This window comes from Narcine bancroftii, chromosome 6 (genome assembly GCF_036971445.1).
Source record: "Narcine bancroftii isolate sNarBan1 chromosome 6, sNarBan1.hap1, whole genome shotgun sequence".
NCBI classification, from domain to species: domain Eukaryota; kingdom Metazoa; phylum Chordata; class Chondrichthyes; order Torpediniformes; family Narcinidae; genus Narcine; species Narcine bancroftii.
In genome coordinates, this window is record NC_091474.1 from 40,076,802 (window position 1) to 40,220,980 (window position 144,179).

General features: G+C 40.0%; 1 protein-coding gene across 2 annotated transcripts; it reads right to left on the minus strand.

The window, feature by feature from the left end:
- Positions 1-8,606: 8,606 nt before the first annotated feature.
- Positions 8,607-121,062, minus strand: bmp7b (bone morphogenetic protein 7b). 2 transcript variants are annotated; one of them, XM_069884740.1, is made up of 8 exons: positions 120,646-121,062; positions 29,601-29,793; positions 18,046-18,194; positions 16,809-17,006; positions 14,923-14,999; positions 12,498-12,608; positions 9,348-9,521; positions 8,607-9,021 (listed from the first exon to the last, which is right to left on the minus strand). In XM_069884740.1, the coding sequence occupies exons 1-8, from the start codon at positions 121,034-121,036 to the stop codon at positions 8,872-8,874; spliced, it is 1,443 nt and encodes a 480-aa protein (XP_069740841.1). In that variant the 5' UTR covers positions 121,037-121,062; the 3' UTR covers positions 8,607-8,871. The 2 variants fall into 2 exon arrangements, with proteins under 2 accessions (XP_069740841.1, XP_069740842.1); XM_069884741.1 differs by lacking the exon at positions 9,348-9,521.
- Between the last annotated feature and the right edge of the window lie 23,117 nt (positions 121,063-144,179).

The following is a 144,179-nucleotide window of genomic DNA, read 5'->3' on the forward strand; positions in this document are numbered from 1 at the left end:
GTGTCTGAAAATCTTTTCCTTTTTGGTGGTAGAAGTAATGGGTTTGGGAGGTTGTGTCACCATAGCCTAGGTGAATGACTGCTTTATATTTTCAGATGGTACATACTTTGGCCACATTGAACTGATTTTGGATGGGGTGAGTTACATTTCCTTGGTGGTGTCAAGTTCCCTGAGAGGTTTTGGAGTGATGTATATTCAGGCAAGTCAAGATCGTGCTCTATTGCACCCGGATGTGCTTTCTAGTTAACAAAAGGTGTTGGGGTTATCAGAAACTGAGTAAATCATCAAAGCATATCTGTCTATAACTAGAGTGATACCACAATATCTTTGAGCTGGTCCAGTGAGGTGTTTTGGTAAATGGAACCTGAAGAATGCTGAGTATGGAGGATTTAAATATGGCACTACCACTTTATGTCAAGGGTGAAAAACTCTTGTTGTACAGGGTCATCTGATGGCATTCCCCTATATTTTTCAATTCTTGAATCTACTTCAGAAGGTGCTGAAGGCAGATGTGGACTACTTCATTTGCTGAATATTTACAAAGCAAGTTCAATATGGTACAAACGTTAACAGACATTCACACTTCTGATCATTAATGCAGCAGCTAAAGATAATTGGGCTTGGAACAATACTCCAAAGAATCCCTGTAGTGACTGTCATGCTCAATTCTCCTCAACTAAAATCTTCATTTGTGAGAGGTATGATTCCAAACATTGGCAGGTTATCCATTGGATTTTCATTGATTTCAGTTTTACAAGAGCTTCTTAATATTATGGACCTTTTTTATTTCCAACTGCTGGTGAGACATCAATAGTCTCAACTTTACCATCCCCCTCTCATATTCCAACTTCACCTCCTCAGAATGCTCTGCCCTCCACTCTCCGCAACAATACAAACTTCACCATCAAACCTTCAGACCAGGGTGGTGCAGTTGTGGCGCACTGACCTCTACCTTGCTGAAGTCAGTCGACAACTCTCAGAAACCTCTCCCTATCGACCTCTCCCACAAGACCCCACCACTTCACATCAAGCCACTGCCTCCAACACCAGCTCCAACCTCATCACCTCTGGTCACCTCCCCTCCACAGCCACCAACCTCATTCTCTCCCACCCCCGCAGTGCCCATTTCAACTTTCTACCCAAGATACACAAACCTAACCACTTGGGAAGACCCATTGTTTCTGCCTGTTCCTGCGCCACAGAGCTAGTTTCATTTTACTTTGTCTCTATCTTTTCTTCCCAGTCCAATCCCTCCCCAATTACATCCACAACACCTCACTCGCCCTCCATCTTCTAAATGACTTCAGATTCCCGGACCGGATTGCCTCATTTTTACGATGGATATCTAATCCCTTTATACCTCTATTCCCGATACAGAAGGTCTGAAAGCACTTTGCTTCTTCCTGGACCAAAGACCAGACCAGTCACCCTCTACCACCACCCCACTCTGCCTGGCAAAACTTGTTCTCACTCTAAATAACTTCTGCTTTAACTCATCCCACTTCCTTCAAATCAAAGGAGTAGCCATGGGTCCCAGCTATGCCTGCCTGTTTGTGGGCTTTGTGGAGCAATCCATGTTGTAAGCTCCCTCAACTCTTCCTCCAGTATATTGACTACTACCTTGGGGCTGCCATATGCACCCATGATGAGCTTGTCATCTTCATTCATTTCGCAACCAACTTCCACCCTGATCTCAAACTCACTTAGTCTATCTCCGATAACATTCTCCCCTGCCTGGATCTCTTTGTCTCCATCTCAGGAGACAAGCTTTCCACTGACATACTACAAACCCTCCAACTCCCACAGCTACCTGGATTACACTTCCTCACACCCAGTCCCCTGCAAGAATTCTATCCCCTTCTCTCAAGTTCTCTGTCTCCGCTGGATCTGTTCCCAAGATGAGGTTATCCAGTCCAGATCTTCTGAAATGTCTGCCTTCTTCCACAACATGACTTCTCCTCCACCACTATCAACTCAGCCCTCATCTGCATATTTTCCATTTCCCACTCATCTGCCCTGGCTCCCTCTGCCCCTAAGTGCAGCAAACATAGAATTCTCCCCTCATCCTCATGTACCACCCACCAGCCTCCGCATACAACACATTATTCAGTGAATTTTCCGGTACTTACTAGAGGATCCCACCACCAGACACATTTTTCTTTCTTCTCCCTTTTGGCCTTCTGCAGGGACCACTTCTTCTGCGATTCCTTCATGCACATCCCACCCCTGGCACCTTCCCCTGTGCTCATAGGAAATGCTACACTTGTGCCCACACTTCTTCCCTCACCACAGTCTGGGGCCCCAAACAGGCCTTTCAAGTGAAACAACACTTCACATGAACTCTAGAGGACTGCATCCGGTGTACTCTTTGTGGCATTCTCTGCATCGGAAAGATTGGTCACAGATTGGGAAATTGCTTTGCTGAGCACCTCCTCTCCGTTTGCCACCACAGCGACCTCCCAGTGGCCAACTATTTCAATTCTAAGTCACATTCCCATGCTCACATATCTGTCCATGGCCTTGTGTACTATCCCACCCAGACCACCTGCAAATTGGAAGAACAACACCTTATTTTACTTCTGGGCACTCTCCATCTAGATGGCATTACCATTGACTTTACTGCTTTTCATTAAACCTGCTCGCCTTTTCTTCCCCCTTCCTCTTTCCTGTCTTTCCAGTTATTCCACCCACCCAGCCATCAAACCTCCTCCTCATTGCCGCCACCCCTGCCCTCCCTTCTCCACCTATCATCTCCTGCCTTTTCCACCCCCTAACCCCGCCCCCCCACTCTTTTGTTTGGATGCCTGTTGCATTTTCTCATATTTGATGAAAGGTTCAAGCCCAAATTGTCAGTTATGTATCTTTACCTTTGTTGTCTCAAGGACACTGTTTGACCCGCTGAGCTTCTCCAGCATACTTCAATCACAGTGTCTACAGATTTTTGTGATTTACTTGATGTTAATAGTACTCACTCATAACACCTTTGGAATTAGAATCATTGCACCATGTTTGGACCTAGGAGGTAATGAATTCTGCCATTGAATGGATCTGGTAAAACCCAACCAGGATTAATTGGATTCTAAACTCAAATGGAATTAATTGCATTTTAAACCCAAACTGTTGAACACAAATGCCTTATATAGCAGCTTCACCATCAAGTTAGCACAATGCTTTTGGGAATTTTGTTAAATTGTGCTTAACCCCAGGGTTGATATTCAAGATGGAAGTATGCCAGTCTATATGTTATTAAGAGTGGTGCTGTGTATATCTTTATTTATGGGAGTCCGCAATGCTTATGGGCACACTATTTTGATGTACCAGGCCTGTTCTGAGTCTATTCCATTTAGCATTATTGCTGTGCTGCACAATATGGTGGATAGTGCCCTTGGTTGCCACAAATACACAATGGATTATTTTGGTAATTATGGATGCACTAGCATTCAATATATCCTGAATAATTGCTGATAAAGAGCTGGTTGCAATTATCATGGATAATCAGAGATGAATATCAGATTCAGGTGATTTTGGGTAGGTAGTAAAGAGCAGTTTTTGATTGTTCCTGGTAGTTATTGTATTTTTATGGATATAAGCATGTTATATGCATATCTTACAAACCAGTGCGTTATGTATGTGTGTGTGTGCTATATAAGAATATTTTTACTTGTTGAAAGAACGCGCAAATTTATAGCGGGCGTGGGAAATTTTAATCTTGGGAATATCTCTTTGTACTGAATGCCATGGTATTCCTACAAACAGGAAATTCTGTTTCCTGATAAATGCACCTTATCAATTTTAATTGCCCAGAACTGTCCCTGAAGAAGGAGATTAACATATCAAGTGCCTCTGATTTGACATTAGAATTAAAATCCTGCTTAACTCTAAAGCCTGTTTTTGATCTATTTAATTGATTCCTCTCCAAAGCTTGCTAATGTGTTGCAGCAGGGTATCATCTATATAATGGGCAATTGACACCTCTAGGGGAAGTTATTGGGTGATAATTACAGGAGATTAACTGTAGCAGATGCTGGTATGTGTTTTGTCTCGTGTCCCATTTAAATGCAAATTGATTTTTTCAGTCAGAATCTAGCAAATTACACCCATGTGGTAACATGCATGTGTGCGTAATATAAAAATATTTTTACATAATTTATGATTTTCTGTGTTATATGCATGTGTGTGCTATATGAGTGAAAATATGGTATTGACATTGAACTTTTAGAATATCCAAGACAGGCAGTGGTAATATATCTGTTCAGATTATACTGTACAATAAATATCAAGAATAAATTCCTATCTTGTAATAGTGATAAAGTGTCTGTTCAGGTTATTTTGGACATTAATGAGCAAAGAGTGATTTTAAATTATTTTGGGAAATTCATAGTAATAAATTGATTCATGCCTAATCCATGGTATCATTTTTCAGATTATTTAGAGTAATCTGATAAAGTACATATTCAGATTATCCAGGGAAATCAGTGGTTGAGAGTAGATAGTAAATCAGTAGTGAAGAATTCTTTCAGGTTATCCTGGATGTTCAATGATGAAAAGTTCAGATTATCCTTGCAACCATTGGAGAAGTACAGGTTCAGTTTATCCTGTAAGGAGGAATGTTCAATAATAGGTAATCAATAATGAACATCAGGTTCAGATTATCCTGAATAATCATTGATTGAGATGATCAATGTTTAAATTTAGAGAAAATTAGAAACTCTGTCTATGAATCCCCTTCTAAGTTTGAGTTAACCTGGCGACCATTTATTCAATATTTTCATTTGTGGTGAGTTGATCTGGCTCTGTTTTCTTTCTATGATTATGTATGATAATTGGGCTGTAAGATGAGATCGGAGTGATTTAGCTATATCTGTAGGTTTTTTTTTTAAACTTTTTTTTTAAAGTTTTTTTTTAAATTCAGATTTGTTTTTTCTTCTTATTTGGGGTTTTTTTTCTCTTTTTTCATATATTGTTATTAATTATATCTTTTTTTTTAGAGATAGTTCACACCCTAAACTGATCAAAATTTTTTTTTTATGATATATTTTTATTCTGTAATATTATTGTTTAATATCTCTGTATTAATTCATTACTTACTATGTATTTTTTTTATATCTCTTTGAACTGTATGTGTTTATAAATTATAATAATAATAAAAAGATTGAAAAAGAAAGAAAGAAAGAAAGAAAGAGATGATCCTGGATAGCTATCATTTATACAGAATAATTTTATCCCAGATAAGAAGTAATAAAGAGGAGGTTTCTATTACACTGGGCAATAACATGCAGGTTCATCTTGTCATTGATCATGACTGCTTTTGATTATGATGGGTAATCTGTGAGAAAGGACATGATATATTTTGAATGTGCAGCAAATAACAGTTTAGATTATCTGTGGCCATTTCTGGTGAAGAGCAGGTTAAGCTCCTCGAAGTAATTACTGGGTAAAAGGTGTATGATGTTATCATGGGCAATCAGTTATAAAGAATGGTTCATATTATCCTGTACCACCAGATCTATAATGCAGAATCTGATACCATTTATTCTGGGTTATTATATTTGTGTTCAACTATCACAGATAATTTTAGCTAAGTGCTCTTTCAGTTGATCACAGAAAATCTGAGAAGTGCAGGTTCAGTTTATCCCATATTTCTTTTTTTCATTGGCTTGCCTTCGCGGACGAAGATTTATGGAGGGGGTAAAAAGTCCACGTCAGCTGCAGGCTCGTTTGTGGCTGACAAGTCCGATGCGGGACAGGCAGACACGATTGCAGTGGTTGCAAGGGAAAATTGGTTGGTTGGGGTTGGGTGTTGGGTTTTTCCTCCTTTGCCTTTTGTCAGTGAGGTGGGCTCTGCAGTCTTCTTCAAAGGAGGTTGCTGCCCGCCAAACTGTGAGGCGCCAAGATGCACGGTTTGAGGCGTTATCAGCCCACTGGTGGTGGTCAATGTGGCAGGCACCAAGAGATTTCTTTAGGCAGTCCTTGTACCTTTTCTTTGGTGCACCTCTGTCACGGTGGCCAGTGGAGAGCTCGCCATATAACACGATCTTGGGAAGGCGATGGTCCTCCATTCTGGAGACGTGACCCATCCAGCGCAGCTGGATCTTCAGCAGCGTGGACACGATGCTGTCGACCTCTGCCATCTCGAGTACTTCAACGTTAGGGATGTAAGCGCTCCAATGGATGTTGAGGATGGAGCGGAGACAACGCTGGTGGAAGCGTTCTAGGAGCCGTAGGTGGTGCCGGTAGAGGACCCATGATTCGGAGCCGAACAGGAGTGTGGGTATGACAACGGCTCTGTATACGCTTATCTTTGTGAGGTTTTTCAGTTGGTTGTTTTTCCAGACTCTTTTGTGTAGTCTTCCAAAGGCGCTATTTGCCTTGGCGAGTCTGTTGTCTATCTCATTGTCGATCCTTGCATCTGATGAAATGGTGCAGCCGAGATAGGTAAACTGGTTGACCCTTTTGAGTTTTATGTGCCCGATGGAGATGTGGGGGGGATGGTAGTCATGGTGGGGAGCTGGCTGATGGAGGACCTCAGTTTTCTTCAGGCTGACTTCCAGGCCAAACATTTTGGCAGTTTCCGCAAAGCAGGACGTCAAGCGCTGAAGAGCTGGCTCTGAATGGGCAACTAAAGCGGCATCATCTGCAAAGAGTAGTTCACGGACAAGTTTCTCTTGTGTCTTGGTGTGAGCTTGCAGGCGCCTCAGATTGAAGAGACTGCCATCCGTGCGGTACCGGATGTAAACAGCGTCTTCATTGTTGGGGTCTTTCATGGCTTGGTTCAGCATCATGCTGAAGAAGATTGAAAAGAGGGTTGGTGCGAGAACACAGCCTTGCTTCACGCCATTGTTAATGGAGAAGGGTTCAGAGAGCTCATTTCTGTATCTGACCCGACCTTGTTGGCCTAGTCAGTTTATCCTAGGTAATTAATGGAAAAGAACACACTTTTTTTGAGTATTGTTTGGAAATGTAAAGTTGCATTGGTGCGTGAATTTTGTCTATGCTTCCTCAAAGAAATCAATTATGCAATACTGAACTTGGGTGCTATAACTCATTTGGAGGGGTCATGAGGAATAGAAGACTTATTCATTTCTTTTGTAGTAAGTCATACAAATCTAAGTTTACAGCCATGCATTGAATTGCTTAAAATTACAGGAAATGCATTACAGGAATAAGCCCTTCAACTCAACTGGTCTATACCAATATTTATGCTTCATATAAGCTTCTCCCACTTCATTTCATCTATTCAAATTTTCTTTTTCTACCTTCCCCTTAAAAAAAAATGCTTGTATTATTTGCTGCAACCACATCTTGTCAACTTGAATTTCAATAGTTTCTCATGAATTCCCTTCTGTATTATAATCACCTTAGTTTTATGGCTCTTAGGTTTGAATTTATTTCCAAATTGAAAACCATGTCACCCTTACTAAATTCCCTCATAATTTTCAAAGAGTCACTTTAAGACATCTCTCAGCCATCACTTTCCTTGAAATAAAACTAAAATCTGTTTAGTTCTGTTATTCAGCCTTTGTGTGTACCTTCTGTGGTGTTCAGATAGCTCCTTTGAAAGTTGCAGTGCAAGAGGTGCACATATTTCTACAAGACTGAGTGCTGTGACAGGAAAAATGATCTGTAGATAGGATTTCGCAGCCTGATTAAATCTCTGGGTTCCAATGATCAATGTTTTGGATTAGTCAGTCTAGAACCTTTATGGTAATCAAGTTCACCAATATTCAGCAAAGGACACCTGTCATTCCTCCATGTTCTGTTCTATGTGTGGCTTCAAATCCATTTTAGGAGCAAATAAAGGTTGGGTCAAGTAATGAAGTCTAATCCCCATATTCATAAATTTAAAAATACCCCTTTTTCCATTGCTAATCTACTGAAGTGTCATTTTAATTATGCTGACTGGGGATAGATGCTTTGCCAGGCAACATTGAGCCAGGCTCATACTTGCATGCAAAAATACCCCTTTTTTCCATTGCTAATCTACTGAAGAGTGTCATTTTAATTATGCCGACTGGGGATAGATGCTTTGCCAGGCAACATTGAGCCAGGCTCATACTTGCATGCATGAAAATAATATTTCTCTGGCTCCTGTTTCTGATCCAGTACCATAAGCCAGCGATAGTTCTTGATAACTTGAGTCAAAATTGTAGTTTGCTTGACCACTAGGATGTTATAACTGAAATACATGCACGCCATTTAAAAAGGGTTCATTACATAGAAACCATCAATATAATACTGCTTTCCTGAGTCCCCGGCCCCTTTCTCCATGAGGTTCCGAGGCCAAGAATTTTATCCATTTACCTCATTGTTTAAGTTCTTAAGTGCTGGGATTCATCTGTATCTTTTTCAAACTCTTTAAGTTCTTACCCTCAGTTTTCTACAAATTTAAAATGTATTGCAATTGAAGTTTTGCTCAATCCTGGCGTGAAAAAATAACCTGCCCTTCAGTGGGATTGTATGTGTCAATTGAGTTTAAACCTGAATGAATCCCAGTGATATCATACCTTGAGCATTGTTCATAAATTTTTTTTTACTTGTTTAGTTTGATTAACCATTTTGAAGCAATAAATCAATTGCTGAGAAATGACTTTTGTATTCACAAGTAATTAGCTCATCTGCCACATTTATTATAAAGTCTGAATTGTAAAGCTTGTAGGAAAAGCTATCTGAGATCCCTTTGCTCTTATTAGAGGAAGAATTGATATACATTCAGTCTTAAATACAAAGATTGTGGGAAAATATATTCTCATTTTGTGGTTAGATTTTCCTTAAAACCATCTCAGAACAGTAAGTTTCCTTGTCATGTGGTATTCATAACTGGCAGTACTTCCAATAACCATCAGATGCTTGGTTGCTCTTTTTCCACATGAACTAATGACACCCACATGCTCTGACTACCATATTCCTGTATTTTTTTAGGATGACGTTTGAGCTGTCATCAAAGTAAAGCACAGAAATGGCGTGGAGCTGTGTCGGAGCGCAGCATGGCTTCGGGACATTCTCTGGGTTTATTAAATGAACCTGCAGCAAAATTAAGAAAAAAAAATATTGTTTACAAGACAGTTTATAGATGCGTATAATACAATCAACTATAGGAACATAAATTAATAGATATAAAAAAGTTTGTTTTGGGGAATAAGTTTCAAGATGAGACAGTCTTTCACTTAAAAGGTGCTCCCCTTTACCATGCAGGTTTCTTTTTCTCCTGAAGCCACCGATAAGAAATGGTTATCACTTGCCATCTGAGCTCTCGTAATGTGAGTAATAAATTTGAATGGTGAGTATTTAATGGTCTATTAGTTTGCATACTGCAACAAAATTCAATTCCATTTTGACTTCATATTTACATGCAAAAGGCTTTGGAATAGATCGTGTTGGATTGTGACAAATTTCTCTGTCGCCCATTTGCTATTTGTTGTGTCTGTCTGGTGGCTTAGATCAGCCAAATCGGCATAAACTGAACTCAGCAATTTTATCTTGAGGCTTGATATTCCACTGGAATTCATTTCTCCCACAACACCCTAATGGAAAAAAGTGAGAGGCTATCAGACATAGAATAGTACAGTCTAGGAACAGACTCTTCAGCCCATGACGTCTGCCAAACACGAGGCCAAATTAATCTAAATCTCTTTTCTGCCTACATATGATCCATATTCCTCTATTTTCTGCATATTCATATGTGTATCTTGAAGCCTCTTAAATACTACTATCATGTTTGTTTCCACTTCTAACCCTGGCAGTCCCTTCCAGATTGCTATCACTCTGTTTTAAAAAAAACTTGCCCTGCTCATCTCTCTTAAACTCCTCCTCCACCTATCCCACCTTAAACGCATAGAATCTGGTATTTAACATTTTTACCCTGGAAAAAATTCTGACTTGTCCACCCATCTACGCTGCTGATAATTTTACTGAATTCTCTCATGTGCATATACAATGTTAATCGACTTCTCATTTCTCATAACCCAGTAGAGCAGGGCATGATCGAGATGCCGTATACTGGTTTCTCTCTCTCTATTCTGGTAATGTTGCAACTCACAACACCCAGCAGATAAGCCTAGCTCCAAATTTCCTCAAACTTAACTACAATAATGTGATGTTAGTTAGGTGCAGTGAGAAATGTTGATATTAAGGATTCAATAACCTTGGGCCTGATAGGGGTCATTAAATAAATCTTCATATGTGATCATGACTGCACTGTCCTCGGATTCTTATTAATTAAAAACATAAAAATGCTGGAGGAACTCATCAGGTTTCACAGTGTCCTTAGGAGGTAAAAATATCTAACCAACATTTCGGGCCTGAGCCCTTCTTCAAGGTATGAGCAAAAACAGGCAGGTGTCTGAATAAAAAGGGTGGGGAGGAGGGAAGAAGGGACAGAGGGAGAAGCAGAACAGGCAATAGGCCATAATTGGACATAGATAGGATAGGAGAAGAAAGGAGAGAATTAATTGGGTGAGAGGGATGGTTTCTGTGAATGCAGAGCTAGAGGAAAAGAGCCAGAGAGAAAGGGGAAAGAGAGAGAGAGAGAGAGAGAGAGAGAGGAGAGAGAGAGAGAGAGAGAGAGAGAGAGAGAGAGCTAGAGGAAACAAGGCATATAAATAGAGGAGAAACGTGGGGGGTGAGGGGCTAACGGAATCCAGAGAAGTAAATTTTAATGCCATCTGGATGGAAGGTGCCCAGACGGAATGAGGTGCTATTCCTCCAATTTGTGGGTGGTCTCATTCTGGCAATGCATGTGACAGATATATTGGCATGGGAATTTAAATGTGTTGCTACTGAGAGATTCCTGCTATTGTAGCAGAAAAAGTAAAGGTGCTTCATGAAGTAATCTCCTAGTCTGTGTCCAGTCTCTATGATTTTGAGGATGTCACAACAGGAACCGGATGCAGTGGATACAGTTCCCCAAATGATTGTGAAGAAAGAGGTGTAGACACAAGTGTAGCATTTCTTGTGGTCACGGGGGTAGGTACCAAGGGGGTGATTGGTAGGAAGGGAGGAGCTTTCTCTGGAAGATGGGGAGGGGAAGGTGTGTCTGGTAATGGGATCATGTAGTAAGTAGTGAAAATGGTGCTAGATGATTGTTGCGCCTGGGGGCAGATGGGGCCAGAGCAGGTAATGAAGGATGTGCAAGTGAGGGCTGAGTTGATAATGGTAGAGGGGAAGCCTCTACCATTTCTGATGATCTCTCATGGAAGATCTTGTCATGGGAGCAGGTGCGATGAAGATAGAGAAATTGCGAGAAAGGAATGGAAACCTTATATGGAGCATGGTATGAAGAGGTGTATTTGAGGTAAGCTGTGGGAGTTGGTAGGTTGGTAGAAAATGCCTGTTGAGAGTTTGTCTCCCAAGATGGAGACAGAGATCAAGAATGTTGCTCGAGATGGACCAAGTGAATCTAAGGTCTGGGTGGATGTGAAGTGAATAAAGTTGACGAGCTCATTATGGGTGCATGATGCAGCACTAATGCAGTCATCAATGAAGCAGAGGGAGAGATGAGCCTTGCCTTTGTTGGTTTGTAGCATGGATTGCCCATGCAGTTATCCATGGTTACCCATTTGACAGGAGTAAGTGGGATGAGTCAAAGGAGAAGCTATTGAGAGTGAGGACAAATTCTGCCAGCCAGAAATAGGATGGTAGTAGAGGGAGGCTGGTTATGTGTCTTGTTGAGGAAGAAACAAAAGGCATTGAGGCCTTCATTATGAGATTTCTAGTGACTGGATGTCCATGGTGAAGGTGAGGCTATCAAGTTCAGGGAATTGTAAGTTGTTGAAGTGATGGAGGGCATGTGAAGTATCGTGGATGTAGGTGGGAAGGGACTGGCCTCTGAGATGGGGGTACAAATGGAGTCAAGGTAAGTGGATATAAGTTTGGTGGGGCAGGATTATCCATAGTGATGAGAATTGCTCATTGAATATTGCTGAAGCCCTTGTACTTGCATTTTGAAAGGTGAGGCCGAATAACCAGTTGTTATTGTACATGTAGGTACCAACAACATCGAAAAAAAGAGGGATGAGGTCCTAAAAGTTGAATTTGGGGAGCTAGGAGATGTTAAAATGTAGGATCTCAAAGGTGCGATGTGTTAGTCAAGAATAGGAATAGCAGAATAAGATAACTATGTGATGCCGGAGAGAAGGTTTCAGGTTTCTAGGGCATTGGAGCTGGTTTGGGGGAGGTGGGACCATTGCAAACGGTATGGTCAACACCTGGACAGGATGGGATCAATGCCCTCATGGGCTTGTTTGCTAGTGTTGGAATGTTTAATATTGCCGAATGATGGGAAGCAATGCGGATACCAAAGCAAAAGTTAGAAAAGAGAAAAGTAAAAGTGGAATACGGAAAAGTTAAATGCTCATATTTTATGCCAAGATCATTTTAAAATTGGATGAATGTGAACATTGAATTATTGTAATCACTATTTCATGTTTTTCAAGACTTTGATTTTTGTCTGCAGTGTGAGATGTCTAACTTGGGCCTAACTTGGGCCTCACAGTACGTACCAGAGTTTGAACAATAGCATGATTTGTGGCATTCATGTACGAGTTCAATGGGAATGAACATTCTCCTTCACAATAGTACGCAGCATATCCTTCAGGAGCTATGATCCAGTCCTTTAGAGAGAGGAATAGTACATATAATAAGGAAAATCATTCCAGATATTGAAATTTGGAATAACTGTCTTTTTTGATTACTCTATAAATATCAACTTAATATTAAACAAGAGTAAAAGGAAAGAAAAACCAGCATTTACTCAAAGGTTAGGGTTAATGAGGCAAAACCAGAATTTAGGTCTAGATTTTGTAATTAATCCAACTCTTGTGCTAATTTTTAGTGGCAGATAACAGTGGTCTGTGCACACTAAATGGGTCAAAATGAATAATGCCATTTTTGGGCAAAAAAACACTGCCTATTTGGATCAGGTGCAGGATATGAACACAAAATAGTTAGGTGGGAGAAGGTGGTGAGGGATAGAGGAGGGAGGAAGGGGCAGGGAAAAGAGTGCAGGTTAACAAACCTAACAAGCAAGGTATTAGGAGGATGTAGGTGGGAAGGTAGAAGAGAAAAAAAGCTAAAAAGTGATGGTAGCTCTCTGGAGCTGGAAGGGAAGAGGGTGGGGAGCCGGAGGAAAGAAGACTTGATAGGAAAAAAAGAGAGACTTGGGGGAGGGGTTTAACGGAAATTGGAAAAGCCATTTGTTAGAGAGGGCATGAACTGAATATAAGATGTTCCTCAAATTTGTGGTAGCCTGGGTTTGGCAGGCATGAGGCTGTGGATAGACATGTCGATGTGAGAACAGTATGTGGAATTAAAATAGTTGGCCACTGGGATGTTCCTGTTATTGGAGCAGACAGAGTGAAGATGTTCAACGAAGCAATCTCTCAGTCTGTGGCCAGCTTCTATGATATAGAGGAGGCCACACCAGGAGCACTGGATGCAGATGAACCCTGCAAATTCACAACTGAAGTGTTGCTTGTCTTGGAAGGCTCTTTGAGGCCCTGAATGGTAGTGATGAGGAGGAGGTATAGGCTCAAGCGCAACATTTCGCAGTCACGGGTGTCGGTACTAAGAGCGTGATTAGTGGGAAGTGATGAGTGAAAGAGGGGAAGGGAAGGTGGTGGGATTAGGTTGTAGGTGGCGGAAATTATGGAGGATAATATTATAGAGGGGAAGTCATGTTTTTTTGAAAGAGGACATATCGGAAGTTCTGGATTGGAAGATCTCATCAACTCATTCCTTGTACGTCTCTTATTTCCCAAATAACTGCCCTGGCCCCCTCTTCCCTGCTACATAGTAAAGATAGGACTCCCTTTGTTTTCACCTACTATTATCACCTCCTCTTTTATATTATTGGCTAGCTTATCTTCATATTTCATCTTTCCTTCTCATAGCTTAATTGTCATCTGTTTTTAAAATCTCCCCAATCCTCTGGCTTCCCACTTATTTTTGCAATTCTGTATGTCTCTTTATTGCTGTATTTGTCTTCCCTTGTCAGCCACAATTGCCTTGCTCTCCCTTTAGAATGCTTTTTCTTCTTTGGGATAAAATGATCCTTCTGAATTACTCCCAGAAACTCCTGCCATTACTGTTCTATTGTCTTCCCTGCTTGGGCCCCTTTCCAATTAATTTTGGCCAGCACCTACCTCACTGCCTTTGAATTACTCAACTTTAATGCCAATTCTTCATATTTTAGCTTCTCCCTTTCAACCCACATTATGAATTCTATAATATTGTGATTGCTGCTTTCTAAGGGTTCCTTTATCTCAAGCTCCCCAATCAAATTTGGTTTGTTGCGCAGCACAAAATCCTGAATTATCCTTACCCCAGTGGTCTGGATCTCAAGCTGCTTGAAACAGCTACCCTGATTGCATTTCACAAATTCCCTTTTGGGATCCAGTGTTATCCTGATTTTCCCCACTCTTCGTGCATTTTGAAGACCCCCATGGCCACTGTAACATTGCCTTTCTTACATACCTTCTTGGACAGGACCATATCTGAGTGCTGATTATGTACTGAACACCAAACCTTCTAACTACCAATGTATTAATGTGCAACCACTGGAGGTAAGCCAACCCCACAAGCTGGTTATTGGGTTCAACAGTCTGAATGAAGTTTGAGTTGCAAAATCTTCCATCTTATGACTTTTTAAAGATTAATTTGCAGATTACACAACAGATTACACGCCTCTCAGTAGTGGTTGAAATGTAAAGCAGGCATGGATATTCATGAATAAAATACCTGGATAATTGGTAAGACAAAATAAAATGTGCATTTGTTCCCTCAAATACAGCTCGTAGAATTATTTTAATAAGAATTGTTATGTCTAAATTGAATGATCAATTCTTTTCACGCAAGATGAAGCCCTTAATTATGGATTTTAGATTTGAAACAAAAATGCTTTCAGAATCCTTTAATCTCCAGAATTACCTGCCATCCTAGATCACGAAAACTGACATAGAGTTCATGTTTCATGCAGGCCTGTTGCTGGTCATTACTACTGTTTTCTGGTAACAACAAAATATAAAAATAATTAATAAATGGATATGAACATGAAATCTGTCTCGATTCTTTCCACCTTGTTGTTATGTCATGTAATTGGCAGACAGATTTGGCATATGTTAAGTTCAAAAGAGCTTTTCAGATTACAAGGTAAGAGAGCTAAGCAGATGAAAATATTTTGTTTATCTAGAATGATTAAATTAGAATTGCATTTATCTGAAGGTCTGTACATTCCTGAATAGCTCAAATGACTATGTGTAAAATAACAAATTTTTAAATAGTTGTTTCCTTGTCCTTAATAAAAATGGATATTTATTGGGGGTTGTCTTGCCCCCTTTGCAGTAAGATTTGTATTTTCACTGATCTTGATCAAATCCATCCCTCCAAGATGGGTTTGGCTGCTCTTAAGCATCACGCAAAATATAACGGCTAATTAGTTAATTTGGATAAAACCTCAAATCACAAATATTATTTCTTTGAAAAAGGGTTATGGGAAATCAGAACTCTTTTATTTTGATCCGGAGAAACCTGAATAGGTTCTATGATAGTAGCGTCAGCAGTCTCATGATCACCTGATTGTCCCTCTGTGGTCTAATATTAATCCCTTCACTCAATTATTCAATCAGTTTGATTTTCCTTGATATTTCTGTCAAGTTATATTTTTACAAGCTGTGTTATGGCCATAATGTAACTGTTGGCTTAACAGGTCCAATCTTTTGAGACTGTCAGTATTACTTTCATAACTTATAATTTCCAGTCTATATGGAGAAATAATGTAAATTCAAAATAATGATTTGAATTGCTCAGTATTTTAACCATGTTTGGATCCCAAATTCAGGAATTTTTCTCATTGGCAGCTTCATCGATAAGGCGTTCCTCTTCAGCCAACATTTTGGTCACCACTCTATCTTTGGCTTAATACCTGCTTCTTTCCATGCATATCTGTGAAGCTTCTTTAACAATTGTTCCAAGTAGAGATTCTTTATAAAGTGTAAGTTGTTTATTGAAATGGTATCAACTAAACTGACTTCTGGTGAACCCAGTAGGTGCCTGCAGCACTAGTGTACAAGCTGTAATTTGCAATGACATTTTTGAAGCTGCCTAGATAATCAAAGAACATGTAGCCTGGGAGCTGTTTTTGTTTCTTGCCATACTTTTGGTGATAGATTAGACAAGACTTTGCAGAAGTACATAAATAATACATGGTGGGGAATATCTTGGAGGTAACTTGTGGTACATGCCATGATCAAGACTATGGAGGCTTACATCAGCTTGGGAACAGGTTTAGAGGCTTTTTGTTTTGAGTGCAGAAAATGTGGGAAGTCAGGGCTTCAACAGAGAGATTTGAATGATGCAACCTCTGGTCATGTGATTTGTGTTTGTCCACCTAACTAAATCTCAAACAACCAAACATGAAAGAAAGATTTTGAATGGATTCATGTCATTTGAAAAGATCAATTATCTTTCTGTCAGCACCTAATAGTCCATTCTGTAAAACGTTTGTCTTTTGCTGTGCACACTTCAAAACACTAACGGCTTTTGAATTGACTTGGAGTGATTTAGTCAGGTTATTCAGATTTTCCCATTTTTTTGTCTCATAAGATTATCTTGCCCATATTTTCATAGCTTTAGCATGTTAGCAGAAGATCCCAAAATTAAATTAAGATAATTGCACTTGGCTTCCTGAAATTTTGACACCGGAGTTCAGATAATTTTTGTTTTCTGATATATACGATGTGAAATTCCAATAAACTCATTTTTTAAACATGGAAAGTAAAAATTGAATTAATGTTATTAATGTCATACTTGTCTACCTGTTAAACTGGTTGCTCTTAGAGATTCTTGACTCTTGGAAGACTTGGAACGACTCTGATTCTTTTGTTTACCTCCTGCTGATCGTGCATTCCGGATGTGGATCTCAGTGGCTTTGAAAAAGACTACCATAAATGGTTGTTTATTCTGAGGTCCAAATCTTCCTATCAGACCTGCAGCCTTGGGATTAACACTTTGTCCTGTAAGAAAGTGAATATATCCATTCAGTTTGTTCTTCATATGTCATAGCATATTCCTAATCCCTACTGTTTTCCCATCAATGGGACAGGGAGGACTGCCAAGAATGTACATAGACAAAAATAGGACTTTTCTCATCTAAATTAGGTATCTAAGAGCTAATAAAATTCTCAATTAAAATTCTACTGGAAAGATATTGACTGAACTGAGATATATCAAATAAAGAGTGCATAAGGGTAAGACTAAAGAAACAAATGTATCTGAAGAATAGAGAGTTTCAAGGGGAGATTTGACAGGCGTTTGGATGGAATAAGAAGAAGAAAAATGACTGAGCAGTTGCTGATGAGTGGGGAAGGATTAAGGGACAAAGGGGAAAAAAACTTTAAAAGCACAATTGGATAAAATGCATTCCAATTGAACAGAGGGCACCAATTTAATAATAATTTGAAATGAATTGCAAAATAAAATATGGAAACAGTAGAGTAAGAGCATATTTAGAAGAATTGGCATGAACTTGGTTTAAATGAATTCCATTTTATGTTGTATTATGATTTGGTTAATAAGGATGAATGGGAATTGAGGCTCCAGCCTCAGGAAGGACAACAAAGTAGTGATACGTATGAAGATTTAGGCACAAATGCAGATTGCAGAAGATCTGGCTTGTAAGCCTGTATTAATATTCTGTAACACATACAGAAACTGATATATACGGTCTACTTGATTATACTTTTAAGACTGATGGAATGTAAAAAGGTGACCAAATTGTATTTTCATTGAATAGATTATGTTGAAAATACCCTTGCAGGTTCATAATCTAATCAAGTTACAGGAGAAGCTATAGGAAGATGTAGGTTAAGATACCTATACGGGAACATGCTTAGTTATTGACTCTGATGCAAATGCAGAAAAATATACTGTAGTTGCAACTGCACAGATGGAGAAAGGGCTTCAAATGTAGGTCATTCAATTTTTTCTTTCTGGTTAAGTTTTTGCCCAATTGCAAAAATAGAAAAACCATCAGTGCCATTGTTTGAATCTTACCTGTTGTTGTCTGCACAAAGAGTTGAAGACCCAAGTTATTTTTTGGATTCACCATCCAATGATTACTAGTGACTGTTATATCAAATACCAGCCACCCTTCCTCTGCAGCCCATATCGTCCTAGTATCCAGTGGAAACAAGTCAGACTCACTGAAAGAAAATAAGGAGAGATTAAGCACATTCCTAATAACCTTGGGTAGAAAAGTTTCCTCTATTGATTATTAATTCATTTGTAGATTCTGCATGATATATGAATTATCTTTATAAACCATGGACAATAAAGTTGTTAATTCCTTGCTTTCATTTTCAGGTGGACAAATGGGATGCACCAGAATGCCAACTTGGTAGGCATGGATGATTTGGGCTGAACGGTGTGTTCCAAGCTGTATAACTCTGAAAAGGGCTCCTCGCTGGGCAAATTTTAGTTCAATTTCAGCTGCAATAAGTGTGAATAGTTTTCATTTAATACCTTAACCAGAGCATTTTACCTGCTGCACCTGTAACTGCAAATCCAGAGCAGGGCAAAGGCAAAGCAAATACATTGTACCTACCATTTAAAGCTGCACAAGGAACTCACTCATTCCAAAGCAGCCAAATACATTTCATTCTCTCCAGTTCAGCACAGAGGTTTGCAACTGAGTCAGAAGATTGTGGACCCAAATCTCATTTGAGAAACCTAACCCAAAAATTCAAAGCCGAACAGAGGTTGGAGATGCCATCTTAGGGGTGAGCTAATAAGCTTGCACGTTGTCTTCTTTCTCAAGTGGACTGACATGAATAGATCCTCGACTGTCTGAATTCGAAGTAGCCTTATGCCTGGTGATCTGGCCAACAGTTACCTATAATTCAACAAAGCTAAAAATCAAATGGACATTATCCTATTGCTGTTTGTGGGGATCTGATGTGTGCAACTAACCTGCCATTGTTTCCTTGTATTATGTCAGTGATGACAGAAGTACCTTAAAATTACCAAGGCACGACATTAAGCTTGCATTAAGAGAGTGTGGTGATATGTAATTACACCACTAGGTCGCCAGGGGTCAGCCTGGTGACCTTGTATAGAAAGCAGTCCAGAGCTAAAGTCTGGCCTTCCAGGTTTGTTTTGCAGAGAGACAAGACCTCTTAGTGTACATATTAGTTTATTAAAGCTGTCTTATATTTGCACTGCTGGTGTGGTTATTGTCAGTACAGAGAGGACAGAAGATAAGCCATTGTAATTCTTTAAAAATTATGCTTGACAGTTTTTCTATCTGACAGTGACATGCTGCAGGCTACATTTAACTCTGATTTACATCATCACCAATGGTAGCAAAGTGCATGTAGTCAGCAGTAACTGAGCATGCATGCCAGTAATCTGAATTTCCATTTACTCTGCTTGTGCTGTGTGGAAGATGAGATATTGAACTTTAGATTTTTGCATTATAGGTAAGTCTGAAAGAGTACTCGTGCAGTTTCCTGCAACTCTGATTTCTGTCAAGCTGGCCAAGGCATCAAGTATTTTATTGTGCAGAGCCATCTGAGTTCTGTTGCAGAACTTGTATGTTTTTGAATTAGCATTTACAGTATGTTTTTCTTTCTTTGGCCCAGCTGGTGGTAGGTTGGGTTTGGTAAATTTCTACATGCAAATCTGAAATCTGATCTTTAAATTAATCATTAAATTATGTTGCATCTGAGTTGGGGCCTGAAAATTCTAAGACCAAGACCAACATGTGTATTCATATTTAACCTTATTCTGCTGCTGTTTCCTACGAAGCCTCACCATTCTCACCTATTTGTAAGAAGAAAGATGCATGGCAGGGTTGCAGAGAGGAAGATGAGAAAATAAGGGGCTCAATACTTACACTCTCTGCATCTTATGTATGAAAAGATTATGGGATGATTAGAAAGTGGAATGTGGATAGGAGCTCACTATTTATGCATAATTTCCTTCAGAGAACAGGGAATGCACCCAAACCTCTAATTTTGAAGCTGCTCCTCAAGGTTATTCTCCATATTTTCCTACACGACAAAGAGAAAGGTATCATGTAATGCAGGGCTGGCCAAACTATAGCCCCTGGGCCAACTGCAACCTGTAGCCCATTTTTAAGTGGCCTCGGATAAATTTTAAAAATAAAATGGAATATAGCCTGTTAGAATATACCACGGGTGGCCAAACTTACTTAATGTAAGAGCCACAAACGATAAAGCTCAGATATTTGAGAGCCATAGGATATGAACAAAATTCACACATACATTTTTATTATTGCACACACATTTTGTTACAAAAATCTTAAGAAATGCATATTAAATGCAATAATAATATTTATTCATGCATACAGTTTTTAAACTGTTAATTTGTATTAGTTTCAGTAATCACAAAGATACAAATATGTTAAAAAAATGTAAACAAAAAATTAGTCTTATTATAATTATATTTTTATGACAAAAATACAATGCTACAAATATCAGGCTATTAAAGACACTATTTACTGTTAGTTGTGGTCTTGCGGGACTCCATCTTGGCTGTAAGTCGTTTAAAATCTGGCTGATATGTTGTCAGAGTTGTACGAATGAGCTCCGTCAGGTGTTGGCTTGTAAGGATTGCATGATGCTTCGATTTCACAAACTTCATTACAGAGTACGGTGATTCACAACTGGATTGAGATGAGTCGCACACTAGTTTTCTTTAGTCAGGATATTTTATTTCTGGCACTTGTTTCCAGAACTCAATTGTAGACTGGGATTTATGGATCATCTTTAGACCCAGGTCCTCCTGTAATTCCATTAGTTCCATTTCCACAGCAGATGATTCCGTAACCAGAGGTTCGGGAATTGGGCAGCCATTATTGACCACATGAATGGATTTACAAGAAAGGCAAAGCAGGGCTTCAGCTTCTGCAAGTTATCAAACCTGGCAAGGAAATTATCAAGCAGTCCTTGTAATTTATCTTTGTATTCTTTCAGTTTATAGTCTTTTATTTCGATAGCAGGAAATGTATTTACTCTCTTACTGAGATAGGGGAAGTGACTAAAGTTTCTTGACGATATATCTCTTTGAAAAATTCTTATTTTATTCTGAAAGCTGAAAATTGTTTGAGTAAGATCAGAAATAATCTTATCCTTCCCCTGGAGTGCCAAGTTGAGAGTTTGTTGATGATTCATTATATCAGTAAGGAACATCAGATCTTGCATCCATTCATCATTTTCCAGTTGAGGATAGGATCTTTTATTTTCTTTAAGAAAAGTAATGATAGGGGCTCCAACAGATGCACAAACCTACTCAAGACATGGTAGTTGATAGCTACCTCACAATGGAGTAGAAAGATACATCACTAGGTTTATCCTCAAGCTCCAATTCTTCAATAAAATTTCTGAACCGTCAGAGGGTCTTCCCATTTGCGCGTATGAAATTGACAATTTCAAGGTCAGCTTTCATAACATCTTCATACTTGAAGTATCTAGTTGCCAGGTGTTCATGATGAATAATGCAATGAACAGGAAGAAACTCTGGAAAGCTAGGATCACTTTTCATAAGTGCAATTAATCCTACATTTTTCCCCACCATTGCAGATGCTCCAGATGTTGCAACACTGACGAGTTTATTCAGTGGAAAATCAGCATTTCTTAAGGTTCTGTCAAGTGCATTTTTAATGTTTTCACCATGAGTTGTTTCTTTCAATGCCACTGTACCACATCTCTTCTTTCCCATTTACATCAGAGGAAACATAATGAACAAATATTGCCAGTTGTAGGTTGTATGTCTGTTGATTTGTCAAGAGCTAAGCTGAATGCAAGAGAATTTTTAAAATCATTTTGCATTTTGCCTGCAATATCAGCACTGATCTGAGAGATACGCCTCTCTGTAGTGTAGTGAGAAACTGGTGTTTGTGCTATTAGTCGCTGAAGTTTTGTGTTATTTGGATTTAACACTGTAACAACCTCAGCTATATTCTTCTTAATAAATTCACCATCAGAATATGTGTGTTTAGCATGAGCAATATTCCATGATATAACAAAACTGGCTTCAGTCGTTGTATTGGCTTCCTTACTGAACAATGTCAACAGTGTCTGCTGCCGATTTATTGATGATTTTAACTTGTTTTTCCTTAAGTCTGATTTAGGTGGGTGATCATACGAAAGGTTTTTGTGATTAGTTTCATGGCGACGTTTTAAGTTACTGGCTTTGTAATGACTGAGTGGCACGTGACAGATAAAGCACAAAGGTTTACCTCCTTTAACTGTGAATGCAAACTCTTCCTCCCATTCTGGCTGAAAATTTATGTTTTTGTCTTCATATTTTCATTTCTTAGAATTTGTTGAAGACAAAGTTTTCAGAGAAACTTTAAATAAGATTTATATCTGAAGTGTACCAGCTCAGTCTGCACAGTTCAACGTCTGCACTTATTTCCCTTCCATAGGTATCGGAACTCTTTATATAGCCACACGTTTCTTGCCCTGGATTTGGGTTGAAATTTCTAGAATATTCAAATTTTCCATGAGCCACATATTAAAAGTCAAAGAGCTGCATGTTGCTTACGAGCTGTGGTTTGGCCACCCCTGGAATATACCCTCTAACAATAAATTTCCCTGTATGTACAGTGCACTTCTTAGTTTCAACACTAGATGTCACTATCATTTTGAATAACTACTAGACTGACCATTAAAATGTTACTCATAGTTGAAAATATTTACCCCATTTAAAAAAAGTGCCTTGCTTTATAAAATACATATAGCTCAGTTGATTAAGCATGAGAGGAAAAAGATGGAAAATAACAAGAGTGCCGAAAATTTTAGACAAGATGGTAAATGATTTGCTAGGAATCTGTTAACTTTAATGGCCTGTTACGAGACCAGAGGACCCCAAAACCCAGCAGCAATAGAAATTCACCAAGATAAATGGTTACTTAAACAAAAGTTGCTTTTAATTTTCTTTAAACATAAAAACAAGATCAAACTTCAACTTATTACTATTAACTTAACCTAACTTGACCCCCTTCTAATTCTAAGCGCACGTGAATGTAATGTGTACATGTTCAGGAAAGTTCTTTGCTTTGATAGTCCAATCATTCACTTCTCACTTCTCCAAGTTCATTGGTATTAGGTAATTCTTATACTGTGCACAGAATTTAAGATTTATGAATTTTCACCAGGCTCTGGTGCAGTAAATGGTTACTGCTCAGGAAGGTTCTTGTTGGTTTCAGAGAGATATTTGTTTCTTGTTAGACACACACAATCTAATTTCCTCTGATCAGTCACTTCAGTGCCTTGCCGAAGAAACTTGCCCCATCATGGGTTTTCCAAATGATGAACTCTGGGGTGACCTGGAAGAAGAGGTTCTCTTGTTTCCCTTTATTTCAGGTGAAACACTCAAGCCAGACATTTCTTCTTGTAAGGACCTCAAAGGTCATGAACAGGCTGAACTCAGAACTCACAACCCGTCTTCAAAATGGGGTTTTCAACAAGTCTCTCTCTCTCTCTGTGTCTCTCTGTCTCTTTCAAAGCTCTTGCATTTTAAATGAGATTTATTTTGTTACTTTGTTTGTGAAGTGACCTACATTGAACCCCCACAATCTATCTCTTTTAAAGACATATTTATATATAACATAACCCGTAATAGGCCTATCTACAGATTTGCACATTGTATCATGATCAGTAAGTGGACACTTCAGCCATGAACTGTATTCACTGAGAGTTGTGAAGGAATGTTGGAGATAGCCTTGTCCCTTTCTTGATCTTTTCTCCTGTTCTTATTTTTCCTGTTCTTTATTTTGCACTGCTTTTTGAATGAGTTTTAAAGAGTTTTATTGTATTCATTTAAATTAGATTTAAGTACAGAAAATACAGAAATGCTTACCATAATATGTGAGCACATCAATAAACTACTATAATGTCAACAATTAAACTGTTCAGTGATGTCTTATAGTTATTTTGATAGAAAAATAATTCTCAATAGCAGAGTTTTCTTGTCAAAAAACACCATATTTCTTATAGTGCAATTGGCTGAAAATGTTCCCTTAAATATTATCACTTTTACCCTCAATCCATCTCCTAGAAGGGGCAACAAGAGGTCCTTGAACTCCTTGTAAAATTCAGCAGGGAAGCCGTCTTCCCTCGGGGACTTGCCTGCCTGTAAAAAAACCCAGAGCTCATTCCATTTCATCCTTAGTAAATGGGGTACTCAGTCCCTCTTGTTCCTCCTGTCCTAAATTTGGCAAGTCCAATGGGCACAAAAACTTGTCTATTTTGGTGGGGTCTCCCCTGACTCTGATTTATAAAGTTCTTCAGAGAATCCTTTAAATACATCATTTATTTCTTTTGTATGAATCGCATTGATTGTCCTGGAAGCCTCCTCCACCCTCACCTGCCAGGACAAAACTTGAGGGCCTTCTCCCCCAGCTCATAGTACTGCTGTCTAGATCTTAGAATCACACTCAATGTTAGCAAAACAGGGAAAACCAAAGATGTACAATCCAGTGATCATTGGGGGATCAGAGATGGAGAGAGTGAGCAAATTTAAATTCCTGGGAATCACTATCTCAGAGGACTTTTCCTGGACCCAACCTACCAATGTTATCGGGAAGAAAGAATGTCAGCTACTTTCTCAGGGGTTTGCAGAGCTTCACTATGTCATTGGAAACCATGGCAAACTGCTACAGATATGTAGTGGAAAGTGTAATGACTAGCTGCTTTGTGCCTGGTATTGGGGCACAAAGCCTGCAAAAGATAGTGGACAGCCCAGTACATCATGAGAAAATCTACATGGATCAGTGCTGTCAGAGATCAGCAGCAATAATCAAGGATCCACACCACCAAGGACATGTTCTGTTCTCACTTCTGCCACCTAGAACAGGAAATTCTGGATGGGATAACAGGATATTGGTGATATCAAACTAATGGAGATGTAAAGTTGGACAGTTTGCAGTTTTGAAGGGAGAAGGTAGAAAAATTCATCAAAGTGCAACCATGAAATTGTTGATGGTAAAGATTGATAGGGAAGATTTTAACTAAAACACAAAGGATGGAGGGTTGAATGTCATGGGAATTCTTCATTTCCCTGCCCTAGTAAGTAGGAGAGGTGGAGAATCCCCTTTTTAGGTGGTCATTACTGAAGGTTATAGTAGACAGGCAAAATTATCCCGGTAGAAATTCACATAATCAAAGTCTGAGACTATTCACTTAAACAAGAATGTCCCAGTCTGAAAGAAACTAAAGAAATTTCTTTGAATAGTAGAACAAAATTATGGTTTGGAGTTCTTTCCTTACACTTTTGTGTTTACAACAGTGTACTTCTTTAGGTAACTCAGTTCTTTTTAATAATATTTGCATGGGATGTCCCAAAGTGCTATTGGCCAAAGAGTTCTAGGAATTAGATCCAGGGATGATAAAAGATCAGTGATATTTTTCCAAATCAGGATGGAGTACAATTTTGAGAGGAACTTGCAGGCAGTGGTCATTTGGAAAGCACCATCAGATTGTTTAGATGTGTAATGACTGTGCATTTTAAAAATGAATCACACCAAAGCTACTATACACTGCTGGTGAAAGGAATAAATATTTAGGCTAGTGGGTGAGGTCTCAGGCAACTAGGCTGCTTTGTCCTGGATAATGTCAAACATCTCATATTTGTTGAAGTTTCCCTTATCCAGGCAATTGGAGAATATTCTGTCACACTTCTGACTTTGTGGTTTGTAAGTGGTGGAAAGGTCTTACTATGGCCAAAAGCGATTCACGGCAGGACACTGTGCCTCTGTCATGCTGTTATAGCCACAATTATGAGAATAGTACAGTGCACTTTTATGATGAAATGACATTTGAAGAAAATAGGTTTATTTTCACATTTTCTCACTCATAAAAAGCTAAAATGCTAAAAACATTTGGATTATTCTATTGATGTTAACCTTCTGCAGGCAAAGAATTGCTGGAGACATTCAGCAGATCAGAGGGGTAAAAATGATCAGTCAAAATTTCACTGAAATAGGATGAGTGAAATTGCATGTGTAAAGGGGGAAAGAAACCAAAGCAAGGGCTGAGAGGTCAGAAGGTGTGTGAGGTGGAGAGGCAGGAAGAGGGCAAAACCATTAGGAAGGGGTCATTCGGTAAGGTAAAGAAAAAATGGAAACATTGAAATCAGATGCAGGTAGAGGTAACCTAAAATTAGAAAATCACTGTTCATGCTGTTCAGTTTAAGGCTATCCGGGAGGAATATGATAAATTGTTTCTCAATTTTGCATTTCACCTAGCCTTGACTGGGGATGAAGCCAAGGACAAACACTTCACTGTCGAATGGTTGGGGACTTAAAATGGTTTACGGGAAATTCAAGTTTAGATCCACAAATAGGTTTTTGGTGAAGTGGTCACCCACATTGTTTTGTCTCTATCATTAATTATGCTGTGAGGAAAAAGTGGCATTTAATAAGAAGGAGGAAACAAATCTTCCTGAAGGTTTGTGAGTGATGGAATATTTTGTGTTAGTTTCAATTTAACTTGGAGGAATGAGGGAGAGCAACATTTGATAATTAAGAAACAGTTAAGATGGAAGCATTAAAAGACATATCAAAAATTCAATATTGAATTAGGTAATGAAACTTACTGAAATTAAGTAATAATAACAGTCATGAAAACAATTATGGTAATTAAGACTCCAATAAGTAATAACTCCTGTTCGGCTCCGAATCATGGGTCCTCTACCGGCACCACCTACGGCTCCTAGAACGCTTCCACCAGCGTTGTCTCCGCTCCATCCTCAACATCCATTGGAGCGCTTACATCCCTAACGTCGAAGTACTCGAGATGGCAGAGGTCGACAGCATCGAGTCCACGCTGCTGAAGATCCAGCTGCGCTGGATGGGTCACGTCTCCAGAATGGAGGACCATCGCCTTCCCAAGATCGTGTTATATGGCGAGCTCTCCACTGGCCACCGTGACAGAGGTGCACCAAAGAAAAGGTACAAGGACTGCCTAAAGAAATCTCTTGGTGCCTGCCACATTGACCACCGCCAGTGGGCTGATATCGCCTCAAACCGTGCATCTTGGCGCCTCACAGTTTGGCGGGCAGCAACCTCCTTTGAAGAAGACCGCAGAGCCTACCTCACTGACAAAAGGCAAAGGAGGAAAAACCCAACACCCATCCCCAACCAACCAATTTTCCCCTGCAACCGCTGCAATCGGACTTGTCTGCCACAAACGAGTCTGCAGCTGACGTGGACTTTTTACCCCCTCCATAAATCTTTGTCCGCGAAGCCAAGCCAAAGAAGAAGTAATAACTGCAGATTATTGGATTGCAATGCTCCAAAGCTCTCTTAATTTGAGAACCATGAATTTGGATTGAAGAATTCTGCTTGTGATCTCACAGTTTAAGAAACAAGAGAGAGGGAAAGCAAGAAATTATAGACAAGCTTGTGATCAACAAACTACTGGATGAAAGCGATGAAATTGAATAGTATAATTTTCTGTTTTATTAGTGTTATATGTTTGAATTTTAGTGGTTTAGGCATAAATTAATGCTGTCCAAAATATAATTCCACAGTACAGAGAAAGGTGATTCAGTACATATGTTCTAAATCAGAGTTTGTTTTATGAGACCTCACTTGATCTCAACCTATCAGTAAAGTTCGACTCCAGCCATCCTGTATAAACATGTGTACTAGTTGTTTTAATAATATACAATCTGAGAGCTGTGATGTTATGTTGCAGCTATATGAAGGCCACATCTGGAATATATACAGATCTTGTTGCCACATGATAGACAGGATATGATTGTGCTGAGGGGGTGCAGAGGAGATTCATAAGGATGGAGTCTGGAGGAAGAGGTTGAGGAATGGCCCAATAGAGGAAAATTATGAGGGAGTAAACTAGATTAGACGATAAAAATCATTTTTTTTCCTGGTGGAAGTGCCTCAGAAAAGAAGGCATAGGTTTAAGGTTCAGAGAAGATTGGAGAGTTAATATTCTGCCTGAAGAGGCGGTGGAAGGAGATATTCCCATCATATTTAAGAAGCATCTGTACAAGTGCTTGGATTGTCAAGGCATAGGATATGGATAAAATGATGATCAATGGGATTATGTAGATGAGTACAATGGATGGCATGGATGCATGGGGTGAAGGGCCTGTTTCTCTGCTGACACAGAGTAATAAGTTCTACATTCCACTTAGTCTGGGGGGTAAAAAGAGATTCTTCTGATTTTTAAATTTAATTTATTAAAATTTTCTTGTTTAAATGAGCCCAGTAATTTGCCTGCACAATTTTTTGGCATTAAAATAACATTGGCAATCTCATTAATTCTGTTTCTTAAAACTTAAAAAAGAAAATTTTTAGTGTTAATTCCAAAACAGCATGAGAGACACCCCCATGGAAACTCTTTCCCACATTCAGAATCTCTCCTCTTGAATACCCCAAACCATTTCAACCTGGTAACAAAATAAAAACACTGAGGCTTTTCAGTCACAGGGTTCAAGCTGGATCCCAGCAGAGAAATCTTATCAGTCATATTCCCTGTGTTATTTCTCTATAGCCTTACATGTATTCTCTCCCACATGCCCATTATTGACTTTTTTTTGCCAGTTAACTATGCAAAGGATAATATTTTACGTGTGATTAGTTTGATTAATAGATTTCGACAATCTTCAGACCATCCGATGGTGATATCTTTAGATGCCGAAAAAGCGTTTGATAGAGTTGAGTGGAATTTTTTGTTCAAAGTTTTGGAGAAATTTAAGTTTGATTCTTTTTTTACTGGTTGGATTAAAGCTTTATATAGTAAACCGGTAGCTAGAGTACTGACGAATGGTTTGATTTCGGAACCATTTAAACTGACCCGATCTACTCACAAAAGTTGTCCTTTATCACCAGCTTTGTGTGCACTAGTGATCGAACCTTTGGCACAGTTGATAAGACAGAATACACAGATACAGGGTATGAAAGTTTTAGATGAGGAATATAAAATTAATTTATTTGCTGTTGATGTATTGGTGTACCTAACAAATTCAGCTCAATCACTTTTGCACTTGAAGGAGTGTTTGATGCAATATGGACGTCTTTCTGGATATAAAGATAATTGGGAAAAAAGTGAAATATTACCAGTGAGTGAAGGAGATTAAAAAAACTATGCAAAGGGACAATTTATAAAATCCAATTAACCTCTTACCATATCTTTTGAATGTGGTAAAAACAGGAGTGCTAGTGGAAACTGCTAATTGCTGTATCACGATGGTGCTGCTCTGCTGTGCATATGAATTTCTGGGCTCTTGGTTTGAAGTAAACCCACAAGTGGAACTATCTCTACAGATATCTTCTCCAGAGAAAGAAGACCTGACCTTTTCAGCCTTTCCCTCAGTTCAAGTATTGTATTATTTGCTTTTATTTTTAATTGCCTTTGGATTATGAAAACCAGAACTGAACAAGGTGTCAGTGCTCTTCTCTGAAAGATAGTAGGTAACAAAACTGCATCTTGTGGTTGCATTTAACAAATTATTTGAATTCCTTGTTCAGTAGTCACATCAATGAAGTGAAATGTATCATGAGATTCTGAGTTACCTTGATGATAATATGGCAATGTCCTTTGTCATCTTTCACTCACCTTTCCATGTGCTCCTCTAGCACCTGATAGATTGTAATCAGGAATGTTTCATTTTCAAACTGCTCTCTGGTGTAGTCTTTATAGATTCGAAATTCTGCTGCTGTCACAGCCTCCCCTTCTGGGATCTTTGCCCATTTGAACTTAAATTCTCTGTGATATCGCCGTTGATGAAAAATCTCCATGTCGTATTCCACTAGAAACAGGAAGCATAGGAGGATATTCAGCAGACAGATTTACAGTCTAAAATCAGCTATAAACCTTCATTTTAGAAAATCAAATACATTTAAAACAGACATATTCATTCAATTTTCAATATGTGACTGAGAAGAATTTTGTATTCAAAGGTTTTTTAACTATTACAGTATTGAATTTAGGATTCAAATGATCCAAGTTTGTTAAGTTTTCATATTTGTTTTAACCCAAATCAAGAGTTTATTAACATTCCAGGGCATATTAATCAATTATTAAAAGATATTAAATGCTTTGCATATAAGTAAATTGGGGTAAAATTTCTTTCTGTCCAGATGCAAAGGTTGGTTGTGTAATGACTATTACTGGATCATTACCCTGGAGAATATGATGTAAAATAGTTTGAACATGAGGAATTAGTTAATAAAAATAAATCTGCTCCTTACAATCTCTATTTCAGAGTCCACCACAGTTTTAATTTCCACTCCACCATGGTCAACCATCCTGAACACCATTTGTGTCTTGAATAATTTTCCTTGCTATCAGTCACTATTTTTACACTCCATCTTCCTAGAAATACCTCTCTTTACTTGCCATTATAATATCTGATCCTACTCTCCTCGCCCAAAAGTAATTGTTTCCCCAAATCACAATCCTCACTCAGTTTTGATCCATTGACTGACTACCATATCCACCCACTATAATTTCTCCTCTGACCACCATCTCCATCCCATCATGCTTTCTTCTCATGCATCTCCATAATTTTTCCCTCTACTATCTCTTTTGCCCGTTGTCTTCAGCTTAGAGATCTCCATTTATGACCATTATCTTCACCTTTTCCTGTGTTCTCTCCAAATTGCTATCTTCAAATATCATGATCTATCAATAGCTCCCATCACCACAACTACATAATCTCTCTCCTTGACTACTATCTTCACTCCCCCCACCCTGTGATCTGCACTTTTTCCCTCTTACAGAATCTCTCCTCTTGAATAGCCCAATCCATTTTAACATAACAATATTCGATATAACAATAAACATAATCATCGAATAAAGGTCATATAACTATTTAAACAAACTGGACTAGATGGACAGACCTAAACAATTAGAAAGTTGAAAAAAAAGAAGACATAAATATAAGAAAGAAAATGATTGTGGAGCTATAGGTGGACAGGTATATGGAGGGATGCAAGATGGATTGTATTTTTACTTTAATAAACTTGGAACCATTTGAACAGCAATAACAGAATTACTAAATGATCTCATTTGAAATATCACAGAGAAACACAAGAATTGCTGATGCTACTATCAAGCAAACAATGAGAGCTGGAGGAATTCAGCAGGTTAGACTGCACCAGTGGGATGAAATTGTCAGTCAATATTTTTGATTGGAACCTTTATTGAGGCTAAAGTACAAAGGGATGACATCAAGTTTATCAAGGGGGTTGGGAGAAGCTGAGGAAGGGCTGAGGTGATTGGTATTGGACACTTGTCTTGATGTTATTGGACAGAAGTTTGGGGAGGTGGAGAGACAGGTAGCAGAAGGGACTACTGAGAAGAGGAAGGAAGTTTAGGAAGAAAAGCAAGAACAGGATGAGATAATAATGCGATGGAAACAGTGGAACCGGGTAGAAGTTGGAGTTAGCTAAAATTACAAAAATCAGTAATTCATCCTGCTGGCATTAAGGCTGTCCTTATGAGGCATCTTGGCAATGGGAGAATTAGTGAGGCAGAGAGAGTGGAGATTCTAAAGCTAAAGACATCAGCTCCTGAAGGCATGGTTTGCAAAAATGAGATCAAGATTTCAGTTTTATAGGATTGGAGTGGATTACAGACTGAAACACAATCAATTAACCAGAAGACTGAAGTAACTGGAACTGAAGACTTTTATTAGCTAGAGATGGACAGCATCCCTTGAGTTGCTGGCTCACATTGACTCAGACTCAAACTGGGGGCAGGGTTATGGCATGACAATCTTTTTGGGTAATAAAGGGGAGGAGTCATGAGCCGGCCAGTGAGAGCAGGGTCGAACATAAAATGTTAAGGCATTTACATGCACAAGTGGGTTCACCACACAGAAACTGGGGTTTATATGGATTAAAAATACAGATGAGAATATTAGAACTCAGTAGATTCTAAAGTATAGCTTAGTGAACAGTAGGTAATTAGATTAGTGTGAATTAGGAAACGGGAATCAAGACTGTGAGAATAGAATGAGAGAGGCTGGCCGTGAACAGTTTAGCTGAGGATAACTGGGTTAAATCTTTGCTCATCTGGTCAATCAATTGAGATACATAACGAATTGAGAGAGTTTGTTGTTAGATAAGAGTTAGATTTTGTCAGCCTACATTTGCAAACTAATGGTGAAAATTTTAGAAAATGTTGCTGAGGAAGCAACTCATAGATGAGAACAATAAAACCTTTGGACACTGGGTGTGAGCGCTGGAGCAGGAAGGAAGCTGTTTTAACTTTTTTTCTTGACAGATAAAATACAAACAGAAAAATGCAGTCCCATCAAATTGGAAAGTAGTGGTGAGATGTTGAGTGAAGGTAATCTGATTAACCATATCAAAGGCTGAAGATAGATAGAGAAGGTGAGGAGGGATAGTCTATCTCAATTGCAGCCTTTTAATCTCTTTATTACCCATACATCTATATTCCTTTTAATATTTTATATAAATATATCCATTGCACTTGTGTGATTTCTGATAACCATTGGGTTATGTGGGTGGTGAGTCCATTCCATGATCCTGGGAGGTGAGTAGCATTGAGGTAAAGGTAAAAGTACCTCTTCTCTTTCTGCTCCATTCTACTACCTTAAGACACTTAACATGCCTCCAAACCTTTTCTTGCCATGCTACCCAGATTAAAATTTGCAAAGCAAGAGGCTGCCAACCTTGTTATTGTTTTTAAAATCTCCTCTTCATTGGGAGGGGTCTGATTGACCTACCCCCTTGTTTAGTCTGTATTAAACCTGGCTGGCTTTCTGAGAATCGTATCATTTTTCCGTTTATTCTTCCACTTGCATCCATGCAGTCATCTATATTACAATTCCACCACCTCATCGAGTCCAAAGAGAAGACTTTTCTTGGAGTGAGAATTTTCCAATGAGTTTATCTCTTAGAAATAATGAGAAACAAGTGCATATGGTGAAATAGTAGACATATCCAGCGGCAAAAATGTTCAAGATTTCTGCCATAAATTCTCATCTACCCTTTGATCAAGCAGCAGTTGTTGAACTGGATCCATGTTTTAAATACTGTTGAAGGAGTCTCAGAATTGGAGATAATCACTTTAATGTTGAAGTGAAGGGCTCAACGTTCACAAAAGACAAATGTGAGTTTTTATCTACCCACCCAGTTTCCCTTGCCTGGCACAATGCTTATATAGTTTACACATGATGCACAATAAATCAGGAAAATTAAAGAAAATTCACTTATTTAAAATCTCATCCCTACAGGAGAGATTTTAAACAATTCTAACATTTCAGGATAAAAACAGCTAGAATTTGTTGTTATAAAATGAAATGAAACTGAAATATCTCAGTGGGTTTGCTGCATGACTTAGGTCATCAGCAGTTTTTTAACCCACAAATGCAGCTTGCATGGTGAAATGAAATTAAACAGAAATGCTTGAAGAGAGGGAAACAACCAAGAATGAGACCAGAGTAATTTTGAGTGTCTGAACTTGGGAAGATCTAGTGTTAAATCCATTCATTATTAACTTGCATTAATTTTTAAGGTCTGGGATAAATATAGGATTATGAGTGAAATTGCTATTTCAATCACGTACAATGTCAGGCCTATCTTCACAGAAAAATTCCATTGCTGGAACCATGGTAGTTTCTGAAAGGCAGTCAAAAAATTTTAAATCGGGACCATGTTAAAAGGATACAGGTACATACTTTAAAGGCACTGATTGCCTATAAAAATCATGGAATATTTATGCCAAACTATCTTTAAGGAGATATGACTAGATTGTTTAACTGATATGGATTAATGAATTGTTCATTACTTTTCTTATGTGTGTCAGATCCATTTCCCTTCAGCAACGACGTAAAACAGGGTTGTGTTTTGTCTCCTACTCTGTTTAGTCTATTCTTCGCTGCTGTTCTTCAGGATACCACATCAGACCTGAAGTTAGAGGTCTTCTTACTAACAACATTTGATGGCAGGTTCCCCAACCTCTCAAGACCGAGAGCAAAAAAGGTCAGGGACATTGTGACGCATAAGCTACAGTTTGCTGATGACTGTGCACTGGTTGCCCAATCCCTCGAAGACTTACCGGAGATCACCAGTCACTTTGCCAGTGCTGCCAAGAGCTTCGGATTGATAATCACCCTGAAAAAGACGCAAGCTATGGCTCAAGCTATGAAAAACCGACTGTCCTTAGTAATGACACTTGTCTTGATGGTATTATTATGTGCTCCCATTTACTGGGAGCTTTTACATGTTGTCATCGTGTGAGTATCTCTTTAAGGGCTAGTACCAGCTGCAACCATTTAGTACAGTCTAGGACAAAAGTTGATACTCTGGTGGAAGGGAAAGAACATTCATTGCTTTTTCCAGGGACATAGGTGGTGAGAGAGTCATGTGAGTGGAACACTGAAGGAAACAGCATTCATTATTGACCATCACCCATCTTATGGACACTGAGTGGGAGTGACTCTGTGTGAAATGGACTATTCGGCTGATTCTCCCTGTCAGAGAAATTATTGAGCCACACCATGACCAAAGGAAAGGTCTCTTTAATTGACCTGCTTCACACGTTTCATTTCCCCTACACAAGGAAAAGGGGAGTTGTGACAACCTTTCATCTGAAAGGATATTTCTCGGCAAGAAACTCGACAAGGATTTGTGAGTTTTCAGCAGTCTGGTCACTCTGTCTCTCCCACCTCCTTTGTGATTATTTCTGTGCATCAGTTTAAAAGTCTGCATTTTGACACAGGATTTCTAAGACTCAACTTTGAAATGACTTTCCAGAATTGTGCCTAAGCTGTAATGGTTTGGGTATCCCACACACACATACAGACATAAGTATATTAGCACATCACTGAGTTTGATTTAACTAATGTTTTATATTATTAATAGTTATTAATAAATATATTGTTTTAAAAGAAAAACAATAAGACTGTCTTGGTGAATTTCCATTGCTGCTCGTCTGTGATATAACACTGTCAACAAATTTGCTACCTGGGCAGCTCAGTAACATTCTCAGCTTCTCTAGATGTAGAGATTGAGTCAAGAACCAGAAAGGCCTGCTTTACCTTTGGTCAGCTGAAAGATTGGATTTGGTCACAGAACATCAGGTTGGCCACAAGGTCCAAGGTATGCAGGGCTGTTGTCATATTATCTTTTCTATATGGATGTAAGAAGTGGTACCCATATCAGAGTCACTTATGTCAGCTTGACCAACTGCAGCAGCATCACCTATGTTCTCTGATGAAGATCACCTGGTGAGACAAGGTCTCCAATACTGAGGTCCTTTCTTGAGCCAGAATGCCAGCAGTTTCAATGTTGGTGATGTCATCTTAACTGCACTGGGCAGGACATGTTGTCAGAATGCCTGACTGAAGACTGCCCAAAGACATCTTGTACGCCCAACTGTCCAATGGTACCCTAAAATGAGGAGGCTAGAGACTATGGTACCAAGATGTTCTGCACAGGAGCTTCAAGAAAGCTGACATTGACCTATCAACACGGGAGGATCTGGCTCAAGATCGCTCACATTGGAGGGACGCCATCAGAAAAGGTGTAGACGCTGCTGAGAACAAGCTGAAAGAGGCAACAGGAAGCGCCAGAACAGAGCTTCTGCCCCTCCTGGCCTCACCTGCCAAGCATGTAGCAAACAATGCCTGTCAAGGATAGGCCTGTCCAGCCACTCCAGGATGCACATATCAAACCCCACAAACTGACTGAAAAGAACCATCAACCTCTTGTAGGATGGATAGCCAGAAAAATAAAACTTATGGATCAATGAATTGTTCATTTCTTTTGTCTCTGAAATATTCTTGTCAAGCATTTCTATACATTTTCTTTCCACAGAACTGACAATATAATTCTGTGGAAAAAATACATTTCCAAATCATCCTGATAGAATTTTACTAATTTTGGCTGTTGTGATCAGTGTTCATTAGGTTGACTGAAATTAATTCAATTGATTAATTGTGCTCTCTGATCAATAGTTCATGCCAAAATTACTCCAAACAGTTCCATCATTAATATTAATGATGAAAAATGAAAGATGTTTTAGATGATCTGAATGTCATGTTATACTCTATTAAACTATTTGATTTGGAAAAAGTGGATATAATTATACCCATCCTACAGGTTTCAAGGCTGTTGGCCCCACTTGAATTCTAATTATGTGACAGACAACACTTTGACACTGGGTAAGTTTATAATGGCACATCATTCCTTTTCTCTTCCCATTAGTCAAGATCATGTTGCTATGATTACAATTTCCTTTATAGAAAATATTATGCCAGCACATAATACAAAGTAATACATGTGTTGATATTTTATTTTTTTTACATCCTCGGTAAGTTCTGATGTGCTCTACGACCAACAAACTGAATTTGAAAAATATTCAACATTTATGGGAAGTATTATAATGTAGGAAACAAGGCATACAATTTTTAAACAGTAAGATCACACCAACAGCAATGAGAGAAATTAATAGATAATCTGTTCAGTGACTCGGAATTGTGCTATGGGATCTTTTCCATCCACCTGTATCTGCAGACTGGATTTTGGTTTAATATCAAGGATAGGCCTGTCCAGCCACTCCAGGATGCACATATCAAACCCCACAAACTGACTGAAAAGAATCATCATCTTCTTGTAGGATGGATAGCCAGAAAAAAAAAACTTATGGATCAATGAATTGTTCATTTCTTTTGTCACTGAAATATTCTTGTCAAGCATTTTTGTACATTTTCTTTCCACAGAACTGACAATATAATTCTGTGGAAAAAATACATTTCCAAATCATCCTGATAGAATGAAGGCACTGATAGTACATCTTTCCCTTAGTATTAAAATAAAGTGTTTAATATGAATTATGTTCATATCAACACTTAGTAAGATGAGCTTGGAGAGACAACTTGTTTCCAGTTTGAGAAACAAGGGTGTTATGTCCGATCACAGCTGACACCTAAGCAAAGCCTCCTAGGAAGAATGCAAAATGTAAATTGGCTTCAAAGGGTCTTTCCTAGCAAGTATTGAAAGGAGATGGCAGGATCTTAAAGCTACAGGAAGATGGACATTAGAATATTCAAGGGCTCAAGTAGTGAGAGGAAAGCACAATTATATTCAAGTTTTCAGGAAGAGAGGGAGAGTGGGATTAGATTTGGGATATTGAAGGGTACTGGGATTGAATATAGTTTGATTTGATAGGACTGGATTACAATTAAACCGAGGAAGCCTCTATTGGGGAACTAAGGAATGAGTGTATTGAAAATACACAACAGCCTTGAAACCTGTAGGATGAGGTATAATTATATCCACTTTTTCCAAATCAAAGATGTTGTAATAGGAATTCATATAAATCCAATCTATGCCTGGCTTTTTGTGCAATTCATGGAAATCATCTTTTAATCCTTCTCAGATCTAGTCCTTCACCTGAACAACCTTGGTCACTGACATTCCCTTTCTCTCCACCACTCTCATTCTCTGCAACTTAAAAGATCCTGTTTTTCTCACTTTTCCAATTCAGATGAGCGGTTAGTAATGTGAAATGTTAACTCAATTTCTCTGTTCACAGATGCTGATTGTCCACACAGTATCCTCAGCACTTCTTCTCTTACTTTCAGATTTTTAGCATCTTAGTTTTTTTTTTAGCATTTGACAATAGATAAATACTGTTTTTTGTTTTTTTTTTCTTTTTTTCTTTGGCTTGGCTTCGCGGACGAAGATTTATGGAGGGGGTAAAAAGTCCACGTCAGCTGCAGGCTCGTTTGTGGCTGACAAGTCCGATGCGGGACAGGCAGACACGATTGCAGCGGTTGCAAGGGAAAATTGGTTGGTTGGGGTTGGGTGTTGGGTTTTTCCTCCTTTGCCTTTTGTCAGTGAGGTGGGCTCTGCGGTCTTCTTCAAAGGAGGTTGCTGCCCGCCAAACTGTGAGGCGCCATGATGCATGGTTTGAGGCGTTATCAGCCCACTGGCGGTGGTCAATGTGGCAGGCACCAAGAGATTTCTTTAGGCAGTCCTTGTACCTTTTCTTTGGTGCACCTCTGTCACGGTGGCCAGTGGAGAGCTCGCCATATAATACGATCTTGGGAAGGCGATGGTCCTCCATTCTGGAGACGTGACCCATCCAGCGCAGCTGGATCTTCATAAGCGTGGACTCGATGCTGTCGACCTCTGCCATCTCGAGTACTTCGACGTTAGGGGTGTAAGCGCTCCAATGGATGTTGAGGATGGAGCGGAGACAACGCTGGTGGAAGCGTTCTAGGAGCCGTAGGTGGTGCCGGTAGAGGACCCATGATTCGGAGCCGAACAGGAGTGTGGGTATGACAACGGCTCTGTATACGCTTATCTTTGTGAGGTTTTTCAGTTGGTTGTTTTTCCAGACTCTTTTGTGTAGTCTTCCAAAGGCGCTATTTGCCTTGGCGAGTCTGTTGTCTATCTCATTGTCGATCCTTGCATCTGATGAAATGGTGCAGCCGAGATAGGTAAACTGGTTGACCGTTTTGAGTTTTGTGTGCCCGATGGAGATGTGGGGGGGCTGGTAGTCATGGTGGGGAGCTGGCTGATGGAGGACCTCAGTTTTCTTCAGGCTGACTTCCAGGCCAAACATTTTGGCAGTTTCCGCAAAGCAGGACGTCAAGCGCTGAAGAGCTGGCTCTGAATGGGCAACTAAAGCGGCATCATCTGCAAAGAGTAGTTCACGGACAAGTTTCTCTTGTGTCTTGGTGTGAGCTTGCAGGCGCCTCAGATTGAAGAGACTGTAAATTTTAAATAAAAGCAGTAAAGCTGGAAATACTCAGCAGGACAGGCAGCATCCATGGAAAGAAAAGCAAAGTTAATGGTTGAAGCCAAAGAACCATCAGAGTTCAACCTTCCCAGATTAATGTTGAATGACTGCATGGGAGCAATTAGGGAAAGCAGTGCCCTGAGGCAGAGTTCAGCTTTGGGTGGATGCAGGAGTAGCAGCAACAGGGGTGAAGGATTGCCTCAGTGATCACTGCAGTAAGAGCATATTTTGTTTTTTAGATGATTGCCCTGTCTACTTTAATTATTAGTTGCATGTTTAGGTTGGTCATTTGCAGGTAGAAATGTTCCTGCTGCCTGAACTACTAGCATCAGAAATCAGTCTATGGAGGTACATCAATACTAGTTTCACCTGTCAACTTTAAATTTAATCAGCAGAAGGTAGCTGGGGTGGAGGTGGGGTAGAAGAGTGGATGAAGGTGGAGACATTCAAGGGAAGAATGATGGCCTGACAGGAACAGTAAAAGAATGGCTATGGTGGGAGTGGTTTGCGGATAGATGGAAAAGATGGGGAAGGGGAAATAGAAAAGATCTATGTAACAGGGCTGAGGGGGAGGGGGGGTTGGAAGGGAGGAGTTTGGAAAGAAAGGGCATGTGAGAGGACCTAGGTGGATGAGAATAAAAGAGAAAGGTGCCATCCTAATTGCAAATGGTGTGTTACAGGACCCACGATAACATTTTAAAGGATTCTCAAATAAGCATGCATACATTATTGTGAAAATCGGAGGGGCTGTGCAATAGCGCATCACCATTACAGAGTCTAATCCATTGGTTGTTCGCTCTGTCTATGTCCTCCATGTACTCCGATTTCCTTCCATATTCTGAAGACATATTGGGTTAGTAGGTTAATTTGGCTATTTTTGGGCAGTGTGTGCTTGTGATCTGGAAGGGCTTGTCACAGTGTTGTATCTTTAAATTTAATTTAATTTAATTTTTTAAATTCTACATTGTAAATGACTAATTTATAATTTTTTTTTGCTAATTTTTTCAAGGTACTTTGCCAGATATGTGTTGCTACAATTTTGCTTGTCAATTGCTTTTCTCAAAACTTTAGGAAAATATGTACATTTTATTTCAGTTGAAGTCATCCAGGGCCAATCAAAATTGAAGTTAGAACTACAATGGGCATTGCTTTCTATTGGCAATGATCCAAAGTGTTGACTATTTCCAACAATAATAATAGATTTGGAAATATAATTGCTGCAATGGAATTCATTCATATAAAGCACAGAACCACAGGGATCCTGTCTCTCCTATGTTTGCCAATGTAACAAATCAATGTGAAGCTCCAAAACAAAGCTCCATTCATGCGTCAAGGAGGATGATAACTAGATTTACTCAGGGGAGTTCAGACCGTTGGCAATAGCAGATGGATTGAATGTGGTTTAGATCTCACAACAGTTCAAGACTATCAAATAAAATTATTAATACAGGAATGAAAATAATCACCTGAACCAAAAAGAAAATCATAATTATTTGTGCATACTGAAAAGCATAGTGCACAGATTTTGCCTCAATCAACTCACTTTGACTTGCCATTGAACCCATCAATCAAAATCTTCAAACCCAAGTTAAGAAAGCACGAATTATATAGCACCTTCTACAACATCAAGGTCATTATGAATTACTTTGCAGCTTTTGAAGAGTAGTGATGGCTCTAATATAGAAAAAACAGCAGCCAATGTGCATGTGACAAGGCCTAAGCACAAATTGAGAGAGCTTTAATTGATGGACCTAGAGCAGTGGAATGCAGATATAGTTTGGATTTAAAATGACAAATAAAGACTACTTGAACTTGAACTTGAGAAGAGGATTGGAAATCCTATAATTTTAGATTGTGTTGTTTTAACTCAACTACAGCATAAAGAAAATATTGGAGAGAAAATAGATAGTGCTGAGAAAATGTGTGTTGGGGTCACAATATGTGACAATAACGTGATACTCATGAAATCATTCCAAAAATGGGAGACCTAATTCGTAGCATGGTGGATCACAGAAGAGAGTGGGTAACTTGATTTTCCAGCTTAATTGGCATAGAGAAGGAGAGTAATGCAAGAGGGCCCACAGGACCAAATAGATCAGTGATGAAGTTGTAGCGGAGAAAGTTGTCTCATTAAAATTGTATGAAAATTTTAAAAAACTGCAGGTATTGAAATCTGAAATACCAGACAGGAATTCTCTGGATCAATTTGTGATAATTATCCATGAATGGGTCCCACATCTTATTAAATTCAAACTTTGCATCTTTAACTGTATCTAATTTTTTACAGATTTAAATTTTAAGACATAATATGATGTAGTCATTTCGGATATGAATAGGTGAAAAGTTACTTTTCCATTTCAATAGATTTGCTCATCAGCTATCAGTGAGGTATAAGCTAAGATTTTCTTTTGGGCTGAAGAAAAGGATATATCTTCTTCTTGATTAAAAAAAAATAAAGCAATAAAAGGACATTAGGGTTCTAATTTGATCTTAAAAATCTTTGATAAAGATTGGAAAATATTTTTCTAAATTAGGGCACTTGCAGAACATGAAGCTTCAAAGATTTTACGCTTATCACATAGTAGATGAGTGAGATAATTTAACTTTGGATATGTGTATTCTATGTACCATCTTAAATTGTAACAAGCATGTCATGCGCAACATGAGAAGTCATTTATCAAATTAAGAATGGTCTCCCAGTCTGTTTTTTCTCTTTGTCTCAGATTCAACTTTCGCCAAATATCAACTAAATTTAATTGCTTCATAAAACAATATATAGGGTTTGCTGCTTTAGCTCTTATTACTGTTTTAGTTGATAATAGATCAAGACAACAATAGAAATCATCTATTAAAACCTTTTCCTGCGCTTCTGCCAAAAGTAAAAAAGTATTCTTTATAAAATTTTCATCATCTACATTTGGTGCATAAATATTCATAAGTGTCCACATTTCAGAATAAATCTGGCAATTAATCAAAACATATCTCCCCACAGGATTAATTATATTATCAAAATTTTTTACTGGTATTGTTTTTTTAATTAATATAGCTACTCCTCTTGCTTTAGAATTAAAAGATGAAGCTATAACTTGGCCCACCCAATCCCTTTTTAATTTAGAATGTTCTTTTTCTGTCAAATGAGTTTCTTGTAAAAATGCAATATCAACCTTCATCTTTTTCATCTTATTTTTCTTTTTAATTTGACTGTTTATCCCATTACTGTAAATATTTGTGTATAATGTGACCCGTGTATAATGCGACCCCCATTTTTGAAGGGAAAAAGGGGGAAATATTTCACCCCGTGTATAATGCGACCCCCCCCCCCTTTTATTGGCCCCAAATCATCATGGAAGTGCCACTTTGACAGTTGTGGAAGAAAAGTGGTGCTGAATGAAATTACAAAATCATCATAATAAATGTAATCAATTTATTGTTCAAAATATATATGTAAATAAAAAGAAAAACATTATTTTAAAATCCTTCAAAATCAGACTCATCAGCATCAGATGCTCCAAAAAGCGCATCCCATTCTTCTCTGTTGATCTTCTTATCTGTGTCCCAGCCTGTTGTGTCTGTTATTCATATTCAGATTCATGTTCATAGTCTGAAGTAGTGGTGGTACTTGCATTGTCCCATAAAACATCATCTTCAGTCCCATCCATTTTGTTGCTGATTCCTGTCTTTAAAAAAATCTCAGAGAGACCATATTACTTGGAAGTGAATCCCAGGCCTGCTTCACCCAAGAAACAGCAGTGGACAAGCCTGGTTTCTTGAGATTTCCCCCTGCTGTTTTCTCCACTTGGTCTGAGGGCAACCAGGAAATCCAATCTTTTCTAACATGATCCTTAAATGCCTTATTAAACACGACAGCCTGAAGAAAACTGAGGTCCTCCATCAGCCAGCTCCCCACCATGACCACCAGCTCCCCCACATCTCCATCGGGCACACAGAACTCAAAACGGTCAACCAGTTTACCTACCTACCTCGGCTGCACCATTTCATCTGATGCAAGGATCAACAAAGAGATAGACAACATACTCGCCAAGGCAAATAGCACCTTTGGAAGACTACATAAAAGAGTCTGGAAAAACAACCACCTGAAGAAACACACAAAGATCAGCGTGTACAGAGCCATTGTCATACCCACGCTCCTGTTCGGCTCCGAATCATGGGTCCTCTACCGGCATCACCTATGGCTCCTAGAACGCTTCCATCAGCGCTGTCTCCACTTCATCGTCAACATTCATTGGAATGACTTCATCACCAACATCGAAGTACTCGAGCTGGCAGAGTTCGCAAGCATCGAATCCATGCTGCTGAAGACCCAACTGTGCTGGGTGGGTCACGTTTCCAGAATGGAGGACCATCGCCTTCCCAAGATCGTGTTCTATGGCGAGCTCTCCACTGGCCACCGAGACAGAGGTGCACCAAAGAAGAGGTACAAGGACTGCTTAAAGAAATTTCTTGGTGCCTGCCCCATTGACCACCGCCAGTGGGCTGATATCGCCTCCAACCGTGCATCTTGGCGCCTCACAGTTCGGCGGGCAGCAACCTCCTTTGAAGAAGACCGCAGAGCCCACCTCAGTGACAAAAGACAAAGGAGGTAAAACCCAACACCCAACCCCAACCAACCAATTTTCCCTTGCAACCGCTGCAACCGTGCCTGCCTGTCCCGCATCGGACTTGTCAGTCACCAACGAGCCTGCAGCAGACGTGGACATACCTCTCCATAAATCTTCATCCGCGAAGCCAAGCCAAAGAAAGAAAGAAACACGACATCAAGGGGTTGCAGTACACTTGTCAATCCACCAGGAATAACAGCTTGGTGTGTCTTGAATCGCTTGAGCTGCTTCTTTACCACTTCTGTCAGATGGACTTGAAACTGGTCCCACACTAACATTAATGGTTTAACCATATAACCATTTACAGAGCGGAAACAGGCCATGTTGGCCTTTCGAGTCCGCACCGGTTCACTAGGACAACTCTACTAGCTCAATCCTCCCACTCTCTGCCAATATCCATCCAACCCCCTCACCTCCATGTATACATCCAACCTTCTCTCAAATGACAGAAGGGACCCTGCTGCAACTATCTCATTCGGAAGATCATTCCATTCTGCCACCACTCTCTGAGTGAAGAAGCATCCTCTAATATTTCTCCTAAAGTTTTGCCCTCTTACCCTTACCTTTAGAGAATGGGAGAAGAAAGGGATCAAAAGAATAGAAAATTGTTTTTAGGGAAATAAATTATTATCTTTTGAACAAATGAAGTGCAAATATGGTATAACTCACGGTACAATGTTTTCATACCACCAATTGAAAACCTACTTGAAGGACAAATTGGGAAGCAGGCTGAGGTTACCAGAAGGAAGCAATTTTGAATATGTGATTACAGATACAACGTCTTTAAAAGAGATCCAGGTCTTCTATTCCACTCCTTCTCCAACCACAGTTTGATGCCCTCTTCATCCATCCACCCTTTGGGATGGTAGTGTACAAGAACGCTTGGTGGGAATTTTTCTCCTTTTGCAATGGTCTTATGCTTAAAGATCACCATTGGCCGTAACTTGGACCTATCAGCTAAACAGCACAAAACTATGGTGAAGTGGATCCTTTCATGACCTGTCGTCCTTACATAAACCGTCTTACTACCCAGTTTGTCAATAGTTCTGTAACCAGGCATATCAAAACACAAGGGAATTTCATCCATATTGCCGATATTATTCATATCAAAGTCATGCTCCATCCTTAACTTAATCACAACATTATGAAAACTAATTATCTTGTCATGTAAGTCACTGGGAAGCTTCTGTGATATCTTGGTTCTCTGTCATGTGTCTCTTCATAAGCTTCTGATGCCAACCATTTGACTCCTTGAATGTGCCACTCACTCCATATTTGCTATCCTTCTGCAGTTCCTAGCTTGAAGCTGGATGTGGAAACAGGTGACAATGTAGCCATCCTTTCTCCACCTTTCTACCCAGTCAACCAGTGCCTTCTCCAGATCTGTATACAGAGCCTGCTTTCCCCTACGAGCACATTTGGTCATGAGCAAATGGGCTATCTCTGATTTCTGCTTTCTCCAAAGTCTGACGTTACTCTCAGCAATGCCGAAATCTCTGGAGGCTACACAGTTGTTACTGCTTTCTGCATACTTGATCACTTTCAGCTTAAATGATGAATCATAAACACTGTGTTTTCTCTTCGTTCCAGGAGAAAACATCATGGATAAAAATGAGAGCAACAGCAAAATACGCGTTTCATGTGACCTCCTGAGTCGCGCTGCCATCTCTCCGTTCACCAGCCTGCCCGATTCGCGATGTCGTTTCTCACAACCCCCTTCCCCTCACTGCCCACCCTGCCGCCTGAGTTGCGCTGCTGACTACCACTCGGCCACCTGGCTGCCCTGCGAGTTGCAGAAATTTAAAAAAAAATTTACTCCCATGTATAATGAGAACCCCTTTTTTTGAGGGGAAAAAGGGGGTAAAAATTTTTTGTATTATACACGAATATTTATGGTAATATTAAAACTAAAAAAAATTTATTTTTATCATCCATTATCCCAGGTCAAAATCTCTTCCAATCCTGTATTCCCAAGTTTCTTTATCAACTCTAACCGACTCCTGTGTACATTTCTGTCCCTTAAGAAAAAAAAAATATAGAAAAAGAATTAAAAAAGGAAAAATTAATAAATAATTGAACAAAAGAAATATTACTTAAAAAAGTATATAAAACCCCCCAAAAGTGCTGAATTAAAATATAACAGTGTGGCAGGTTTGTGTTCCCATGCCATCATGTTGAAATTACGAGACCACACCTGAAGTTGTCAGCCAACGAAGAGTGTTTATTACAGTGTTATCAGGCTTAATATCTTTTCTTCTTTGGCTTGGCTTCGCGGACGAAGATTTATGGAGGGGGTAAAAAGTCCACGTCAGCTGCAGGCTCGTTTGTGGCTGACCAGTCCGATGCGGGACAGGCAGACACGATTGCAGCGGTTGCAAGGGAAAATTGGTTGGTTGGGGTTGGGTGTTGGGTTTTTCCTCCTTTGCCTTTTGTCAGTGAGGTGGGCTCTGCGGTCTTCTTCAAAGGAGGCTGCTGCCCGCCAAACTGTGAGGCGCCAAGATGCACGGTTTGAGGCGTTATCAGCCCACTGGCGGTGGTCAATGTGGCAGGCACCAAGAGATTTCTTTAGGCAGTCCTTGTACCTTTTCTTTGGTGCACCTCTGTCACGGTGGCCAGTGGAGAGCTCGCCATATAATACGATCTTGGGAAGGCGATGGTCCTCCATTCTGGAGACGTGACCCATCCAGCGCAGCTGGATCTTCAGCAGCGTGGACTCGATGCTGTCGACCTCTGCCATCTCGAGTACCTCGACGTTAGGGGCGTGAGTGCTCCAATGGATGTTGAGGATGGAGCGGAGACAACGCTGGTGGAAGCGTTCTAGGAGCCGTAGGTGGTGCCGGTAGAGGACCCATGATTCGGAGCCGAACAGGAGTGTGGGTATGACAACGGCTCTGTATACGCTTATCTTTGTGAGGTTTTTCAGTTGGTTGTTTTTCCAGACTCTTTTGTGTAGTCTTCCAAAGGCGCTATTTGCCTTGGCGAGTCTGTTGTCTATCTCATTGTCGATCCTTGCATCTGATGAAATGGTGCAGCCGAGATAGGTAAACTGGTTGACCGTTTTGAGTTTTGTGTGCCCGATGGAGATGTGGGGGGGCTGGTAGTCATGGTGGGGAGCTGGCTGATGGAGGACCTCAGTTTTCTTCAGGCTGACTTCCAGGCCAAACATTTTGGCAGTTTCCGCAAAGCAGGACGTCAAGCGCTGAATATAGACACACAACATGTGACCTGGCATCATGACATCTGAAATGCTAACGACCTCATGACATAGCTATGTTGAGTAGGCCAGGGCTTCTCAATAGAGCCATGGGTACTGCTAAGTCACTATGCCTCGTGGCTTTAGTGGCTAGTTGCCAGTAGATAGGAGGCTGTGTCTAGCTGTCACAAGAGAGGAGCTGTTAGCGCTGGTTCTGCCCACTCCTTCCAAGCGTATTGCTACACAGCTCCCTCCAGACCCAGCAGTAAGCCACCAACTGGTTCAGCGGTTCTGAATTAGTGCGGACATAGAACTAAGCAGGGAGAGTGAAAACTGACTTGCCATTTGTGGCACAGTGCCAGAGCATCATGTGTGAAGGCTGGTGGGGGAGGAAGTGATATGTACCGTACATCCTAACAGGGCTCAATCAAATAGAAAGCTACAAACAATTATTGACAACACAAATAAATACAGAAGGAATCACGTGAGACATTTAACGTATCCAAAAGGTAATCACAGACAGTTGCAAAAGGTTAGAGTTGATTACAGATAATTACAGTTAAAGCACATGAGAAATCCAGAACAGTATCAAACATTTGAGATGCATTACCAAAACTGAAAGTCCATACTGTAAGCAGGTTGTTGGTAATTGTGAGAGTCTATGGTGCTAATCTCAAAGTCTGGTAGGAAAGAGTTTGCTGTAGAAAGTCAAGTAGCAGCTAAAGTCTGCAATGACACATAGGAGCTGGTAGGTGGTGCTCTGTGGAGTGACTATCCGTTGCTGCTTAATATCTATAGTGTCCTACAGAAGTTGACAGGTGGTGCTGTGCTTAGCGACTGTCCATTGCTGCTGGAAGTTTGCTGGCTGGCTGCCTGGCCAGTAAGCTGTTCTTTGCTGAGCAGTGCTGTGCTGGTACTGAAAAACCTGTACCATCTGCCTGGTTGGCAGGAAAAGGCCTCAGTAGCATCAACGACAGGCAACGTTGTACTGAGTGAGTAATTGAAAACCTATTACAATCTGCCTTGTCGGCAAGAAAAGGTCTCAGTGGCATCATCAACAGTTCGCAAGTTAATACCTGGGTCACAAAATATTCCATCATAAACTGCAGCTTGTGCAATTGTCAGGGCAGAGTAAACCTGTTGATCTTTTCCCCTAATCACACTCTGCAGCATAAGGGACCACTGACTTTTAGGCCAGTTCAAATTTACAGCTACCTTTACAAAATGTTGGAATATTTGTCTATTCCGGCTTCATCAAATGTTTTTTTGGGTTTTTTTTCAAGACCTGAAGCCCTCAGTATTTCCTCTCCATCTTCTTGATCATCTTCATCTGAATCTGATTCTTTTTAATCTCCCTTCTTCTCTTGATCACCATCTGTCAAAACTCTAGGTACTCTTGACAGCTCTTGCATGTCTGGCATATCTGCCTGCAGCCTTTTCAATTCAATACTGAATTCTCTGACTTACAATTTCTTTCTATTTCAGAACAGGCCACCTCTGCCAATCATCCATCTGATTTTTGGCTCAGTTTTTCCTTCTCCTGATCTAATGGGCATGTCCATAGCTGCAACTTAAAACCAATTTGTTTTCTCTCTTCTATCTGACAGGGGGGGGTTTTCTCTTTCCATAAGTACTGCCTAACCTGCTGAGTGTTTTCAGCATTTTTTGTTTTTTTTAATAATCTTTGATCACTTGCTTAGCTAATTCTCTCTTTAAAAAATATTCAGAAAATATGCTCCCACACTGAGAAAGAGAATTCTAAAGACCCACAATCCTCTAAGAGAAAAATAATGTCTGATTTTTTTACCAAATGGGAGACCAGTAGTGATCTCTAGTTCTAAATCCTACCATATGGTGAAACATCTCTATTTTTTCACCTTATTATGTTTCAATCAAGTGATCTTCCAGTCTGTAAAATGTAGCAGCTACAAGGTTTGCCTGTTCAGTTGACGTGTTTTCAACATCCTGAATTGTGGTGGTCTTTAACTCACTGATTGAAAGGAAAATTGAGTCAAAAAACCTCATCATGCTTAATAATAACCTGCATGAGCACTTGTTGTGCCATAACCTAAAGTAGCCATTCTCAAGTAAAAGCCTTGTTTTCTTTTCACCTTGCGTAACATAAAGATTTTTTTTATGTAGACAGTATGATAAAAATACAGAAGAAACCAAAACTTGATTGCTTCACAGGAAAGAGAGCCGGTAAACTTTGAGCAAAGTCCTAAGGTTGAAAAAGGCTGACCTAAAGTGTTAAAAACTGAAGCTGAAACCTAGGAACATTCTCCTTTAAGGCAAAAAAATAATTTGCTGGAGGAATCAGTGGGTCAAGCTGCATCTGTGGAGAAAGAAAATTGTTGACATTTCAGGTCAAAACCCTTCTTCCTTCAGCTTTCTTTTTTGCCTCAGATCCCAACACCTGCTGTTTCATTAACAAACTCATTAATCTTTAAATAACCTTGCAAATTTCTCCAAGATCATTGCTCAGATACCTCTGCTGTATATTGAAGAGCCCAAATTGATGTGCCAGCTGAAAACAAACATTGTTTTCAATTAATTTTTTGGTTTTGTGTCAGCAAACAGAAAAAAAGTCAATGAGATTATATGGCATTGGAGTGATCTTCTCAGTAAATTGGCTGCATGGAACACAAAATATTAAGGAAAAAAAATATGAGATTAGCACAAGAGTGCTGGAGTTGTCGAAAGTACAGCTGGCAGTTTTGGCTACAGGATGATATTAATCAATTGGTAGGATAGGCAGCGAAATGACAGAATTTAATCTTGACCACTGTAAGGTGATGCACTTTAGGATTACTCATAAGGATAGCACAGATGAATGTTATGGCCCTAAAGAGTATTGAGCAACAAAACAATCATGGCATTCAGGTCCATGGACTCCTGATGATGGTGATATTGGAAGATAAGTTGGTGAATAGACCTAATAGGATATACCTGCCTTTAATACTTAGAGCAGATAATAAAAGAGCAATGAGGTTATGGTATAACTTTTAAAACATTGGTTTATGCCTCAGTTGGAATATTATGTGCATTTCAGGTCACCATGTTATAGGAAAGACATGAGGGCACTGGAAATTCATCAGATTATTGCCCAAAATAGAATGTTTAATTTATAAGGAGGGATTGGATAGGCTGCATTTATTTAACATATCAGGGTTGGCTGAGGAGGTATGTAATAGAGAAACTGTATGCAAAATTATGAAGGGCAGATGGAAGGTAACATTTCTCCATAGCAGAGGTGTCAAAAACTAGAGTTCGCAAATTTAGGATAAAGGATTAGAAATTTAGAAGGAATCTAATGAAGAATGTTTTTTCCTCCTTGTGGGTATTTGTAATTTGAATACTCCAACTAAGGGGTTGGTGGAAGAAAGTACTCTCACTATCCTTAAGTATCTAGCCAAGCATTTGAACTTCTATGGCATAAAAAGACAATGAACCAAAGGGTGGTGGTGGGATCAGTATCAATGGTTACTTGATGGTCAGCAGGGAAATGGGGGCTGAAGAGCCTGTTTTGGTTCTGTATGATGTTGTGACCATAACATTTATGATGTCCATGTATGGCTGAATGAGTGAAATTTGTTTAATTAATACTCCATCAATCTAAACTCAGAACTATTTTTCAAACCTTATGAAATCTTGGTTCAATTTTTGACAAAAGAATGGTCAAACACAGGCAGGTGAATATGATTACCCTTGACATCAGAGCCATGTTTGTCCAGTTATCAAGGTACACTGAAAATTTTTAATTAGAATCTAGGTTTTTAAAAAATTCCACTGGCTGAAGTCTGAGAGAGCACAAAGATGATGGTTGTGGTTATAGTGTGGAATCCTTGCAGACCCAAGAGATTGTTGCAGAATTCAGAGCAGAGTCCTCAGCTCAAACTACTTCAGTCATTTTCTCAATGACCTTTTGTTTGTTGTGTCAAAGTAGTTGTTCAGTGAAGCTCAGTTTAAGAGATAATGATTTGTTTTGGTCCGTCAATACGAGGCCACTTTTCCCTTCCTTTGGAAGGTAAATGTCATAACATAAATGTGGTAGAGGCTAGCCAACTGAATTGTACATCTGCTGAGAAATGCAAGATTGCTCAGTGCAGTTCTTGACCAAGTGATGAAGAAGTTCCAAATGATTCTAGTTCAACTGTTGAAATAGTGGTGCCAATGCAATGGTAAGGAAAAACTCTCATATTATCCAATTGTATGATATGGAAGATAATCATCACAGCTGATTCCTATTGAATCCATCCTCTTGCTTTTGAGTCTCTAGGGTACTTCGATGAAGACTTTGAAAGGTAGGCACAGTGAGATGGTAGCACTGCCTGAGAGCATATGAAATACCAAGCAGCACAAGGGAGACCAGTTTCAACCTTGTCCACAGCTTTCAATGGAGCCAGGAGTCTGTACTTCCCAGTATCACGTAGGCCGCTGCATGACCAAACTATGCTGCCAACTGTCATCTGGCAACTGATGCTGGTACAGATAGAAGCTTTCTTTGGCTTGGCTTCGCGGACGAAGATTTATGGAGGGGGTAAAAAGTCCACGTCAGCTGCAGGCTCGTTTGTGGCTGACAAGTCCGATGCGGGACAGGCAGACACGATTGCAGCGGTTGCAAGGGAAAATTGGTTGGTTGGGGTTGGGTGTTGGGTTTTTCCTCCTTTGCCTTTTGTCAGTGAGGTGGGCTCTGCGGTCTTCTTCAAAGGAGGTTGCTGCCCGCCAAACTGTGAGGCGCCAAGATGCACGGTTTGAGGCGTTATCAGCCCACTGGCGGTGGTCAATGTGGCAGGCACCAAGAGATTTCTTTAGGCAGTCCTTGTACCTTTTCTTTGGTGCACCTCTGTCACGGTGGCCAGTGGAGAGCTCGCCATATAATACGATCTTGGGAAGGCGATGGTCCTCCATTCTGGAGACGTGACCCATCCAGCGCAGCTGGATCTTCAGCAGCATGGACTCGATGCTGTCGACCTCTGCCATCTCGAGTACTTCGACGTTAGGGGTGTAAGCGCTCCAATGGATGTTGAGGATGGAGCGGAGACAACGCTGGTGGAAGCGTTCTAGGAGCCGTAGGTGGTGCCGGTAGAGGACCCATGATTCGGAGCCAAACAGGAGTGTGGGTATGACAACGGCTCTGTATACGCTTATCTTTGTGAGGTTTTTCAGTTGGTTGTTTTTCCAGACTCTTTTGTGTAGTCTTCCAAAGGCGCTATTTGCCTTGGCGAGTCTGTTGTCTATCTCATTGTCGATCCTTGCATCTGATGAAATGGTGCAGCCGAGATAGGTAAACTGGTTGACCGTTTTGAGTTTTGTGTGCCCGATGGAGATGTGGGGGGGCTGGTAGTCATGGTGGGGAGCTGGCTGATGGAGGACCTCAGTTTTCTTCAGGCTGACTTCCAGGCCAAACATTTTGGCAGTTTCCGCAAAGCAGGACGTCAAGCGCTGAAGAGCTGGCTCTGAATGGGCAACTAAAGCGGCATCATCTGCAAAGAGTAGTTCACGGACAAGTTTGCTACCCAAAGACACAACAAAAGCTCATCTGTCTTTTCTGGTAATATTGCATGTAACTCAAGCAGAAAACTAGTTTTGCCTGGGATGTCACTCAGGAGAATTGCCTGTATAACTGTAGAACTCTTCCCTTGCAGGATGATTCATAATTCCACCACTTTGCTAGTTTCCTTATGGTCAGCAACTAATCCAAACTGGAAGTGAGTGGATAATTTCAAAGCCATGTATCTGGACATAATGGCCATGATTGTCCTTTAGGATGGTTTGCAGTTTATTTTTTAGGAATCACTGTAATTATTGCCATTGAAAATTATTCTGGGAGAGTATGAGTTTCCAAAGCCTGATCTAATACTTGCATCCTATTTTTTTAAAACAGCTAAACCTAAGTACCTGCATCAGCCAATCTTGCCCTTCCTCTAGCCAAATTTCAGTAATGGCCACAATATCATAATTCCATGTACTGATCCATGTTCTAAGTTCATCCACTTTATTCCTAATACTCCTAGCATTGAAATAAACACAGTTCAAACCCTCTAACTAGCTACCTTTATGTTTTGTTCCCTGCCTGTGCTTCCTCACCAACTCAGAGCACATCGCATTATCCTTTTGTCCTTCTACCCTAATCTCAGCACTCACATTTTGATTCCCACTCCCATGCCAAACTAGTTTAAACCCTTCCCAACAGCTCTAGCAAACCTGCCTGCCAGGATATTGGAAAGACAGGTGCAACCTGTCCTTTTTGTACAGGTCAGACCTGGCACCAACTCATCAGCCACGCATTCATCTACCAAAACCTTCTGTCCCTACCCTCTCTGGTGTGTGGCACAGACAGCAATCCTGAGATTACCACCCTTGAGTCCTTTAACTTCTTTCCCAACTCCCTATATTCTCTCCTCAGGACCTCATCCCTACTCCTGTCAATGTCATTGTCATTGGTCCCCATGTGAACCATGACATCTAGCTGCTCACCCTCCCCCTCCAGAATACTATGAACTTGATCAGAGATGTCCCTGACCCTGGCACCTGGGAGGCAACACACCATCTGGAAGCCTCAATCTTGTTCACAGATCCTCCTATCTGCTCTCCTAACCAATGAGTCCCCAATTACTATAGCTCTCCTCTTCCCCCTTCCCTTCTGAGCCAGGGGGCCAGCCTCTATGCCAGAGATGTAACCACCCCAACTTTTCCCAATTGTATCTGCAACAGTATGCTTGTTGAGGGGAATGGCCACAAGGGTGTCCTGCTCTTTCTGCCTCTCCCCCCTTCCCTTTCCTTACAGTCACTCAGTTACCTGTCTCCTGATCTTTAGGGATGACTGCCTCCTTGAAACTCCTGTCTATCACTCCTTCTACGTTCTAAAAAGTCTGAGGAGACTTGACATGTCATCAAATACTTTTCTAGAGATGAACAGAGGAAGGTGTACTGATGGTTGCATTGTGGCCTGGTATGAAAACCTAACTGTCCAGTGATGAGAGTGTGTAAGAACTTTTGAAAACCATGAAGTTAGATATGTTGCCATGACCAGATGAGGTTTACCTGAGACTATTGTGGGAAGTGAGAGCTGAGCCACTGGCAATGATCTTTGCATCATCACCAGGGACAGGAGGATTGGAGTATTGCAAATATTGTTTCTCTGTAGAAGAAAAGGAATGGAGATAACCCAGGAAATTGTAGACCATTGAGTTTTACTGTAGTGGCAGGAAAGCTGTTAGAGAAGATTCTGAGTGACAGGATTTACAAGCATAATTTGTTTAGAGATAGTCAGCATGGTTTTGTCAGGGGAAGGTTGTCTCACAAATGTGATTAGAGTCTTTGAAGATGTAACAAAGCACAATGATGAAGATAGAGTGGTTAATGTAGTGTATATGAATTTCAGTAAAGCATTTGATGAAATGGCTTGCCCAGAGAAAACAGAGGGTGGTTGTAGATGCATGGAGGTCAGTAACCAGTGGTGTTCTGCATGGATCTGTTTTGGGACCCCCTCCTCTTTGTGATTTCTATAAATGGTCTGGATGAGGAAGTGGAAAGATGTGTTGAAACAATAAATTCTGCAGACTGTGATTATAGTTAATACACAAGAAGGGTGGGTTAGTAAGTTTGCAGATGACATGATGGTTGGTAATGTGAATAGTCTGGAGAGTTGCTCAAGGTTATTGAGGGACAGAGTGGGCTGAGAAGTGACAGATGGAGGTTAACCCAGGAAAGTGTGAAGTAGTTCATTTCTCTAGGTCAAATTTGAAGGCAGAATACGATGTTAATGTGATAACTCTGAGCTGTGTGGACTAACTGAGAAATCTTGGAGTCTGTGTCCATAGGACACACAGAGCTGCTAAACACATTGAGAGTGTTGTTAAGAAAGCGTATAGTATGTTGGCCTTCATTAAATTGGGATATTGTGTTCAGTTCTGGTCACCTCACTCTGTGAAGGATGTGGATGCTAAAAGAGACGGTGCAGAGGAGATTTACAAGGATGCTGTGTGGATTGAAGAGCATGGCTTATGATGATATGTTAAGTTAATTAGGTCTTTGTGATGCGCTGTGGTGCTGCAAGCAAAGAGAAAACATGAGAAGACTACTACGGGCTTAAACAGCTCAAATTCTGTAGACATCAGTCTTAATATCTTTGCTGGCTCCACGTGTGCCTGACTGTCCTTTGCTGGCTCCACGTGTCCGACTGACCCCGGGAGAGGCTGGTTCAAATCTATTAACAGGCCGGTGAATGACAGCCGGCCAGGTGGGGCCAGCCTCCTAGGTTGCTCACCTGCAGGTACAGTGGTTGTCTCCTGCAGTAAACTGGTAGGAGTGCGGCCAGTGTTGTGGTTATATCGCTACAGTCTTCTCCTTGGAGTGATAGAGAATGTGGGGTAATCTGATAGAGGTGTTTAAGATGAAGAGAGGCACTGATCTTGTGGATGGTTAGATGCTCTTTCCCAGGTTGGAAATGGCTAACAACGAAAGGCACAGTTTTATGATGCTTGGGAGTACATATGGGTGGATGCAAAAGATAAGTTTTGCACAGAGAATGGTGGGAACATGGATTGTTTTGCCAGCAATGGTGCTGGAGGCAGGTACAATAAGAATTTTTGAAGAGACTATTAGATAGGTATGTAGAACTGAGAAAAATGAAGGATTATGTAGCAGGCATATTCAGGCAGTTGTTGGAGTAGATGATTTTGTTGGCATATCACTGTGGGATGAAGGGCCTGTCCTATGCTGTTGATTTCTATGTTCTATGAATGCAGAAGGCTGCAGAAAATGCTAAACCTACTGACCTCCCATCTATGTGAGATGCTGTCTCAAGAAGGCACCTGACATCATAAAGAATTCCCATTACACCGGTCTCAATTTCTTATTGCTGCTGCCTGAAGGAAAAAGTTGCAGTAGTTTGAAGTCAAGCACTTTGGATTCAAGAACAGCTTTTTTTCAACAGCTACAAGGCGTTATGAGGACAACAAAAAGAAATGTCTAAACCATTAAAAAGTCACTTTTTTTCTTGCACTAACTGCAACTGTGAATATTTATTTATCATCTGTCCTAGATGGAACAAGGACAAGATTCCCTTTGTCCTCACCACATCATTAGCCTCCACATCCAACATATTATTCTCCACAATTTCCTCCACCTACAATGTGATTCCACAAATAGACAAATCTTACCCTCTTCTCCCCTCTCTGCTTTGTGCACAGACTGGATCTGTGACTCCCTCATCCACTTATCCTTTCCCACTAATCATCCCTTTAATACCTAATGACACGACCACACTTGTGCGCAAACCTCATTGTACCGTTTGAGGTCCCAAACAGTCCTTCCAAGTGAAGCAACACTTCACTTGTGAATCTGCAGTGGTCATCTCTGTGGGAAGCGAGGAATGAGATTGCTGAGCCACTTGGAGACACTGGACGGAAACTGGGAGATTGTTTTGTTGAGTACCTTTGCTCTGTCTGCTGCAATAGCAGGGACCTCCTAGTGGCCAACCCTTTCAATTCCGTGCCCAACATCCATGCCAACATGTCTGTCCATGGCCTCATGCACTGCCAAACTGAGGCCACCCGTAAATTGGAGGAACAACACCTCAAGTTCAAGTTTATTATCACCCGATTGCACAAGTACAATCCGATGAAGCAGCGTTCTTCGGTCCTTAGTGCAAAACATGCAGACACACAACCAGGCATAACATACATACAGACAAACAATATAAATGTAGGACAAATATACATATATAAAAATAAATACTGTTTAGTTAATATTAGAGACTTGGATGGTTAGTATGAGCAGTTCCTTTGGTCAATCAGCATTCTCACTGCCTGTGGGAAGAAGCTTTCTCAGCCTGGTGCATCTCTGCTACTCCTCCATCTTTTTCCTGATGGGAGTAGTTGAAAGATGCTGGGTGTGGGGTGTAGGGGTCTTCAATGATTTTGTGGACCCTCTTCAGTCAACTATCCCAGTAGATCACATTAATTTGGGGAAGGAGACCCCAGTGATCCTCTCTGCCACTCTTAAGCTCCTGTGGATTGACCACCGGTCCAATTACCTACAGCAAATGTACCACACTGTGATGTTGCCCAATCAGGATGCTTTCAATAGAGGTCCAGTAGATGGTTGACATGATTGTGGCCAGAAGCCTTGTCTGCTTCAGTCTTCTCAGGAAGTGCAGTCAATATTATGCATTCCTGACAAGTGAGGAGATATTGTGTGTCCATGATAGGTCACTTGTTGAGTGGATTTCAAGAAACTTGGTGCTCTCTACTATCTCCACTACAGAGTTATTGATGTGTAGTGGAGGGCAGTTGCTCCTGGTCCTAGTTAAGTTTGCGATCATCTCCTTCTTTTTGTCCACATTGAGACTTAGGTTATTATTCTTGCAACATATCATGAGATTTTCCACCTCTTCTCTGTAGTATGACTTATCATTGTTGCTGATGAGGCCAACTAGTGTTGTGTCATCTGCAAACTTTATGACTCCGTTGGAGTTGGATTTGAAAATGCAATCGTGGGTCTGTAGCATGAACAGGTGCTGGGTGAGCACACAGCCCTGTGGTCCACCTGTACTCAGTATGACGGTGCTCAATGAACTGCTACAAACCCAGATAGACTGTGGTTTTCCCGTTAGGAAGTTCAGAATCCAGTTATAGAGAGGGGTGATGAGTCCCAGTGAGGACAGCTTCTCCACCAGCCTCTGGAGAATTATCATATTAAATGCCAACCTGAAGTCAATGAGGTGTCGTTGAGCCTGGCGTATGAGGTGTCATTCTCCAGGTGGGTCTGGACGGATTGCAGGGAGGATGCTATAGCGTCGTCAATGGAATGGTTTCTTCTACGGGCAAACTTAAATGGGCCCAGAGTCTCTGGGAGGAGTGCTTTGATGTGTGCCATCACCAGAAGCTCTAAGCATGTCATAGTGGTGAGGTCCATCTGGAAATTCTCTTACTAGAGACATTAACAATGTCCAAACAGGCCTCTCCCCTGTCTCTTTCTCTTTCCTGATGCCTCTGCTCCTTTCCTCCAGCTCCCCATTCCCTTCCCTCTCCATTTAGAGAGCAATCCCTTCCTCCTATCACTTCAACTTTTTTTTAGTTTCTGCCCTCCCACCCATATCCACCTATGACCTCTTGCCTGTGGGTCTGTTCACCTCCCCCTGCCCCTCCCCCAACCATTTTATTCAGACACCTGCCTGCTTTTTGCTCATACCTTGATAAAGGGCTCAGGTCCGAAACATTGATTTTGTTTCTCCAGCATTTTTTGGATTGAAATATTTATTTATCTATCCTTTATATTTGGATTCTCTATTTCTGTTTTTGCATAATGTGGTAAATTTAATTTATTTTGGTTGATGTGTCTTGTGTATCTGTTTTTCTACAGCTAGTAAGAATTTCAGTGCATCTGTACAAATCTGTACTTGTGGAATGACAGTAAATTCTCAGCTTGAACACTATAATTGTATCCTTGACTACAGCTTCCACTGCCAGTTCATTCTACATACCCAACATCCCTTTATGAAAAAAACCTGTGCCTCAGGTCCCCATTAAACCTTTAATTTACACATTATCTATGCCCCTCATGATTTTGAAAACCTCTATCAAGCTACCACTCAATCTCTTTGACTCTAGTCCCATCACAGGGCCAGTTTTAAGCCTATTTGACAAATTTGATCAAATTGGGCCCCGTGCCTCAAGAGGGTCCTGCGCACGTGTTTGAGCCCAGGCCTTGAGCAGAGAACACTGTGATGGACTTTGTTTAAACTGGTAAGAAAATAATAATACTATAGGCCTTATAAACTGAGGGATTTGTCAGTGAACTCGTGAAGTTATTGCCCTTAATTGATCATATTATCTCAGTGAAATACTTTTTAGGAAACATGTCTTCGATTAAACTATTGGCTATAGGCCTCCTTTGTCTCCCTAGCCAAAAATTTCATGTTTCGTATTCATTTGACCCAGTAAGATAGATGTATTCCAGAGCTGATGAAGCATCTCTTATTATTATCAAGATAGCCTAGGGCCTAAGGCTTAAGCAGTTAGCCTGAACGTAAATAGCCTAGGCCTAAGCGTAGAATTTCTGACAATGTTACCAATCATAGATGGATTTGGTTAGGATATTCGGGTCTTGTAAAGATGAATATCCCCGAAGTTAGGTTAGTTTAAGTTGATCTTTACTAGGCTAGGTCGCTGTGAGGGTTATAGTCTACATCTTTATGAGCTGATTTACAAGGTTATTCAGCTATAGTGCCATGTACTGTACATCTCGGGGTTATTCATCTTTACAAGATCCGGATATTCTTAGCAAAGCTGCCTCTGTCATTGTTTCATAATTTTGCAGTGGTTTGATTTAGTATCAGAATAGTACTAGGCTACTGTTACTAACGATGCTATTGCACTGCCAGAGCTTAATTTCATGTTTTTGGTGATTTGGAACAGGTGCAGTTTAGCTTGACCATGCAGAAATTGTTTTCTTCGAGGGCAAATTTAATCCGTTACACGCATCAGTTTTTCCACTGATTTTCTAGCCAAGTATCTAGCGACAAACTAGTGCTAGACATTTGACTAGAAAATCAGCTAAAAAAAACGGCAAAATTAAAGTGCGTCCCCCCATTCTGGAATGTAACCTTAACTAGCATAATCCAACCTAACTAACCTAACCATTACTTAAAAAAAGCCAATTCTTACCTTATTCGAAGTTGTCGTCATTCAACAAATCCAGAATCAGTTGCTAGTTTTGCTGTTCGGTGGCATTCACAAGTTGAGAGTTGGGTGCGTTGTTCCAAGGTCAGCAGCTGACCTTAGAACAACGTAAAGCTAACAAGCAAAATGAAGTGGGATTGACGTTGGTTTCTTACATTGTACCAACGACGATGACAACATTGTTCCACTGTTGGAACAACGTAGACATGTTATCAGCGATGTTGAGTCCAATTTTATAACAAATTGCAAAGGTTGTTTTTTGTTTAATTTTAAGTCTAAACATTTTAAAATATACTTCTTTTACCTTTTTTACCTTAAAAATATAGCCCAGAGAATTAGCAGCTTAAATTTTGTATGTCATTTTACATGGCAAGAACAAGCAGAGATAGAGACAAAGGGCGTAAGTCTTTAAGTGGCAACCGGAAACGAGCACTGGCCAAGGCTAAGGTAGCTGAAAATGAAAAACGTAGAGGTGCTATCACAAAATTCTTTGTCACTCCATCTTTGAAGTGCCCATGTATTGAGGATGAAGAAAATAAAAACAATTCAGAAAATGACAATACAGCCTTGAGTCCAATTACAGTCGATGAATACAATGATGAAATTGATAACAAGTTAGAAAAGGATGATGCAGCTGTGAATCAAAATGAAGACGATCTCAATACACCAGAAGACAGAGCCAAAGCAGAAAGTTCATTTATAACCAAAAAGACCAAGCCCGAACACCACACAATGATGGATCATCCATGAGTACAGTTGTAATTAACATTTATGATGGCCCAGCCAACTGGCCAGCATACATAAATCAAAATGTAAGAGATTATTTAACAATGAAAGGTCCTCCTATTCCAGTGAACAACTTTCCACGAAATGAAAAGGGATTGTGTTTTTCAAAGTTTCACTGTAAGAGGAAACTTCCAAATGGGGAGTGTGCTGAAAGACTTTGGATTATATACTCTCAGTCTGCTGAATGATTTTATTGCTCTTATTGTAAACATTTTAGTAAGAACACAACCAGTGCATTATTAACAAGTGGATTCAACAACTGGTCTAATCTTCATACGAGGTTGTGAGAGCATGAAAATTCTAAAAACCATTTGGAAGCCATATGGAGTTTCTGGGAGTTACACCAAAGACTTTGTAGTGGATAGACAATTGACAAAGAACTTGAAATAATCGTCAATGAACATACAAAGCACTGGTAGCAAGTATTCAAAAGGCTAGTAGCAATAGCGCAGTTTCTTGCTGAGAGAAATCTAACATTTAGAGGAACAGAGGAAAAAGTTGGTAGTGAGAGTGTACACAATGGAAACTTTTTAGGTCTTGTTGAGCTCTTTGGAAAGTTTGACCCTGTTCTTGAAGAACATTTGCGAAAAACCAAATCCCACAAAATTCATAATCACTATTTAGGAAAAGATACTCAGAATGAACTACTAGACATTACGGCTACAGTTGTTTTGAATGAGATGCTGAAATACGTAAAAGCAGCGAAGTACTACGCCATAATTTTCGACTGCACACCTGATATGAGTCACCAAGAGCAAATGTCTCTAACGATCAGCTATGTGTCTGATGGTAACTTGGCTCCTTCAGGTGTTTATGAACATTTCATAAAGTTTATGCAGGTTGAAAGTAGCACAGGAGAAGATTTATATAAAACATTATTAAACACACTGAAGGAATTAAATTTAGAGATGAAAGACATTCGAGGCCAAGGCTATGACAACGGTAGCAACATGAAAGGTCACACATCTGGAGTACAAGCACGACTGTTGAAGGATAATTCAAGAGCTTTCTTTGTACCCTGTGCATGTCACAATTATAACCTTTTACTCGGAGATGTAGCCAAATGCTATAACATTTTTTGGGATCTTGCAAAGGATCTACATATTTTTACATGTTTTTAACAAACATGTACCCTTGAGCATCACAAGGTGGGAGTGTCGGATTGATAGTGTTAAAGCTATTTGCTATCAGGTTGGAGAAGTATATGTTGACCTCACCAAAGCCTTCGACACCGTGAGCAGGAAAGGGCTTTGGCAAATACTAGAGCGCCTCGGATGCCCCCCAAAGTTCCTCAACATGGTTATCCAACTGCACGAAAACCAACAAGGTCGGGTCAGATACAGCAATGAGCTCTCTGAACCCTTCTCCATTAACAATGGCGTGAAGCAAGGCTGTGTTCTCGCACCAACCCTCTTTTCAATCTTCTTCAGCATGATGCTGAACCAAGCCATGAAAGACCTCAACAATGAAGACGCTGTTTACATCCGGTACCGCACGGATGGCAGTCTCTTCAATCTGAGGCGCCTGCAAGCTTACACCAAGACACAAGAGAAACTTGTCCGTGAACTACTCTTTGCAGATGATGCCGCTTTAGTTGCCCATTCAGAGCTAGCTCTTCAGCGCTTGATGTCCTGTTTTGTGGAAACTGCCAAAATGTTCGGCCTGGAAGTCAACCTGAAGAAAACGGAGGTCCTCCATCAGCCAGCTCCCCACCTTGACTACCAGCCCCCCCACATCTCCATCGGGCACACAAAACTCAAAATGGTCAACCAGTTTACCTATCTCGGCTGCACCATTTCATCAGATGCAAGGATCAACAATGAGATAGACAACAGACTCGCCAAGGCAAATAGCGCCTTTGGAAGACTACACAAAAGAGTCTGGAAAAACAACCAACTGAAAAACCTCACAAAGATAAGCGTATACAGAGCCGTTGTCATACCCACACTCCTGTTCGGCTCCGAATCATGGGTCCTCTACCGGCATCACCTACGGCTCCTGGAACGCTTCCACCAGTGTTGTCTCCGCTCCATCCTCAACATTCATTGGAGCGCCTTCATCCCTAACATCGAAGTACTCGAGATGACAGAGGCCGACAGCATCGAGTCCACGCTGCTGAAGATCCAGCTGCGCTGGGTAGGTCACGTCTCCAGAATGGAGGACCATCGCCTTCCCAAGATCGTATTATACGGCGAGCTCTCCACTGGCCACCATGACAGAGGTGCACCAAAGAAGAGGTACAAGGACTGCCTAAAGAAATCTCTTGGTGCCTGCCACATTGACTACCTCCAGTGGGCTGATATCGCCTCAAACCGTACATCTTTGCGCCTCACAGTTCGGCGGGCAGCAACCTCCTTTGAAGAAGACCGCAGAGCCCACCTCACTGACAAAAGACAAAGGAGGAAAAACCCAACACCCAACCCCAACCAACCAATTTTCCCTTGCAACCGTTGGAACCGTGTCTGTCTGTCCTGCATCGGACTTGTCAGCCACAAACGAGCCTGCAGCTGACGTGGACATTTACCCCCTCCATAAATCTTCGTCCGCGAAGCCAAGCCAAAGAAGACCCTTGAGCAACACAAGGTGGGAGTGTCGGATTGATAGTGTTAAAGCTATTTGCTATCAGGTTGGACAAGTATATGGTGCACTTGTGGAAATATCAGAGATAACAGATGAGCCCAAGGTAAAAGCAGAGGCTGAATCTTTATCAAACCAGCTAAAAGACTACAAATTTTTAGTTCCTTTGGTATTTTGGCATGAAGTACTTTTTAAAGTTAACTATGTAAGCAAGGAACTACAAGGTGAAACAAAGGACATTGATGAAGGCATGGAGTCATTTGAAAAAACTATTATTATGGCTAAGAATTTATAGAGCGGGTGGTTTTAATGGTCCTAATAGGTGCAAATGAATTGGCTGAAGCTGTTGAATTACCATTGGAGTTTAGACAATTTCAAGAAAAAAAAACTACGTAGAAGGAAGAGAATGTTTTCATATGTGGCAAAAGATTAAGTTTTAGATGATCCAAAAGAAGCATAGAGTTCAGTGCTTCAGCTTAGTGCTAGACAAAGCTATTCAATCTTTAGAGCCTAGATTTAAGCAGTTTAAAAGCTATGTAAAATTATTTGGATTTTAAATAACTTTCAGAACTTACAAAATAAGGAAACACACAGCAGACCTTGAAGCAGCTTTAACTGACACCATACTAAAACAGAGCACTGATGGAGGGGTAGTTACTGAAACAACTAAAGACGTGGATGGTTATCTGTTGGCCGAAGAACTTGAAGCTCTGAAAACTTTTCTTCCCTTCAGTGTCATTAAGCCTTAAGCTCTGTTTGAATACCTGGCAGTAAACAATCGATTCACAGCATTTCCTAACGTTTTTATTGCTTTGAGGATTCACTTAACAATGCCCGTAACAGTCGCATCGGGCGAAATAAGTTTTTCAAAACTAAAACTGATTAAAACGTACTTACGGTCAACAATTTCACAAGAAAGACTAAACAATTTGGCGATGCTATCTATAGAAAATGACATTACTAAAACCATTGACTTTGAAATTATTTTGAAAGATTTTGCAAATAAAAAAGCCAGAAAAGTCTGTTTCTAAAAGACTTGTGCATAAACAGTACGTCTGTAATTGTCTTAACTTGTATTAAAAAATTAAAACTTTCATATTGTCTTTCAATATTTAGTATATCAAGCATTTAATGCTTTTTTGCTAAGACTGGCATACTACACAAAATATAAAACATCAATTTCGACTTTTGTAGAGTAGAGGCCCTGCTATCAATTTTCTAATTGGGCCCCACAATTCCTAGCACCGGCCCTGTCCCATCATATCCAGTCTCTTCTTATAACAAGTTGCCCAGACCCAGCAACATCCTTGTGATGCTTCTTTGTACTTTTTCTGGCTTAATAATAGTAAAATATAAAAGTATTACCTTGATGAAACCTGAAATGTTTGTTATATATCTTTATCTTTGCTATATAAAATACATGGTTTGACCTGCTGAATTTCTCCTGGGCAAGCATGGTGTCAGCAACTGCAACGACAACGGGCGCCTCCTGTTGGAGCTCTGCGCAGAACAGTGGCTTGTCATTACAAACACCCTTTTTCAGCAGAGGGACAGCCTGAAGCTACCTGGATGCATCCCCAATCCAAACACTGGCACCTCTTGGACTACGTCCTGGTGCGAGAAAGAAACAAACGAGATGTGCTCCACACCAGGGTCATGCCCAGCGCGGAATGCCACACTGACCACCGGCTGGTTCGCTGCAAGCTCAACCTTCATTTCAAGCCAAAGTCCAGGAACAGTAAATCCCCCAGAAAGAGGTTCAATGTTGGAAACTTGCAGTCAGACGAAGTGAGAGGAAACTTCCAGGCAAACCTCAAAGCAAAGCTCGAGGATGCAATCCGCCTCACGGACTCGTCCCCTGAAACCCTCTGGGATCAGCTGAAGACTGCCATACTGCAATCCAGCCACAAACGAGCCTGCAGCTGACGTGGACATTACCCCTCCATCAATCTTCATCTGCGAAGCCAAGCCAAAGAAAGAATATCTTTCCTATAAGTGGGTGACCAGCATATTGCATAATAATCCAAGTGTGGTCTCAACAATGTTTTGTACATTTGTCATGTGACGTCAATACTCCTGTACTCAATACCCTGACTGATGAAGGCAAATGTGCCATTATGTCTTCTTCACCACTCTAACTGTGTTGTCAAACAAAGCTACCACTCCTCTTTTCCCTGTTTTACTTCTCTTTTAAAATCTTTCTTGAGCTGAACCAGAAACTTAAGCAGCTACATAAAATATGGTGGTTTCAAATTTTGATCAAGAGCTAGTACAGTAAAACCCCTGGTATCCAGCACCTCTGGAGATTGGTAGATCTCAGTTATGTGTATTTTCCAGTTGCTTGTGACTTATTCTTACAATGCCTAACTAATACACCTGCATTAAGAATATGAGCAAAGCACAACCAAGGCACTCAGCTTATTTGCCTATTCTATATTTAATAAGAACAAGCTCAGAGTGAAGATGAGGTGTTGTAACATTACAGGAAGCCCCAGACAAATAGGTCAAAGTATGAGTATGATAGTGAGTTAAAATGGGAATGACTTCTGGCAAAAAGCTTGAAATATCAGTTATGTATCTTTGCCTTTGCTACATAAAGGACACTCTTTGACTGCTAAGCTTCTCCAGCATTTTGTGTTTTTACTTCAGCCATGGTGTCTACAGAATTTTGTGATTTACTTCTAAAATGAAAGCAACAGGGTGCACTGAGTTGTTCCTGTAGACAAAATGTATGTGCTCAACAAAGCAATCATTCGATCTGCATTTGGTTTCTCATTCATTTCATACAGAAATACCTTGGGAAATTAGAATGCCTGTTCTCTTCACTACTCCACTATAATTTCTCCAACCGTCCAAAATTTGTAGAATGATGTCCACAGTGGATGTTGGCCTCACTTTCAAAGGGACTAGTGAAATTTGGCTGACTCCCTCAATTCGCAACAGTGCATCTCTTGAAAGTGCACTAATTTAATAAACAGAAGTTAGCACAAGCTAAAACCTGTTTATGTAATAATTAGATGCAAACCCCAAATTTCAGCTGCAAACTCCAAAGGCTCAAATTGCCAGTCTACTAATCTTTGCAATACTTGTGCATATTTTCCAGCATTGTCCTATTTCTCTTCCTCCTCTCTCACCATACAGTGACATTCTCACTGCCCGTTCAGTAATTGCCACTGATCACTGAATAACCATCTCCCCCACTGAGTTATGAACTGGCAATCACCCTCTTAATATATAAAAGTCACTTTTAACGAGCCTCTCACCCTAAGTGTTGTGTTTCCCGTAGCCTTTTCCACAAAATATTTTCCAATTAAGAAACTTTTTTCCCTGCAGTCCTGTACTAATCAATCTCCAAATCTTGCAAGTACATCTGCCTCTAGTAAGTGATACTACCATAACACACCCTTTTTTAAATTTTTAAATTTTTTTTGCACTGAGTCCTATCAATAACAACATCAATATATACACAGTGACATTTTCTCCCGTTCCTCTCTCTCCGCTTCCCCATCCCTCATCAAAATTCAATAAACGATAAAACACATAAAACAAAGAAATAACAAAAAAAAGACAAAAGTCGTATCGTCCACTTTCACATATTTAAATCTTATTGTGCTTATAATTATGTTGTTTTAAGAGATGGAGGTTTGTGCAGTATTCTCCGACATATTTTATGTTTGGTTCCCAAATTTGTTCAAATAATATACACTTGTCTTTCAGATTTTATGCAATTTTTTCTAATGGAATACACTTGTTTATTTCTGTGAACCACTGTTCTATTTAAGGTTTGTTTTCAATTTCCAGGTTGTCATAAAACATTTTTTGGCGACTGCTACTGCTATCATCATAAATCTTATTTGAGCTTTGTCTAATTTTAGTCCTAATTTTTTGTCTCTTATATTATTTAACAGAAATTTTTTTGGATCTTTTGGTATTTTTTTTGTGATTTGTTTAATATTAGGTTTAGATCATCCCAGAAAATTTTTACTTTTGAGCATGTCCAAATTGCATGTAATGTTGATCCAATTTCTTGTTTGCAATGAAAATATCTCTCCGATGCTGTTGGGTACCACTCTTTTAATTTCTGAGGAGTAATCTATAATCTGTGTAGCCAGTTATATTGCATCATACATAATCTACTATTTATCGTGTTCCTCATTGTTCCTGTATATAACTTCTCCCATGTTTCGTTCTTTATCTTTGTGTTTAAATCTTTTTCCCAACTTTGATTTGGTTTATACTTTATTTAATCTTTCTTCTTTATATTTGATGTACATGTTTGTAATAAATGTTTTAATTATCATTGTGTCTTTTAATTGTCATTGTGATTAAATATTCATAGTTGCTACTTTCTGGTAATCTCAAACTATTTCCCAGTATATCTTTTAGATAAGTTTTTAATTGGTAATATGTAAACATTGTACCCTGTGTTATTCCATATTTAACTTTTAATTGCTCAAATGTTAATAAATAATTTCTCAAAAAGCAATCTTTTATTTCCTTGATTCCTTTTCTGTCCCATTCCTTGAAAAATAAATTGTCTATTGTAAAGGGGACTAATGGGTTTTGTGCTAATATCATTTTTGGTATTTGATAATTTATCTTTTTTTCTTCCAGGTGTATTCTTTTCCATAATTTAAGTATCTGATGTAGTACTGGTGAATTGTTATATTACACCAATTTTTCATCCCATTTATATAGTATGTATTCCGGGATATTTTCTCCCAATTTGTCTACTTCTATCTTAGTCCAGTCCAGTTTTTCTCCTCTCTGATAAAAATCTGATAAGTACCTTAACTGTGCCACCCTGTAGTAATGTTTGAAGTTTGATAGCTGTAACCCTCTTTGTTTGAAACTCCATGTTAATTTTTTAAGCTCTATTCTTGATTTCTTACCTTTCCATAAATTTACCTTACTGTTTTGCAAACAAATTTCTGTCAGGGGAATTGGTAATGTTTGGAATAGATATTGCACTCGTGGGAACACATTCATCTTAATTCAGTTTACTCTTCCTATTAAATTTAACAGTAGTTCTTTCCAATTCTCTAAATCTTCCTGTATTTTTTTAATTAATGGTTCATAGTTTAATTTGTATGAATGTTTTAGGTTGTTATCTATTTTGATACTAAGGTAACGTATTGCCTGTGATTGCCACTTAAAAAGGGTTTCTTTTAAAAATTCTGAATAATGAATTTTGTTCATTGACATCACTTTGCTTTTATTAGTTCTGTTATATATACTATGATGTCACCTGAAAATAGGCTGATTTTATATTCTTTCTCTTTTATTTTTATTCCTTTTATCATAGTTTCCTTCTTGGCAAGGAGCCAAAGACAACCCAACTACAGGAATATTTTATGTGTTAATTTTAGTAGGGGTTTCTAGGATCATTTGTTCTTTAACCGTGTCGTCATGTATTGAAATGTGCAAACATATTTTTTTTAAATATTGAAAAAAAGAGATGGAAGAGTTGAGGAGATGAGAGAGAATTGAAAAAAAAGAGGTATAAGATGGGTACATTAAATTTCATGACTGTAAATATTAATGAAATACACAATCAAATTAAAAGGAAGAGGTTACCAACATTATTTAAAAAAGAAAAAATCGACATCGCTTTTGTGCAAGAAACACACTTAACCGAGATAGAACCCAGTAAATTGAAGAGAGACTGGGTAGGCCATTATCAGACAATTCAAAATCCAGGGGAGTAGCTATATTAGTCAACAAAAATCTACCAATCAGCATAAAATAAATAATAACAGATCCAGCAGGTAGATATGTAATGACAAAGTGCTAGATTTATTCTGAATTTTGGAATTTACTAAACATCTATGCACCTAACAAAGAAGACCATCTATTTATACAAAACATCTTCCCAATGATAGCAGATACACGGGGACATATCTCGCTTGGAGGGGATTTCAACTTAAACTTTGACCCAATGATGGACAAAACTGGGAAGACAATTAACAATAAGAATAAAGTAACTAAATTTACACTAAAAGCAATGGAGAATGTGAAACTAATTGATATACGGAGGAAAGAACACCAAAAGGAGAGAGAATATTCACACTACTCAAATAAACATAAGATCTATTCAAGAATAGACATGTTTTTGTTATCAGCACAGATCCAAGGAAGAGTTTAAAAAAACGGAATATAAAGCAAGATTATTATCAGATCACTCTCCCCTCTTATTAACAATTGAATTGGAGGATGACCCACAAAGACATATAGATGGAGACTAAATCCTACACTGTTAAAAAGACAAGATTTCAAAGAATATATTGAGCAACAAATTAAAATATACTTCGAGATAAATATGGAATCAGTAAAAGATAAATTCATTTTATGGGACGCAATGAAGGCCTTTATTAGAGGACAAATAATTAGCTATATGACTAAAATTAAAAAGGAATATAATCGATAAGTAGAACAGTTGGAAAAAGAGATAACAACTATAGAAAAGGAATTAGCGGAAAGAGAAGACACAGAAAGAACTGGCAGAGAAAAAATTTAAATATGAAACATTACAAACATATAAAGTAGAGAAAAATATAATGAAAACAAGTCAAAAATATTATGAACTGGTAGAGAAAACACACAAAATATTGGCTTGGCAACTTAAAACAAAACAAGCTAAAAGAACCATTCTAGCGACAAGAAAAGACGATAACCAGATTACATATAATCCTTTGGAGATTAATTAAAATTTTAAAAGATTCTATAAACAATTATACCAAACCAAAAGTAAAGGAAAAAATGACAAAATTGATTAATTTTTATCTAATATTGAACTACCACATCTACAAATAGAAGAACAAAATAAATTGACAGAACCTTTTAAGACTGAAGAAATACAAGATAAATAAAACTACCAAACAATAAAACACCAGGTGAAGATGGATTCCCTATAGAGTTTTATAAAGTTTTTAAGGATCTATTAATCCCTCCCCTCCTAGAAGTAATAAATCAAGTAGAAGAGTCCCAAAACGTACCAGAATCATGTAAAACAGCAATAATTACAGTAATGCCAAAAGAGAGAAAATACCATAACATACTCTTGACTGGGTTATAACTGCTCTTTTTCTTCTGATTAATATTTTCTGCATAGAGAGATACTCACTCCTCTGGGTATTCATCTCCCTTCTCTGCAAAATTCTTTCTTTATTTTCCTGCAAAGTGGCTTTATCTCTCTGACATTGTTTACTCAGTTATGTGATCATCACCCCACTGAATAACCTTAATAACAATGCTTCTCCACCTAATGACAGGCTATGTGATAGTTTTCTACTGAATTACGATCTCTGAATCTCCCTCTACTGTGATAATCACTGCATTAACAATCTCAAAGAAGCATTACATATGTTACATTGTTAATACACTTAAAAAGAGGATGTATTAAAATCAATCAAACTGATCCACTGGAACTAAACTTTGCTAAACACAAACCTACATTGCCAAGAAATGTGTTCAAGATTAGAATGGGATGAGAACTTCTCAGTAATGGGAGGGAATTGGAAGTGATTTGGTGTATTGGAATGCTCTTTTAAGCTTTTATCTGACCCCAAAAAAACATTTGCTATCTCTGTTTACAGCCTCATAAAGTTGAATGTTGTGATATTTCATTATCTTTAACAGAAAGCACATGTATGTTTTCCAATGAGATGCTATAGTAGGAAAGATTTATGTTGCTTTTAAAGAAAATTGAAAAGTTACCCAAGGTCAGAAGCCTTCCTTGTTCCATGCTGGTAAAATTTGCACTGACCATCAGGGTATATTTCTGGGCTTCAACCTCCCTGACCGCCCCCACCCCCCAACAAAAGAAATTGCACAATCATTAAACATTCACATCTGTTCGGCTCTTCATTGGCACATGCAACACAAACAGATGTGATGGTGTATAATTAAACAATTTGTCTTGGAAAAATAAAAAAAAGTCAGAAAATGTGAAAGGTTAAACACTATAAATTATTGAGAATAACCTGAGCAGACTATATTGGATGAGCTTTCTCAAGGAAACCTAATGTACTTGGAAGGTCTCAATTCCAATTGATACACATATATTTTATATCCTTTTTGTCAAATTGCTTTAGAATTACTGTTGTGTCATCTTGACCAACTGAAAGCCAAGGGATGTTGTTCAACATGAAATATGAAGGAAAGATCCTCCTTGACACTTTATAACCATCTAATACACTCAGTAATTTCATTGAGCCTTAATAATGAGAGTGGAAAAATAAAGGGAGTCAAAATTGGAACAGCTTTTGGTCCAGATGGTAAAACAGCCTCACTTAGTGGCTTTTGAACTAAAGTCCAGTTTTTTTCTCCATTCACAGTCTGACATTTGAGAAGTGGATCAGAATCACTGTGCATCTTTTCATTCACAATTGTCTCCTTGTTTACAGTGATCATCTCATAGAATGTGTTTTCCTGTCTGTCCACTGAGATAGTATTGCATGAGGATAAGTCTGGACCTCAGGGGAAAGTACTAAATGGGAGGAAGGGTCATTATGAGAAAAGTAAATAGGAGTTGGGGAAAGCTGTTATCAAGCAAGACCACATCTGCTATGTGGAAGTTGTTTAAAGGTTATCTGGACCAATGTGTTACTGATGGGAAAATTGAGATTGTCAACCTTGGGCAATGAGAGATGTTGTGGTGAACCGCGCCACTCCATTTTCAAATTAGTGTCCATAGTTGCAGGCCCCCACGGGATCAGGAGTTCCCAGTGACCAGGAGGCACAAAGAGCTCTAGGATGCACGTGACTTCAGAAGACGGATGATTGTGATAGCACGCCAACTGTAATAATTTAAATTCCTGCAAAGATTCTATTAAAAACAGTTCTGTTGGTTCAGATCTCAGACAACTTTTGTTGTGCTTTATTCACTGCACCACTCACTACATTAGTGACCCCAACAGTCCAAATGATAGTTCGGATCTCACTATGGATGCACAGAATGCTGTTGCACTCAAACGTCCAGTATTTTGGACCTCATAGTCACAGGTCTGGTTCAAGAATGCCGAGGTCCAGTTCCATCTATTCCAGATTACCGCTGACTCAACGAAGTACTACTGTGCCATTGCATTGCTGGCCCAAGACACAGCAGGGTGTTCTGTCGATTTCTTACACCAACCTTCAGCTAACGACAGGTATGAAGCCATCAAAATTCTGCTCATACATATTTTTGGCCTTTCCCAATGCAACAAGGCAGCATGACTTCTCCAAATGAAAGGCCTGGGCAACCGCACTCTTTCCAAACTAATGAACAAGATTTTGGCGCTCATGGATGGACACAAGCCCTGTCTGTTTTTCGAGTAACTTTTTCTCGAGCAAATGCCAGGCGAAGACTTTAACGACCCCCATCACTTAGTAGCTCATGCTGATGAGTTGTGGCATGCTAAACAGCATGGCAGACTTTCAGTTGGGTGCTTAGTGGTGCCTCGGCAAAGGGAACAAACTCCGCCTACTCCAGATAGTGATGCGGCGTCAGACTCGACTGGATGCATTGCAGACAGAGAACAGGGTGCTATTACCATCATAGATGTGGAGCTGCAGCACGCTGCTGCCATTCCCTACTACATGCTTCCGGGAAATGTTGAGGCCAGCTGTCGGTAGTGGTCACGATGGCCAGCCACAAGAACAATCTCCTTTTCCTCTGAAATTGACACTCAGGCCGCTGGATCTTGGTCCACATTGGAGCGGATGTTAGCATGTTTCCCTCCTCCAGCCCAGACACATGTTCAGGGAAGAAGGCCACCAGCAATAGCAGCATCCAGACGTACGGATCACGGACAATTCCATTCAATTTCGGCTCATTGAAGTTCAGCTGGTCCTTTACCATTGTTGATCTTTCACAGCCACTCCTGAGAACTGATTTTTTTTTTGCGAGCACACTCCTTTCTAGTAGATCTCAAAGGTCGCTGCCTATTTAATTCAAAAACTTTCGAGTTTCTCGCCTTGCACTCCACAGTGTTGACCACACCTCACCTTGACTCAGTGATTCTTTCGGACAATGAATATGCCAGAATCCTAGAGGAATTCCCTAGCATTATTACTCTGTGGTTCTTGATGGCTAACCGAAACATGGAGAACATTCCAACTCATGCTCGAGCATGCAGGCTACCTCCAGATAACTTGCGGTTGTCTAAAGACGAATTCTGACACATGGAGGAAATAGGGATTGTTTGCTACTCCAACAGCCCTTGGACATCACTGCTGCATATGGTACCTAAGGCGCCTGGAGAGTGGAGACCTTGTGGAGATTTTGAGTGACTGAACGACATCACTGCGGCAGATCGCTACCTAGCACTAAGATTTTCTCGAAAATCGACCAGTTCACTTGGACGACATTCCTAACACTGCCTTGAGCTTGGGTAATTTGAATTCTTTTGAATTTGAATTAATTCTTCCGTGTGCCTTTTGGTTTAAAAAACGTGGCCTAGACATTTCAACACCTAATGGACACAGTTACCCAGGGCCTGGATTTTGTATTCGTTTATTGGGGTGATATCCTTATTGCCAGCCACTCATGGCAGCAGCACAGGGCCCATCTCTGTCAACTATGTTGGTGGCTTGGGCAGACATATGAATGCCAGACTTCAAGAAATATTATTGGGCAGCCCAGTCGAGATACATCACTTCACTCTTTGAGGGGGGAGGTGTACCATCCTGGGCACAAATTGACCTGCTAATGGCAGGTGAGAAGGTAGCAGAGGACTTTATTTATAAATGGGATGCCAAATTGTTATCTGGGAAAACAGGCAGTCTTATACTAAAACAAATAATTTCCATTTGGAATAAAATTAATCAAGATGTAGGAATCAAAGTGGGGCAGTCCCAAATGATTTATCAAACAAGACATCCCACTGCTACCTTCAGATAAGATCTTTTCTACAGGACAAATTAGATCCAATTAAACATATTTGATATCTCTATATCATGCAATGATATAGAGATCTTGATTTGAAGAGGGAACACATGGAAATTCATCTCAGCAATGTATTTCTTGCTTCAATTGGAAGGACCTAAACCAGGCCTTCACAAATCAAGGCAGAAGTGGGAGTCAGACTTAGGAATAACAATTGATGAGTGGTGCTGGTCTGACCTGTGTCGGACCAGCATGACTGCAATTATTAATGCGTGGTACAGGCTGGTACAATACAATTTTCTACACCACAAAAATTGAACAGATCTAAATCAGAATTATCAGACCAATGCCTCAGACATGGCATTGCAACAGGAACTTCTGTGCACGCAACCTGGACATGTACCAAGGAGAGACCCTTCTGGGTGGAACTGGGCCAAGCCCTGGAAAAAAAAATCATAGGTAAAGAATTCCCACAGAATTAGAGTATTTCCTAACAGGAAAAGACTTACGATGAACCTGTCCAAGTTTCAAATCCAATTCGTAATAATAGCACTGGCAGAGGTGAGGAAGTGCATAGTGGTTACCTGGAAGTCCAACTCCTGCCTGCGCATCGCGTGCTGAAACGCAGAAATGCAAAACTGTGTTCCCCTGGAGATAATTACTTACAACTTTAGGAAGAAGTATAACACTTTTTTTGAAAATTTGGCAAACATACCTAAATTGCATAGGAGCACAATTATAATGTGGATCAACGTGCCTCACCGCCCTACCTTCCCTGATAACCCCTCAATTGGTGGGAGGGGGTGGGGGGCCCATCCCATTCCTACTAGGAAAAATCAAGAAAAAGAAAACAGTAAAATGGATTGCATATCAAATGTTTTGTAATTGATTTATATATAATACATGTATCGATAAATTAAAAAATTTTTTAAAAGAAAAAGAAAATAGCCTGAGCACTGGCCGCTGTGACATGACAAACCCATAAACCCCCAAATATGTTTCATTACCTTTGTTGTGGATGTCCTGAATGTTTTGTGTATCTGTGGTTGGTTAAGTGTTAAGTGTTAAATGTGGAAAAGGGGACAGGGAAGGGGTCAGGAAAAGCTTGAACTCTACAAAAAATCTTGTATAGAATTGATAATTGTAAATTGTAATCATTATTGATATTGTCAACATTAACATCAATAATACTGATAAGTTTGGAAAATTATATATAAGATATTCAAAAAAATGTCAGTGGCTAGATGACCATGGGTTAGCAATCAACCTGGCCAAATGTCAATCGATTTCCTTGGCCAGTACATCAGTCAGCACGGAGCAGTTCCACTACCTTCCAAGGTCAAGGCCATTTGCAAATTTCCAAGACCCTCTATTATTAAAGGCCCACAGGAGTTTGTTGGCATAATTAACTTTTTCCATTGTTCTGTGCCAGCTGCAGCCAAAGTTATGCAGCCACTTTTAAAACTCTTGTCTGGACATCCCAAAGAACTGAAATGGAACGATGAGGCTGCGGCCGCATTCGAGACTGCTGAAGGAGCGCCGGCGAGAGCCACTATGCTCATGCACCTGAGGGTTGACGTGCCACGGCTCTGATAGTGGATGCATCAGGCATTGTGGTAGGTGGGGTCCTGGAGCAGCTCATCATCAGCATCGAGAAATTCCCAGCTTTCTTTAGTCATCATTTGAGACCACTAGAGCTTTTGACGGGGAGCTCCTTGCCCTCTACTTTGCCATATGGCATTTTTGCTATTTCCTAGAAGGCAGAGGGTTCTCGGTCTGCATGGATCAAAAGCCATTGACCTTTGCCTTCTTCAAGATATCAGATCTGTGGTCTGCACAACAATAATGACAATTCTCCTACGTTTCAGAGTTTACAACTGTGATAAAACACCCACTGGGAAGAACAATCTAGTTACCAAAACGCTATCCCGCACCACCATCGCTTCCCTCCATTTGCCTTTTACCGGTATAGACTACACAGCTTTGGCAGCAGCTCAACAGGAAGATGAAGAGATGGCCATGTATCACACTGCCATATCAGGACTGGAATTAGAGGACAAACATTTTGGTCCAGCAAATGCCTCCCTACTTTTTGACGTATACACTGGCTAACTGAGGCCCATTGTACCTGCTGCATGGCAACGTCAGGTGTTTGATGCCATACACAGTTTGGCTCACCCTTTGATTAGGAAAACAACAGGGCTCATGGTGGGCAAATTCATGTGGCACAGCCTGCACAAGCAAGTTGGCGCTCACGCAAGGACATGCATCCAGTGCCAGACCTCTAAAGTTCAGCACCACACCAAAGTCCCACTACAGGTTTTTGCACCCACACAGTGCAAGTTTGATCACTTCTACGTGGATATCATCAGCCTGTTTCCCCTGTCCAAGGGCGCTACCTACCTCTTCACAATAGTAGACAGGTTCATGAGATGGCCAGAGGTTGAGAGCCCTCATTGGCAATTGGATAGTGTGTTTAAGACTACTCATGCTCACTTTACATCTGGGTTATGGTCCACAATTGCACAGTTACTGGGCACACAATTGCATCAGTTGATAGGCTATCATCCCCAGTCCAATGGCTTAGTGGAACATTTTCACCGTTATATGAAAACAGCTCTGATGGCATGCCACCAGATTGGACAGATGAACAGCCTTGGGTACTTTTAGGTATCTGTACTGTACCGAAGGAAGATCTAGCTACATCCTCCACAGGATTGGTTTACGGAGCCCCTAACAGTCCCAGGGGATTTCATTCTGGTAGCAGGAATCTCCCACTTCGGTACTCACACGCTTAAGGGATAAGGTGGGTACACTGGTGCCTATCCCAGCCACTTGGCATTGGATCTAAGACTTCATACATTCCATCTGAACTCAAGGACTGCCTTTATGTATTTCTACGTAGGCATGTGCACAGGACACCGTTGCAACGGTCATATGAAGGTCCTTTCAAGAACCTTCTTCACCGAGAGAATGTTAAGTAGCTGGAAAACACTGCTGATAGATTGGTTAAAGCTGGGTTTCTGACAGAATTTGAAAGTCTAAATGAATACTCGATTCACCTAAGCATAGAAAGCTTTGGGCTAAGAACTGGGAGAAAATATTAATATGGAAAGGTGTCCTTTGGTCATCATGGATATTGGATCAATTATCCTGTTTCCATGCTATGTGTGATTTTTATTACTATAAACCATTTTCTTCCTTCACCATTTTCTTACCATTGAAATAAGTAGATGGCTTTCTATTTAACTATCCCAAGTACTTTTACTTCCAAGTTGACTTTATCTTCCTCTTCTCGAGGCAAAGTACAAGTGAGTGTTTAATGCATGAAATTTGATGGAGGAGAAAGTTAGTTGGGAGGGTTTTCATTTATAATAAAGCCAGGGATTTATTCACTGCTTCCCATGATGCTCTGATTGACTGTAAATTGAAATAGCTGGTGCAATCATTATTCACTGCCTGGCTGATGAGGGCTGCAGTCATAAAGCCCCAGCATTTCCCCTCACTCACCACTTTGATCATGAGGTATCCTCATCAAACATGTGAGAAATTGATTAATGGGGCTAACCTGACTGATGGGGCCGTGCCACTCACCTCTTTGAGAAAGTCAATTTTCCGACTCAACTGCTTCATAGAACTGTGGTCTCACCCAAGCCAAGGCAATGTTTGGGTGGGTGTCAAAAACTGAATATGTATAAAAGTAAAAATCTGTACTAAGGGTGGAACAATTGAGATAAATGAAGTGGGTCATGGCACAGATGACATGCTCTTGTTTCATATTTTATTCATTTCACTTTATGTTACTTTGGGTTTATATTTGGTTCCTTTAAGGGCCTGTGACTCTTTAGATTTTTGGTTCTTTATGTTTGTTTAATTTACATTAATCTTTTCCTTGTGGTATGAGGGTATGGGAGGGACAAGAGAGGGGTGGGTGGGGGAAAAATGGACTCTGAATGTAATATATCATAGTTGAGAAAGATTGTATTGTTGTTTTGGATTTGTGTGAGTCTTGGAAAATAAAAAAAATAAAACATTTAAAAAAACTGAATATGTCTTGAGTGTGAAAACTCCCTTGAGCTTTAACATGTATGATTATTCTCTTACTTAGCCTCTTTTGGGTCAAATCCAACCCACCCTGTCCTTTTAGTTTTTTGGCCTACCTAACCTAATGCCACCACCAAAATGAAACTCACTATTGATTTGACGTTGCTGAGAAATACATGATTTCAGCTTTTTCGATGTCATAAAGAAACCTACTGAATCTGATGACTGTAACCTTTAAGCCAACTGCAACTCTCAAGAGAGATAGCACCTGCTTCAAGGCTGCCACAAGTAGGTAGCACCTGCTTCAAGGCTGCCACAAGTAACAGTCAGGGAAAATCTGCCTCAAAGCTGACAACTGTTCAAACAAATTCAAATGGACCACACAGCATATTATGTCATGTATTTTGAATGTAAACATTAATAAAAGTCTTTCACCAATGGAATGAGGTTGAAAATTTTCAAATCCCTGCTCACTATTTCATCTTGCTAAGAAAAAAATGCAGGTCCCAGATGATTTTAATATTCTGGTGCATTGTAGGTCGAGTCTGTGAGTTGCCATAGCAGCAAGTGTTGTGGGTGACTCAGGACTCAGCTGCTGCTCATGTTAAATAGTGTGCCCTGTCTCCTGGGAGAGTACTGCTGTTTTATATTCGTACAGGGGCATTGCATTGGATAGAGAGGATCGTGATTAATGATTTAGTGAGAGGCTAGAAGAAACAAATACTTAAATGATCACTTTCACCAGCAAACCAGCTTCATCTGTTTTGCAAAATCAAAAAGATTGAGGCCTTCTCAAACCACAGTTTGGTTTCCAAACCTTCCTCTTATATTTCCAGCTGCACCTGTTCCAATAAACAGATCCCAAGAGAGCTTGGTCTGAGGCCACCACTCATGATTAGTCAACATTTCTGGATTCATATGGCAATCATCATATAAAGTAGTGATGATGAATTTCAGTCAAAGCACTGCTTATAAATGCTGGGAAACAAACTTAATTGTAAACTGATACTACTTCCTCCAATCTTCACTTCCAATTGCATGCAAGGGTAATGACACATGATGGGATATTCCAAAAGAGATTTTCAATGTGGGATTATACATTTAAATGCCTTTTTTTAAAAAAACTCAGGAAAAAAACAAAACAATATGCTTTAAATTGTATTGTAGATTGAGCAAAATGCCACAAGGTACTTCAAAGGAAAATTGTCAAATTAAATATTGCATTGAATTTTAGATGATTCCTTAAAAAAGGAAACAAATTTTGAAGTGGAAAGATTTAACAATAGAATTTCAAAGCTTAGGACCTTGTTAGCCAAATTGACCTAAGTGAGGTGATTCAATTTTGGGATGCTCAAAAGGCCAAATAAGAAATGTACAGATTTCTTAGAGGGCTGTACAGAGATAGGGAGAAGTGAGGCCATGGGTGGATTTGAAAATAAGGATGAGTAAAATCTGTCCCACATTCGATGAAGACATCTCAAGACCATGTCTCTTATTATCAGAAAGTTATCAGCCTGCTAATTCAACATCTAGTACTCAACAGTACTCCAAATAAACATTGAGAAGACCAAAGCGAATGTCTTCAATCAGGCAGTCAATCAAGGTAGCAAGCCTGTGGATTAAAAGCATTTAGATTACAGCAATGGAGAAAAAAGCAATTGATGAAGTGAGAAAAAAAGTGTATGAAAGTAAATTTGTTAGGATGTAAGAGCTTTAAATTTAAAATGAGAAAGATTATGTGTAGTTTTGTAAGAAACTAAGGAATTTTGTGAGAACCTAGGACAGTAAGAAACAGAGGAATTCAGAATGAGGAACAGCAAAACAAATACTTTGGGTTTTGTCTTCATAGAAATGATACAAAACAATAATGGAAATTGCTATTAGTAAGAAAACAAAACAGGAGAAACTAATGGTGTTCAATGCTGGTAAGTCCCCAGAGCCTGATAATTTGTTTCTCAGCATAATAAAGGATATAGTTGTGATAACAGAATAACACTGCACAATTTTTTTAAATGTTTTGCTTCCTGAAAAAAAAATTGAGGATTATGATAGATAACTTTAAGATGAAAGTAAAGATGATTTCAGATTTGCTGTATCACGTGGGAAGTTGGAGAAACATTAAATTAACTTTTATTGAATTTAGCATCGAATTTACCAAGATCTCAGATTGACTGCATGTTGCATAACAAATGTGAGGAGGCCAGGTTTGTCTTGGTCACCAATTTTACAACTTAAGGATTTCTTAATACGTGCGGCACTGTTACAGCACCAGCAATTGGGATCGGGATTTGAATCCCATGCTATCTGTAAGGAGTTTCTACATTCTCCCCATGTCTGCATCGGTTTCCTCTGAGTACACCATTTCCTCCCACCCTTCAAAACATACTGGTCAATTGGTTGTAATTGGACAGCACGGGCTTGTGTGTCAAAAAGAGCCTGTTACCATGTTGTATGTCAAAAAAAAGTGCAGTCATGCTTCATCTTTAAGCCTTAATCTTATACTCACCACAAATGTAACAGAATGTATTGCAGTTATTGCGACATTGACATTTTTGCTGTATTGAATCTTCCTGAAGGCAATAAATGCTATTGTTAAGTACATTCACTATGCTATTGCCTGAAGAACATGTGCAGCATCAACATGCATTCAAGCTATATAAATGTAATGCACACCATCTGTATGTGTGAGCTGCTTTTATACCTTGTCTGCATCTCCTGACTGAGCATGCCCAAACCTAAGTCAACATTTGCAAGCATGCCCAGGCATGCTTGGACTGACCAAACAGCTTGCTTTGTGAGCAGTATATTAGTAGACTTAAAATATGACAGGAAATCACAAAAATAGGTTATATCTTTAAAAAAATGTGGTAGGAACATTTTAAAGTTATTTTCGTGATCAGCAGCTCAAAATCCATAAAATACACCCAAAAGGGTTCAGGAAGAAAAATCTTTGTCGTCCAGTGTAACAAAGTACTTAGAAATATTAACAGAATTAGATAAAGGAAGAATGGATTTCTGAAATGGAACTCATGTTTAACAAAGGCACTAGAGTTTTGAGGATATATCTAGTTCAATAGATAGAGAACAATAAATGTGATGCACTTGATTTTTAGAAAGTTTTTCATAATGCATGGTATTTGGCATAATGTATTTGCATGGATTAAAATTGATAAACAGCTAGTATGCACAGAGTAGAAAAAAAAGGGTATTTTTCAGAGTGGCAGGCAATCATTATCAGGGTACCTCAGGGATCTGTGCATGGGCCACACATTTAATGATTTTGACAACAAAATAATATAAAATTTTGCAAATCCACTAGTCTGTGAGATCATGAGTTATGACAGGATGCAAACTCTTCAGTGTATCTTGGACAAATTGAAGTGTAAAACATACCAGGGTAAAATAACATGCTTTCCACTCACATACCACTTTAGATATTCCCCATGCCATAGGTGCTCTGTGATTAGTAAGGGATTGCTTAAGGTGGTATATGGGTGGAAAGCAGAAGTTTGAAAACCACTGTTTTAATCGTACCTAATCGACTTGTTATGTGCATGGTTTCATAACTCCAGAGGAAATATGCCAATCACAATTTTTCTCAAGCAAAATATTTCAGTAACAATTGGGTTTAGAGCAGTGATTCTTAACCTTCCCTTCCTACTCACATACCACCTTAAGCAATCCCTTACTAATCACAGAGCACCTATGGCATGGGGAATATCTAAAGTGGTATGTGAGTGGAAAGCATGTTATTTTACCCTGGTATGTTTTACACTTCAATTTGTCCAAGATACACTGAAGAGTTTGCATCCTGTCATATGGCATAGGGCAGGGGTGGCCAAATTTGCTTAACATAAGAGCCACATACCATAAACTTCAGATGTTTGAGAGCCGTAGCAATCATGCAATCACAAGCCACACCCACTAACACCCCTTTCAGGTGGCCATAATACCCGAATGTAAAGCCGCATAAAATACCCGAATGCGGCTGTCGGGAGGCCACCTGAAAGCAGAGAACCCGTCCCCAAGTTGTACTTACTCAACCCACCTCGGGGAAGTATATTCTCCACTTCCGAGCGCTCCCCCTAGGCACTTGAAAGCAGTAGCCTGAAAGCAGCTAGCCGCTTTCAGATGCCTAGCAAGGGGCAGGCTGATGACAATCAGCTGGCGACCCAACTTCCTGCACCTGACAGCCCTCCTCCCCGCTGCCCGGTGACCCAACTCCCCGCTGCCTGATAACCCCCCCAAGTGCAGGACATCAAGGTTGGGGCGGCTGGCGTGGGGCTGAGGCGGCTGGTGCGGGAGGTTGCCTACTACAGTTTTGTTAGGGAAAGTATTTTCCAATCCTTGTCTTGCAAATCATCCATTTGCAAAATGCTGATACACTGCAGATAGTGAAGAAGCACTGTTTCAAAGGGAGCAATTTTGCAAAAGATTTTTTTCTAATCAAGTCTACACACCAAACGTTAAGTTATTCTCTCTTGCCCCTTTAGCCGCTTTCAGGTGCTCGGACACAGATAATGTGCCTGTAGAGCCCCTTTCAGGTGGTTTTGCTCGGGAAATATGGCTCCGGAGCCTTGTGAGTTTGGACCTTTCAGGTGGCAGTGCTGACAGAGCTCTTCTGCTACCTGAAAGGTCCACAGCGGGGAGAGGTGCTGCAGAGCAAACGCCGGCTCCTGGGGCTGGGGCAGCCAGTGCAGGACGTCAGGGCAGGGGTGGGTAGTATTGGCCGCTCCAGCCCCGACATCCCACACCGGCCGATCTTGCCCCAATGTCCCATTCCGGCTGCCTCTTCCGTGATGCTAAAGGGCAGAGGGTTAATGTGAGAGGGGTAAAGTTTAAAGGAAATTTGCGAGACTTTTTGTTTACAGAGTGGTGGGTGCCTCCAATGCAACGTGAGGTGAGAGGGTAGAAGCTGATAAAACAGTGAAAATCAAAAGGCAGTTGCACGGAACAGGGACTGCAGGCCACATTAATGCAGATGTGATAGTTTAGTCTGGCATTAGAGTCAATGTGGTCCATGGTTTGAAGAGCCTGTTCCTTTCTATATTTTTATGTTTATCCCCGACGAATCTCGAGTGGTGCCTGGTGCAGTTTGGATGTTCTACCTGCAGAAGTCCTGTTCCCTCAGGTGCTCTGGTTTCCTCCTATGCCCCAAATGCTAGATGCTCGATGGGTTGACTGGCCTCTGTAAGATGCCCCTAATGGTGACTCAGGGTGAGGGGAGGCACTATTAGGCAAAACAGCTAGCAGCTTTCAGGTGCCTAGCAGAGGACAGACTGTTGACAGTCAGCTGGCGACCTGCTGACAGCCACCCTCCCCGCTGGCGACACCTACCCTCCCCGCTGGCGTCAGGTACCCTCCCCACTGCCGACACCTACCCTCCCTGCTGGTGACACCTACCCTCCCCGCTGCTGACACCTACCCTCCCCGCTGATGGCACCTACTCTCCCCGCTGCCGTCACCTACCCTCCCCGCTGACGACACCTACCCTCCCCGCTGCGGACACCTACCTTCCCCACTGCTGACAGCTACCCTCCCTGCTGGTGACACCTACCCTCCCCGCTGCCGACAGCTACCTTCCCACATGTAAGGTATTGCCGCGAACCGCACATTATGTGTCAAAGAGCCACGTGTGGCTCGCGAGCCGCGGTTTGGCCACCCATGGCATAGGGATTACTTAAAGTGGTATCTGAGTGGAAAGAAAAAGGTTGAAAACCACTGTGCTAGGGTGTCCTTGTACACAATTTACTGAAAGCAACATGCTGGTGAAGCAAGATGTTCAGAAGACAAGTAGTATGTTGGTCTCTGTGGCAAGGCATTTTGAATCTTGGAGCACTATATATACAGTTAAACAATGTGTTGTTAATACCACATTTGGAGATGTGAGGAAGGGTATACTTGCCATAGAGGGAATGCAATGAAGGTTTACAAGAGTGACAAGGTTTACAAGACAAGAACTTTTGAAGGAGAAACTGGACTACTACTGATCCTATTTTCTAAGCTTCTGTGAACGATGGATACAAATTTGGGAGGTTACAATATGTTCAAAAATTTTGTAAAAGGTGGATATGGGATAAAATATACAAGGTTAAAGGAAAAGTAAGATAATGATAGATTTGAAAGAAAGGATGATGACAGTAGCTGAGAAATAATAATTATGAATATAAATTTATGTTAGAGCCATGTTAAAAAGATGGGTGGCCAACACAGTAATGTGGGTGGAACAGAGGGGTGTTCCATAAACAAGTTGAGCTCAAAGATGGCAGGAAGGGAGATAGGAAATAAAATAGAGATTAATGTTAATTCAGGGCAAAGTTAGGATGACCTTCATTTGCTTCAATGGTGGAAGAGTTTGAAGGTGTTGAATTAATTATCTCAATATTAGCTCTTTGCACAAGTCACAGAGACAGGGCAGAAGATCTTTTCCTTTTATTGGCATTTTTGTCTTGATGGATTATATTAGAATAGTGCAAGGATTTGGCAGACAAGAATAAGGCATGATGGTGGTTATTGTGGTCTTGCTAGATCTAATTGTAAAGTACGTACCATTTATGCACATTTAAAGTAAAAGGTAAAGGTTCAATTATTGTCACGCAATTCTACATTTAGAATGTAACATACATGAAATTCTTTAACTTTTGACTACTGTAAGGCAGACAGAGAGTCGCCACTTTGTCCAGTGCCCCTCACAGGAACCTAGTGTTCCTAGGTAGTTTCTGTGAGGGCCGCTGGACAAAGTGGACAAGGGTGACAATGCCAAGATTTCCAACAGCTTTACCCACTTAGAACACTTTCTAGCCAGGGAGTGCATTGAGTCACCTTACTGAAGGCTTCTCCTTGGATGCAGAATTTTAATGGGTTTAATGTATTGTATATGTTGAACGTTTAGTGGTTGGAGAGGGTGGTGGGAAGGAGGGAGGGAAGGGAGGGGGAAAAAGGGGAGAAAATAACACTCTGTATATTCAAGAGGGAAATGTTTATGTGTATTTTGGTCAATATGGTTCATAGTGTGAAAAATAAAAAATTTAAATTAAAAAAAACAAGATAATAATCTAGGCCATCTATACAAATTAAATTATCAGCCATTAATGAAGAAATTACAAGATGACTTAGAACATTGGAAAGATTTACCACTAACACTGATAGGAAGGGTAAATTGCATTAAAATGAATATCTTCCCAAGGATACAATACCTATTCCAATCATTACCAATTCACCTATCAGAGAAATTCTTCAAGGAGCTAAAGAAAATAATAAGGAAATTCTTATGGAAAGGGGGAAAACCGAGGATAGCACTAGATAAATTAACAGAATGGTACAAACAAGGGGGCTTACAGCTACCAAACTTTAACAATTATTGTAGAGTAGCACAACTAAGATACCTATCAGATTTTTATCAAACAAGGGAAAGACCAGATTGGACCAGATTAGAGCTAGATAAAATAGGGGAGAAGGTACCTGAACATATACTATATAATTGGGATGAAAAGTTGGTGCAACATGGGAATTCACCAGTACTGCACCATCTACTCAACATTTGGAAGAAGATTCACATAGAAAGGAAAAAAAAAATTATCAACTACCAAAATTAATATTGACGCAAAATCAACTAATCCCCTTCACAGTAGATAACTTTTCTTTAGAGAATGGGAGAGAAAAGGGATCAAAAGAATAGAAAATTGTTTTTCGACAAATAAATTATTATCTTTTGAACAAATGAAGTACAAATATGGTATAACTCACAGTACAATGTTTGCATACCATCAACTGAAAACCTACTTGAAGGACAAATTGAGAACCAGGCTGAGGTTACCAGAAGGAAGCAGTTTTGAATATGTGACTACAGACACAATGATAATTAAAAGATTTATAACAAACATGTATATCAAACTGCAAGAGAAAGAGAATGAGGAAACAAGCTGTAAACCCAAACAAATGTGGGAACAAGATCTAAACATAAAGATAAAGAATGAAACATGGGAAAAGCTATGCTCCGGAACTATGAGAAATACAATAAACACGAGGTTACGCATGATACAATATAATTGGTTACACAGGCTATACACCATGCCCCAAAAGTTAAATAAATGGGACCCAACAGTATCAGATAGATGTTTTCACTGTAAGAAGGAAACGGGAACAACAGTACATGCAATTTGGGCATGTGAGAAAGTGGAAAGTGGAAATCAGGTATTAAATAAAATCACAAAAAGCAACATACCAAAAAATCCAGAGATTTTTCTTCTAAGTAATATAAGAAGTAAAGAACTTGGCATCGATTTGGATGGAGCAAAAAAAAGATTTATTATGATAGCCTTAGCTGTAGCAAAAAAATGTATAATGTCAACCTGGAAATCAGAAGAGAGCCTGAGAGTACAGCAATGGTACATGGAAATGAATGAATGTATTCCATTGGAAAAATAACATATAATTTAAAAAATAAAGTCACATTATTTGAACAAATTTGGGAACCGTACATGAGACATAACAGAGAGGGCTTGCCTCAGACCTCCCACCCCCTAAAATGATAAGAAGACAAAATGACTTGATCCAGTGTGTAAAAGTAGATGACACAATTTTCTTGTTTATTTTCATTGTGTGATGACATTGTTTAATGGTTTTATTGTATTGTATATGTTGAATGTTTAATGGGTTTGGAGGGGGGAGGGAAGGTAGGGGGTAAAAAAGGCCACAGTGTATATTTAAGAGGGAAATGTTTGTATGTATTTTGATTGATATGGTTCACAGTGTGAAAAATAAAAAAAATTTTTTTTAAACTACTGGGTAAAAGTAAACTCCTGGTTTTCTAATTTACCTGTCTTCACTGTGAGAGTATCACCACCACGTGGTCAACAGGGCTCAAGAAAAATGTTCCTTATCATGTTTCTAGGTCAATGAGGCATTTGCAATAACTATGTTTCCAGTAACACCTGTCCAAGTTTAAATTTTAATACACCTTATATTTTCTTATTCATAGTCAAACATCATTAACCTGGTAGTTCATTTAATAAATCAATAAAGGTTATGTGCTGGTGTGTACCAGAAATCACATTCTGATCTACTCAAGTACATTTCAACAGGAGTTAAGATCTCAGGACGATCTAAAACACTTAACAACAATGATGTACACTTATAATGTTATACTGTATGAGGTTTCTAAAGTGGATCTTCACCTAAACTTGACCATGGGTGGCATACAAATGACATGATGCAACCCCTATGTGATATCCTTGATTCAAATAACTGAATACATTTTAAAAATATCATATTCAAAACAAATCATCTAGATGAGTGAATATCATTAAAGGACTATCTGGTCATGTGCATCGGCTTTGTATATTATCTCTTTCTCTCCCTCATCAAATACTCTGCTTTATTACTGGAATTCTTCACTTGCTTTTAACTTCCTCTCTCTGCAAATACTTCTTTCTCTTGGGTATTGTATCTCCATCATCGCCTTTATTTGCATCTAATAGCCTGAATACGCCTGAGATTGTCTGATCTTGGAAGCTAAGCAGGCTCAGGACTGGTCAGTACCTGAAGGGGAGACTGCCTAGAAACACCAGGTGCTGTGAGTGGTGACTCTCTGTCTGCCTTACGGTAGATAAAAGTTAAAGAATTTTATATATGTTACATTTTAAAAGTAGAATTATGTGACAATAATGAAACCTTTACCCTTTTGCTGTTGAAAATGACAAACGGAGCTTCTAGCCAAGCATGCTTTATTAAAGACAAACAACATTCAACTAATTACACTGCTTAATACTGTAATATATCAAAATTCATGTCATATGGTACACATGCCTCTTCAAGGTATGTTCACACACTTCAGCTTTGAGATCATTATATAATTCCTTAATCTAATTTATAAAAGTTTAACCTAATCCAAATTTGTTCAAGACTGTAATCAAAAAGTCTCATTCCAATCTATCAAATGCTTTTTCTGCATCTAGTCACAACAACATTTAAACCTTTTCTTTTTTTGTGCTAAATATAGACTATAAAACTAAACAATCTAGCCACATTATCCGCTGATTGTCCCTTTTAAATGTATTGCAGTGACTTGGAAATCAGATTCACATTTAGGTAGAGGAAGATGGAATGCAGAAATCCAAAGCTGTATTGCCCCACTAGTCAACTCTGATACATAGCCACCTTTTCCAGAATAGTCTGATTTTGTCATGTTCTTAGCTCTCATTCATTCCATCCCAGTACTACGTTTATAAACATCTGTCACAGAGGAACATAAGTACAAGTGGCTCTGGCAATCTCATCATCTGTGAGTGGAAAATCATCCAAATAAATCAGCAATTGAAAACTTCCTTTGTCCAAATTTATCTCTCTTCTTCACAAGGCTATAATGACAATGCATTTATGACATAATTTTCATTCAATATTCACCTTTCAATGGTGTAATCATGGACCACAAAGTAGCTTAACCTTGTAGTTAAACAAGTAAGTCTGTAGATCCTATTTTTTTTTTTCTTTGGCTTGGCTTCACGGACAAAGATTTATGGAGGGGGTAAAAGTCCACGTCAGCTTCAGGCTCGTTTGTGGCTGACAAGTCCGATGCGGGACAGGCAGACACGGTTGCAGCGGCTGCAGGGGAAAATTGGTTGGTTGGGGTTGGGTGTTGGGTTTTTCCTCCTTTGCCTTTTGTCAGTGAAATGGGCTCTGTGGTCTTCTTCAAAGGAGGTTGCTGCCCGCCAAACTGTGAGGCGCCAAGATGCACGGTTTGAGGCGATATCAGCCCACTGGCGGTGGTCAATGTGGCAGGCACCAAGAGATTTCTTTAGGCAGTCCTTGTACCTTTTCTTTGGTGCACCTCTGTCACGGTGGCCAGTGGAGAGCTCGCCATATAACACGATCTTGGGAAGGCGATGGTCCTCCATTCTGGAGACGTGACCCACCCAGTGCAGCTGGATCTTCAGCAGCGTGGACTCGATGCTGTCGACCTCTGCCATCTCGAGTACTTCGACGTTAGGGATGAAAGCGCTCCAATGGATGTTGAGGATGGAGCGGAGACAACGCTGGTGGAAGCGTTCTAGGAGCCGTAGGTGATGCCGGTAGAGGACCCATGATTCGGAGCCGAACAGGAGTGTGGGTATGACAACGGCTCTGTATACGCTTATCTTTGTGAGGTTTTTCAGTTGGTTGTTTTTCCAGACTCTTTTGTGTAGTCTTCCAAAGGCGCTATTTGCCTTGGCGAGTCTGTTGTCTATCTCATTGTCGATCCTTGCATCTGATGAAATGGTGCAGCCGAGATAGGTAAACTGGTTGACCATTTTGAGTTTTGTGTGCCCGATGGAGATGTGGGGGGGCTGGTAGTCATGGTGGGGAGCTGGCAGATGGAGGACCTCAGTTTTCTTCAGGCTGACTTCCAGGCCAAACATTTTGGCAGTTTCCGCAAAGCAGGACGTCAAGCGCTGAAGAGCTGGCTCTGAATGGGCAACTAAAGCGGCATCGTCTGCAAAGAGTAGTTCACGGATAAGTTTCGCTTGTGTCTTGGTGTGAGCTTGCAGGCGCCTCAGATTGAAGAGACTGCCATCCATGCGGTACCGGATGTAAACAGCGTCTTCACTGTTGAGGTCTTTCATGGCTTGGTTCAGCATCATGCTGAAGAAGATTGAAAAGAGGGTTGGTGTGAGAACACAGCCTTGCTTCACGCCATTGTTAATGGAGAAGGGTTCAGAGAGCTCATTGCTGTATCTGACCCGACCTTGTTGGTTTTCGTGCAGTTGGATAATCATGTTGAGGAACTTTGGGGGACATCCGATGCGCTCTAGTATTTTCCAAAGCCCTTTCCTGCTCACGGTGTCGAAGGCTTTGGTGAGGTCAACAAAGGTGATGTAGAGTCCTTTGTTTTGTTCTCTGCACTTTTCTTGGAGCTGTCTGAGGGCAAAGACCATGTCAGTAGTTCCTCTGTTTGCGCGAAAGCCGCACTGTGATTCTGGGAGAATATTCTCGGCGACATTAGGTATTATTCTATTTAGTAGAATCCTAGCGAAGATTTTGCCTGCAATGGAGAGCAGCGTGATTCCCCTGTAGTTTGAGCAGTCTGATTTCTCGCCTTTGTTTTTGTACAGGGTGATGATGGTGGCATCACAAAGGTCCTGAGGCAGTTTTCCTTGGTCCCAACAAAGCTTGAAAAACTCATGCAGTTTGGCATGCAGGGTTTTGTCGCCAGCCTTCCAGACCTCTGGGGGGATTCCATCCATACCTGCTGCTTTGCCACTTTTCAGTTGTTCAATTGCCTTATATGTCTCATCCTGGGTGAGGCTCTAGCCTTAGGGGCTGTTGAGGGAGCTGGAGCAGGGCGGAATCTTGGACTGAGCGGTTGGCACTGAAAAGAGATTGGAAGTGTTCTGACCATCGGTTGAGGATGGAGATCTTGTCGCTGAGGAGGACTTTGCCGTCTGAGCTGCGCAGCGGGTTTTGGACTTGGGGTGAGGGGCCGTACACAGCCTTTAGAGCCTCGTAGAAACCCCTGAAGTCGCCAATGTCCGCGCTGAGCTGGGTTCGTTTGGCGAGGCTAGTCCACCACTCATTTTGGATCTCCCGGAGTTTGCGCTGAAGATGGCTGCATGCGCGACGGAAGGCTTGTTTCTTCTCTGGACAGGACAGCTTTGTAAGGTGAGCCTGGTGGGCAGCTCGCTTCTTTGCCAGCAGCTCCTGGATTTCCTGGCTGTTTTCGTCGAACCAGTCCTTGTTTTTCCTGGAGGAGAAGCCCAGTACCTCTTCAGTGGATTGCAGTATGGTAGTCTTCAACTGATCCCAGAGGGTTTCAGGGGACGGGTCCGTGAGGCGGGTTGCATCGTCGAGCTTTGCTTTGAGGTTTGCCTGGATGTTTCCTCTCGCTTCGTCTGACTGCAGGTTTCCAACATTGAACCTCTTTCTGGGGTCTTTACTGTTCCTGGGCTTTGGCTTGAAGTGAAGGTTGAGCTTGCAGCGAACCAGCCGGTGGTCAGTGTGGCATTCCGCGATGGGCATGACCCTGGTGTGGAGCACATCTCGTTTGTCACTTTCTCGCACCAGGATGTAGTCCAGGAGGTGCCAGTGTTTGGATCGGGGATGCATCCAGGTAGCCTTCAGGCTGTCCCTCTGCTGAAAAAGGGTGTTTGTAATGACAAGCCGCTGTTCTGCGCAGAGCTCCAACAGGAGGCGCCCATTGTCGTTGCACTTGCCGACGCCATGCTTGCCTAGGATTCCTGGCCAGGTTTCTGAGTCTTTGCCGACGCGAGCGTTGAAGTCGCCAAGGATGACAACCTTGTCGGCTGTAGTGGTGCGTTGGATGAGGTTGCGCAGGTCAGTGTAGAACTTGTCCTTTTCTGCTGGTTCCGCCTGGAGGGTTGGAGCATAGACACTGATGAGGGTGATGCAACGCTTGTTTTGAAGGGGGAGTCGCATGGACATGATTCGGTCCGAGTGGCCTGTCGGAAGGTTTTCGAGTTTGGAGGCAATGAAGTTCTTGACCATGAAGCCTACACCAGATAGGCGTCGTTCATCCGAAGGCTTGCCAGACCAGTAGAGTGTGTAGCCCGCGCCGCGTTCTTGGAGGCTGCCTACATCTGCCAGGCGGGCTTCACTGAGAGCGGCTATGTCGATGTCAAGTCTGAAGAGTTCATGTGCAATGAGGGCAGACCGACATTCAGGTCGGTGGCTGTCAGCCTTGTCTAGCATGGTTCTGATGTTCCAGCATGCTAGCTTGAGTTTGTGAGCATCTTTTGAGGGGGAGGACGTGGAGGGGGAGGACGTGGAGGGGGAGGACGTGGACCTGTCCTCATTTTAATACCCAAAAGTGCAAGAGAAACTCAGCAGGTCACATAGCATTCTTTATGGCAAAGAAACAAAACCAATGTTTCAGGCCTGAGCCCTTTATCAAGGCTCTGGCTCGGAACAATGGGTATATATCTTTGCCATTAAGAATTGGTATATGATCTGTTCAGTTTGTGTATTAAAGTTCAACCTAGTAGTTATGTAGCTACCATTGTTACCTTTGGCCCAGAGATCATAACCAGCAATTTATGATGCATGACCAAAGGTAGTTTTAAAATTAACTGACTCCAAAAATTATGGTTATAGCCTCCTTCCCAAATGATGTGTGATTTTTCTCAGTAGAAGTGACAAACCTAAGCAATTGACTGATCATGCACTGATTCTGTTACATTGGTGACAGTCACACCCATACCATGGCTGGAGGGATTGCAGGACAGCCAAAGTGGTTTACATTAAGTCGAATGAATGTGTTACTAAACTTTGTTCTTTATATCTTGCTCATTGTTGCTCCTCACTCCAGAGACATGGTTGTCTTTGAATGACAGTTTGTGAAAATGATTCAATATGGTGGCCAAATTTTAATAAAATTTTCTAATATTATTGAAGCATCTCCAGAATAGAGGAAGTCTCAGGTATGTTTAATGGTTCTTCAGCAACTAATGCCCCTGTTGTCTCCTTCTATGTCAGAAATTTGTCTATTCAATGTCAGATTGCATAAATGCACATTTATTCTGTTTCATCCCTACATTTTGTTGTCAGTCCTCTAATAATTTCCATGAAAACTTCCAAGACTATGTAGCAATGATTATACCACCTGAGTTGTATGCACATGTTTGAAAACCTGCTGTTATTTGTCAACAACAGACAAAAAAGTATTTGAAACTGATTTAACCCCGTATTGGGTACACTTAAGACCTCTCTGCTTATTAATGATTAGGTAGCTTTGACTCCCTAATCCACATTTAGTTGTGGATAGGTATTGTGCAGCTTATTTGAATATAAAGAATTTGACCACTCCACCAGTCTTACAAGGTGGGGTGTCGATACAGTTTATCATTAATTGTTCTACCTGAATGCAGTTCCTATATAATTGCATCATCTCTTCTGTTTTGGGACCACCACTGATGGTGTTTGAAATCTCCACAAATGGAATTGCCCAAAATCTGTATCAGATGCTCTATTCTTTTTTAAGCCCTTCCTCTATCTTGGCTTAAGGTTGACAATTAATGGACTGAATTGATGTGAATGTAGATCTTGCAACAATGCTACTGATCATCAATGGAAAGTTTATTGCTCTACTCCAAATGCCTCTGGTGACCCATCATTACTGTCCCAATACTATGGATCTCTACCCAGCTAATACCTAGTGATTCCAGCAAGCCCTTCCCATTATATTGTTGTCTAAAATAATTTGCAACTACCTTGTATTAGACAGCATATGACAATTTATTAGGCATCTGAAGTACTTCCCCATAGAAGAGTTCCTGAATTGGGACACATAATGTAAATACTCATGCATGTATTAACCTATCACAAAGAGATGTACACCTATATTTGCCCTTATCCTCACAGGATATTATGACCTTATAATAACTGCCTACATTGAAAGATTTGTTTGCAGAGCTTTCAGGTTCACAACACTTTAATGAGCTGTCCAATCCAATTCACAGCTAGATGCAGATATGGAGAGCCAAAGTTATCTCATCATTAATATGCATAAAAGGCTGTACATGTTGTATATTAATGTAAATCTACCATTGATTATTGAGATTGCCTCTTTGTGGCTACTTTCCACCTTAACTGTTTATCTCAGTTTTTGGGCAATTGAGGCACAAGGATTTCCAACTGAAAACATTTTGCAACCACTTAACAGTGTTATGGCTGGTATTTGTACACAGAAATATGTTACACATAAAACTGATCCACATTTAAAAAAATTATTATCATGGCTGAGGGCATCTGGCATTCTCCTTAAATATTAAAGCCTCTGTGTCAGCCAGTTCCATATGGGTTCTCTCATTAATCAATCTGCATACTACTCAATTTTGTGTTTCCCAATATAAAGTAATCTTGATATGATACCTCTACATTAGTTTCTTCAGTCCCCACATCATCTGAAGTCTAATGACTATTTATGTACATCAACTTGGTCTTTGTATTTGGTCCTCATGCAGTGGCCCCCATTATATTGGTGATACCCAGGATAGACTTGGTGACTGTTTTGTGGAGTATCTGCACCCTGCCCAAAATGGCGATCCTGAGCATCTGGCTGCATGTCATTTAAACACCCCTTTACATTGCCACACATCCTTTCTATCCTCTGTTGCTTTTCTGCCTTCGTGAGACAAAATGCAAATTAGAAAAAAAAAACCTTTTCGGCTTGGCATAAGCAATGAATTTTCAAATTTGAGGTAACGCACATCCCATGTTCCTTTCTCTCTCCCACTAATTAACTCTAGTTCTTTAAACCTTTGTTCACCTTTTTTTCCCTCCCTCCTTCCCACCTTGTTACTAAGAGCAGCACCTTCCTCAACCTGCTTCCATTTGTCCATCAGCTACATACTAATCTACCTAGAATTCTTCTTACTTACTTCACCTTTACTATCCCTTCCCTCACTTGGTTCCACCTCCTATCATACTTTCTTTCTGTGGTTCCACCAATCACCTCCCAGCTTTGTCTCAACACCTCTTCTCTCATCATTCCCCTGCTTCCCCATATCTGGTTCAATCTATCATTGACCTGCCTATCACCTCTGCTGTGTACTGGTCATCTTCCCTCTAAACTCTCAGTCCTCATGCAGGTTCTTGAGCTGAAATATCAATGATCCCTTTGGATCCAAAGATGTTCTTTGATCCTCTGAGTTATACATTCGCACAGAAACAAAACCTTCAACCCTACTTATTGATGCTGATCAATCCAGTCCAATTTTCCTGCATTCAGCCCATATCCCTAACAAGCTTTCCTATCATATTCCTGTATAAATGTCATATGAATGCAAATTTGTCTCCACTATTACCACTTCTTTTGGCAGTTTGTTCCATATACCCACCATCTTCTGTATGAAGAATGTACCGATTAAGTCCTTTTTAAATCTGACCCCTCTCACCTTAAATCTATGCACTCTCATTTTAGATTCCCTTTCTCTAGGAACAAAATGATTTGACATTACTTTTTCTATGATTCTCATGATTTTATAAGCCTCAATAAAGGTCCCCCATCATATAAATTCAAAACATCAATTAATGATATTACAATGGAAAATTCTGTGGATTGTGGTTGGTGCTCAAAGCATCACTCCGAATTCCATCTGCAGTTTGGAGTGGGGTTCAGCAGACAGAGCATCCAGGTGACTACAGGGAATGCTTAAGGAAATACTTGCATTAATGTAGGACTTTCCACATCTTTACATCAATTTAAAACATGCTCCAAGTAGTTGAAATATTTTATAAATGTCACAACTGTTATAAAGAGAAATGTTTCAGTAATTTGCATTCTGTTTTACAAACAGTAGTGAGATAAATGACCATACATTTTGTACTGTCCCAGTATTGGATCAGAGTAAGTCAAGTTTATTATCATCTGATTGCATAAGTACAACATGATGAAACAGTGTTCTCTGGTTCTTGGTGAAAAACATGTGGACCGACAACAGACATAACACATATACAGACAAACAATGCATATGTAGGACAAGTATTCATATATACAATTAAAGAAATAAATATTGTTTTGTAATTATGAAAGTCTTGAATGTTAGTTTGAGCAGTTCCTTTGATCGTTCAACAGTCTCACTGCCCATGAGAGAAAGCTGTTTCTGATACTCCTGTATCTCTTTCCCGAAGGGAACTGATGAAAGATGTTGTGTGCGAGGTGGAAGGGGTTCTCTATGATTTTGCATGCCCTCTTCAGACAATGATCCCGGTAGATCACATTGATGGAGGGGAGAGACTCCTGTGATCCTCTCGACCACTTTTATGGTCCTGTGGATTGACCTCCGATCCATTTCTCTGCAGCAACAGTACCATACTGTAATGCATCTGATCAAGATACTCTCAATAGAGCTCCTATAGAAGGTTGACATGATAGTAGCCGGTAGCCTTGCCTGCTTCAGTCTTTTCAAGTAGTTCAGTTGCTGTTGTAACTTCCTGACAAGTGAGATGTTGTGTATCCACATTAGACCACTGGTTAAGTGGAATCCAAGGAACTCGTTGCTCTACTCTCTCCACTACACATTTATTGATGTGTTGTGGAGGATTGTCGTTCCTGGTCCTCCTGAAGTCCATGATCATCTCCTTCATCTTGTGCACTTTGAGGCGAGAAGGAACTATAAGGCATTGGTGAGACTTCATTTGGAGTATTGTAAGCAGTTTTGGGCTCCTCATTTAAGAAAGGATGTGATGATGTTAGAGATGGTTCAGAGGAGGTTCACAAGGATAATTCCAGGAAAGAAAGTGTTATCCTATGAGGACGACTTGATGGCTCTTGGTCTGTACTCATGGGAATTTTAGACAATGAAAGAGGATCTCATTGAAACATTTTGAATTTTGAAAGGCATGGATAGAGTAGATGTAAAAAGGTTATTTCCCATGGTGGGAAAGTCTTGGACAAGAGGGCACAACTTCAAAATTGGTATCCACTTAGAATAGAGATGCAGAGGAATTTCTTTAGCCAGAGGGAGGCGAAACTGAAATATATTGCCATGGGCATTGGGTGTGTTTAAGAGAGAGATTGATAAGTTCATGATTGGACAGGGCATCAAAGGGGGAGACGGCTGGGCAGAGAGATTAAGTGGGAAGATGGATCAGCTCATAATTAAATCTCAGTTTAACTCGATGGGTTGAGTAGCCTATTTCTGCACCTGTTTCTATGGTCTTGTTTTCGTTTTCTCTGAAGAGTGCCACATAATCTGTAACGTTAACTTGAATAGTGGGAAAAAAACCCTATTTAAAGTATGACTTGCAATTCAACACCAACATTGCAATGTTATTTGTACTTCAATGAAGTTTATGTGGTTGAATCTTTGGAATAGATTCTGAACTCCTTTTCTGGATAGAAAGCAAATGCGATCATTAGTTGCCCTGCATTTTACTGTGTTTACTACAGCATATATCATATAAACGCTGCTCTGTCCCTTATGGTTTACTATAGTTACCATAAACCTGGGACATATCAAATCACAGAAATAATAGTTCTTAAAAATTTCAATCTCGATGGTAAGACATCGAACAAAATGAATGAAAGATGAAAATGTTATCAGTTAAATATCTGATCTCATCTGTAGTATTTAATTTCATATCATAGTTTTGCCATTTCAGTGATCAAGTAAAATGGTCATTATGTTCTAAATCTAAATTATTATTAGTAAACTTGTTCATGTTCTATAAAATAAAATAAAATGCTACTGTTTTCTTCAAAAATACCTTTTTCTATAATAGGATGCAAATTTAAAAATCAATAACAATAAACATCGATCCAGCATGACTACATCAGCTTAACATGGGCAAGAAATTAGTAAGTTATGGCTGAGCTACAACAGGTAGCCATAACTGAACCTCTTGCACAAAGCAAAAAACAATGTATGATTTAATTAATGCAATTAACTACTGCAAGTATACTAAGTATTTCTATGTCAATTTGCTCAGAGAAGTAACAAATTTGAAGCTTCAGCCAGATATCTTTTTATTGAAAAAGAATAACATTCAACAGTAATTGATAGTAAAAACATAGTAAAAACTGTAATTGATACAGCAATATATAAAAAGTCAGACCACATTTTATGCAGTATTCTTATTATTTACCCTCAATATACAATAAATCCATCATTTATCTATTCCTCTGGCAGAAATATGTTTGTTTATTCAATTGGTTTAATTTTGAATCTCAGCTACTTCCTTCAGAAAATAGCTAATCAGTATTAGATTGGCACTGGGGACAAAGAACGAACATAGCTGTACAGTTTGCATAGTTCCTGGGCCTTGAGAGAAAGGAAGAAGCTCAGACATGGAGGAAACTCAAGTTATTGTTGAGCTTGAAACTGTTCAAATTGCAATTCCATTGAGGTCATGTCGGATATCCAACTTTTCCTGTATCTCACAAGTGTTTCTTACACAAAAGAATACAAATGGCATATGCAAAAGATTTTTGATTATTATTCGGTCTGGCTGCCTTTCATTTATCTATATGTCTGTTTATCTATCAATTCAGCTATCTTTCTATTTATCCATCCATCTCTTTCTATATCTATTCACGTATCCAATTTCCTCTCATATGCTTTCAACTGTATTATTCTAAAGCTTGGGACATTATGATCTCTATCTGCAAAACTGTTGTGTTTAATCTGGCCAATCCTTTAGGCCCACTATTTAGATATTCCAAGGGCATATGGATTGAAATGGCATTGCATAAATTCATGTTTCTGGGTCTTTTCTGCAGATTGAAAGTTCCAACAAATCCCTGCCACTGTCAGGTCAAGTAAACAGCCAATAAGGACTCCTTTCTATATTTATATTTACTTGATTACCTTCCATTGACAAGACTTCAAAAGGGTTACATGCTAGCAGGAAAATACCATGGCCTCAATATTGCTGTTGAAGTTCCAAAACTTGGGAGGGAGAAATTTCAGTCACAAATTCACAAACTAATCTCCCACCAGAGATACTGTAATCATAATTATCTTTGAAGAAGGAGGCAAACAAATTGTGGTTACAACAGTGGGTCTCTCAGCTATCTGCCACAGGGCGGCACAGTTAGCATAGCAGTTAGAGCAATGACATGACAACACCAGCGGCATGGGTTCAAATCCAACGCAATCTGTAAGGAATTTGTATATTCTCCTCGTTTCTGTGTAGGTTTCCTCCAAGCGCTCTGATTTCTTCCCACCCCCCAAAATGTATGGGGATTGTAGGTTAATTGGGGTATTTGGGTAGCATTGTCTCATGGACCAAAGGGTCTGTTGCCACTGTTACAACCCCAAAGGACTCAAAATCCAGCAGCAACAGAAATTCACCAAAACAATAGCAACTTTAACAAAACTAGTTTTATTTTCTCAATACATAATAATAAGATCAATACTTAACTTATTACTATTAACTTAACATAACTTAACCCCCTTCTAATTATAAGCGCACGTGTATGTAATGTTGAAGTGTTCAGGAAAGTTCTTTTTCACTGTCCAGTCATTCACTTTCACTTCTCCAAGTTCACTGGTATCAGACAATCTTCAATACTATGCACAGAATTAAACAGTTATTATATTCACCAGACTCTGGGTCTTTAACATAAGTTGTTACTGCTTAGGAAGGTCTTTGTTGGTTTCAGAGAGATATTTGTTGTTTGTTGGACACACAAATTGATCTCCTTCAATCAGCAACTGAAGTGCCTTACCAAAGAAACTTTCCCCCTCTTGGGTTTTTCCAAAAGATAACCTCTTCTTCCAGGTTATCACAAGTTCTTCTTTTACCCCTATTTCAGAAGAAACTCAATAACCAGCCACAACCTCTGCAATTAACTTCAGAGATATAGAATAGGCTGAACTCAGAACTTAAAACCCGTCTTGAAATGGAGTTGGGCAACAGGTCTGCCAATTTTCAGCCTTCACCACAAATCGCTACAGAATATTCTCTCTCTCTCTCTCTCTCTCTCTCTCTCTCTCCACCACACCCCCCCCCCCAAACAATGGATGTTTTCTCTCTGTTTGCAAAACTACGTGGCCCCCTCTAGGATAAGAAACTTCAACCAGAAATTTAAAACTCTGGCACCATTCTAGCAGCAAAAGATTTCTCAGTTCTTGAGTCTGGACACTGTTCAAACATGCTGGTCCATTAACACCTACTTGTGAAACTCTCACAAGCCCTTCCCATTGTCTCTGCAAAGCCAGCTGCAGACATGAAGTCTACTCTTGCCAAAAAAAAGAGAAAAATAGCTCTTGCATGGCAAATGATGTTTGTTTGTAAAATGTGATCTAATAACTAAACCTCACAATCTTACCCTTTTAAGATATATTTTATCATAATTTTATTAAACTTATTCTGTAACATCATGCTGTATGTCAAAATTTAATTTTAATAATATTAGTGTTGGGGACCTCCTTGCAGTGGTCAAAGAGCTGTTCCCCAAATTGTCAGATGAATTGATTTCACGTGTAGGATATGATATGATCTTCATCATACAACAAGGAGAATTATTAAATAAGATACATGGCTTCTCTTGAGTCATACAGTATTCATTCAGACCCTTTGATCCACTGGGTCTGCATCAACTATCAGGATTTAGTGAAGTTACATAAATCCTGCAGTAATCCCATTTTATTCACTCTACATTCCCACCAACTTTCTTCTTCCTCCAAACCATATCCCCCCCAGATACTACCTCTCACCTGCACCTATCAACCCACATAACCCAGAAGTCTAAAAGCCTGAATATCCGTGAGATTGTCTGATTTCAAAAGCTAAGCAGGCTCAGGCCTGGTCAGTACTTGGAGGGGAGACTCCCCCAGGAACACCAAGTGCTGTAGGTTTCTGAGAAGTGCGCTAGACAAAGTGATGACTCGCTGATTGCCTTACAGTAGACAAAAGTTAAAGAATTTCATGTATGTTGCATTCTATATTATATATGACATTATATATGAGAATAATGGAACAATAATGGCCAAAATGTTTGGCCTGGAAGTCAGCCTGAAGAAAACTGAGGTCCTCCATCAGCCAGCTCCCCACCATGACTACCAGCCCCCCCACATCTCCATCGGGCACACAAAACTCAAAACGGTCAACCAGTTTACCTATCTCGGCTGCACCATTTCATCAGATGCAAGGATCGACAATGAGATAGACAACAGACTCGCCAAGGCAAATAGCGCCTTTGGAAGACTACACAAAAGAGTCTGGAAAAACACCCAACTGAAAAACCTCACAAAGATAAGCATATACAGAGCCGTTGTCATACCCACACTCCTGTTCGGCTCCGAATCATGGGTCCTCTACCGGCACCACCTACGGCTCCTAGAACGCTTCCACCAGCGTTGTCTCCGCTCCATCCTCAACATCCATTGGAGCGCTTTCATCCCTAACGTCGAAGTACTCGAGATGGCAGAGGTCGACAGCATCGAGTCCACGCTGCTGAAGATCCAGCTGCGCTGGATGGGTCACGTCTCCAGAATGGAGGACCATCGCCTTCCCAAGATCGCGTTATATGGCGAGCTCTCCACTGGCCACCGTGACAGAGGTGCACCAAAGAAAAGGTACAAGGACTGCTTAAAGAAATATCTTGGTGCCTGCCACATTGACCACCGCCAGTGGGCTGATAACGCCTCAAACCGTGCATCTTGGCGCCTCACAGTTTGGCGGGCAGCAACCTCCTTTGAAGAAGACCGCAGAGCCCACCTCACTGACAAAAGGCAAAGGAGGAAAAACCCAACGCCCAACCCCAACCAACCAATTTTCCCCTGCAACCGCTGGAACCGTGTCTGCCTGTCCCGCATCGGACTTGTCAGCCACAAACGAGCCTGCAGCTGACGTGGACTTTTTACCCCCTCCATAAATCTTCGTCCGCGAAGCCAAGCCAAAGAAAGAAAAATGGAACCTTTACCTTTACATTGGATGAGAGAGGAAACTGGAATTCTGAGAGGAAACCCAAATGATCACAGGAAGAAATTACAAACTCCATGCAGATAGCATGGAGTTCTGATTAAACTCAGGTTGAATCACTCACTGAATGTGGAGAGAATAAGTTACAAAGAAAGTCAGTTTTCTGTCATAAACCTGATGAGCCAAATAGCCTGGTTCTATGTCATAAGAAAATATGGAAGCATATTCAGCCCCTCAAGCCTACTCTGCCATTCAATTATGTCAAGTTGATTTGATTCTAACCTCAAGCTTTCATCTTATTTACCAAGAAACCAACTAACTTTCCCTGAAAAACATTCAAAGACTACTTTATTCCCTTTGAAAAAGAGAGTTCAAAGACACTTGGCACTCTGAGAGAAAGTTTCACCTTGCTTCTTAACTTACACAACCAACCCTTATTTTTAAACAATGACACCTTGTTTTAGATTTTCCCACAAGAGTAATTATTCATCTTTCCTTCTAGTCCTTCCCCAGTCTTCTAAAATATAGTGACTACATACTATCCAGTCTTTACTCAAGAGAGAATCTGCCCATTCAGGAATTAGTCTTGTCAATTTTCTTTGAACTATTTTCAGCACATTTAACAAAAATGAAGGCGTAACCTATTTCTAATCAGGGAGAAAATTCAGAAAGCTGAGGTCCCAAGGGATTTGAGAATCCTAGCGCAGGATTCGATAAATGTTAACTTGCAGGTTAAATTGGTAGTAAGGAAGGCAAATATAATGTTTGCATTCATGTTAAGAGGACGAGAATATAAAAGCAAGATTGTAATGTGGAGCCTTTTTAAGGCATTGGTCAGGCCACATTTGTAAGCATTTTTGGCCCTTTATCTGAGGAAGGATGTGCTGCATTTGGAGAGGGTCCTGATAAGGTTTATAAGAATGATTTCAGGGAATGAGAGGAATGTTTGATTGCTATCTAGTGTTTAGAAGGATATCCTGAAAACATACCAAATTTTGAAAGGGCTGAATGGAATGGATGTGGGGAAGATGTTTCCAGTAATGGGAGAATGTAGGACCAAAGGGTACAGCCTCAGAATAAAAAGATGTTCATTTAGAACAGAGAAAAAGAGAAATTTATTAAGGCAGAGGGTGGTAATGATTGGATTTTTGTGCCTCAAATGGATGTGAAGGTCAAGTTACTAGATATATTTAAAGCAGAGGTTGATAGGTTCTTTACTAGTAAAGGTGTCAAAGGTTACAGGGAGAAAGCAGGAGAATGGGGTTAGAAGAAAAATGCCTGTACCAGCCATGATTTGGATGGTTGGGCAGTCTCGATGGATGAATGACCTAATTCTGCATCAATATCTCATGGTTTTATATGATTCCTTCAATAAGGAGGCACACTGGGCTTTGTTAATACTCAATGTAATTGAAACATTGCTCCCTCCTTTTGTATTCAGTTCCTCTCATGAATACATTCTAATTATAGTATTAGCTGAATCAGCAAATTATGCACAAGAACAACCAAAATGTATTATATCTCAGACCTCTTTGATCTCTATAATAAAATATCTTTTATAGCTTTCTTGCCAAAATGCATAATTTCACACTTGCCTACATTAAACTATCTATATTCTGCTATCCTCTTTGCACCTTACTTTCCCACCTATCTCTTTGTCTTTAGAATATGTAGGAGCCATACATTCAATGCCGTCATCCAAGTTATAGAAAGATACAGTATGAAGTAGGTATACAAGAACTGCAGATGCTGGTGTCTTGACCAGTATAAAAAAGTACTGACACCTGAGGAAGAGCTTAGGTCTGAAACATTGACTTCCTTTTGCTTTCCATGGATGCTGCATAAACCATAAGACCATAAGACATAGGAGCAGAAATAAGCTAATCAGGCCCCATTGAGTCTGCCCTGCCATTTAATAATTAGCAGATCCATTTTCCCACAGTCTCACTCCCCGGCCTTCACGCCATAACGTTTAATGCTCTGGCTAATCAAAACCTATCAATCTCTGTTTTAAATACACCCAATGACCTGGCTTCCATAACCACCGGTGGCAACAAATTCCACAGATTCACCACACTCTGGCTAAAGAAATTTCTCTGCATCTCTGTTGTAAGTGGATGCCCTCCAATCCTGAAGTTTTGCCCTCTTGTCCAAGACTCTCAAAACATGGGAAATAGGCTTTCTACATTTACTCTGAGCATGTCTTTCAACATTTGAAATGGTTCAATGAGACAACCTCCCCCCCTATTCTCCTAAATTCCAATGAGTTCAGGCTAAGAGCCATTATACATTTCTCAAATGACCCTTTCATTCGCAGAATCATCCTTGTGAACCTCCTCTGAACCCTCTCTAATGATAGTGCATCCATTCTTAAATGAGCGCAAATCTGCTCACAATATTGAGGTCACACTAATGCTGTATAAAGCCTCAACATCATATCCCCTTTCTTGTACTCTATTCCTCTTGAAATGAATGGCAGCATTGTATTTTTCTTTTCACCACTGATTCAACCTGCAAGTTTACTTTCGGGTTATCTTGCACGAGGATCCCCCAGGATGACCTTATTTCACTGGCATCATTTTCTAATGCTCCTATATTTACTCTCTCCTCTCTTATATTCTTTATGTACTTAAACAACCTGCTGAGTTTCTCCAGCACTTTTGCGTATTGCAGAACTGCAGTACAGAAGTAAACCCTTTGATCCACCAAGACCCAACCAAACATCAAACACCTATTTTTATACTAAATCATTGAATTATTTCCAGGTATTGTATAAAGTTGATACTCCGGCAGTGATCCGCATGGCATGCCAATCATTACATCTGGCCAACCAGGAAAAGCATCATTTCTTTAGCCAGAAAATATTAATCCCCTTTTATTATGTTACTTCCAATATACTGAGCTTTTAATTTCTGGAATAACCTTTGATTTGGCACCTTCTGGAATTCTGAGTATTGTACATTCATTGGTTCCCCTTTATAGTCAGCTTGTATTTCTTCTAAGAACTCTTGATAAATAAGTTAATCAATATTTCCTTTTCACAAAATAGTGTTGACTTTCCTTTATTCCTTTGATGTTTTCTTAAAGGTCTGCTATATTTAATAACAGTTTGTAACATTTTCTAATGACAAATGTTTACTTGGCCTGCAGTTTTATGCTTTATTTCTCCTCCCCTTTTGAATTAAGGAGTTATATTTCCTATTTTACAATCTAGTCAAATATTTCAGGAACTTCATGATTTTTTTGAAAAATGAAAACCAATTCATTTACTAATTCAGTTGACATTTATTTTAAGACCCAAAGCCTTGTCTATCTGCTAAATGAACTTTGTGAAAACAAATTGCCATTAAGATTTCTCATTACAATTTTGGTGTCCTGTTTAGTTTTAAGCATGCTTATGAAATTAACTAAAATTATTTTTGATTCCTTTATCAATTATTGTCTTTCTTGGCTTTGTGGCACCGAATATGTTCTGGATACACCTTCCAGCTAAGGTTTCTCCTCCCTCTCTCCTCCTCCTGGAAGGTACATTGCAATGCAGGCTTTCACCTCCTCAATTTCAACTTGGAGTTCCAGAGGAATGGGTATGGTTAAAGCTACAATTTCAGATCATCATGTCAACTTGAGTTTGAGTTTTCCATAAATAATTTGAAGGATTTTATCTCTTCAGACCCTGCCAAAAGAATTAGCATTGAATCGTCAGCCAGCTTCACTCCTAATCAATCACCTACAATGAAGACACCAAAGATCTTTTGAAATAATAATCCTTGATATTGTTCTGGGAAGTGGTTAATTCTTGCTATTAAATGCCAAGGTACTGGTGTTCCCTGTTCCCTGCTCTATGTAGATTGAGGTGAATTCTTTTACAGCAATGTGAGATGATAGTAGGGGCATTGAATTAATATCTAATCCAAAATATATATGCAGATTAAGTGGGTAAAAAATATGCTGGAGTCCACTGTAAATTAGTAGTTATTGGAGAGGTACCTGGTACATTACCATGGTGCCCTGCCTTGCTGAGCTCTGTACATCATCATGGAGAGTTGGTATCTTCTCGCTGACACTTTTGATACTTCAGGGTAAATTAATGCCATTCACACCCAAGAATCTGTTTACCTTATCTTCAAACCCCAAGGAGGCTTGATGACATGAATAACTAAAGTTATTTATTCTTGCCCATGGCTGGGTGCCCAGCCCTGCTGCTTCTAGCCATTATTGAGATAATTTTATTCATAATTCCATCTTTGTAGAATTACAAATATTGATTAGATATTCAGGCAAATAATTAGACGATAATAAAGATATTATAAGGGCAGTATTTTCTTGTCATTCAGAGTTCTACTGAATAATACACACTGGATAGTGGAATTAAAATCTAGTTTCTAACAGGTTTAGCTGCTTGCAACAGTTCATACTAGTTTTACATGGTAATGGAAATCAGAATTAGGAGAAAACCCATCTGTCAAAGCCAGATATAAGATTTACTCAGATGTGTAAATCACATCAAGAAAATTTCAGGCAGTTGCATGTGGTGTGACATAAAGTATTCTAGCATTTAAACACACTGTAAGTACATATTTACCTGTCAAAAGAGTATCATCAACTCTTCAATGTCTTTTTTGATGTGTTGCCACAAGAAAAAAAACTATGTCTTTCTTGACCAATTTTGCAGGATTATGTCATGATATGGCATGTTTAGTATTCTTCCAAAGGATGGTATGGAAGGAATCTTCTCTAGTCAGCTGGGACTGGTTTTCTTGTTTTCAGAACAAGGAAATGTTTCTAAAAAAAGCCCAGCTGACTGCTTGCTGGGCTCAGTGCAAGTCCTGTGAGAGGCTCAGGGATGTCCATATTGACCCTTGGTTTCGTTCCAATGAAAGCCTGCAGTGAGCTGGAATGCAGGACCACACATTCCAAACTCTTAAAAAAACACAGGTTGCAACTGCATGTGCCAGCAGTCCATGCCTCAATCCATCAACTGGCCAAGAGATTTCCACAGCTTCAGCTGTCATATTCTCCAAAACCCAGGGAAATGCAGCATTGACACAACTGTTGCTGGGTGTTAGGGGAACCAAATGGATGAAATTGCACCATGAATCAACACATCTGATAATTTAATCTCAAACAAATGGATACTCATTCTACCATGCTTGTATTTCCTCGGGAAATTAGGTTTGCTTTTCTTAATAGATTGGCCTTCTTGTGATGATATTCCTACTCAAAAACTTTTGACACTTGTGTCCTCTTTAATTCATCTGCCGAAACACTTAATTTTATTAAACACATTATATCAACAATAAAATATTGAAGATAAATTACAGCACAAATCTGTAGACAGCTGTTTTATGACCTTTGAGGATTTGTCACATAAATTAAATCTCCTTAATTTCCATTGTTTTTAGATATTTACAGGTTATAGATTTTCTGAGAACTAGGTTACTACTTTTCCGTTCTCCAAGATAGTAATTGTATTGAGATTTTTTTTGGTTAACTCTGAGTCAAAAGGGTTTAATAATATTCATTTATGGGTTAATTTCTAAAATATGTTCTGTTCTATGAATGAAATTAAGAGTGCTTGGGAGAGTGACTTTCAAACTATTCTTTCTAAGGATATATGGACCAAGTGTTTTAAATTGGTTCATTCCTCTTCCATTTGTGCACATCATTCATTTATTTAATTGAAGATAGTAAGTACATAGAGTGCATTTATCCAAAGATAAATTAGCTCAGATTTTTTCCTACTATTAACCCTGTATGTGACAGATGTTGTAGTGGGGTTTGCTTCCTTATTTAATGTTTTGGTCCTGTTCAGTATTAGATCATTATTGGAAGGAATTTTTTAATGCATTTTCCTGTATTTTCTCAGTTACTATTCAACCTCATCCCATTTCAGCTTTATATGGTGTGGTGACAGAGAACAGTCGATTATCGAGGTGGGATTGCCATATGATAGCTTCTGCCACTTTAATGGCGAGAAGATGTATTTTGCTGAAATGGAAAGACTCTAATCCTCCCAGTTAAGCTCAATGGATGACCCAAACCTTACTAATCTCGAGAAGATTAGATGTAATGTCTTGAAAACTGAAGTTTAATAAAATGTGGCACACTTTAATGGAATGTTTAATGAATAATACAGTGATGTATTGTTTTGTATGTAACATATGAGGCATTTGTAGCCTCTTTCTGAACTTATTTACATATAAAGCAATTCACCAATGTACTGTTACCCTTTTGGTGGTTTAAGGCATCCCAGCGGCTTTTTCTCTTTTTTTAGTTTGGGGATATAGATTTAGGATTAGTTAGTCACAGACTTTTTTCTTTTGGCTTTTTTTCTACAGGAACAAGAGATATGATATTGAATTCTGATTGTTTGTTTATTATTAGTTGCAAGGTTCTTTTTTATTCTAGGATACATTGTAATTACTCTGTACCTGTACAGCATAATTTTCTTGTTCTTACACATTTTGTTGTGTGTGTGTGTGTGTGTGTGTGTGTGTGTGTGTGTGTGTGTGTGTGTGTGTGTGTGTGTGTGTGTGTGTGTGTGTGTGTGTGTGTGTGTGTTATTTTAAAAAAATGACAGCACAAAAGGTGGTCAAAATTTGCACCTGCTCTATTCAAGAGAAATCTAGTTAGTTCCATTCTTTTACATTTTCTCTGTAAACCTAGATTTCTTTAAAAATTCATTTAATTATTCCAGAAAGGAAATTTCATTTTATTATTTTGGTCATTATTCTTATTCTAATTCTTATTACTATTAAATGGGAATTAACTCAATTTATTTTTGAGCCTATAATTGAATCTCATCAATGAATAGGGCATTCGAATCAAGAACTAAAAAATCTTTTTCTTAATATATTACCCATTGTCTCCAAGGGTTCTTTTGCTATTCTCTTCAAATTTTTTGCCTTCAGGTTGCTGATCTTTCAACTGTGGAAACATCATTTTAAATGCTTCAAACAAACATTCAGACATCTCAGACATCTAAGCTGAACAGTTTCACTTTCTCAAGTCTAACCATGTTCCTTCTTCCATTGTTTTACAGATGAAGCACCATATTGCAATTATATAATGTGTTTAATGTGGCAAATATTCCAGTACTCTATTGGAGCTCTTTCAAACAGTGTTTGACATTGAGCCATGACACAATTAGTGAAGATTGATAAGAACATTTCCTCCACAATCTCCATCAGTACCGGAGCACCACAGTGCTGTATTCTTAGCCCCCTGCTCTTCTCACTATACACCTATGACTGCATGACTCAGTATGACAACGACACCATCTACAAATTCACTAATGATACCACGATAGTGGGTTGTATAAAAAGGGGCAAGGAGACAACATACAGGAGGTATATTGAAAACTTGGCTGAATGGAACAGCACTCAATGTCACCAAACCCAAGGAGCTGATTGTTGACTTCAGGAAGGGCAAGGGTGTACAATCCAATGATCGTGTTCATTTTGGGATCAGAAGTAGAGAGGGTGAGAAAATTTAAGTTGTTTGGAGTCACTATCTCAGAGGATCTTTTCTGGACCCAAAACACAAATGGTGTTGTGAAGAAAGCATGTTAGTGCCTCTACTTCCTCAGGAGGTTGCAGAGGTTCAGTATGACATTGGAAAACCTGGAAAATTTCTACAGATGTGTGGTGGAAAGTGTGCTGACCAGCTGCATTACAGTCTGGAATGAGGACACCAATACCCCTGAGCAAAAAGTCCAGCCAAAGATAGTGGGCACAACCCAGGACATCACAGGTAAATCCCTCCCCACCATCAAGAACATCTACAGTGAACACTGTCACTCAAGATTAGCAGCAATCATCAAGGATCCACACCACCCAGAACATGCTCTGTTCTTGCTACTACCATCAGGAAAGAGGTCACAAGACTCGCACCATCAGGTTTAGCAACGCAGCTATCCCTTAAACATCAAATTTCTCAACCACAAACTCAATCAGGGACTTAGTTAAGGATTCTTACTTTTGTACTTTATTGATTTTTTTTCTATCTCTGTATTGCACACAGTTTGTTTACATTTCTTTATTTGTTTACATGTGTATGTTGAGTCCATTTTTTGTTGCACTGCCAATAAGTGGTAGTTCTGCCTCGCCTGCAGGTAAAAGAATCTCAGGGTTGTATGTGATGTCATGTATGTACTCTGATAATAAATCTGAAATCAAAATTAAAAAGTAAAGAAGTAATAGGGTAGTTAACTAAAAGCCTGATCGAAGAAGCAGCTTTTAAAAAGCATCTTCCTTTTTTGGCAGAGGGCAAAAGAGTTTAATGTGAGGTTACTTTGCCAGTTAAATGAATGGTGAAGGAATTAAATTAGGGACTGATTTAAGGGAACTGATTTGTTAGAGGGCAGACATCTCAAATATATATTAGGATAGGGTAGAACACAGATATAGGAGTGAGAATTTTAAGTCAAAATGTTACTTGACTGGAAGCCAATATAGGCCAATGAGCAATATGAGATAGAAGACATTAAGAAAATGATCACAGAGGTGTGGATTGCAAACAGAAAGTAAAAAAGGAAGTTCATTGTAACACTGAAATATCATGGTTGAGGGTCTCAGCAGCAGATGAGACGAGACAGGACTGAAGTTGGGACATGTTATGACAATGGAAATAGTGTTCTTTACAATGGTATGGGTAAGTGGCTATGGGTATGGTCAGGGTCCAATATAACTTCAAGGTTGTGAAATCCAAGAATTCTGTTTCATCCCATTCCAAGGAAGGGATAGGATTGGTGTTCTTTATTGCTCTTGAAAATGGTCTTTTAGGCCACATATTTTCATTAAGCCATCATCACTTTCTGAGGGAAAATACCAATAAATACTAACCCTGCCAAGAAAAAAAAATCCAAACTATATAATATCTTGCTTAAAGTTTGCACCTAATTTTACCTAATGGCGTGCTAAATCTAGGTCAATTAGATTGTAGTCTAGGATTGTCCATCCTTGCAGACACCCATAATTAAATAACATCTTCCATAGATTACTGAGAGCAATTCAGGAGATAGATCTATATGCCTCTGTACAGGAAATTATGCATATTTGTGTTGCAGACTGAACCACCCCAGGGATGGATGGACAGGGATTGAACCAGACAGACTTGACAAATTTGAGAAGTCAAACTTTCTTGTTCTATACAATTACATTACATCCGTGTGGAGATAATTAACCCTTTTCCCTGGATTGAAATATGAGTTAGAGAGAGAGCAGATGCTATTAGGAAAATAAATAGTTGAGTGATTACTGTAAGCATGGGGGGGAAAATATGGCATTTACCGCCAATGAGGCTTAAAGTCATAATATGAAGCTGATACTTAATTCAGATTGAAGTTCATATCGAGAGACCCTGTGAGCTTAACTCAGATTTCTCAGCTGTTGGTTGAGAATCAGTCTTTATTGTAATTTCATCGCATTATATCTGATGCAAAATCCTGTCCCATGATAAGTTAGTTGATTCCTGCCACAAAGCAATTGATTCATAATTGCCATATAGCTATAAGGAATGAGACTTGAATGTACCGGTAATATTGGTATCACAGCTTGCATTTTGAACTTCAATTGAAAATTTGATGGGCTAATTTCCTGTATTGGGCCTTTATTGTGCTGTACAGTACCAGAACATAGAACAGTACAACACAGCCACAGGCTCTTCACCCAATAATGTCTGTGCCGAACATGATGAACAAATTAAACTAAATCTCTGCTGCTTGCACGTGATACATGTTTCTCTATTCCTTGCATATTTGCACCACTATTAAGAAGCATTTGTACTACTATATTATCTGCTTCCACCATTACCCCTGGTAGCCCATTCTAGGCATCTAACATTCTCTCATACTAAAGTGGCACACTTCCTTTCCTTCCCTCACATTGAAAGCTAGTATGTAACATTTTTAACTTCAGAAGACAGGAGGTGTCACTTCCTGATCAGGTCAGAATGCATTCACTATGCACAAATACAATATCCCATATCCAGAATCATATTGATCAATACAACATGAATCTAGTGATGCCATTTAATTCTGTTACATTGTGAAATGATTTCCTGTGAAGAATTTGCTATATTTGAAGTTTTTCTTTAAAAATGAACAATAGCTTACTGTTCAAGTAGAGGATAAATAGTAATACTGGTTTTCATTAAATTACATAATTCCTCATACTAACAAAAGAGAGGAAGGGGAAGTGCAGAAGGAGTACAGGAGAAGAGAGAGGGGATTCAATACCTATGTTCGTACCATTGGGTTGTAAATTGGCCAAGTGGAAATCACATGACAACAATGGAACCTTTACCTTTACCTTCCTCATGTCCCATTTCTCAACCACTCCCACCCACCCCCCCCTACCCATTTTCATCCCCCCTCCTCTTTGGTTCCACCGCCCAGCATCTCCTCCTCCCTTTAGTTCCATCTGGTCTCTCTTTATACCACCATTTTACACGCAATCCCAAAACATGCAGACTTCTAATCACCATTCTCCACTTGACCCATTTATTTTTCTTACTACTCTCTTCTTTTTTATGGCATCTGCTCCTCTGCCTCTGACTGTCACGGTTCGCAAATCATGGTAAATAAACTGCTCCAGATGCCCATAAATTTGATATAAATGTGAAGGATACTGCTTATATAGTCAGGTTCATGCTAACTTCATATCTGATGCCACATAGCCATAGGTGTGCAGCCCACTGCAAATGATAGGGATTCTGCCACCACTGCAAGTAATCCAGGCATGATTGTACTGAATAATTTGTACACACTTGCAAATAGAGATAAACTATATTACTTTTATGTTCTCTTTGTTTATCTTTAACACAATGGGACAGATTGGTAAGATTCAATTATATATTCAATTAATTGGGATGTTATGGTAAAATTGTATAAGACATTGGTGAGGCCAAATTTGGAATATTGTATGCAATTTTGGTCATCTAACTATGGGAAAGGTGTCAATAAGATTGAAAGTGTGCAGAGAAGATTTACTAGGATGTTTCTGGAAATTCAGGAACTGAGTAATAGAGAAAGGTTAAAATGGTTAGGACTTTATTCCCTGGAGCATAGAAGAATGATTGGAGATTTGATAGAGGTATTTAAAATTATGAGGGATATAGACAAGAGTAAATGTAAAAAGGCTTTTTGGGCTGAGGGTAGGTGAGGTACAAACCAGAGGACATGGGCTAAGGGTGAAAAGGGAAAAGTTTACGGGGAGCATTTGGGGGAATTTCCCACAGAGAGTGGTGGGAGTGTGGAATGAGCTGCCAGCTGAAGTGGTGAATGCAGATTCAATTTTAACATTTAAGAAGAATTTGTACAAGTACATTGATGGGAAGGGTATGAATGGCTCTAAACTGGGTGCAGGTCAGTAGAACAAGGCAGAAATTTAGTCGGCACAGACTAGAAAGGCCAAAGGGCCTGTTTCTGTGCAGTTATCTTCAGTGGTTCGATGGGTTTATATTTGGTTGTAGTCATCAGGACAGATTGGTTAGTAAGGTGACCTTATAAATTTTATCAGAATTAGGCTGGCTCGTTTGGTGAATAATGTTTTTTTTTAATTGGGACATACTGGATTGGTGAGGTGGTACACATAATTATCCCACAGTGCTACAGGCTGCTTTGGTTAGGTGAGATTATTGCTTATGTCAGAGTGAAACTGGCTGGTTTGATGAAATATTTCATGGTTATACCACAGTGAAATGAGAGAGTACAGTGAGATATATATTTGATTATATCACAGTGGGATACCCTCGTTGGAGGGTTGCCATATTTGGATCTATCCTTCTTTAGAAAAGAGAAGACTGAAAGGATCAGAAAATGGAAGTCTGTAAAATTGTTATGGGGTTGATACAGAAAAATAGCTTCTATTTATGGTAAATTCAAAACAGGCATTTATTCTAAGATAATCATCAAGATCCAGTGATGAATTGAGTGGAAACATACAGACTTAAAGAACTAATTAAAATTTCAACATCTATACCACCAGCAATAGATGAGATAGCTAACAAAAACAATATGTTTAACATTTAAGTGCAGCGCTGGCATGTCAATGGCCTATTTGCCCTTTTACGTGAATATAAATAAATCTGAAGCTCTTCTTTGAAGTAAAGGGGCATTCTCTACAGTCTAGCCAGTATATATAAATCATTTGATTGACCAAAGCATTATTTCATCAATATCACCACATTGTTGCATGTGGGAATTAGTTTTATACCACAAGGCTTCGGTCTCTTCTTGATAAGATTGATATGGATTATTCCTGGACTTGCAGATTTGGATTACTCTTTTTGACAAACTTAGATCATTCCCTGAAAATGTGGACATCATTTAGTATTTGAGAATACAGACGTAGCCCCCAAACTACTGGTATAGATAACTCCCTGAGACCAGAATTAGATCACTTTTTGATCTCTGTGTTTGTTCCCTCATCTGGAAACATAAATCAATCCATGAATGATAGATATTTATCACTCCCCAAAATGCAGACATCGATCAATATTGGTTGTCCATTCTTAATTACCATAGAGAGGGTGGTGGTGAGATTCTTTCTTGAATTGATATCATCCTTCCCATGGAACTACTCACAAAATGCTATTAGGAAAGGGTTCCCCAAAATTTAGGCCCAGCAACAGGGAAGGAATAATTGAATAATGATAGTTGTATGACTCAGGGAAGAACAAGCAGCTGATGTGCCCATGCATCTGTTGTACCTGTCCTTCTTTGTGGTAGAAATTGTGGGTTTGGGAGCTTCTGGGTAATTAACTGAAGTGCATTTTGTAGATGCCTGAAATGTCGGTTATGTATTTTTACCTTTGCAATGTAAAGGACACTGTTTGACCTGATGAGTTTCTCCAGCATTATGTTTTTTACTGCATTTTGTAGATTGTAGACACTACAGTCACTTTGCATGCGATGGGGAGATGCAATGTTCAGGGTGCTGGATGGGGTATAGTCAAGTTAACTGCTTTGCTCTGGAATGTTGTTGAATTTGAAAGATGTTGGTGCCTTGTTGATGGTGGTAAGCCATTGGAGAACATTGGGTGTAGTTTACACAGGCTCTCTTGTAGATATAGTATTTATGTGGCTGGCTGAGTTTCTGACCAATAATTACCCCAGGAAGTTGATGTTGGGGACTTAGTGGTAATTGACTATCAAGGGTAGAGATTAGACCCCTTCTTGGAGATGAGCATTGTTTAGCAATTTTGTTGGATGCATCTTGATGACAAGATCAAGTAGGTTTTTTCCATGTGTTGAGCAGCTTATTTTCTATCATAGATCCAGTTTGGCAGCTATATCTGGTTTGACTTGGGCTGCTCAATCAGTGGTGGAACTACTAAGGTTTCTAAGTGATGGGAATTGAAAATGGCAACCCCAGTTATATTCTGTGCTGCTTCTACTTTCAGTAGTGTATAATGTGGAGCACAGATTCCTTATTTGAGAGAAGATACTGGGTGGTAATCATGAGGAGCTTAAGACCATAAAACTATAGAAATAAGATATTCCGTTCATTGAGTCTGCCCCCCCCCCCCACCCCATTCAATCATGAGCCTTATCCCACTCAGCCCTACTCCCCAGCCTCTCTCCATAATCTTTGAAGCTCTAGCTAATCAAGGATTTTATCAATTTCTGTATTCAATACACCCAATGACCTGGCTTCCATAACCACCCGTGTCAACAAATTCCACAGATTCACAACCCACTGCCTTAAGAAATTTCTCCATATCTGTTCTAAGTGGACACCCTCCAATTCTGAAGTTGTGCCCTCTTGTCCTAGACTCTCCCATAGGAAACAATGTTTCTACATCAACTCTGTCCATGCCTGTGCTCCTTTTCCTTTTCTTTTTCTCCCTTCTTCCACCCTTTTATTCAGATGTCTGCCTGATTTTGTCACTCCTGAGGAAGGGCTCAGGTCCAAAATGTCAACTGCCTTTTATAGATGCTACTTGACCTTCTGAGTTTCTCCAGCACTTTTGAGCACTGCATCATGAGGAGGATTCCTTGCCAATGTATGACCTGATGACATATGACTTAATGGGGTATGGAGTCAATGCTGAGGAATCCCAGAATATTCACTTCTTCAGAATAACACTGTACTGTCATCTGTCATTTCTTCCTCAGGATTCTAATTAGAGAGCCCGATTCATTATGTACAAGATATGATTCTGTGAATATCACTGGGCAAGCTGTGCTTGACTATCTGTTGAGCAGCTATCCCAATTTAGTCACCAATCCCCAGATGTTCTTGTTGTAAGATTGAATAGGCTAAGAAAGCTTTACTGTGTTTGAATTTGCTATGCAGCCTATCATGTTTCATCCTTTTCCTGTTTTAACATTCTGATTATAAAATAACTGAATTACTTCCAGGCCATTTCAGAATCAGAATTAGGCTTATTGTCATGAACATATGTCATGAAATTTGTTGTTTTATGGCAACAATATTGTGCATAACAGGTGCAAAATTGCAAAAAATTACAGTTCCATAATTCAATATTTAAAAATAAATAATTAGTACAAAAAGATTTTTTAAAAGAGAGGCAGTGTCTAAAGGTTGTTCATTGTCCATTCATAAATCTGATGCCTTTGAGAAAGAAACTGTTCTTGTTACATTGGGCGTGCCTCTTCAGGCTCTTGCACCACCTTCCTGATGGTAACATGAGAAAAGGGCATGGCCTGGTGGTGAGGGTCCTTCAAGAGAGAAGCTGTTTTCTTAAGACACAGCCTCTTAAAGATGTCCTTAATAAAGACTAATGATCATGATGGCACTGGCTGAGTTTACAACACACTAGTCTTTTCCTGTTCTGTGCATTGGCACCTCCATGCCAAACACTGATGCAACTAGTCAGAATGCTTTCCATGATATACCTATTTAAATTTGCAAGAGACTTTGATGACACAAATTTCTAATGAAATATAGCCGCTGGTGAGCCTTCTTCATGATTGCATCGACTTGATGACCCCACAGTTAAAAACACTGGGGAAGGTCTGGATTGGTCATCAAAACACAAGTTTAAGGGATGATGTTTCTCCACAATCTGTGTGTTGTTCTTCATTTAACCTTATTGTGAGCCTCATTTATCCCAAGAATTGTGTTTCCACCAAACTTATGACAGGTGAGCTGAAGGATCTTCAGGCAAACTTTATCCACGACTACAAATGCTTCCGATGTGTTGCTTCACATTGTGGCCAGTTTGTCATTGCAAGGTATATAAACATGCAGATTTTTGAAAAAACACTAAATCTGGTTACACTGGAATCTTGAATGAACAATGAGTGTTATTCATCGTTTGCTCATGGCTACTCTTAGTTACCTGCCAATCTTCATTCCCATTGAACAAGTGAATGAGTTCAAAACTTAATAGAGGTGGAATGTTATGGTCTTTGGTAAGAAATTCAAATCAGTGTGCTGTAAAATGATGAGGAATAAAGGACAGAACCATGATCAGACCCAACCAGTGGCATGAAAAAAGAAAAACAGAAAACTGGTAATTGTTCCCAAATTATGTTAAAAGTTATGGATGCTCTTGCGCATGTTTGTTGCATAACATTAAGGATAAAGTGCATCCCAGCCAAATGGTGAAAAACTGACAATTCTAAGCATACAACTGTGTTTGAGATTGAATTAATTTTGTCAGTCTGAGCCAGGCAGTAATTTAAATGCGTTCCCACCTTTTTTTTGCATGGGTATTTGAAAACACAAAGCATCCTGCTCCTGATTACCACCACACAACCTGTTGGAAAGTGTATCCAGTGTAGTTTGAATTAAGAGCAAGAGCTTAGTCAAGCATTTGAGCATGGCAAATTAATCTGTTGATGTTGTTCACTAATATGTAAAATGAGAAGAATTTAGGAGAGCTTTGGTTTGGCTATGGAACGTTAGAATCATATAGTTTTACAACACAGAAACAGGCTTTTCAGTCCAATTTCTCCATGGTGACCAACAGACAAAATGCTGGAAGAACTCAACAGGCCAGGCAGCATCTATGAAAGTCAAAAGAGAGTTAACATTTCGAGCTGTAACCCTTGATCAAGAATAGCAAGAAAAGAGTAGAAGCTTAAATAAAAGGGAGGGGGTGGGGGAGGAACACAAGCTGACAGGAGAAAGTTGAATACAGGAGGAAGGGGGATGAAATGGGGAAAAAGTAACAAACTAGAAGGATAGAGGAAGGGGCAGAGGGCTGAGGAAGAAGGAGTAAGTGACGGGCAAGTGGAGAGGGTAGAGAGAGGAAAGATAAGGGAAAAGAGGAGGATGGGATGAGAGCGATATGGGAAAGCAAGGGAGTGGGTGGGGGAGGGGTGTTGAGAGAACAATGGGACGTTGCTGGAAATTGAAGAAGTTAATATCAATGCTGTTTGGTTGGAAACTGCCAAGATGGAATAAAAGGTACTGTTCCTCCAATTTGCGATGGTCTCAGCTACACAGTTGAGTAGACCATAGGCAGACATGTCGGTAGCAAATGGGAAGTGGAATTAAAGCAGTTGGTTGCTTGGATAATTGGGCTGATGCAGGGAATGAAGCAAAGATGGGGGGGGGGGTTAAATGAGTGTATGACTGGGATGGAATGTGTCATTTAACATCAAGTCAAGTTCATTATCATCTAGCTTTAGTTTAGTTTAGTTTATTTATATAGCACATTTAAAACAACTTGTGTTGACCAAATTGCTGTACAGATCATAAATTACATCTTAACTTATTTAAAGTGCAGGTTTAGAATTGTACATGCAACATGGTAACAATCAACAATCACTTCCAAACACTTGCGGGTAAAAATACAACTTCAGCCTGGATTTAAAAGAGTTAGAGGAAGGGCTAATTTGATGGGTAGAAGAATATTGTATCCACAGTTTGAGGGCTGCTATTGCAAAGGTTCAGTATTCCCTGAGTTTGCAATTTGAGTGCGGAACAACCAAGCACCCTGAATTGGCCAATCTGAGGAGTCTTGAAGCAGAGTACGGCTTTAAGAGATCAGTGATGTAGGAAGGGGCTAGTCCATTGGTGGTTTTGTAAACAAACTGGAGAACTTTAAAATCTATCTTGAGCCATACTGGCAACCAGTGAAGGGAGGCAAGAATAGGGGTGATATGGTCCCTTTTCTTGGCTCCTGTACATATACAATCCAATGAAACAGCATTTCATGACACACACACACAATACATAATCTCTCCTCTAATTCAAGCATACTTGTCCCTTCTCGTGAATCTTTTTTGCACCTTGTCAGCTTAATTATATCTTTTCTATAGCTGGGTGACCTGAACACAATATTCCAAATGTGATTGCACCAACTCTTATATAGTTGTAATGTTCCTGCTTAAGTAAATGTGCCATATGTCCTTGTCCCCACCCAGTTGACACTTTATTTTTTTCAATATTTTATTTAATACTCCATACATGCAATAACTACAATTATTATAATATACAGATATAAAAAAAGATTATTACATACATGATGGTTTTCACCTCCCCCTAAAACTCCTCCCTTGCAACCAACCCCCCCCAAAAAATATACAAATTTAAAAAGTTTTTAAAAATTATAGATATAAAAAAAAAGAAGAAAGAAAAGGGAAAATAAAAAGAATCTTTGGATTGCAGAGAGAGATGTCGTGCAGTACAATTCATTAGTTCTAACATAAATATATAAAGGAGAATTCTGCAGGGCTAGAGGGATAAAAGGATATCACTACAAATTCAATCCCATTATTTGAGTGCCAAATTCATAAAAACATTGAGTATTTTTTTTCTAAAGGAATACAACTTTGAATTTCAACATGCCACCTTGGTAAAGTTAAAGATATATCTGATTTCCAAGTAATTGCAATACATTTTCTCACTACTGCTAATGCTAATTTGACAAATTTCAATTGATAAATTGACAATTTCAATTTGTGAGTTGGACCTGTAATATTTCCTAATAAAAACAGATCGGGATTTAGCAGAAAAACAATTCCTGTGACTTGTTGTAAAAAATTACTTATGGACACCCTAAAGGTTACACATTTGGACAAGGCCATGTTGAATGTGTAAAAGATCCTACATCCTCACGACCTCTAAAACACTGATAAATCTTTTTTTAAAAATATTTTATTTAAAATTCATTCAATTAATAATGAATTATATATAAGACAATACATGTGGTATATAAACTAAAAAAACACTGATGAATCTAATTTCAATCTATTTAACTTCTGTGGTATAAGATATAATTGATGTAAAATATTATATTGAACTAATCTATACCTTACATTAATAGTATTAGTCATAGAATCTCTACATAAATTTTCCCAAATTTGTTGATCTATTGTAATATTCAAATCCATTTCCATCTCTGTCTAGATCTATACAATCCTAATTTAGAGTTCCTACATGTAATAACGAATATATCAAAGAAATAAATATTTTGACAATCCCACTCCTAATAAGAAGTTCAATTAGACAAAAACACTGTTGGCCCTAATTTATCTCTCACATTGGCCCTTAATTGAAAACCAGTCAACCCTTGCATGGAACTATGTACCTTTACCCCAATGTCTTTCTGCTCTACATCACTCCAGGACCCTATCATTCACTGTATAACTTTGACCAGGAGAGGAGAGCAAAGAGAAGGCAAAAACAGGAGAATAAAAGGATATTCCAGCAGAGTTCAAAGGGTTAATGGAAATAGAAATAACTGCCTACATTGATTGAGGTGAGTGCATCAATTAAGGATTACACATAACAGCTCCACAATATGGAGCAATGAGGATACAGGCTGTAGTGCACACATCACCAGAAAAACTCCCCTGCTTCTGAGCAACATAATCTGCAAAATCAAATTTTAACTCTTAAAGTGTAGCACAAGCAGTTAATCCTGCATCACTAGAAATACACCAACCCTCTCAGTTATTATGATTGTAATTAATTTCATTTTATTCCTCTTTAATTTAAAAGCTCACAAAGAAAGATAAAACAATACCAGGCAAAAGGAAGCCTTTCAACCCACGATCCCTGTGTATGACTATTTAAAAAAAATCAAATTAAGTCACTTTCCTCTGTTCATTATTATAGCTGCCATATATTTATTTTCTTTCCTCAAGTCTCAATCCAGATCACTTTTTCATTCAAACTGTATCCACCATCATGTCAGGGTGGATTCAGGATCACTTTTTTGTGTAAAATATTCACCTTACTTCAAATGCCATTCCACTGCTGATTGTCTTAAAAGATGCAGCATGTATCAGTGTGATTGTCATTCTTTATAGGAACTCCTGTTTCTGCAGCCCTCTGCCACCTGCTTCTATTGTTTTTGTTTCTCGTGAATGTCACATATTCTGGCAAAGGGATTGTATGGGTTTCGCAGAAAAACTGGCTCTGATAATGGAGTCAGAAAAGAACAGGCACTGGTGACAGAGGGGTATAAGAAATAGGAAAGATTTCCCCAGCCTGGTATGACAGTAAATTCCAGTGGCTGGCTTGAGAGCTTCCACCTGGAGTGACCTAAGTTAAGCTGACAGTCATCCTCTGACAGTTGAAAGAAGAAGGAAAAGGTATACAGTCCTAAATAAATTAAACAATGTTTTGCGGCAAGTGGCAATCTTTGATTTGCAATTGGATTGCCACTTGTAGAGGATTCTCATGCAACACACTAAACTTTATTGAGAATTTTAACAACAACCTAAAACAAGGTGTGCCGCACATTTAAAAAATCTGTAACATTAGATCATCTTTACTACTGCAGCAGAAATTTTGAATTGAAGTAAGTTTCAACTCACCTAGGTTCACAAAACTCATTACCATGTCAGCATCATTAAGGAAGGTATTGTCTTGCAGGCTGGCCAAAGGAGGTCCCTGGGTGGTGAAGAGGGCCCTGTAAGGGTATGAGAAGCCTCTCGCATCCTCCATTAACATGGAATTGTAGAGATCCAGCATGAACATAGGTGCAGAGTTGTGTTTGCCATGCAAATGGGGTCTGGGGCGATGAGGCAGACCCAGGATTGAGAGTATTTCTCTTTGCATCTCCCGCCTCTCTTGACTCTTTAGACGCCCATGGATGAAACTGGAATGGATGGCGTTGCCTGTGGTCAGGTTCCCCAAAACCGATTGCAGCACAAAGCAGTTCCACAAAAGCCCCACAACTTTTTTAATTAACAGCAGGAAACTCATTCTTAATCAGTTTGGACAGCTATGTGATTCCTCTATATAAACATAGTCACCCCTCTCTCTCTCTCTCTCTCTCTCTCTCTCTCTCTCTCTCTCTCTCTCTTTCTCTCTCTCTTTCTCTTTCTCTTTCTCCCCCCTTCACCTCTTACAGCTCAGACGAGGCTGCCCAAGCACTATGCAAAGCTATCCGAGTGAGGTTGTAGTTCAGGACCCATGCTGTGTGAACTTGCTTCCACAGTTCAGCGAGACAGCCTGTGAGTTACTTCACCTACAAGAGTTGCAATCCTTCTGCATGTAAATCAGTGCAGTTGTCTGGTGCAGACGGAGCCAGCAGGAGGCTGCTTGTGTGGGAGGAGCACCCTCTAGCCTAAACTCAAAAGTAGCAACAGCAAATTATCTGAATGTCTTAAGGCCGTCTGTAATTAAGCAGAAGGGAGGGGCTTTTGAATTTAACTACTTGTTGATGAAGAAGTGAGGGGTGAGACAGATGCAGGATCAGTGATGGAGGTAACTGCAGGGATGTGAAGGTCAGGATGATGGGGCTGGGGGTGGTGGGTGCTGTTAGTTAGCGTGGTGGGGGGAGACAGTGAGTGAGAGAGAGAGAGACCTCGCAAAAACATCCCAAAGTTTTCCTGTGCTGTGCACTGAATAAAACTGTCATTGTCACGAGCTCAATCTAATGTGTGAGTGAGTCAATGAGTGTGCAGAAAATCAACATGAACTAGGAATAATCTAAAGAGGGAATGTAAACCAATTTATTTTCCTTTTTTAAAAAATTGGATAGGAGATCTCTTTAAGCTATCTTCATTGCACAGTGGAGTCAATAATCCCATCTAGAGTAAGATTTTATTCCTACTTGAGCTATTTTACTGGTAGGCATTCAACTGTTAGAATGCCTCTTGAATTCATCCACTCTTGTCTCCCTCCATTGATCATATCAAACAGATATTACTGGGAAGCTGTCAGATTTTGGATCCTTGATTACATTGTTCTTTCAGTTAACCATTTGTGGCAATGAGGCCAGTTGTGTCTTGTCTCAGCACTTTAAAATCAGCCAGGTAAACCCAGATCTGGGGATAAAATATGGTGACTCCATACCACTGTTACCCTGTGATCCATAGAGAGAGGAGGATTTTAGAATCATGGCTTAATTATTTACCACCATGAGTGAACAGCAACTCAACTTAACCTCCTGGGGAAGAAGGAGATATATAGCTGCATAAACAAAACTGTGGTATTGCCAAGTATTCTTTGTTGTTGGTTTTGCTGCTTTTACCTTTTGTAAAGCTGAATTAAAATCCTGGCCCCAGATTTAATTCCAGATTGCATAGCATACATCAAGGCCAGGAGATGGGTTAGGGAAGGAAATAGGTAAAGTTAATGGTAGAGGTTATGTTTAGTCTTAGAGATCAGGTAATGATAATGAGTTTGCTGTCATGCGCATAAGTATAATGTACACATCCACTAAAATGTTTATTTGGAGACGGGTACTTTTGTTAAAAAAACCCAACTTCAATAATATACATTACATTACTCTAGTACGGAAAGAGATAATAAATATAAAAGATAGATGATAAATATTCACGACTGGAGTCTCCCTTTCCTCTACTGATGACATTTCCCAGGAGTGTAGTTCAAATGGGGTTCAAAGGGACCTTCGGATCCAAATCCAAGCATCCCTCAAGGTTGCCAAACAGGTTGATAGGATAGTTAAGAAGGCCTATGAGATGCTGGGCTTCATTAATAGGGGGATTGAGTTCAAGAGTAGAGATGTCATCATGAGTCACGTGATGCTGAGATGCCGAAAGGACATGATCAGAGAGCTCACGTCTAAAAGCCTCTAAAACAAGGAAAATAATGTTTACAAATAGAAGTTAAACTTGCCCATGCTAAAGTAAAATGGGCAGAAAGAGCAAGAAGCAGACGGCAGAGGATCGGGTCCTACTAGAAGCGGCGGAAACGTCGAATGCAAACTCGCTTGATGATAGTAACCTGCAGGCTCCTGTGCTGCTAGTGGGGCCTAGTGTTGAAGGTATGAGGATGAAGCTTGTGATGCCAGGCTCGTCCGACCAAGATGTTCTACAGTGGTGCAGTCGCTGGTGACCCAGATTGGAGGTCTGGAGCAACCACTGGATATCAGACTGAAAAAGCTCTCTGAGGGCCTGCTCAACATGCAGACTTAAATTTGAGCTCTGACAAATCATGTCAGGGTCCTGGAAGGCAAAATAGAGGACATCCAAGATTAGCAAGAAAGACTGGAAAGCACAGTTGACGCATGGGTCATTGAAAAAAATAGCTGATAGATAAGTTACCCCAGTGGTTCTTAACCTTTTCCTTTCCATTCACATACCACTTTAAGTAATTTCTATGCCATCAGTGCTCTGTGATTAGTAAGGGTTTGCTTAAGGTGGTATGTGAGTGAGAAGGGAAGGTTGAGAATCACTGCTCTAGGCCCAATTGTTACTGAAATATTTTGCTTGAGAAAAATTGTGAATGGCCCATTTCCTTTGGAGTTATGAAACCATGCACATAATGAGTCAATTAGGTACAATTAAAACAGTGGTTTTCAAACTTTTTCTTTCCACTCACATACCACCTTAAACAATCCCTTACTAATCACAGAGCACCTATAGCATAGGGAGTACTTAAAGTGGTATGTGAGTGGGAAGAAAAAGGTTGAGAACCACTGAGTTAGACTGTCTGGAAAACTACAAAGTGCAATAACATTCGATTACAAGGCCTGAAAGAGGGGTAGGAAGCGAAGGTCTCTGTGAAGTTCTTTGAACACTGGATCCCAAAATGTTGGGAAAGGATCATTTTAGAACCCCCCCAACCATAGAAAGGGCCCATCGTACATTCGGCCCAACCCAAATCAACAACTAAGTCTGGTTTGTTAGTAGCCAGGACCTGGAAACAGTGCTAAGGGCTGCAATATCCTAATCAAGGGAGACAGCGAACTGGTGGAATTCCAGGGGGGTGGGGGGTGGAAACTAATGTTCTTCCCTGACCTGAGACCTGTGCCACAAAAAAAATGAAAAGAATTTGACCAGGTTGAGAAAATATTGAGAAATAAAAAAATAGAGTATGTGATGCTGCACCCAGCCACCCTAAAAATCAGGCTACCGGGAGGGGACGCTAAACATTTTAAGGAGCAAATGGACGTTATGTTTATGTTCCCAGGAATTATCAGGAAATATGCAAGCCCTAAAAAATACAGACTGAATCAAACCCCGAAAGAGACCATGGACGGAATGCCTGAGAAGCTATGGAACAAAGAGGGGGGTGAGGGGGGGTGGTGTCATTACAGTCTTATAATTATTGATTCACAAAAACAGTTAAGACAATTGAGGCTACTGTTGTACATCGTTGCTAGGGTTCTGATAAAGCTTTATAATGATCGGAGGGAATGGACGTTTATATATTTTTCCTTGTTTTTTTTTAAATGTATGAAACGGGATAATAATGGGAACTCGAGGCGGAAGAGGCTATGGGTTAGGGAGAAGATGGCACTCAAGGAGGCTTTAAATAGGAGGGAAGATAGCACAGGAGCAGAGAGGAGAGGTGCCAAAACAGAGGATGGGAATATTTTGAATGTTTTGCTTGTTAACTTTGATATATTGGGGTTTTTTAAGGTTTATTTTATCTAGGATTGTCTATGGGGGGTGGGGGGGGTGGAATTTTGTCTTTTTCATGTTTATTTTTATTCTTTTTCTCTTTGTAGTTGGTTTGGACATCGGCATGGAGAGACCATCAATGACGGAAAGGCATGGGGAGGGCACTGTTCAAGACAAACAAACGAGGGTGCTGTGAAGGTGAAAAGATAAGAAATAGAAAGACAAATGAATAAGACTAACAAATTTATTAGTATCAATGTAAATGGTTTAAACAGCCTGATAAAGATGAAGAAGGTCCTGGCTCACCTTAAAAAATTGAGAGCAGATATAATATTCTTACAGGAAACACCCTTAATGAAAAGGAAACATGATAAACTTAAAAGGGACTGAGTTGGGCAGGTATTTTCTTCCTCCTTCAGCTCTAAGGCTGGGGGGGGGGGAAGGGGGAGGAATTTTAATACACAAAAGGGTCTAAGTGGTGAGTGGTGGAGCTTCAGACCTTGCCGGGAGATTTGTAATGGTGCACTGCCATCTATACTCAGGACCATGGACTCTGCTAAATCTCAATGCACCAAACTTTGATGATGAGCAGTTTATGCAAAATGCTTTTCTAAGGGCTGAAGAGGGTAAACAGAACATATTAATTGGAGGAGATCTAAATTTTTATTTGGACCCTATTCTAGATATGACAACAAAGACATTAACGAGGTCCAACGTAACAAAAACCACTCTGGCCTTTATGGAAGAATTAAATTTGATAGACATATGGAGACAGAGGAACCCCACAGGCTAGGGACCACTCCTTTTACTTGAAGCCCCATGACTTTCATACCAGAATTGATTATTTTCTGATGTCTGCTTGGTTAGAAGGCAGAGTGCTTGAGTCGGAATATTTAGCAAGGCTAGTATCAGACCACTCACCATTGACCTTGAAGATGACAGTGCCTGAAAAACAGGCAAATTGTTATAGGTGGTGCCTTAATGCTACGCTGTTGAAAAATCCAGACTTTTGTACATTTATAAGGGGTTAAATTGCTCTGTTTTGTGAAACAAATTGTCCCTCAACTAATAATAATTTTTAAACCTATGACACACTAAAGGCCTCTCTAAGGGGAAAAATAATTTTGTACACCAAAAATATTTAAAAAAAAACACTTGACTGAGGTGGAGACATTGGAACAGGAGATTACAAAATTAGAAATAAAAATCAAAACCTGGGATTGAATGAGAAATATTGGGAATTGGAACATAAGAAATTTAAATACAACACTCTGCAACCATACAGAGTGGAAAAACATGCTCTTGCAATCCAAGCAAAGATATTGTGAACTAGGCGAAAAAAACACAAAATTTTGGTATGGCAACTGAGAGCGGAGGAAACTTCAAGGACGATTAGTGCAGGTAACATACAATCCAAGAGAAATAAATGACACCTTTAAAACTTATTATCAGAAATTGTATAAATCCAAGGCACCAAGAAACGTAAATAAAATTGAGGAGTTCTTGGCGGGGATTAGGTTGCTGAGATTGACCCAGGAGGACCAGAATGGAATTAGATGCCCCATTTTCCAGTGAGGAAATCGAACGGGCCTAGGGAAAGTTACAAACAAATATGTCTCCAGGAGAGGACGGCCTCCCCACTGAGTTTTATAAGGAATTCAAAGACTTATTGAAACTATTGTTGATGGGTGTAGTGAACCAGGTGGGAGAGTTGTAGATTCTCTTGGAATTTTTTTCAACAGCCATCATTGTGGTGATACCAAAAAAAGGCCATGGACCCATTGAAGCCGTCCTCATATAATCTTATCTCATTATTAAATACAGATTACAAAATAATAGCCAAGGCACTGACTAATAGGCTGGGTCAGTACCTTCTCAAGTTGATAGATCTGGATCAAGTGGGCTTCATCAGGAAGAGGCACTCTGCCAACAACTTGAGCAGACTATTTAACATTATACATTTGGCACAGGCAAAACATGATCCAAATATAATAGTTTTGCTAGATGCAGAAAAGGCCTTTGATTGACTAGAATAGCCTTGTTTGTTTAAAGTTCTGGAAAAATTTGGAATGGGACAAATGTTTGTTAATTGGATAAAAACACTGTATGACAAACCACGGGCAAAAGTCAGCACAAATGGACAAATATCACCAATATTCCTCCCTCAGTAGGTCCAGCAGGCAGGGCTGTCATCTGTCTCCAGGGCTGTTCGTCTTAGCAATTGAACTATTGGCAGAGGCGATCAAGAAAGATCCAGTGATAAAGGGATTTAAAGTGGGTTGGTGTGAGCACAAAATAAATCTAATGGCAGATGATGTGTTGGACCTGACGGACCTGGCTCGTCTTTGCCAAAGTTGCTTACCACACTAGAGGACTATGGTACAATATTGGGCTATAAAGACAACATAGAAAAATGCAATATCATGCTACTGAATAAATTTGTCCACGAAGAATATCAAAGAAACAACAATTTTATTTGGCATGCAAGAGCTGTGAAATACCTAGAAATCAAGATTGATAGTAACCTGGAAAATGTATATAAACTCAACTACCCCCCTATGCTGGACAAGATTGAAGGTGACTTAATGAGAAAGAGGGATCTGCCGTTACCTTAATGGGAAGGGTTAACTGCATAAAGATTAAGGTGATGCCAGGACTCCAATACCTCTTCCAGTCTTTGCCAATTCCATTCCTACAATCTTTTTTTAATGCGCTGAATGTTAACATGAGGAAATTCATCTGGAATGGGAAAGTACCCAGAATTGCCTTGAAAAAAACTGACATGGGACTACAGCTTGGTGGGGAGGTGATGGTGGGGGGGGTGGGGGGGGGGGGTCGGTCTAAGGTTGTCCATAGCAAAAAAATGCATAGCGATGATCTGGAAGTCTGACACCCCTCTTCTTATCAGTAATTAGATTACCAAGATGCATAGCTGTATTCCCATGGAAAAAACTGCATATAATCTTAGAAACCGACACAGCACCTTTATTAAAATATGTGTAGAGTGCGTTGAAAGAACCAAAGACTTGTTGATCCAAACCAAGGCTTTTATTAACTAAAAGACTGGAGCATATCACAAGTAGGTCGACCAGTCCAGAATGACCTGGTCTGGCTAGGAGCAATCCTTTAAGACGTGCCAGTAGATGTGGCAAGACTCTCAGTCAATCGCAGTCATCCTACACTACCATCTGTACATATGTACATATACACATTGGTGATAGAATCTGTACTATCACATTCACCCCTTCTTTGAGAACTGACCCCAGGGTGGATGGAGGTTAGGGGCTGTACAGGTCAGGGTGTCTGACCATCCAACGTGACCACCGTGGCGCCGGGATTAGGGTCACTGGAGTCGTGTCGCCGGCAGGCCCGTAGGGTGCGGCCATTGCTTCACTCAATTCCCCAATGGCGTTGTCAACAGTCTGGCCTGAGCTGGTGGGGTGGTGCTGGTCCCTCTGTTCAAGCACATGACCTGGGGGAGAAGGAATAGGGGGAGGTTGGGTTAAAGGCACTGCTGCGCCTGATCCGGCTTGGGCTAGGTCCCTTACCGAAACTCTGTCCTCCCATCCGTCTGGGTACTCAACGTAGGCATAATGCGGGTTCGCATAGAGCAGAATACACTTGGTCAACCAAGGGGTCATTCTTTGAGTGCCGGACGTGGCGTTGTAAAAGGACTGGACCAGGAACCGTGAGCCATGCCGGTATGGTCGTACCCGACTCAGATTTCCTCAGGAAAGCGAACATCCTTTCATTGGGGGTGGCATTGGTCGTGGTGCATAGGAGGGAGTGGATGGAGTGTAGGGCACTAGTGAGCACATCCTGCCAGGGAGAGGTGGGGAGAGCTTTGGACTGGAGGGCAAGTATAACCGCTTTCCAGACAGTGGCATTCTCTCTTTCAACTTGCCCATTACCGCGTGGGTTATAGCTGGTGGTCCTGCTTGAAGCAATACCACGGTCCAGAAGGTACTGCCACAGCTCCACGCTCATAAACGAGGACCCCCTGTCACTGTGGATGTAACTGGGGTACCCGAAGATAGCGAAGATGCTGTGCAGGGCCTCTATAACTGAGGAGGCAGTCATGTCCGAGCAGGGCACAGTGAACGGGAAGCGGGAGTACTCATCGATGGCTGTAAGGATGTAGGTGTTACGGTTGGTCAAAAGTAGGGGCCCCTTGAAGTCTACGCTGAGACGCTCAAAGGGGCGGGTGGCTTTGATGATGTGGGTGTTCTCCGGACGGAAGAAGTGGGGGTTGCACTCAGCGCACACTGGGCAGGCTCGAGTTATGGAGCGAATCTCCTTGACCGTGTAGGGCAGGTTGCGAGCTTTGACAAAATGCATGAACCTAGTGACCCCTGGATGACAGAGCTCCTTGTGGAGTTTCTGCAGCCTGTCATGTTGGCGTAAGTCCCCCTGGAGAGCGCATCTGATGGGTCGTTGAGTTTACCTGGCTGATGCAGTATGTCATAATTAAAGGTGGAGAACTCGATTCTCCACCTGGTGATTTTGTCATTCTTGATCTTACCTCGCTGGGTATTGCTAAACATGAAGGAGACTGCGCGTTGGTCAGTCAGCAGCGTAAAGCACCTGCCAGTGAGGTAGTGTCTCCAACGACGTACTGCTTCGACTATGGCCTGGGCCTCCTTCTCGACAGAGGAGTGTCGGCTCTCAGGACCCTGGAGGGTTCTGGAGAAGAAGGCTACCGGCTGGCTGGCCTGATTCAAAGTGGCAGCCAGTGCAAAGTCAGATGCATCGCTTTTGACTTAGAACAGAATGGACTCGTTGATGGCGTGCAGTGTTGCAGCAGCGATATTCGATTTGATGTGTCGAAAGCCGCTCTGGTTTCGGTTGACAGGGGGAAGGATGTGGTCTTGATGAGTGGCCGTGCCTTGTCGGCATAGCGTGGAACCCATTGGGCATAGTAAGAGAAAAAGCCCAGGCAGCGTTTGAGTGGCTTCTGGGTGTGAGGGGGGGGGGCGCAAGTCCATGAGGGGACGCATGCGGTCAGGGTCCGGCATGACCACCCCGTTTTCCACCACACAACCCAGAATTGCGAGGCAAATGGTCCGGAAGACACACTTGTCGAAATTGTAGGTCAAGTTCAGCTGAGTTGCAGTCTGAAAAAATTTCTCAAGGTTGGCATCATGATCCTCCGTGTCATGGCCGCAGATGGTGACATTGTCCAGATACGGGAAAGTAGCAGTCAGCTACTTCCCGCAGTCAGTCCATTTCCCGCTGGAAGACTGCAAAGTCATTTGTGACCCCAAAGGGTACGCTGAGGAATTGATACAGCCACCCATTCACTTCAAAGGCCGTGAAAGGTCGGTCTTCTCGGCGGATCAGGACCTGATGATAGGCCGAACGTGTCAATGGTGGAAAATACACGGTATTGGGCGATCTGATTCACCACATCCGTGATCCGTTGGAGGGGGTACGCATCCAGGAGCGTGAAACGGTTGATTGTCTGGCTGTAGTTAACTACCATCTGTGCTTCTCCCCATTTTAAACAACCATTACCTGGGCCCTCCAGAGACTCGAGCTGGGTTTGATAATGCCCTCGTCCAGCAGTCTGCGCACCTCGCTTGTGATAAATATCCAGTGTTCACAACTATATTGCCAGCTTTTGGTGGCCACAGGCTTCCAGCCGGGGTGAGATTTGCGAAAAGTGCTGGCGGAGCAACTCGGAGGGTGGAGAGACTACATGTGAGGACCCGGGGCGAGGGGATGGGTGGCTCGGGCTGCCGCTGGCAGGAGGTTCCCGGGGTGGAGTGGTTACAGAAAAAGAGCGGAGCGTGAGGCCCCCCAAAGTGCATGGAAATGGTTTGAAACTGTCACTGAAAATCCAGTCCCAGCAGAGCAGGGGTGCACAATTGGGGAAGGATTAATAGTTTGAAGTCTGTGAATGTGACGCCCTGGACTTTCAGGGTTGCCACGCAGTACCCCTTTACCCCAGACAAGAGCGATCTGGTCACCAATGAAATTCTCTCTGCAGTGGGGAGAATAGCCAGTCCGCAATGATGGGCCAGGTCTGGGCAGATAAAGCTGTCAGTTGACCCCGAGTCAAATAAACAATTGGTATAGTGTCCATGCACTTTAATCAGTTCCATTGCTTGTGATATGTGATAAAAGCCTTGGTTTGGATCAACAAGTCTTTGGTTCTTTCGACGTGCACTAGAATTTTATTAACTAAAAGACTGGAGCATATCACATGTAGGTCGACCAGTCCAGAATGACCTGGTCTGTACTATCACAATATGGCAGCCATATCTTAAGTACACGGGAACACAGCTGTAGTCACGTCCTGACAAAAAGACTTACAGAGATCTACCAATAGATGGATTAATAAAAGTAATTATATAAAGGGTGGCTCCACAGCCTCTATGGGCACTTACTGGAATCGCTGACACCACATCCAGCCTCTCTCATTTTTTTTGTTTTCTCTTTCCCTTTATTTTTTGAGGAGGTGGTAATGGGAGGGGGAGAAACACCATGTAGATTGCTGGGAGATAATGATATATTCTGTAAGTCAGTGATGTTATATCCTTGTTTACTGATGGAAAATTAAAAATAAAAATATTCAAAAAAAAGAGTAGAGATGCCATGTTGTAACTCAACAAACCTCTGGTGAGACCACACCTAGAGTATTGTGTCCAGTTCTAGTCACCTCCTTATAGGATAGTTGTGGAAGCTATGGAGAGGAAGCAGAAGAGATTTACCAGAATGCTGTCTGGATTGGAAAATAAGTCCTGTGGGGCAAGGTTAGCAGTGCTGGGTCTTTTCTCTTTGGAGTGCAGAAGGGTGACAAGATTCTGAGAGGTATAGATAGGGTGGACAGCCAGTGTCTGTTTCCCAGGGCAGGAATAGAAAACACCAGAGGACATATGTCCAAAGTGAAGGGAGAAGTTTAGGGGAGACATCAGGGGATGTCTCTTTCACACAAAGAGTTGTGTAGTGCCTTGCCGGGGATGGTGATGGAGGCTGAAACATTGGCTGCAATTAAGAGATTCTTAGAGAGGCACAAGGATGGAAGGAAAATAGAGGGTTACAGTGTAGGGAGGGTTTAGTACTTTTTTGTAAGGGACAACATTGAGGGCCGAAGGGCCTGTACTGTGCTGTAGTGTTCTATGTTCTAAAGAATTATTGAGGATTCCTACCATCCATCACACAGTTTCTTTGACTCACTACCATCAAGTAGGATGAACAGAAGCATCAAGATCAGGACTGCCAGGCTAGGAAATAGCTTCTACGCACAGGCTGTGAGATTGAGGAGTTGCATCCTGTAATCTTGTGTTTCTTATAAATGAAACAAGTAAATTATTCCAAAATATTTATTCATATTTATTTTATATTCTATTTTTATGTATGTGATTATTATTAGCTGTGCATTATGTGTGTATGTGAGTGTACCAGGGTCTGGAGAAATGCTCTTTCGTCTGGTAGTATATGCACATTCAGATGATAATAAACATGATAAATGATGGCTCCAGACTTTCATGTTTTACTTATAATAAACTTGAACTTGATTTACAGTTAGTGAAAGAAAGAAAGTGGAATTTTAATCATATAGATGGGTCTTTTTGATGTTTCCAGAGTTGTTTATGATTAGTAAGGCGAGTTTCAAAAGCCTGATAGCCATTGGAAAAAAATTGTTTTTAAACCTGAAGGTAGTAGCGAGAAGAATTATGACTGGGTTGATGGATGTCCTTTTATGATGTTGGCTGCCTTCTTGAGAAGTCTTTAGTGGATGGGAGTTTGGAGCCTGTGATGGACCTTGTTATGCTTGCTCATTTCTGCAGCTTTCTGTGTTTCTGAGCACTCAAAATACCAAACCAGGGCATGATTTAACCAGGCACTTTTCAAAGTGCATCTGTTTTATATATTATTCGATGACATGCCAAATCTCCTCAGTTCTTTATGGTTGCCTTGATGTACTAGATCCAGTAAAGATTGTCAGAGATATGGACTCTCAAAGACTTAAAAGTGCTCACTCTCTCCAGCTCCGTCCCGTCAATGGTCCCTTGGCCTTCCCTCAGGTCTGGAAAATTAAAGAGTTAAATGCGTGGTTTAAGGATTGATGTGGGAGAAATGAGTTTCAATTCATGGGAAAATGGCACCAGGATTGAGGAAGGAAGGAACTGTTCAAAAAGGACAGGCTCCATCTGAACCATGATGGGACCTGGATCCTGGTGAATCGCATAACTAGGACTGTGGACAGGGCTTTAAACTAAAATAGAAGAGGGGTGGGTTCAACAGATTGGAGAGGGTTGGATGAAGTAAAAGAGAAGAGGGTGGAAAAAGTAAAAGCTAAAGATAAAATGAGAAAAGTAAGAGTAGAAAAGATAAAAGTCAAGTGCAAAAGAGGAAAAGATTACGAGATTTTAAAACACAATGGGTAAAAGGGCACTTTATCTGAATGCCCGTAGTATTCGAAACAAGGACAGTGAACTTATGGCACAAATCGATACAAGTCGGTATGATTTAGTGCCCATTACAGAAACGTGGTTGCAGAGTGGAGATGATTGGGAATTCAATATCCAAGGATATCAGGTAATAAGAAAGGACAGGCAGGAATGTAAGGGAGGTGGGGTGGCACCCCTAGTTAAGGATGAGATCAGGGTAATAATGAGAGATGATGTAAAAAATACATAATAAAATGTTCAAAATCACAATATATCAATATATTAAACTTTTTCTTAGAATTCTCAAAAAATGTTTAAGGATTTAAATGCCTCGGTGAGGAAATTTTTATGGAAGGATAAAATGGTAAAGGTATCGTTACAGAAATTAACTTGGAAATATGAATGAGGAGGTTTGCAACTACCCAATTTTCAAAATTATTATGATGCGGCAGAATTGAAATTTATTATAGGATGTTTGAAATAGATAAACCTTTGATATGGGCATGGAATAATGTTATTGAGAAATTATAATTTACCTGTTTTGAAACACTTAATGGATTTATGGTATTTTTTAAAAAATGAAGCCATAGGTACTCAAGGCAAGATTTCAGGTAAAACTCCATTATATCAAAATATGCTTTTTCCTTTACACTTAATCAATTTTTGAAGTTATGGGATTAAAAGGTATTAAATTGGTGCAATATTGTTACGAAGCAGGGTATTTTATTTCTTTTCAAAGAATGAAAGAGAAATATATCTTCAAATACTCTTTTTTCCTTATTATCAAACTAAAGCTTTATTGTTTGATAATTTTGGGGATACTTTACAGTTACCTAGATTGGTCTAAGTTTGAAATTTTACTTAATGAGGGTGGTAAGAAGGGGGGGGGGTGGGATTTATATCTGAGATGTATGCTTTATTACAGAATAAAATGCTTAAGCCGAATATACATAAATCTTGATTGAAATGGGAGAAAGATTTAGGTATACATTTCTCAGGATGATTGGATGAGTTTATGTAGGGATAGTATGACTAAACCCCATGATTCGGATCCTGGGTCCTCTACCGGCATCACCTACGGCTCCTAGAATGGTTCCACCAGCGTTGTCTCCGCTCCATCCTCAACATTAATTGGAGCGACTTCATCCCTAACATCGAAGTACTCGAGATGGCAGAGGCCGACAGCATCGAATCCACGCTGCTGAAGATCCAACTGTGCTGGGTAGGTCACGTCTCCAGAATGGAGGACCATCGCCTTCCCAAGATCGTGTTATATGGCGAGCTCTCCACTGGCCACCGTGACAGAGGTGCACCAAAGAAGAGGTACAAGGACTGCCTAAAGAAATCTCGTGGTGCCTGCCACATTGACCACCGCCAGTGGGCTGATATCGCCTCAAACCGTGCATCTTGGCACCTCACAGTTCGGCGGGCAGCAACCTCCTTTGAAGAAGACCGCAGAGCCCACCTCAGTGACAAAAGACAAAGGAGGAAAAACCCAACACCCAACTCCAACCAACCAATTTTCCCCTGCAACCGCTGCAACCATGTCTGCCTGTCCCGCATCGGAGTTGTCAGCCACAAACGAGCCTGCAGCTGACGTGGACATTTACGCCTCCATAAATCTTCGTCTGCGAAGCCAAGCCAAAGAAAGAAGTATGACTAAAATTGTAAATATAAGGTATCGATTAGTTCATTATAATTTTATTCATCAATTATATTTAACTCTGGAAAAATTAAGGAAAAATAAGTTTATTTCTTCGGATTTATGTTTTAGATCCCATTTACATTCTACCTGGTCATGTGAAACAGTGAAACCTTCTTGGAATAGACTTAAATGATTTTTAGAAGTTACTTTGAAAGTGAAATTTTCATTAGATCCTTTAGTATTTTTGTTGGATAATATTAAGATTAGTTTAGAATTAAAATTAAATAGATTTCAAATTACTTTTTTGAAATTGGCATTAGCTGTGGTTAGAAAATGTTTGGCAATTACTTGGAAAAATGAGACTGATTTGAGTATTCAGAGATGGCAGATGGAGTTGAAGTCTTCTATTCCATTGGAAAAGATAACATATAATTTACGTGATCATTACCTTTTTTATCATAAAACTTGGAGCCTGCTTTTGGATTATATGGGGTTGAATTATTAAATCCCCTTGCCGCACAGTAGTGGTGTTACTCCAAACTATGGTAATTAACTGATTAATTTTGTTGTTATGGGTGATCTCCTCCTTCTTTTTCCTTCTTTCTTCTTTTGGGGTAGGTTAGAGGAGGGTGAGTTGGGGTGGGTGGGTTAGGGAAGGGGTGGGGATTGTAGGGGATTAGTTTTAAATATCATTTATATATTTTGTGTTCTTTAAGTTTTATTCATTAATTGTGTGTTTCAACATATGCACCATGAATCAATAAATAAAATTTTCAAAAAAAACTTTTTCTTACAAACAACAACAAGCAAAAGCAAAACTGTCTCTCCCTCCTTCCCTCCCTCCATACATATGAATCCGCACACCTTCAGAGCTTACATATCTTTTAAATAGATAGAATGCAATTGGGGAAACCATGTTTAAATAGTTGCATTTATAGTCCTTTTTCTTTTTTTGTTACTGTATTTGGGTCCCTATGTGGTCCAGGTATGGCTACCAGATCTTTACAAAAGTGTCAATTTTATTCTTTAAATTGTATGTGATTTTTTTTCCATTGGTACACAGCTGTTCATTTCCATAGTCCATTGTGCTATAAATAGAGAGGAGTTGGACTTCCAAGTGATCACAATACATTTTTTTGCTACAGTCAATGCTATTTTTATAAATGATTTGATATTTATTACATTTTTTTGCTTAATTCCAAAAAATTGCCTTTTGGTGACGCACATGTTTGCAATGGCGAAGCAGCCCTGCTTCTCATGCACGGTTTGCGGGGCAGCTGCAGCAAGAATGGCGTCACGGGACTGTCTCTTCTGGTTCAGACCAGAAAGTCGTGTATGCCAGGATGTAAGGGGTGGAACTGAGGACTGACTTAAAGGCTGCAGCGCAGAATTTAAAATAAACCAGTTGCGAAATTCAAGCTCACAGCCTGTTGTTTCAATCTCTTCGCTGCGCTCACTCACAATGCTACATCTCCAAATCTTGAAGACTCGACACAATGGAACAAGCAGCTGTAAGTGCCGTTGCATTGAAGCTGCCGACCTTCTGGACGTACAGGCCCCGCACTTGGTTCGGCCAAGCGGAGGCCCAGTTCCAGATCAAACAGATAACCTCCGATTTGACGAGATACTTCTACATGATCAGCTCATTCGACCAGAAAGCTGCCTCACGAGTCGATGACCTCATTCAATTGCTGGCAGAGGAAGCTAAATATATGGCTCTGAAAATCCTCCTCATTAGCACATATGGCCTCTCACGACGTGAGAGAGCCGCCAGGCTCCTGCACCTGGACGGCCTAGGCGATAGGACCCCCTCTGCCCTCATGGACAAGATGCTCACTCTGGCATAAGGCCACAAGCCCTGTCTCATGTTCAAGCAAGCGTTTCTTGAGGAGTCACGTGATGGAGTAGTGGCCGGACGGTGAACTCCAGCCCTCTCCAGAAAAGTCGGGAAAAACAAGAGAAAATACAAAGGCACAGAAATACAAGTTAAAGAAAAGTGAGTATAAAGGTGGAAAGAAGATGGAGACAAAAGGAGAAAAATCAAAATCAACGGAAAGAAGAGAGGAAGAGAAGACAACGGAGGAAAAAGGTGAAGGCCTTACCTGTCCGAAGAGGCCCGCTGTGGAGAGAAGACCCCACTACCTCAGGTCGGTAGAAAGAGAACTACAACAATGGCTCACAGAGCCGAGTAAAAGTGCGCAACCGCGCATGCGCGAGGAGTCGCGCATGCGCGATGCGCATGAAAAAAAACACACCGACGGGAGGGGGGACCAGCTGGGGAGTCGATCTCCACAGCCGGCAACGACAGCTGCAGAACACCTGCAGCAAGAAGAGACCACAGAAGACAATGGAAACAAGAAAGAAGAGGAGGAAAGGGCAGCAAAGAAACAACAGATGGTCAACCTAGAGGAAGAAGAAGAGGAAGAGGAAGAGTACAGGGAAATAGAAGAAGAAAAGAAAGGCAAGGTAAAGGAGGTACTTGCTCTTGTTAGAGGATACATGGAGTCATTTAAAGAATGGCAAACACAGGAATTCAATGATTTAAGAAGAAGAATAAACAACACAGAAAAGAAAATAAATAAAATGGATATGACCTTAACAGAAATGGGGAAAAAAATGGACAAGATGGAAGAACGGGCAATAGCAGCAGAAATGGAGGTAGAAGACTTAAAAAAGAAATTGGAGGAATCTAATAAAAAAACTAAAGAGACACAAGAATTACTAGCCCAAAAAATAGATATAATGGAAAATTATAACAGAAGAAATAACATAAAGATAGTGGGCCTTAAGGAAGATGTAGAAGGCAAGAATATGAGGGAGTTTATAAAAGAATGGATCCCTAAGGCCCTAGGATGTCCAGAACTACAGCAAGAAATGGAAATAGAAAGGGCACATAGAGCATTGGCCCCTAAACCACAACCACAACAAAAACCAAGATCTATTGTAGTAAAATTCCTAAGATATACTACAAGAGAAAAGGTACTGGAGAAGACAATGGAAAAAGTAAGAGAGGGCAACAAACCACTGGAGTATAAAGGGCAAAAAATCTTCATTTATCCAGATATAAGCTTTGAACTCCTAAAGAAGAGAAAAGAGTTCAATGCAGCAAAAGCGATTTTATGGAAGAAAGGATATAAATTTACACTGAAGCATCCTGCGGTATTGAAAATATTTATTCCAGGACAACAAAACAGACTATTCTCGGATCCAGAAGAAGCACGAAAATTTGCAGAACAATTACAAAAATAGACTGAGGGATGAAGACGGGTAATGAGAGCAAAAATTATCACGATTGATATGTATGTGGGTAAAGACAAAAATAGACTGAGGGATGAAGACGGGTAAGGAGGGTAAAAATGACCACGATTGATATGTATGCGGGTAAAGAGGTATAAGAGTGAATAGAGACAATGGGCATATGTGAAAGTATCTGTAATTAGAGGAAAACATAGAGAGTATAGACAAGAATTAATAAGGGAAGGTAATGGAATAGAGAGAATAAGGAGGGAACTAAAAGAGTGACCTTTGTGACATATAAAAAACGAAATCTTTTCTGGGGGGGGCTGGGTGGGGGAAAAGAGCGGTCACTGCAAAATCAGTTGACGCTTGCGAGTGGATTCGCAAATCCAAATGGAGAGGGGAGATGTGGTTGTCCGACAAGGGATAAAGGGCAACTCAGGAGGGGAAGGGGAGATTGGGGATAAAGAAGATAGAAATAGGAGAATAAGGAAAATGTTGGATGTTGTAGGAATGTTGTCTGGTAAAGAGTTGAAAATAAGAAAACAGAAATGGAAAAGGAGGAAAGGTAATGATGGAAAAACGGAAAGAGAAGATAAACAAAATATAAAATGGCTACGCTGAACTATATGACTCTAAATATTAATGGAATACATAACCAAATTAAAAGGAAGAAACTACTAAATTTACTGAAAAAGGAAAAAATAGATATAGCATTTGTCCAAGAAACACATTTAACTGAATTGGAGCACAAGAAATTAAAGAGAGATTGGGTAGGACATGTAACAGCAGCATCGTATAATTCAAAAGCAAGAGGAGTGGCTATATTAATTAGCAAAAATGTGCCATTTAAAATAGAAGAGGAAATAATAGATCCAGCAGGGAGATATGTTATGATAAAATGTCAGATATATTCAGAGCTTTGGAATCTACTTAATATATATTCACCTAACGAAGAAGATCAAAAGTTTATGCAAGATATCTTTTTGAAGGTAGCTAATACGCAAGGGAACATACTAATAGGAGGGGATTTCAATCTGAATTTGGATCCAAATATGGATAAAACGGGGAAAAAAATTAACAGGAAGAACAAAGTAACCAAATTTATAATTAAATCAATGCAAGAAATGAAACTTGTGGACATATGGAGGAAACAAAACCCAAAAGAAAAGGAATACTCATACTACTCGACTAGACATAAAACATACTCAAGGATAGACCTATTCCTGTTATCAGCCCACATACAAGGGAGAGTTAGGAAAACGGAATATAAAGCTAGACTATTATCGGACCACTCACCCCTGTTATTGGCAATAGAGCTAGAAGACATCCCTCCAAGAATGTATAGATGGAGATTAAACCCCATGCTACTTAAAAGACAGGATTTTAGAGAATTTATTGAAAAACAATTAAAAATGTACTTTGAAGTAAATACGGAATCAGTGGAAGATAAGTTTATACTATGGGACGCAATGAAAGCATTCATTAGAGGGCAAATAATAAGTTATGCAACCAAGATGAAGAAGGACTATAATCAGGAAACAGAGCAGTTGGAAAGGGAAATAATAAACATAGAAAAAAAATTAGCAATAAAGGAAGATACAACCAAAAGAAGAGAATTGGCGGATAAAAAAATAAAATATGAAACATTACAAACATATAAGGTGGAGAAGAATATAATGAAGACAAAACAGAAATATTATGAACTAGGGGAAAAAACACACAAAATCCTAGCATGGCAGCTTAAGACAGAGCAAACTAAGAAAATGGTATTGGCAACAAGGAAAAAAGACAAACAAATTACATATAATCCAAAAGAAATTAAGGAAAACTTCAGAGAATTCTATGAACAATTATACCGAACCGAAAACGAAGGGAAAGAAGGGAAAATAGATGAATTTTTGACTAAAATTGAACTACCAAAACTACAAATAGAGGAACAAAATAAATTAACAGAACCATTTGGAACAGTAGAAATACAAGAGATAATAAAAAATTTACCAAATAATAAGACACCAGGAGAGGATGGACTCCCAATAGAATTCTACAAAACATTTAAAGACCTAATAATACCGCCCCTCCTGGATGTAATCAACCAGATTGATGAGACACAAAACTTACCAGATTCATGTAAAACAGCAATAATTACAGTGATACTAAAACAAGGGAAAGATCCACTCTCACCAGCGTCATATAGACCAATATCTCTGCTAAACACAGATTATAAGATAATAGCTAAACTATTAGCGAACAGATTAGCAGAACAGGTACCGAAAATGGTAAATTTAGACCAAACTGGATTTATCAAAAAAAGACGCACAACAGACAATATTTGTAAATTTATTAACTTAATTCATGCAGTAGAAGGAAATAAAGCACCGGCAGTAGCAGTTGCTTTAGACGCAGAGAAGGCCTTCGACAGAGTAGAATGGAATTACTTGTTCAAAGTATTGCAAAAATTCAGTTCACCGGAGAAGTATATTAATTGGATTAAAGCATTATATAAGGGACCGTTAGCGAAAGTGACAGTAAATGGACATGTATCAAAGCAATTTAACTTAAGCAGGTCAACGCGGCAGGGATGCCCACTATCACCATTATTGTTTGCGCTAGCTATAGAACCACTAGCAGAATCGATAAGAAGAGATAATAATATAAAAGGAATAAAAATAAAAGACAGGGAATATAAAATCAGTCTGTTTGCGGATGATGTGATAGTGTACTTAACAGAACCAGAACTATCAATAAAAGAACTATATAAGAAATTGAAGGAATATGGAGAAGTGTCGGGATACAAGATAAACGTAAATAAAAGTGAAGTAATGCCTATGAATAACGCGGATTTCTCAAAATTTAAGGAGGAATCCCCATTCAGATGGCAAACGCAGGCCATAAGATACCTAGGTGTGCAAATAAACAAAAATCTAGGCCAATTATATAAACTCAATTACAATCCACTAATGAAAAAATTACAGGACGATTTAGAGCATTGGAAAGAGCTACCACTAACACTGATAGGAAGGATAAACTGTATTAAAATGAACATTTTTCCAAGGATACTATACTTATTTCAGGCATTGCCAATACAACTGACAGAAAAATTCTTCAAAGAGTTAAAGAAAATAATAAGGAGATTTTTATGGAGAGGGGGGAAACCGAGGATAGCACTAGATAAATTAACAGAATGGTATAAACAAGGAGGCTTACAATTGCCAAACTTCAAAAATTATTATAGAGCCGCACAATTAAGGTACCTATCAGATTTTTATCAAACAAGGGAAAAACCAGACTGGACGAGACTAGAATTAGATAAAATAGGGGAAAAGATACCTGAACACATATTATATAAATGGGACGAAAAATTGGTACAACATAGAACTTCTCCAGTATTACACCATCTCCTCAATATATGGAAGAAGATTCATGTAGAAAGAAATAAAATAAATTACCAAATACCAAAACTAATATTGACGCAAAATAAGCTACTCCCTTTTACAATAGACAACCTTGCCTTTAGAAAATGGGAAAAAAAAGGGATTAAAAGAATAGAAAATTGTTTTTCAGGAGGTAGATTCTTATCCTTTGAACAAATGAGAGATAAGTACAATATAACGGGAGATACAGCGCTGGCATATTACCAACTGAGATCCTACTTGAAAGATAAATTAGGAAGCAACTTGAGTTTACCAGAGGGAAGTAACCTTGAATATGTGATTACAGATACAATGTTAATCAAAAGATTTATAAAAAATATGTATATTAAACTGCAAGAAAAGGAAAATGAGGAAACAAATGGTAAAACTAAACAAAAATGGGAACAAGATTTAAATATAAAGATAAAAAAGGAAACATGGGAGAAGTTATGCTCTGGAACGATGAGAAATACAATAAATACGAGGCTGCGTATGATACAATATAATTGGTTACACAGACTATACATTACACCGCAAAAGTTAAATAAATGGGACCCAACAGTATCTGATAGATGTTTTCGATGTAAAAAAGAAATGGGAACAACAATTCAGGCAATCTGGACATGTGAGAGTGTAGAAAATTTTGGGATGATCTCAATCAGATATTAAATAAAATAACAGAAAACAATATACCAAAGAATCCAGAGATCTTTCTCCTAAGTAACATAAAAAATAAAGAATTTGGAATTGACTTGGAGGATGCACAAAAAAGATTTGTTAAGATAGCCCTAGCTGTAGCAAAAAAATGTATTATGTCAACCTGGAAATTGGAAGATAATTTGAAAATACAACAATGGTATATAGAAATGAATAAATGTATTCCATTAGAAAAAATAACATATAGTTTAAGAAATAATATTGAAATATTCGAACAAGTATGGGAGCCTTACATTAAATACAATAGCGAAAACCTACCGGGAACAAACATTACCTAAGTTGATGGAAGGAGAAGAAAAGAAAAGAATGGACTCAGTAGAATTTCTGGTGTATTTTTGTTGAATGACAACATTGTCTAACTGAATTAATGCAACCTAGATTGTATAACTAAAATGGATGAGAGGGGGGGGGATGGGGGGGTGGCTTGGGAGGAGGGAGAGGGGAGGGAGAAAAAGTCACTGTAAATGTGTGGAAAAGAAAAAGTGTATATCATGGCTATTGTGATTTATGGTGTGAAAAATAAAAAATTTTAAAAAAAAGCAAGCGTTTCTTGAGCAGATGCCCAAAGACATCAGACTCCTGTTGGCAGATGTGGATTTCAGTGACCCACACAAGGTTGCGGTGCGAGCGGATGTTCTCTACCGTTCGAAGTGCGAAGCCATAAACAAGGTCAACCATGTCATGCGGCCATCACCGAGGACAATGCCCAAATCAAGTCCACCATGTGAGCAGGCCCCACCCCGCCAGAAAACAGAGAGGTCCAATTCCACGTGGTGTTTCTACCACCAACGATGGAGGGTGCCACCAGCCATATTCATTCCTGGAAAATGACAGGGCCAGCCACCGTTAGTGGCCACGGTGGTTGGCCATCTGAATAGCCTTCTCCACATCTTGGACAGCATCTCAGGCCAGAGGTTCCTTGTGGACATGGGAACAGAGATATGTTATTCCCCCTCTGGTGCTCGAGATGCACATGTGACTCAGTGGCCCTTCCCTGCATGTTGCCAATGACTCCACCATCAGAACCTTTGGAAAAGACAAATTCCTGCATGTTTCAACATCACTACGTTCCAATGGTCTTTCACACTCGCTTCAGTGGACAAGCCCCTGCTAGGTATATATTTCCTCTGGGCACATTCCTTACTTGTTGACCTCCAAGACTTTCCACATGGTTCCCCTCAGCAAGTTCAATGAGCCCTCCACCCAACCTGCTTCCATGGAAGCCCAACACGGCCAGTACAGCCACCTCTTCGCAGAATTTCCCTCCATCCTGCACCCCCAGTTCACAGTTGCCATGCCTAAGCATGGCGTCCAACACCGTATTGCCACCACTAGCCCACTGTTCCATTCACGGGCCCACCGCCTGACCCCAGACAAACTCAGCCTCATGAAGGAAGAGTTCAGGCACATGGAGGAGCTTGGCATCGTTCGTTGTTCCAATAGCCCCAGGGCATCACCCCTCCACTTGGTGCCCAAGTCCAATGGCTGGAGTCCCTGTAGCAATTACAGATGTCTCAATGACTCAGTGATGCCAGACTGCTATCCAATTTCCCATATCCAGGATTTTGCAGCAAACCTCCATGGTGCAAAGCTTTTCTCCAAAATCAACCTGATCCAGGGATACCACCAGATCCCCGTGCACCTGGATGACATCCAAAAGATGGCTATCATCAATCCATTTGGCCTGTTCGAGTTCTTACGCATGCCATTTGGTTTAAAAAATGTGGTGCAGTCGGCAGAGATTTGCCTTTTCTTTTCATCTACTTTGACAACATCCTGATAGCCAGCAACTCGCCTGTGGAGCACATGATGAACCTCTGCCAGCTTTTTACTCACCACACAGTTTGGCCTCGCCATTAACCCAGGGCATTAACCCAGGGAAGTGCCAGCTTGGCCTCACGGAAATAGACTTTGCCAGTTGAACCCTTGACCAGACAAAGTGGATGGCATACTGACGACATAGAAGGACTTGCAGGAGTTCGTGGGCATGATGAATGTCTACAACAGATTCATCCCTGTGGCAGCCAAGATTATGTGCCCTCATTTCACATTAATGTCGGGCTTGTCCAAAGAGTTCGAATGGACATATAAGGCTCACATTGCTTTTGAACAGACCAAAGAGGC

What these genes read in the sequence shown, in the direction of transcription:
- bmp7b (XM_069884740.1), bottom strand. Translation starts at nt 121,036, where the DNA reads ATGAGTTTCCTGCTGTTAATTAAAAAAGTTGTGGGGCTTTTGTGGAAC. An exon ending in AAGAGCAACCAGTTTAACAG is followed by an intron (nt 15,000 to 16,808) that starts GTAGACAAGTAT and finishes TGTTGTTACCAG; the next exon opens with AAAACAGTAGTAATGACCAG. An exon ending in TATTCCAAAGCCTTTTGCAT is followed by an intron (nt 9,022 to 9,347) that starts GTAAATATGAAG and finishes ATTTTGCTGCAG; the next exon opens with GTTCATTTAATAAACCCAGA.